Source organism: Notechis scutatus, chromosome Z, assembly GCF_049901735.1.
Source record: "Notechis scutatus isolate UNSWTSFEM ecotype Mainland chromosome Z, rNotScu1.2, whole genome shotgun sequence".
NCBI classification, from domain to species: Eukaryota; Metazoa; Chordata; class Lepidosauria; order Squamata; family Elapidae; genus Notechis; species Notechis scutatus.
In genome coordinates this window covers 55,468,959-55,590,854 of record NC_142025.1, presented here as the reverse complement: position 1 = coordinate 55,590,854, position 121,896 = coordinate 55,468,959, and the positions used below count along the sequence as shown (strand labels likewise).

At 39.4% G+C, this 121,896-nt stretch overlaps 1 protein-coding gene across 1 annotated transcript; it reads left to right on the top strand.

Moving 5' to 3' along the window:
• The first annotated feature begins 7,819 nt into the window (after positions 1 to 7,819).
• On the top strand, positions 7,820 to 75,740 carry MRPL3 (mitochondrial ribosomal protein L3). Its single transcript, XM_087946576.1, has 10 exons — positions 7,820 to 8,046; positions 9,598 to 9,779; positions 17,390 to 17,481; positions 23,935 to 24,033; positions 30,059 to 30,158; positions 35,435 to 35,495; positions 60,467 to 60,575; positions 61,584 to 61,661; positions 63,664 to 63,741; positions 75,441 to 75,740. Exons 1-10 carry the CDS (start codon positions 7,934 to 7,936, stop codon positions 75,591 to 75,593), a joined length of 1,065 nt encoding a protein of 354 aa, XP_087802702.1. The 5' UTR covers positions 7,820 to 7,933; the 3' UTR covers positions 75,594 to 75,740.
• The last annotated feature ends 46,156 nt before the right edge of the window (positions 75,741 to 121,896 follow it).

Genomic DNA, 121,896 nt, shown 5'->3' with positions numbered 1-121,896 from the left:
ATAGGATAAAATAGTGGAGACAGGACAGGTTAACATATGCTTGGCTGGGGACTGCAACGCTATAGTGTAGGGGTTGCCAACCTTTTGGACCTCAGGGACCACCAAACTCATAATTTTAGATCCCAGGGACCACTAACTGGTTCTGTGGGTGTGGCCTAATTTGTGGGTGTGGCTTGGTGGTCATGTGACTGGCTGGGAATGGCTTGTATGTAAATATTATAAATATTTATATAAATATTGGATTTTTTATTAAAAAAAGAGCAACTTTTACCCAAAATCAGGCAAAGCAGGCAGGCAGATTGAGTTGCTCACAGAATCACAGATTCATTCAGAAATCTATTTATCTGCCATTGGCTAGCTCAGTCTGTCACATAAAATTTGCTAGCAAGCAAACTCACAAAATTAACTCACAACACACCATGCATGTAAATATTGATTTTTTTTATTTAAAAAAGAGCAACTTTTACCCAAAATCAGGCAAAGCAGGCAGATTGAATTGCTCACAGAATCATTTAGTGATCTATCTATCTGCCATCGGCTAGCTCAGTCTCTCAAATTTGCTTGCCGTGAGTCTGCACTGAATTTGCTTGCAAGCAAAACTTCAGTCCTAAGGGAAGTTCGGCTGTACTTAAAAGCAGAGCCAAAGATCTAAAGACTAGCTAGAAAACAAGAAATCCAACTATTTTCTGCTTCCTAGCTAATCTAAATCTCCCGGCAGAGCAGAACAGATGATGGGGTCAGAAAAAGGAAAAATAGAAATTTAGCAGGCAAGTTTGCCTGGTAAGAAGTGAGTGGGTGGGGAGGGTTTCCGTGGGCCATGTGGGCAGTGCAGCCTTGTGTTTCTGCACAGCCTGGATTAATTGCTTTGTGGGGATGCTCTGGGGGTGAGATTTCTCTGCGCCCCACCAAAATTTTCTCATGGCCCACCAGTGAGAAGCATGGAACAAAATAGGAAGAAAAAAAATAATTGCCTACCAAAACCATTTTTTAATTTAGTAAAAGAAATCAACTTGAAGGATATATCGTGGAAAAGATACTCAAATGAAAAAGACTATACTTTCTACTCAAACCCCCACTAATCTTGGTCAGAAATCGATATGGTGTGGACAAACAAGATAATTGGAAATGAAATATATAAAGTAGAAATAATAAATAATCCATTAAAATCATTTGGAAGGGGCAAAGGAAACAGCAAATGAGATGGACGTTAAATACACAAATCCTAAAAGAAAAAGAACATATACAAAAAATTAAAAATGAATTGGAAATATTTTTTAGCACAAATTTAAAGGAACACACTAATTTGCAGAATTTATGGGACACAGCAAAAGCCTATATGAGAGGGGTATCAATAGCCTATCCAATTAGGAAAAATAAGATAGAACGGAAACAACAAAATGAATTACAGAAGAAGATTAAAGAACTAGAAAGTGGACTTCAAAAAAAATGATGAACACTAGACATAAATTAAATTTAACATTCTTAGAAGAAAGAGTGCAGAACATAAAATCTATCAGACAAAACTTATTTGAATCTGCTAACTAGGTAGATAGCTAGCCCATAAATTAAAAGTAGAAAAGGAAAAAAGATTAATCCAACAATTGAAAGATAAAGAACGGAATATTTGTTGTCAGATGAAAGAAAAAAAAACACATTGGGAATTATACTACCAAGCAGCAATATTAAATTGGGTTAAGGATTGGGTCAAATTAAGTGTTAAAAGAATATTAACAATAGAAGTCATGACCTCCGTGAAGGTTGGCATGCATATTTGTGGGAGAAAAAGGGAAAAACAGGCATTTATTAAGAGATTCATTATTACAAACATGGAGAAAAATCAAAAACAAACATTATGTGAGAATACCATGCTAGTTGTCTCCCATGGAGGCCCGAACAGACTAGATTTAGGCAAAATGATAAAGTATAATGATTTATTAGATGCCCAAGGAAAACTAAAATCAAATCAGGAGCTAAAAGAACAAGGAATCACAATTGATTTGTGGCCATATCTTCAAATTCAAAATAGATATAAAACAGATTCAGAAGAATTTGAATTTGATATGGGGCAAAATCATTTGGACAAGATTCTGCTTGGACTGGAAGAAAAATTTATATCCAAAATGTATAAATATCTGTTGGATTTCAAAATGGAAGAGGAAACAGTTAAGAATACGATGATAGCATGGGCGCGGAATTTTGATTATAATATAAATTTAGACAAGTGGGAAAAACTATGGAATACAAACTATAAATTAATAACGGCCTCAACATATAAGAAAAATGTGTATAAAATGTTTTACCGATGGCATTTAGCCCTGGCAAGATTAGCTAGGATATACCCAAACTCAAACCCAAAATGTTGGAAGTGTAAACGAGTTGATGGTACCTTTTATCACATGTGGTGGCTGTGCCCCAAGGCCAGGATTTGGGACTAAAATTAAAGATTGGATACAAGAAATCATGGGACACCAAGTGGAATTCAAACCGGAGCTCTACTTACTGGGGATAATCAAAAAACAATATCCAAAAAAGATAAATTATATAATATTACATATATTGACAGAGGCCAGAATAGCTTACACACAAATGTGGAAAGAACATAAGATCCCAACGGAAGAATTAATTTTATAAAAAATAGCAAACTGTGCAGAAATGGATATGCTCACACTAAAAATAAGAGTTAAAGAATCTGACTATTACTCAGTTTGCATAGATGGTACATATGGCTAGAAAAGAGAAACAAGAATGGATAAAGACTATATAGAAGAAACCTCAAGAAAGTAATACATAGATAGGTAGAAAGATAAAATAAATAAAGATAGATAATAAATAAGAATTATAAAGAAAGACAAAAACTATTAAAAGTATGTACGAATAGATGATGGAAATGTAGATTAATACTGAATGTTGATGCAATCACTGCTGAAAATGTAATTAAGATGTGTACTGGTGGAAAACAATAAAATTATTTGCAAAATAAAAAAGAAAGAAAGAAATGGCAGCGGCAGGAGCCGCTCATGCTCGGAGCACCTCAGGCGCCGCTCCGGCAACCTTTCTGTCCCTCGGCGGCCACCCATTTCCATAGCAACTCTTAAAATTAAGACTTCAGCAAAAGAGAAGGTGAATCAGATCTATAAATTGAAATATTATAATGTTATAAGTTCATGCCTGGTAATCAACACATCTTTTAATGTGCTGAAACATTTGGCACAGGGATTTAACATCTGCAGATGTTTTTGTGCTTGGAATATGGAGTGCTTATGACTTAATGAGTTGATTACTGTGGTAGGTAACATCTTAAAATAATGGGAAAACTAAGAAGAAACTTCGGCTGGGCTTTGAGCGAAGGTGGTCCTCGGGATTTAAAATTATGAGTTTGGTGGTCCCTGAGATCCAAAAGGTTGGTGATCCCTGCTCTAGACCAAATAAGATGTCGTTGGGATGCTTCCATTCACATTCGATGGCTTCTTTGATGAGGATGAGGATATCGATATTTGTAGGATTTGTGATTTTTTTGTGGATTGGGTTTTAGTTGTGGTTGTTGCTGGGTAGAGAGAGTGGTTCTTGTAGTTGTTGGATGTTCATTTATTTGTGCTGTGTCTTTTTTCAAGGTTTAATCTGCTTGTATAGTGTCTTGGGATGCTACTGTGGTGTCAAGGGATGTTATACACGTTTCTATGGTATCAACTCTTTCAAACAGAGCAATATATTTGTCTAGTTTGGGTCTGCACAGTGCACAGTATATATTTGTCTAGTATATATGGATCTCTGGTGTATGCAGCTTTTATGGGAGATAAGGGCTCCAGAAACTGGTCCTCTGTCACGGGATCAGGTGATTACTGCCAACAACTGATGCAGGCGGTGACTCCACAGAGCTATTTAGATCGGGGATGATCTATAAATCTATTTACGATCGATTATCCAGTTCAATCGGGAAGGGAAATGGTGAGAGCCCCACTCAAGATCAATTGAGCAGCGGAGTGAGAGCCTTACCTTCCTAGTTAGGTGCCATCTTCAGAATCTGTAGATATAGTACCATTAAGGACTACTCATTGAGTATGGTTTGTCATCCAGTTACCAATCCTTCTAATGGTGATGCTATCTATCCCATTTTTTCTAGCTTACCAAGAAGTAGGTTGTGGTCTACTTTGTTGAATGCCTTGCTGACGTCTAAGTATATTATGTCCACAGTATTTCATTGGTCTACTAATTTCGTCATTGTATTGAAAAATGAAATAAGATTATTTGACATGATCTGTTTTTAACAAATTCATTAAAAGCTCATGATCAGAACCAATGTTTCAATGTTTGTAATAAAATCCAAGATGCTTCTATTTGTTGTTTATGTATGAATTTATTTTTCCCACTGCTGGGTTTAAGAGTGATTTGCCCACCCTGAGTCAGCAGAAAAGCAAATCAGCCTTGCAGTTAGATACACTCACTGTGGGTCCTTATATTGCCTCTATTGCTTTGGTTGCTGAACAATGCTGGACTGATTGTGCATGATTGCTCTGACTTTGATACACTCTCTTTACTGCAAATCATTAGTCAATAGGAAAAGCATTGGCCAGTCATAGGACTTAGTATATATGGGGAGTTTGGCTGCAAGAATCTACTTCTCACTTTTAGGTTCTTTGCTGTATCCTCTTACTTTTCTATAGGCTATTGTGGAAAGAAATATCCACCTGATTCAGTTCCAATCCGGGAGAAAAACACTGGAAACATGGTGGCTGATTGGAAAGATGGTTTAACAATAAAGCAGACCGTGTGGAGTTGAGAGTGGTTTTTTTTTAAATACCTTCTCTTGGGCTTTGCACTTGAGCTTACTGTTCCTGTGCAAGAACATGTATTCTATTGGCTGATGTCAGACTCCCATAGGGCCATATAGGGGTTATGTAGGGGTCATAGCTGGCTCTATAGGCAAAGTACAAATCATAGGTGTTTGTCTGAGCTAAGTTTGGTTGAAGTTTCTGAGGGTGATGCAATGAAGGGGCTCCTGTTCTGAAAGGTGTTGGGTAATTCCTATTGTGGCTTAATGGTTTTTTTCCTCTGTTGGATCTTGGGTGAGAGTATTTGCTTATGAAGCACTGACACCTGCTTTGGGCTATTAAGAAAAGGTGGGGGCTGCTTTTTCCCTCTAAAAACATGTTTCTCCATTTCTCATCCAGGGAAATATAATATTCTGCCTTTTTAATATTTCTCAAAATATTTCATTCTTCTAAGAGAGGAGTGAATGCTAACTTTCTACACTACAAATGTGGATTTCCAGATTTCTCTTTTCTGGTTAGGAAGACAATTGGAAGGGAGTCAGTCTCAGTATCTGTTTCAGGTTTAGCTAAAATAATAGTTTTAACAATAGGGGCTGTTGAGATGTCTAGCATTATTCCATAATACTGATTTAACAGTTTTGCAGTAGGTAAATCTGCTGGAACCAGATGCTGGAACCATTCTGCTTCCTTATTAGTGACTGCCTAACTGCCACATGACACAGAAGGTAGGTCATGAACCAGGAACAAGGAAATCCAGCAACTCAGCACGTGCTCGAGTATAGATCAAAAAAAACCATGGATGCACCAGGATTGTCACTGTTCTCTAACATTATCAGTCCTCTTGGGTCCAGGTGCTAAGGGTTATCTACCCTGCATTGCAGCACTAGCAGTTAACCAGAATCAACTTCATCAACTCAGTGCCACCATTGATGAAGACCTCAGGCTGTTATAGAAACCCCAATTGTAGCCTTGCAGAACTCTCTCACATCCTTATCTGAGGTAGTAATACAAAATAGACGAGGCTTAGATCTCCTATATTTAAAACAAGGGGGATTATGTGCAGCACTTAAAGAAGAATGTTGTTTTTATGGATAGCTCTGAATTGTTCTAGACTCTATGAAAGAGCTTGATAAAAGGTTAAAAGAAAGAGAGCTTGAAAGGTCCTCGCAATATGCTTGATACCAGGGACTATTCTCATGGTCTCCTTGGCTTACTACGCTTCTCTCTGCCCTAATTGGACCTATAATATTACTCATATTACTTTGTACCATTGGACCCTGTGTAGGCACTCGCCTACTAAAATTTGTCAAAAACGCTTAGCTGCTATAGATACTGATATCAATATGCTTGTAAACATGCGCTCTGGTGATAAGGACGAACAACTGTCACTATTGGCTTATCAGTCCAAAACTGAGGACAAGTCTGATACACCCGGACCAGAGCTATGGTAAGAAACCTCCTTCCCCTGAAAAGCATCCTTCCCTCTGGCATGTTTGGAGCTCCATGATAAGGTTCCGCCACTGTTCAGTGACAGTGAGCAGGATAGCTCCTAAAAACAAATAAAAACAGAGGAGATGCTGGAACCATTCTGCTTCCTTATTAGTGACTGCCTAACTGCCACATGACACAGAAGGTAGGTCATGAACCAGGAACAAGGAAATCCAGCAACTCAGCACGCGCTCAGTATAGGGTGATCAAAAACCCATGATGCACCAGGTTATGCCAGTATGTGGAAGGAGATGATTGGTCCTCCGTATGGGCCAGTATGTGGAAGGAGATTATTGGCCCTGATTAGCAAACAATGTAACTGTTCTTATTACTTCTTGTTAATAAAAGAGCAGGCCCCAAACTGTTCTGGGCTCGCTAGCTTGCTCATTCATTCCAAGGAACCTGGCTCATGTCATTTTTCCTTCTCGGCGTTGTAAGGCCTACCCCATGAGCAGCCCATTAGATGCGGGATGAAAAAACCCGCATAAATCCATATCCTATTTAGATCCATTCCAAAGTGGTAAAGCTTCTCTCTCTCTCAAAAAAAAAAAAAAAATCAAAATTGCCAGATATTAAAGATATTTGCAAAATTTTAAAACAATATCATTCTTTTTTTATTAAAATAGTTTTTATGAAAAATATTTTATTTATGTTAATATGGTTTTAATATTGTCATTTTACATGATTCAATATTCTACAAATGTGTCAATTTTAATTTTAAATACAATAAATATAACTGATAAAAATAAAAGTTCATTTGGTGTCCTGCATAATTTTTAAAAATAGCAAGGGGTTCAAAGAACAGTTTACGATAGATTTAAAAAGTTATATAAGAGAAGAGATCCCTGTATGAGTGACCTTCTAACCACTGCACCATAGAGAGCATTTTAACATACTGCACCTCTGTATGGTTTGCCAAATGCACAGTGGCAGATAGGAAAACACTCCAGAGGGTTAATGTCATTGCCCAGAAGATAATTTGTTGCCCTCTCCCCTCTTTGGAACAGCTTTATAGCTTAAGACAGTTCAAAACATTCTCAAAGATCCATCTCATCCTGGGGACCCTTTTTTTGAACTATTATCATCTGGCAGACGGTACAGAATAATAAAAACAAGGACAAAAACAAGGACAAATCCCAGGGCAGTAGCTCTTTTGAATTCTGCTGTGTTGGTGTGGTGTTGGGGTTTCCGGTTCAATGTGTGAAGGGTGAAGGATGTGTGTTGTGTTTATTTTCATGGTCATGGTCATGATGTGCACGGAAGATGGTGTTTGATTTCGTTGTACAAAGTGCAATGACAATAAAATAAACTTCTTGTACTGTTTTTGAGGGAGTTTCACCTAAACCCTAAAACGTTGAAACCTTCAACGTCTCCTAGCTTTCTCATAAATCCCTTTTTTTTTTTTTCAGCAGAACTGAACGGACTAATACTGCCTTTCATGCAGTGACGAGTTTCATTCTGCAGAGGCCACTAATGTGACCCAAATTGCATTTTTTCTCCGAGTTATAGCGCTTTTTCTAACCTCGGCGATTCTATGAGCTAAGTATAAGCTCCACCTTTTCCTCTGAAAGTGGAGTAAGTAGGAATGAAATATTTCCGGAACTTAAGAACGGGGACCGCGGGAAGGAAGATTTTCTTGGTTGAACGCTGTTTGTCCGATTATTTGGTGTGGAATCATGTCGGGAATCGGCCTGCTGTGTCGGGTAGGACTGCGACGGTTGGTACCTGGAGGCATCCTTAATTCAGTTCTCGGGGCAGCGGAGGCTGCAGAAGTTGAATTTAGACGGCAGTAAGTCTGCGACTGGATGAAGCCGAGGAGACTTGTTTTTCTACATCTATAATTCTTTTTAAGTTTCCTTTTATGTATATATTCCTGTTTAGCTCCCCCCCCCCCACTGCCAGGTCTGCCTTTCGCTTAACAATGATAAGAAAAGTAAAAACCCAACAGCAGTAACTCGTGTCTACGCATGCTTGTTTGGGTTCAAGCTTTTCTACCTCCAGGAACTGCACGTGAGACAAGCTGGGGGACAGTTTTAATGCAGAGACAAGAGTTCAAAGAAAGGCATTGACCAGTGTTGAGTTGAGTCATCGGATCTTCAGGGTCAGTAGTATTCCCCAAGTAGTGTTGCATATAATGCTATCAAATTAGTTTTCCTCTTTTCTCTCCTTTTCGTGATCCCCATTTTCGCTGGGGTCATATTAGTGGAGAAAGTAAAAGAATTTGACAGAGTGCATGGTAAGGATGTACATAATATAATGTAGCAGGAAACTGAGCCCAATTTTCAGGTTTGCATATTTATTCCTGTTGCTCGTTGGAAATTTGTGGGAGTTGGCAGCATGGGATGATTTAATGAAAAGGCATACTCTTGATGCAAATAAATGGGGAAAAGTTATAGTATTTGTAAATAATGCAACCCAAATCTCTAGCCCATATAAACCTCTAGGATTTCCCTATTCATCCAAATGGAACAGGGGTTTGTGTTTGTCAGTATAATTGTACCATATACTTAATATTCAGTATGTTAATATATATATATATATATATATATATATATATATATATATATATATATATATATATATATATATATATATATATATATATATTTGAAAGATTCATATATATATATATATATATATATATATATATATATATATATATATATATATATATAATTTTATTTTGTTATAATTAAAATTAGTTTACGTGAATCAGATCTACATTTGATGTTCCTCTGTCCATTTATTTTTTCTAATCCTTTTTTTTCTAATTCTTAAGTGCAGCTCCTATCACAATAGCTCTTAAAGTGTCAAATCCAATTACTCTTTTCCCCAGTTTTAATAATATTACCCAGATTGGATCCTCAAGTCACAAATTAATAATTACAAATTGCTCCATAACCTCCAGGATATGCCAGTTTGGTGTAGTGGCTAGAAATCAGGAGACCATGTGTTCTATGGATGAAGTCAGTGGATAACCTTGAGCTAGTGACTTTCTTTTCCTTCTAGGAAAGAGCCAATGGCAAGATGCTTCTGAAAAAAACAACCCACTGCCCTCGTGTTTCAGTCAAAATTTAGGTGCTGCCTTTCATCTAAAAAAATTGTGCATTTCAACGTGAGCTGATAATAATTGCTCTAAGAACCTAACCCTCCCCAGTTATATATTTTTCTTTTATGATACAAACTGCAAAAGTTTCTTAGCCATGTATTATGATCATTATTTCTTGACCCTTTATTATTGGTAAGTTGGGCATAAAAGTAACAAGTCAAGATTATTGCACTGGAAGTTTGAAAATGCAAACATGAATTTTTCTGAACTAACCTTTTTTCTCTTTGGTAGGGGTATGTGGTTGGTCACAGTTCGGCATATTATTTATAATAGTACATGGTGGGATGAGCATCTTTCAGAAGAAAATGTTGAGTTCCTTAAGAAACTTTCAACAGAAGAATATAAAGCTCAAACTGCTAGTAAACTTTGTCCTCTAAAAGATGAACCTTGGCCTCTGCACCCATGGGAGCCAGGTTGGTATACAATAAATTAAAGGGGTAAAATAAAGGGTTATTCTGGATGTATTTGATTGGATATATATCTAATTCCTTAATTAAAACATATTTCAAATGAATGAATTGGATCTACTAGAATTGGATCTTATGATTCTGTTCTTTTACTTCCACTTTAATAAGTTTATATATTTTACAGTAATTGGTGAAAGTCTATGCCAATTATTGGCAAGTAAAATAAAAGTTACTTCAACAAGTTCCTAATGCCCAACTCTGGGGAATTCTTATGGATATCTCCATGATAATAAACTAATTATTTTTTTTGATAAAAGTTTTATTGATTTTAACAACAAATAAAAACACATAAAACATAAAACATAACATAAAAACATCATCATTCTTCATAAATTTACAGACAGTGTATCGGTTGGTTTGCCACTCCTTTTTGTGCATCCATTTCATAGTCATCATAATAATTATGTTACATAATTCATATTATCAATCAACAATTATATATCCTAATATTATTAAACAATCATTTGACTATAATTTTACTAATTCATACTTAAGCGAGATAACTATAATTTAGTTAATTTATTTTATAACAAATCGTAAAATCATACCAAATCTATCTTAATAAAATATTCTAAAAATGTTATCAAAACCAAAAAAAAATGTATATTCGTTATTTCCTAGGTTTCTAAATATTCTATTATTATATTGTATTATCTAACCATTGATAAAAAAGATCCCAAACTTCATAAAATTGTTTATCTTCTTGTTCTCTAATTTCAAATGTCAATCTACTCATTTCAGCACATTCCAGTATTTTCTTAATAATTTCTTCCTCTAATGGTATTTTCTCACTCTTCCGACTTTTAGCAAATACAATCCTAGCCGCTGTTAACACATTTACAATCAAATACTTTTAAGTTTTTATTAAATGTATCAGATAAGATTCCCAATAGAAAAATCTCTGGTTTCAAATCTATATGTTCTTTTGTCATTTCTTCAACCATATGCGAATTCTAGTCCAGTATTTCCTGGCCTCCTCACAAGTCCACCACATATGGTAATATGAGCCAGGGATCTGATGACATTTCCAGCACTTTTCAGATTTGTTCTTGAACATTCTTGCTATTCTTGTCGGGAAAATGCCACCTGTAAAACATCTTATACAAATTTTCTTTATATGCTGTTGACAGTGTCATTTTATAATTTTGAGACCACAATTTTTGCCATTTCTCTAAATCAATCCCATATCCAAAGTTCTTCCCCCAAACAATCATTGTTTCTTTAACTTGTTCTTCCTCTAATTTAATTTCCAACAAATAACTATATAGTTTTTTAATCACTTTTTCATCAGAACCTGTCAAAATCCTATCTAAATCAGTCAATTTATCATAAAATCCTTCTGTTTTAGAATCTTTAAGATACCTTGAGTGTATTTGCCAATATGAAAACCAATTCATCTTTATATCTTGTTCTTCTAACTTTTGCATCGTTTTAAGTTCACCCTTTTCATCCAGTATTTCCCCATATCTAACTGTTTGTTCCTTCTTATAAATTATGGGATAGGAAAAAGCTTCGATAGTTGATAACCAAACTGGTATTTTCAAATAACATTGTTTCTTAATTTTCTCCCAATTCAACTATAACGATTCCCGTGATATAGTGCCTTCTGAAATAACCCTCAGCGATTTAGTTCCTTATACCATAAAAAAAAGCATGCCAACCCAATAATAAGTCATGTCCTTCCAATGCCAGTAATCTAGACTTTCTTAACGTTATCCATTCTTAGCCCACATTAAGTTTGCAGCTTGATAACACAACTCCCAATTAGGAAGGCCAAATCCTCCTCTAGTTCTAGCATCCTGTAAAAGTTTTAGTTTTATTCGCTTTCTTACTTTGCCATATATACTTCAACACAATTTTATTTAATTCTTCAAAATAATCCTTACCTAATTTAATTGGTATTGTTTGAAACAAATATAAAATTCTGGGTAAAATATCATTTTAATTGTTGAAATTCTACCTATCAGAGATAATTGTAGGTTTTCCCATTTTTTCAAGTCAGATGCTATCTGCTGTTTAAATTTGATATAATTATTCTCTTTCAGTGTAGTACATCTTGACGTCAAAAATATCCCCAAGTATTTAACTTTATTCGTGAACTTGAATTTTCAATAGGTCTGCCAACTCTTCTCTTTTGCCTTAATAACATATTTTTTGTCAGAATCTTTGTTTTGTCTTTATTTATTTTCAAGCCAGCCATCTCACCATACGCCTCTATCTTTTCCAGTAATTTTAAAGCTGTCTCTAGAGGGTCTTCCAGAATAAAGACCAAGTCGCCTCAAAGGCTTACAATTTAAATTCCTCCTTTTTAACTTTCTATCCTTTTATATTTGTATCCTCTAATATTTCTATTTAACACTTCCAAAGTCAATACAAATAATAACAAAGGGGATAATGGACATCCTTGTCTTGTGCCTTTTTAATATTGATAGGGTCTGTAAATTCCTCCGTCTATCATCACTTTTGCTGTTTGCTTGTAATATATGGCTTCTATTGCTTGAATAAATTTTCTAGCAAAGCCCATCTGTTCCAATAATAATAACATAAACTCAATTCGTTATCAAATGCCTTTTGGGCATCTAAAAATATCAAAGCCATTTGTTTTTCAGGGTGTGCCTCATAGTATTCCAAAGTGTCCAAAATTACTCTCATGTTGTCTTTAATTTGTCTCTTTGGTAGAAATCCATTCTGATCAGGATGGATAAAATTATTTAGGTATTTTTAAGCCTTCTGCCAAAATTGAAGCAAATATTTTATAATCTGCATTTAATAAAGAAATAGGTCTATAGTTCTTAATTTGTGATGGGTCAGCCCCTTCTTTGGGATAAGTTTAATATAAGCTTCTGACCATGTTTTAGGTATTTTCTTATTTATCATAGCTTCATTCATAATTTCTAACAATGAAATACTCACCGATTCTTGTAATGTTTTATAAAATTCTGCCGGGAAACCATCTGGTCCTGGTGCTTTCCGTTATTCTGCCTATTAAGTGCTTCAGTTAATTCCATCATTGTTATAGGATTTTCTAACATTTTCCCAGTTTCATCAGGTATCTTAGGTAGGTTGGCATTTTGTAAATACTGTTTGATTTTCCCTCATCAAAATCCTCCTGCTTATATAATTGTGCATAAAAGTCTCGAATAATTCTTTTTCTCCTTATTACCATGACAAACTTGACCTTGTTCGCCCATTAACTGTAGTATTCTCCTTGATTCTTCTCTTTCTCAGTTTGTATGCTAACCATCTACCTGGCCTGTTTGCATCCTCAAAGTAGTTCTGTTTAGCGCTTCTGATTTTTTGCACCAATTCTTCTTTCTCTCTTTGATCCATTTTATGTTTGATTATGTCCATTTTAAATTTAATATCTTTTTTCTGTATGCTCTCTGTAATTCTTTTCCAATTTTTTATAATCATCTTCTAAAGTTTTAATCATTTGCCTCTTCCTAATATTCTTTTTTTTTGTATAATCCATTATCAATCCTCTTGTATATGCCTTCATTGTGTCCCAAACATTCTGTATTGAAGTATCTTCTTTTGTGTTTTCATTAAAGAAAGGCCAGTTCTTTTTCCATCCATTGTATAAAGTCTTTTTCCTTTAAAATAGTATTATTTAATGTCCATCTAGATCTTCTTTTTGTCCTTTCCATTTAATTGTCATTGGGTTATGGTCTGCCCATGTACTTGTTTCAATATTTATTTCTTGAATATTAGATAATAATTCTGTTGATTTGTCCAAATCATATCTATTCTGGACCATGATGAATGTCTATTCGAATAGAAAGTATATTGTTGAGTTTTAGTATTTCTTTCCCTCCATGTATCTTTTAAATTTAGTTCCTCTATCATTTCAAAAAGGATTTAGGGAGGGTCTTCCTATTTTGTCGTGTTATTTTTGCTGTATAGTCCAATTCATTGTCTACAATTCCATTAAAATCTCCCATTATAAATATATTAGCATAGTCCAATTCAATTATTTTCTATATGTAATTTTTATAAAATCTTTTTGTTTATCATTCGAGCATAGATTGCAACCAGGAGTATTTTTGTATTGTTATCCACTATTTCAACCATTAATACTCTTCCGTCTTCATCAGTATAAATCAGTTTTGCTGGAATGGTTTCTTTAATGTACAAAACCACTCCTCTTTTCTTACAGTGGGTCAGAGAAGTAAAATTTTTCCCTATTTTTGGTCGCACCAATAATTGTTGATGTTTTTTAATGTGTACTTCTTGTAAGCAAATTATGTCAAATTTTAATTTCTATTTTATGAAAGGTTTTCCTTCTTTTAGTAGCTGAATTCAGTCCATTTATATTCAAAGAAATCAATTTTTTTTCCTCCATAGTTATGATTTATATTTAGGTCTAACAGCTCTCGTTGATCTTACTTTTCACGTTGTTCTTTAGTCTCCACTTGTCCACCTACTGCACCTTCTTCTTTTCCCATCTCTATTTGGTCCTCTTTGAAATTCAGTTAGAGTAATCTCTTTTCTATCTCTATTTCTCTTCTTTTAGAGAATTCACTATAAAACGATTCTGCTTCGTCAATTGAGCCAATTCTATATCTCTGTTCTTTCCATATAACCATTAATCCTTCTGGAATCAACCATCTGTAATTCACCTCCTTTTCCAATAATATTTTAGTCAGGAATCGATATTCTCTTTTCATCTCTCTAACTTTTCTGGGTACTTGTTTTAAAACCACAATCTCTTTATCTCTATATTTCAATGCCTTCTCTCTTGCCGCTTGTAATATCTGTGTTTTAATAGATTTTTTGGTAAATCTGACATGAACTTCTCTTGGTAGCTTATTCCTCGGACGATATCTTGTAAAAACTCGGTATATCTCATCTATTCCATCCATCATCTTTTCCTCTGTTATTTCCAGAGCTTCAGCCAAGATTTCTATCATTACTGCAGCAAGATCTTGTCCTTTTCTTCCTCTGTATTTTGAAATCTGAGATAATATTCTGATCTGTCCATCTCCCACTTCAACATCTCATTCTTGTTTTGTTCAAGCGTTGTCACTCTGTCATCAATATTTCCAATTTTCTCATCTCTTTGATTGTCTTTCTCTTCCATTTTTGCAGTTTCTCATCTCTTTGATTGTCTTTCTCTCCATTTTTTGCAGTCTCTCATCATATTTCACCATCATTTGTTGGATGTTTTCAATTTTTGTTCAATACTCCCCGCCCTTTGTTCAATACTCATTTTAAGTTCTTGAATTCCTTGTATAACTGTCGTTAGATCCATTTGTCCTTTATCTTGCTTCTCGCCATTGTTGAAAGTCGTCCTCCAGTTGATGGGGAGGCAGGAGCAGAAGTTGAGGTACCAGAAGGTAGAATTTTCTTATTCATTTAAATAACTCAGAATCTTCCCACTCTTTTAATCCAGTTGGCAGAGTGGCAATTGTAATCCAATTAGGGAAAGGAAAAACGTGAAAAAGAAAAACCAGTAAAAATAAAAGCCCAAAATTTAAAAAAAAAGAAAAAGGTTTCAAGGAAAAAAGAAAGATTTCTTCAGGTTCTTCTAGACCTTAATCCTCAGTTCCGATACTCAGAAGGAGAATAAAACCCAATAATATTAAAAATAATAATAATAATAAAAGGGAAAAAAAGAAAAATTCTTCAGGTTCTTCACACCTTAATCCAATTAAGAGATCTAAAGAAAATAAAACATAGCCATAAAAAAGAATATATACATATAAAGGTGAAAAAGCAAAAGTCCCCCCCCCAAAAAAAAAGGAAAAAGAAAAGGAAAAAATATTCTGAGGCTTTCCCTTTAGAAAAAAAAAATAAATGAAAAATAATAATAATAGTAATAAGCAAAAGTGTACAAATATTACGAAATGCTATAGGGTTGAGGAGGAGGGATAAAAGCTAACAACAAGTAAAGCAAGGAGCACACTGCATTTTATTTAAACGTCCAAGGCTCTTTATTATGGCTTCTCCACAAGTTTCAAAGCCAAGCTTCAAATATTCAGTTGATTGTAGAAATCCCAAAGAGACACCTGTGAAAACATTCTCCAGAGTTCCTCCCTCTATCTTATCAACTCAGTGTCCTTGGGAAAGAGTTTCTCATGCAGTTCTCTCAACTTCAAGCAAAGTATTTTCAAGCCTCTAGTTGGCAGTGTTACAGAGTTACAAAGTTTCTCTACTCCACTCCCCTTCTTCCCGAAAAAAAAAAAGCCCAATAGAAAAGAAAATATGTGTATATATATGTACATATTTAAAAAAAGAAAAAAATTACTAAAGGGAGCCTCTATTAAAAATATAAACAGTCAAAAAGGAAAAAGAAAATAGGTAATTATAAAAGGAAAAACCAGTCTGGTTACAATTACTAATCACAATAGAAGTTCACTAGAAAAAAAAAAAAAAGTAAAAAGCCAAGCCTCATTTTGACATCTCCTAAAAAATCGCCACTAAGTCCATCTTATCAAGTTTTGTCAAAATCTTACAGGTTTCTTCTTCTAGGGTGTCCTTATCCCAAATAAATAAAAAAAAAATCTCACCAGCCGATACACTTTCTCTTTCTTTCTTCTCTTCCTTCCGGAGCTGTCCCTGCTTCAGCAGCTTAATGGCTGCCTCTCCGCCAATGGCAAAGGGGCTTCTTCTGGATCCACCAGGGACTTGCGGTGTCCCTGTGATCAACAGAACGCGCCCTTACTATCACCGTCTCTACGGGACGGTTTAGGTCCATTGGACCGACCAGGGGCGAAGATATCAGCTGTAACTTCGGAGCCCCGAAATTACAGCTGTAACGCGGCGATGTGGCTCCGCCTTCTCCATGATAATAAACTAATTTGTTGCCTGATTCTCAATGACTTTGAGAATCAAATAAAGAAATTACAAAAAAAATCAGTAAAACATTAAAGATAAAAGTTAGTGAAGTGCAACAGACTAGATGAAAAGAAGCAAGTAGTATTACTCTTCCTCGCCAAAGATTGGACAAAGAGCCACACCTTCATACCTCTTCTAAACAATAGCAGATTGGGGGCCATCTGGTTCTCATTGCAGATGGCAGATGCTGCTACCAAGAAGATGGACTTCCAAGATCCTGACAGATGATATTGCTTATTTGAAGAAACCTGGTTTGTGCCAACCCTGCAGGACGAAATAAGCTGGACAAGTATAGTAGTCCCTCAAGTAACCTGACCTTTATTCCATAGTGAGGTGCAAATGCCAGTTATATCCATAGGATTAATGCACTGCCTAGATGTTCACACTACAATGGGAGGGACATAGTTTTGTTAAATGTATAATGAAGGGTGGCAATGCAGTTATAACACAGAAACATCACAGGGTACCTATTGCCCCTTCATGTTTAAAAATATTAGACATTAAAATAGCTGACATTACTTATTTTCATAATACGTCCAGTGTAATTTAAATGTTATCTATTAAATAGTAGTAGTTGCCATCTGAATAAATTGATTGTGTTGCAAGATGCTGTTTGTAGGATTTGTACATGCTGTGAATTAAGAATTAATCTGTCATGACTTTCTGAACTCCAGTAGCCTTGAAATTTAAGAACGATTGTTTCATTCCTTTATTCACAGGTTCTAAAAGAGTCGGTATTATTGCAGTAAAGTTGGGAATGATGCCATTATGGACTAAGCAGGGTAAAAAAATACCTGTCACGATGCTTCAGGTAAGGCAGAGAATACATAATAGTTATATTGTTATGTATTCCACTTAACATAAAAATTTCAATACAAAAATAACAGTCCAGGTGGAAAAATATATTCAGAAAGAGAACTTTGATCAGGAATCGATAAAAGTACAATCCATAAAATGATAATAGTGTAAATAATACTTACCCACCCAGATAAAGCAGGATTTTTAGAGTAGAGGGTTGCTGGATTTGCTTCAAAGCTGAAGTGCTGGTAATATTTGTTCACAGTTATGCTAGTGTATGCTGCCTGATAGTTCCACCTTGGTCTCCACCTTAGAAGCGCTACAATGTCCATGAATTTTCCAAAAAGAAAATAGCATCATCTCTGAAGTGGGATTTATGTTATACTATTTTTAAACAAACCAAGGATTCTCAACATTAATTCTTTGAGATTCTAGGTTGCAAAGAGAATTACAAAACCTCAGGTTGTAGAATCTAATAATAGACCATCTTCGAGAAAAGCCAGATGTCCAGAACTATCATCTCTGAGAGGCACAACCAGGAGATGAGAAGGTCATAAAAATTCAACAGTGAGATTTTGGGAATCTCTTGAATAGTTCGTTCTAAAAAAGGGGTGGGGTGGGAAATTAGGTATGCCCTGGGAAACTGAAAAGATCGTTCCTTACAAGAGGGGTTGGGAGGAATTGACATACTGGCTTTTGTTTCACTAAATACACATCGAGATAAGGGGAGGGGTTCTAAACTCCCTTATGTATCCCTGTATGCCTGAGAGACCTCAGATGCTGCTTTGAACTCTCCTACAGGAATTGTCTCATCTCAATAAAGAATTCCTTTGTGATACGTTTGGATACGTTTTCAGAAGTTTATTCTAGTTGAGTGAATGGGAAAAGTTCTGTATCCTGACATAAAGCAGCATCTGCAATAGAGGTCAGCCCGGAGAGGAATTTTTTTTTTAAAAAAAAAACCCTTTCACTCTACCAAGGGGACCCTGCAAGAAAGGAAAATGTCTGAGGACAGCAAGGACCAAGGGGAAGCCGAATGCTGGGGAGAAACGTCGAACAGGTACCCACCCAGATACTGACTTGGTGCACCCCATCGAAGACAGAGAGGCTGCCTACAAAACCTCCACCAAGCCCCGGTGGTCTATAGGTGTAGGAAAAAGAGACAGCTGGGACGGAAGAACCAGAGGAGTAGCCTTCACCCGGGCAATCGTAAACCTGGGTGGAAATTGGAGCTGGAGGCCCTATCGAATCAGGAAGAATGGGACGAGGAGCCACCGGCTGATGACTGAATGAGATGGTACATAAAACGCCTTGTAGAGGGAAGCCCTGGAGAACCTCGAGGTGAGGGATGCACCAGGGCGACATCGCAGGAGAGCGAGGGAACCAGAAAATGAGAGAACCCGAGCCACCACCCCTGATCCAGCGGAAATTGAGCTGGCAGAGGGACAAGCCGAAGAACCAGCAGCCATACCAGGTACCCGACCTGGATCAGGGGATTAACCCTGGCCAACCAAGAGACATCCAACTGCAGAGGAAGATCTCACCCTTGGGGGTAAAATTTGATGGAGGCCCCCAGAAACTGGGATTTTTCCTGGCGCAAGTGCTCACCTACATGCAAGAATATGGGCGGGATTTCCCAACCCAGGGGTCCCGAGTACGAATCATCACCCTGGCCCTTGAAGGGGCAGCAGCCAGATGGATGGTGACGCTCCACAACGTCAATACCCCAGAATTAAGGAACCTCGATCACTTCATGACGGCCTTATGCCACCGCTTCGAGGACCCCCTCGCCGATAGAAAAGCCCACAACCACATTAGAGTCATAAAACAAGGCCGTCGCCCAGTACACCGAGGAATTTCGTGACCTGGTCGGCCGGGTGGACTGGCCAGAAGATATCCTAGTCTGTTGGTTCAAAGATGGACTAAATGATGGCCTATAGGTTACCTGCCTGGCCCGTGGGGCTCCGAACCTATTGCACTAATGGTACACGATGGCAGAGGAGGCAGAGATAGACATGACTCGAAACCTGTACCGCAGAAAAGATCCCCACCCCTGGGGAAACGGGAAGTCTTCAAACCCCAACCCACCATGACTCCAAGAACGTCTGGTTGCTTTAAGTGTGTAAAGGAGGGACACCGTGCAGCAGAATGCCATTCAAAGACCCCTGCCAGAAAGCTAGACCACCCATCGGGGGAAACCCGGAACATCCAGCCCTCAAGGAAAGGAGACTGTCCTGAGAGGCTGAATAGATGTGGGACTCCGATCCCCCACCAACTCAGAGGAAGAACCCCCAATGCTTCCAGGGGACCTGAGACAGTCTGAAAGCGATCCAGAAGATGACCCGCTGATAAGCAATCCAGTTGAACCAATCACCCTACCCCTGAGACTGCCGAGGGAAGGGGGTGGAAGTTGCAGGGTTGCTGGATTCGGGATGCACCCGATGCCTAATAAATCCCTCCCTTGCAGAGAAATTGGGGATCCAACTGAAAGAAATGGAAAACCCCATCGCTTTCTACCAATTAGATGGAACTATAGCGGGGGGAGCCAGCCAGGTTTACCACAGAACCATTAAAAATAAGACTAGGGAACCATAGAGAAATGCTCACATTTATTGTAGCCCCAGGAATGGAAGAGACGCTAGTCCTAGGTCTCACATGGCTGCAGAAATGGAATCCAAAAATAAATTGGAGGACAGGAACTGTACAATTCCAGAGAGATGTAGTATTTGCAAATAGCTCAGAGGAAAGGATAAAGAAAGGAACAGAGAACAGAGAGTCAGCCATGACCGGACAGTCGGTTGAAACCATTAACATCCCAAATAAGTACCAGGATTTGGCCCAAACATTTAGTGAGGAAGCTTAAGATGAACTCCCACCCCATCGCGCCACAGACTGCGCCATCGAAATCCTACCAGGGGCTAAATTCCCAAAACCACAAATGTACTGCATGTCCCCCAGAGAACTGAAAGAACTCAGAGCATTTATCGATAAAAATTTAAAAAGGGTTTTCATTGAACCCGCCCGTCCTAAAATAGCTGCCCCAGTGTTATTCCATGAAAAGAAAGATGGCTCAGCACGCTTGTGCGTTAATTACAAAAATTTGAACACAATTTACATAGAGAATATGTATCCACTCCCCCTCATGAAGGACATGTTAGCCCACCTCTCGAAAGGAAAAATTTTTCAAAGTTAGACCTACGAGAGGCATATTACCACATCAGAATAAAGGAAGGGGATGAGTGGAAGACAGCTTTTAACACACCATTGGGATGCTACCAATTTAAAGTGCTCCCCTTTGGACTGCAAGGAGCGCCTCCCGTGTTTATGCAATTGATCAATGAAACCCTTCATGAATTTTTATATAAAGGGGTTCTAGTGTATCTTGATGATATTTTAATCTACACGGAAATGATGGAAGAACACATCAAGCTACTCCGTGCAGTCCTCACAAAACTCTTAGATGCTAAACTATATGCAAAAGTCTCTAAATGCGAATTCCACCAAGAAAAAATTGACTATTTGGGATATAGAATATCCCACAAGGGAATAGAGATGGACCCACATAAAGTAAAAGCTGTATTGGACTGGGACCCACCGCACACCCGCAAACAACTGCAAAGTTTCCTGGGGTTTGCGAACTTTTATCGCCAGTTCATTCCAGCTTTTGCAAAATCGCCCTCCCTATCACGAACTTGCTAAAAACAAAAGAGGGGGAGAAACCCAAACCAAGACAACCCCTTATCTGGGACAATGGAATGCCAAGTGGCATTCGAGAAACTCAAACGTCTATTCTCAGCAGAACCGGTCCTTAAGCATCCAGATCCTGAACAACCTTTTGTCATCCAAGCAGACGCTAGTGATGTTGCAGTTGGAGCAGTCCTCCAAAAGAATGGAAGTGGACAATTACAACCATGCGCTTATACATCCAAGAAACTGATGGAAACCGAGCAAAGATGGGCCATATGGGAGAAAGAGGCATATGCAGTGCGGTGGGCAATGCTCACATGGAGACATTTCCTGGAAGGAAACCAAATCCCCTTTGAAGTATGGACTGATCACAAAAATCTGGAAGCCCTGAAAAATCCATGGAAACTCTCCAAAAAACAAGCAAGGTGGGCTCAATACTTGAAACGTTTTAATTTCACTCTCAAATATTTTCCTGGGAGAAAGAACTTCTTAGCAGATGTGCTGTCCAGAAAACCCCAATACAACAGTAAAAAGATTGAGGTTATAAAACCGATGATCCAACCGACCCAACTAGCAGCCAAAGTAATCACCCGGGCACAAGAGAGAAAAAAATCATCCCTGACTGAAGACACAACGACGTCAATATTTAAGGAGGCACTACTTAAGGACGACTGGCTCCAGGCTAACAAAAACACTTGTTTACTCAAAGATGGACTGGCTTGGGTAGAGAACAAACTTTATGTCCCTGCAAGCCAGAGAATGGACCTCATGAAACGCTGCCATGACTCCAAAATAGCAGGACACTTTGGGTTTGTAAAAACTCTGCACCTCATCAAAAGACAATTTTGGTGGCCGTCCTCAAAAAGGACATTGAAAGCTATGTTGCGAGCTGCCCCACCTGTGCTGCTGCAAAGAGAAGACAAGGAAAATATCCTGGACTTTTACAAACAGTAGCAGACCCTTCTGCTCCCTGGAAAGAGATCTCTATAGACTTTATAGTGGAGCTTCCCGAAAGTGCTGGAAATACTGTCATTTGGGTTGTAACTGATCTTTTTTCGAAACAGGTTCACTATCCCATGCCAAAAGATCCCAACTGCCAAGGCATTGGCAAAGATGTTTCTAATACACATCTATTGCCTTCATGGGGCTCCCCAATGGATTATCTCAGATAGGGGTGTTCAGTTCACATCCAAATTTTGGTGGGCATTTTTAAACCTATTAGGCTCCACCCAGGGGTTGTCGTCAGGAAATCACCCCAAATGGACGGATCGACGGAGAGAGTGAACAGCGTATTAGAACAATATTTAAGATGTTTTATTAGTCACCAACAGGATAATTGGACTGACCTTCCATTTGCAGAGGTAGCATACAATAACTCAGTCACCCCATTCCAGGTAGCCACGGGCCAAGAATTCAACCCCATGCCGGAACTACCCACTAAAGATCCTGAAATCCCCTCCCTTAAGGAGTGGATGGATAACTTACAAGCCATGTGGCCAGTGGTAAGATTATCTTTACAGGAAGCTAAAGCAGTTTACAAAACTCATGCAGACAAAAAACGTTGTGAACCTAAACCTTTCAAGATTGGGGACCGTGTATACTTCTCCACAAAATTCTTAAAATCATTACAACCCTCTAAGAAATTAGGGCCAAAATTCATTGGCCCTTTCCCCATTTCCAGAATTATTAACCCCGTGACGGTAGAGCTTCAACTTCCAAAAACACTTAGGCGGATTAATCCAGTATTTCACTGTAGCTTGATCAAACCAGAGATCACTTCAAACCTCAAATCCCCCCTTCCCACACCTCCAACCCCCATCATGGTACACGGGGAACAACATTTTGAAATTAAAGACATCCTTGATTCACGCACTCACCATGGATCCACACAATATTTAATAGCTTGGAAACACCTTCCTTCTTCAGAAAATGAGTGGGTAGCCAAACAACACGTAAAAGCACCCACATTACTACGTAAGTTCCACCAAAAATACCCTGATAAATCATCCTGAATTGCAAATGTAATGCATGATTTTTGTTTTTTTCTAGGTAGACCTATCTGTTTTTTAAGGAGGGCAGGATGTCAGAACCGTGTATCTGTCATTTCTTCAGTGGAAGAAGAAAAAAAAAGGGGGGGGGGGAGGCTGATAAAGAAATCCTTTCTTGATGTAACCTGAATATATTTAATCTTATATCGAATTTGTATAACCCACACATGATACGATGGAGGGAGAAAAGCCAGATGGCCAGAACTATCACCTCTGAGAGGCACAACCAGGAGATGAGAAGGTCATAAAAATTCAACGGCGAGATTGTACTTTGGGAATCTCCTGAATAGTTCGTTCTAAAAAGTGGGTGGGGAGGAAATTAGGTATGCCCTGGGAAACTGTGAAAAGATCGTTCCTTACAAGAGGGGTTGGGAGGAATTGACATACTGGCTTTTGTTTCACTAAATACACATCGAGATAAGGGGAGGGGTTCTAAACTCCCTTATGTATCCCTGTATGCCTGAGAGATCTCAGACGCTGCTTTGAACTCCTACAGGAATTGTCTCATCTCAATAAAGAATTCCTTTGTGATACGTTTGGATACGTTTTCAGAAGTTCATTCTAGTTGAGTGAATGGGAAAAGTTCTGTATCCTGACAGGTTTTTCTTTTTGTTGGATGATTTTAATTTAATGAAGAATTTTTATGTTGATTTTAGAATTGTTTGCTGTCGAAAGTTATGCATTTAATATAGCAGTCATATAAATAAATAAACTTGAATAATTTCTTGTAGGTTCAAGACTGCCATGTTATAAAATATATACCCAAAGAAGAATTTGATGGGAAAACTCCCAGTCTAACTGTTGGAGGGAAAAATGTGTCTGAATTCCATGTAAGTCTGGTTTATTTTTCTTTCTGGATGGGATAGCAATTTTTATTGTATTATCCAAAGGAATGCATTTTTAGAAAGATGTCTTAAAATTTTAAAGACTGTCTTTTTTTTTGTCTTTTTAAGAAAACTTTATGGCTTTGTCATAATTTCTTGAAGATAATCCTATATACCTTAATACATTTTTTCATGGAACATTTATGAAGCTAAGACATGTTTGTTTTTGTGTTCTAGTACCTTTAGTGTTTTATTTAGTTTAATGATTAAACATAGTATAAATTATCATTCATAAATGGTGCCATATTGGGCTATGCAAGAATGTTTTATTCATTCATTTTACAGTCTTTTTAAAACATGTGCATATAATTGTGTGCTATAGATAGTCCTCAAACTGTGTGCTCCAGTTATTTGCTAAGTGAAAAGAAGCTGACACAACTCCTATACGGTACAAAATCGAACATCTTTCTGTAATTTTGAGTGTGTAATTATTATTTATATGCAGTTTTCTATAGAGTCAAAATAAGAAAACATGACAAAAACAAGACAAAAGTTTGGACAACTTGCAATTAGTGTTCTAACTTCTCAGAAATAATTATAGTTGTTTCCTAAAACAGCTAAGAATATTTTTATTCATTCTTTTCAGTTATTCCCCATCCTTTTATATAGAACTTTTCTAGCGCAGAAAACTTGTATGTACTGCATTCTTGAGGTCTCGGTAATACTCAAATCTGGAGAATGTGAAGTCCATTCCAATTTTTTTTACTTTTACAGTTAGTCCTCATTGAACAACCAGTCATCCAGAGACCATTCAAAGTTACTACAACACTAAACAAAAAGGACTGACGATGGGTCTTTGCAGTGGTGGGATTCAAATTTTTTAACAACTGGTTCTGTGGGCGTGGCTTAGTTGGTGGCCATGGCTTGGTGGTCATGTGACTGGCTGGGCGTGGTCAACTCAACATCACTCACATCGAGGCACACATCTCCTCGCCTGGCCTCTCGTGACTGTGGGGATGCTGCAACAGTCATAAGTGTGAAAAATGGTCATAAGTCACTTTTTTCAGTGCCATTGTAACTTTGAATGGTCACTCCACACAAGCAAAGTACCAGCAAAGGAGAAAAAAAAAACTCCAGAGAAGTTCCTGAGACAGGAAGTCTAGTCCTGCCAAGAATGTAATAAGGGTTAACGGAGAGGCAGTTTCTGTAAGCAACACCAGAATGTTTCCTTCCTGCCTTCCTTACAGGATTAGGCCAGTAATTTCTTCTCTGAACTTCTTAGAATGTTAACAACCGGTTCAAGCAAATAGGTGCAAACCTGTAGAATCCCACCCCTGGGTCTTTGTGGTTGCAGCCATAGTAGCCCTTGTCACTTGATCAACACAACTAGTTGTGTTTGACAACTAGTTTAGTTATAATGATCACAATATCCAACAGTCATGTGGTTGCTTGTTGGAAGCTAGCAGTAAAAGACACAAATGGCAATGGGAAAGGTGGCAGTCAGTCACAAATGGTGATCATGTGACTACTGTATAATAGTACAGAATTTGCCTAAAAGGCAACTGGGATTGCCTCAACTGTTATAAGTTAGCAGGATCACATGACATTGCATTTTACAATCCCCAGTCACCATTATTAAGCATGGGCCACATACATGTACTTCATGACTAATCTGGAGCTTTTTTAGCTTGCTGCTTTGGTGAAACAGTTAACCACAATTCGTCTGTGTTTTTTCTCTGACTAAGAGATATTAACTTTTAGGGTATATTGATACTTAATTGGAATCATTCTTCCTACCACCTGTATAATATTTTGTACCATATATAGGTAGTTCTCGAGTTATGACCATAATAGAAATTGCACATCATGATCCTAAATGACCAACCCAATTTTATGACCCTTTTTGTGGCTATGATTATGTAAATGCTGTGATTATTAAGCAAATCTGTTTTTTCTATGAGCCAATTTTGTCAAAAACTGGAAGTAAATGTTAGGAAAACTATTGTAAAATCCTGTGGTTACAATCAGGATGCTGCAAACTGCTATAAATGGCAGCTGCAGAACACCCAAAGATTAGTCAAGTGACTGCAGAACTTTGAATCTGGGTCATAAGTATCCCCCAGATAGGGCTGTTATACCTACAGATTATAAATTGAGAAATATCTGCAGTTTATGTTTACTTAGGAACTTGTTGAAACACAAAATTTGATGATGGGGCCTAAAGCATATATATAAAACTGTGTTGGTGTGAACTCCAAGATGTTTCTTTGCGTAACAATATTCTTCTGTTATTTTTATTTAATTGGTTAACACAGTTTACATCAATGAAACAAATGTCTGTAATTCTACCTATCATGTAATGAACCATAGATTAGTAACCCCCCTTCCTCAAATTAGAGTAAAATATAATTAGTATATGTGCTAATGAGTTAGAAAAACACTTCTGATTTCCATTCTGCAAGCAATATTTCTGTGCTTATTTAGTATATTATGTACCTAGTGTCTGATTTTCCACTATTTTTACATTGATATTTTTTTTATATAAGTTACTTTAATTGTGCATGTCAGCTGGATCTCCAGCATGGGTTTTCCCTTTGATGCTTGCTTGCTATCGACTGCCTTAGTAAAGAGGGGCAGCATGGCACTGGGGTTTGGGAAGTGTACTGGTATGAGGAATACCCATGTGAACTAAAAGGGAGGTTTGCTCTCAAGAATTACTGCACTGCTGAGTGGAGTTCTTTATACCCAGTCAAGGCCAACCATCCTAGAACTCCAGAAGGATGAAAACACCTGAAGATGTGCCTCACATGACATTATGTGGGGCGTGGATTGGACATTCAACCTGGGTCCCTGGGGGGGGGGATTTGGGAAAACTTTCAATATGTAACTTTTGCACCTTTTGGCTCAGATCTTGCTTTGCTTTCCTTGCTATCATTTCAAACTCAGTAAAAGTACCTCTTCTATACTTCAGTGGAGTCAGGGGGTTTCTTTCTTGGATTTTGAATGGAGGCAGGCTTGACAGTGCATTAAATAGAACCAATTCTCACATGGCATGAAGTAGAGTGCATTTTGTTTTCTGACAGGGATCTTAAAATGCTCCTATCTGTGCATTTTTTATCAAACAGACACATAGAATTAAAGGTTTTTTAGAAGCAGAGACAGAGAAAAGTATCAAGGGAGATTCTGAAATAACAGAGTTATGTTGCTAGCTGGCCAATTTGTGCTTTTAAATCATTCTTTAAGCTGATTATTTCTTGAATGCATTTCCATAGATTAAGCCATGTTATCCCAAATTTATACATCACAGTGACTTGATTTGCCAAAATATTAGGCCAGAGGCAAATCTAGATTACAGTGAAGTTTAATAAAGAATGGATATTTTTAGTGTTATAAAATCTTCAGAGGAAATTGTTTAAATTATTTTAAGTTAGCTTTGATCTCCAAAATGATCTTGTGAGACTTTTCTTCCCAGGATTATAGAGGATTAATAATCTACAGGTTTTCTGGCAATGCAATCTGTCTTCAAAATTAATCTGAAAGATAAGGCATTTTTACAGGAAAATCTTTGATAGCTTTTGGTTGGTGGTGATTATCCAAGTGTGCTACTGCTGTCAATCATGTAAATTGCTTTCTGCAACAATCCATTTAACCACAAAGTTCCTCTATGTTGATTTCTTGCATTTTCAATTTTCATTCATTGAGTTTCCATTTAGTTACTATAATAAGGAAGCTCAGGGGAGCTTTTGAATTATTCTACAATGAAATGCTGATAAATTATGTTCTTCTATATATTGGCTATTAACTTAAGCAGAAGTCATTAAGGTTGATTTTCTTCTTGTTAATTTAGACTAAAATTCCTGACTTTATAGAGTCTGTTACCTAATACTGCCATTACAATATTATGCTGAACTTAGATCTCCTACTTTATTTTGTAAAAAATATATTATCACTTATACAGCACCTGGATTTTAGGAGTTAGTGAAATTTTTGTTGGGTAGCAATTTTGATAATTTTTGATTATAATTGAAGTGTATATATCTCATTATTGCATAAACTGCATATTAATGCAAGGTATGTTGCAGCTATAGTGTACTACTATGTCATATACACAGATTTCACAGAGAAATAAACCATTATTTAACATAGAGGCTAGAACATTTTTCTCAAAAAATTGCCTAATCTCGTAGGAGTGTCAAATCTTCAAACATTTACAGATACAACTCCATTTCAATGTTGGTTAGCATATTGTATAAAAAATTATAATAAAATAATCTTTATACCAAGATAATATGCAGAGAAAACTGCCATCATTTTACAAATGAGATAACCCACAAGGTGGCCATAATCCAGTGTAGTACAAGGTCTGTAAAAAGAGTCAGGTTTTAATGATTCATCTAAAAAAAAAGAAAATTAGGTGGGGTCTGAAAAAAATTATAGAAATATTTTGTTCCAGAGGACAGGCACTACAATAAAAATTGTGTTCCCTATTTCTCTCTCTTTCTGTCTCTACACACAGAACTCTCACCTGATTGAAATTTTATTGACATTCTTTTAGCTGTTTCTGTAGTGGTTAAAATTTTTACAGGGATGGGTTGTTAGCCTGATGCCTAACTCTCCTTCTTTCTCATTTGCACTTGAGATTGGCAATGGCAGAGTTAATGTGCTTCTGATTACTGAAGATGAGCTGAATAAAAAGATGGGTTGAACACTACCTGGAAACTCTTAACCAGCAAAATCTACCTGCTATATACAATTTTAATGAGGAGTGCTCCCAACAAGAGATGAATAATGGTGAAATTACAACTGAAGAAGTAAAGATGACAATTAGAAGCCCTAACAAGGCAGCTGGCTTTGATGAGATATATGACAATACAATTTTTAATGTGTTTCTGTATATTTTATGGGATCCAGGAAGTTGGGTTTTTTATTGTAGCACCTGCCCTCTGGAATGTGCAGCCCTTTTTGAAATAATGCTCACTCCTTTCATGTTGTAGTTAAGATTTATCTATGTTATTAAGGTGGTTTTTTTCAAGAAAGCTGCTGAAAGACTCTTAATACTTATGTGATTTAAAAGTGTGATATAGAGAAAAAAAGAATACATGCTATATGCCTCTTTGTAAAAAAGATGCATCCATGCAGATTCCAGGTAAGAATTTATCTAGAAGTAGAATAGTGTGTAAAAAAGGGCACCTTTACTTATTGCACAAAAATGACATTTTATTTATTTTATATGCCTCTAATAAGATATAAGTGTTTGCCCTTGGTCTACATATTTATAATTGAATTTTTTATAAAGATAATATTGATTCCAATAAAATAGAACTGAAAGGACTAATATGCTTGCTTCATGTATGTGGTCTATTTAATACACACGATTGTGCTTTTACTTGCTTGTTATCTTTTGAGCTATATGATCTCAGGGTGACGATGCTAATGTTTTTAATATTGGGTAAGCCAGCTTTATTTTGAAATGACTATTTGGGAGCATACTTTTCATTTCTGCTCCCACAAATATATGAAGCGAGAACATGAGACCTACATGTATCGGTGTGCTTTTAATTCATATCATACCCCTGGAATACTTATTAAATACTTACTTATTAAATATTTATTATATGTAAATCCTATTCTGTCATAAGTTTATAATTTGTTCATTTTCATAAAAAGAAGACATACTAATGAACACTATTGTAGATGTAGATGGGTTCTCATGGCATACAGCTTTTGCTAGAACAGATAGAATAACTAATATAGTATCTCAAACATTTTACATTTAAAGTTTTAATAAGGGAATTAAGATTATTGTACTTTGCTTTTTAATTGAGTATTAACTTTCATTTAGAACATTGGCACTTTTTAATAGAGACTATTATCCAATTACAAGCAATGATGCACTCTGTCGTTTTGTGTCATTCTCTGACATTTGTGAAAGCAATAAAAAGTTAAATTCTAGTTTTATTGTTTGAAGGGGTTGCATATTATATAAATTCCACTTTTTTCTATGCTTACTGTGCTTCTATGTTTTTTCCAGAGAAGTTCTTCTGTCATGGAAATGAACAGAGAACTAGGGCTCCCACCAAAACAGAAAACTTCAATATTTCGAGTATCACCTAATGCTATCATTAAGCCAGGTAATGTTAACAAGGTGCAGAATTAGGAACATAGTTTTTCATTGCATTCTTCTTAATAATTAAAATCTATTTAGCAGACAAATAATTATTTGCTAAACTAGTATTCTACTGCTCAAAAAATAATACATACCATGTAAGTAAAAGGAAAGAATTAAAAGCTTCTCATTCTCCAAAGAAAAAATATTATTGTCATTATATTAGGTGCTTGTTATCTTACATTTATTTGAAATAACCTTGAGTCAAAGTGAAGTGACTTTAAAAACATTACCATTTTTCATTTAGGCAAAGGTTTTATTAAATCTCAGCAAATTGTGAATAGCTTTTAAAACCATCTCTTTTTCCTATTAAATATTTGTGGGATGGTCACAGGGCAACAAGTTGAATCGAATATGAAACAACTGATTCAGAATTGGGAAAGCATGTGAAGGTTGTGTACTGTCACCTAATTTATTTAAAGTATAGAATGATAAATGATGTATTAGAAATAGAAATAGCAATTAAAATAACAGATATAGCTTTAGATATGTTGATGAACCACTTTTTTGGCTGGAAGTGAGATATATTTCAGGAATCACATGTTGAAGGCAAAAAAACCTTTAAAAAATGGTCTCAATATTTGGGGGTGGGGAGAGCCCTAATTTATCAGTAGGTAGTGCCAACCCCATACAACAAGAATCTTGGGAAAAAATGACAGAATTTGACAGGGTTTGGTCTCCAAGCTTATTTCAATTTAGTTTCTGAATGTTTTGTTACCAGACTAGGTAACATAATCAGCAAGATTTTCTTATCCTATTCTCCTTAGCTTATAAATGTCAGTGGGTCAGTTGTCTGAGAGTCGGAGTTGCCACAAATTGTGGAGGGGGGAGGGGCGAACAGTTGGGAATTGGGTACTGAACTCATGCTGGTGGAGGGTTAGGTAGAGAGAGACATGAGATGCCATGAATCCAGGATTGCTGAAGTCTACAGAGAGCCGGTGAGGAGTATTTGCTGGAGCAGGCTGGCAGAGCAGGCAGCAAGAGAGAAACAGCTGCAGACTGATCAAAGGCCATGAATCCAGGCTTGCTGGAGCCTGCAGAGAGCCAGCAAAGAGTGCTTGTTGGAGCAGGCCAGCAGCAGGTGTGGGCGGGGCCTGTCGTGCCTCCATAGCTAGGTGGCTGGCAGAAGCCAGTAATGCTGGCTAGAAACATTTTTTTTGTATTCAATGGGTGCCAAGCCAAGGCCAGTAAAGATTTCTGTTGTTTTTTTTTTGTAAAAAGTTTTTTATGTTTTATATTTCAAAAACATCTCTTTTAGTGAACAGCATGGTTCCAGGTTTTCACATTTCCATACAAACATGACCTTAGTTACATATTCATCTTTCACATTTGGTTTCATACCATATCATTACATTTCATATTTTATAAATTTTCTCAGATATTCTTATTTCTTCAAATTTATTTTATATATTTTCTATTCCTTTCTTAATTTTTTAAATTTTAAATAGTTCTCATATCTTCACATTCATTATACTTTATATTTTAATCTGTCACATTTGCAATTTCATCACATACTCTTATTTCATTATTCCAAAAAGTTCCATCTTAATTCTAATAATTCAAAAATTTTCCCCTTTAATTACTAATTTGAGTGTACTACCCCTTTATCTTATACAACATTTAGTTAACTCCTCTTTAACTCATAATAATTTATCACAATATAATCACTTTTTAATTATCACCTTAAGAGTTAATAACAATAATCTCATAACTACTTAACACATACACATTTTAAGCCAGATTCCGCATGGTATTTTTCCCCTTCAATTGATTAAATAATTTATAATTTCAAATAAATTAATCTATTCAATTAATCATAAAAAACTGATGTTAGTCTTTTTTATAAGTCTTCATAATTCATTTTAACTATATTCTTAAATTTATTAAACATATTTAGCATACTCATAATAGTTTCTCTTTTTCACATTTATTCCATTTATCTCTGTATGTAATTTAACAATAACAAGTAGTCTAGTAACAAAGAAACATCAGTTCCAATCTTTTCATTTTGAAAATATATATTTTTCTATCTCCTAGATAATTTATTACTTCAAATGCCATTATATTACACCACATTACCTTGCAGAATCCCCTTTCTTAATCCTTATCTACCCATTATCTGTCTTTTGACTAAACAATTTCTTTTGTTAAACAATTTGCATATCTCCTTATTTCCTAGTCCTTTCTTTTATTGCTTTTTTCTTCCATTTTTTCCCCTCCCTTTCTTACTCCAGTTTTTATCCCCCCCTCTTTAAAATTTTCCTCTATAATCCCCTTTTCTGCTATTTCCATTTGCTTTGTTTGGCTTTCCAAATACTTCCCTTCTTAATCGTCTCCTCAAATATTCAAGTTTTAATTCCCATTCTTTTTCTCCTTTGCTTTAATGTTCTTTGCTCCAGTTGTTCGTTGAAGCTGGCTTCTTCTTTAATTAGCTCCTCCCCTTCTGGCACTCCTTATTGTTCTTCATACTCCAGAATAGCCATTTCTAATGATTGCAAAGCTAGGCAGCATGATTCACCTCTTTCATGTAACATTTCTTTTATGTTTCTTAATTCCATTTTTAGTTCCCCAAAAAAGTTCTGCCATTTTTAAACTTCTTTTAGATTTTCTTTATCCCTTTCTTTAGTCTTTAAATCCAAACCAATTGTCCATTAATTTAATTTGACCAGCGTTTACTTCCGGCAATGAACTTCTATTAATTCCTCATTAAGTTTTTCCAAGTTCATCAAACAGTCCAATATCCATAAATTTAAGTTTATGCCAAAATCACCAAACAGTCCCAGAGTAATTTCTTCACACTTCTTTGTTTTATTTTGATATTCTGTGTTTTCACTTTTCACTTTCCAGGGTTTATGTTTTGTTGTAACAAAATTTCTCTTATTTTGTATCAAAATCCACTTTTGAAAGAACCAGGCATTTCTTAAAGAGTCATTGAAATTTTTCCTTTACCATTAGATGGCACTGTCATGTCCAAATTCCATCCTTTTTTCCCCACTTTATTTTCTGTTTAAGGCTTTTAAATTCCAAAAATCCAATAAATCCAATAATCAATTTCTGTTCTTTTTCTTTTTGACACATTCAAGTTCAGCTTTTAATTATGCCTATTTAGTGCTAAAATCATATATTTGTCCAATTTAAACAAGTATCTTCTTCTGGCTTCCTCTTGAATTTGGCTCCTTTCAAAGTTCAAAGCCACTTTCAGCTGTCAATTCCGCCTCCCCCCTTTCTCTGGTCGCCACTTTTACTATCTTTCTTAAAATTTCTTTTTAGCTTAATTCCAAATGTGTCCATATTAGTGGATTAGTGTCCATATGTCAGCTAGTTTGCCTGGTCTCCATGCTGTCTGCTTCTTCTCCGCTCCAGCACGATCTTATTTCCCGAATAGCTTCCCATCTTCAGGGCAGCCATTAAAGACTGCCACTTAGTCCTGTCTTCATGGGAAGTATACCTAGCCAGGGAGGGAAGATGCAGCTCCCCTTGACCCAACTGGAGGTCTCCCCTTCTTTCCCTATCCCTCCGAGGTGGATCTGGTCCCATTTGGGACCCTCTGACAAGGTAAACACGGATCAAAGCCGTGAACGATTGCGGTTTCCAATCTGTCGCTGACAGAAACGCCACCAGAAGCCTAAAGATTTCTGTTGAAGCCCTCAGTATGGTGTCTTCCTTTGCTGGCCAAACTCAGAATGGTGACACCATTGTGGTCAGTTGGTCACTCAATTGGTTGTTCATTTGGAGCTATATTTAAATGTTGAACAGATGATTGGTTCTTTTGTGTATTGGTCATTGGAATGGTCTGGTTTCTTACGTATTCATATGCTAGATCGTCAATATGCTTGTGAATTACTCCTTTGGTACAATAACAGGCTTCAATAAATTTATATGTGTGGCAGGTGCTAGTATGGCCAATGATTTTTGTTCCTTTTTGTTGTTTATTATCTGGGATTTTGGGTCATGCCATTTAACTGCTAGTTGATGTTCATGAAACCTTGTTTTCAATTGCCTTCCTGTTTGTCCCACATAGAATTGGTTACAATTGTTGCAATTGATTTTATATACTATGTTGCTGTTGTCTTCCTTCTGCATTTTGACTTTAGATAGCTCTTTTCTGAGTGTAAATATGGGTTTGTGAGCTATCGTTATTCCTAGGGGTTGCCATAGGAAAAAATTCTGGCAGCCATTTTGGATGTTCTTTTGATGTATGGCAGGACTTGTTTTTGTATTGTGTTTGGCCTTGTATTTTGTTGAGGTTTAGATGACAAGAATCATACAATGAAATTTTTTGGATAGCCATTGTGGAGGAAAACATTGAAACAGTGTTTCTCTTCTGTTTTTCTTAATAACTTGGTGCTGCAGTGTGTTTTGGCTTTTTTGAAAAGGGTCTGGATGCAGCTCTTTTTACGTGCAGTGGAGTAGTGAAATTTAGAATTTTGTCTGTGTGTGTGGTTGTTAATTTGCCACTTTCTTGTCTCGTTATATCAATATCTAGGAAGATTTCGTAAGATTTCTTCCTCACGTGTAAAACTGATCCCATTTATTGAAGCCTGGTATTCTACCAAAGGAGCAATTAACAAACATATTGATCTCGATCCATCATATGAATACATAGGAAACCAGACCATTCCAATGAGACCATTCCAACAAGAAAATCAATCAGCTGTTCAGAATTTAAATATAGCTCCAAATGAACAACCAATAGCATGACCAACTAACCACACTGGCACACAAGACATTTATAAGCTAAGGAGAATAGAACAAGATGCTGCTGATGTTATCTAATCTGGTAATGAAACATTCAAAAACTAAATTGAAACAAGATGGGAGAGCAAACCATTGCTAAAATCTAAAATCTGAGCTACAAATATTTTCTATTATTTCAAAATAACAGAATATTTATATTTTAGTGCCAGAGGAAAATGGTTATAAATTGTAATTGGAATAATCAGATTGCAGATAAATACACAAGAAGCAATTCTTTGTCATAGTTTCATTTACTTTTAGAGAGGGAATCCCTTTGTAGAAATAATAATAATTAGAATAGAGTCATGTCATTACAGCAGGATATTTTATACTTTTCTCAAAATGTAGAAACTGTAATAGATGTGTTTTACTGCAGTTGATATTAAGTACCAAGTAGATTGATTATTCCTTACTTAATCTTCATAGTTGTAGGCAGACATTAATGGTTTCCTATGTGATTTTTTTTTTAGTTAAATTGTTTAATCTCTCTTCATTTACTTTAAGGTACACCTCTATATGCAGCTCATTTCCGCCCTGGGCAGTACGTGGACATCACTGCTAAAACGTTAGTTCAAATTTTATTACTGTTATATCCTAAAGTTTTAAGTACAATTTAATTAGTTTTTCTTGAAAGACTTCTATTTTTAATTAAGCTATTGTTAGACTGCTCTTCAAACATTCCTAACTTATTTGAGTAAAATATGTATAAAATACACTAATGAGTTTTTATAAATATGATAAACCTGCTGCTGGAAATCACATTTTTTCCTACTCTGACAAAATGGTGCTGAATTAGTTCTGAGCGAGTTGTCAGTAGAGTAAGGCAGCTTCAGTTACAGCACTGAGAAATAAAGCAAGGTGGTTTATCTGTCTACTTTCTCTCATTATATAGCTTATTAATATTATTTCAAATGATGGTTCTTGTTTATGAAACACTTTTTGCAGTATCAGTAGTATTAAAAAGTAACAGGTTTGATCTATAAAGCATTTTTTCCTAATATGCTGATACTTTCTTCATAAAAATTTTTTTCATTCCCCTGCCTGCCCTACTAATACTTTGGATTTTAGAAACAAATCTTTGTTTGGATTGTATTACTTTGAACACATTATTGATCCTAAATTGGTAACAAAAAAATCCATTTCTGTGTGGTGGCGGTGGTCATTCAAATGAACCTTGACTGCCAATGATTACAGAGGCAAGTCTGCAATTTTCTTTTGGGGAACTGGTTTGCCATTGGTCTCTTTCTAAGATTGAGCGAATAATTGACCCAAAGTCATCCAGTTTCTATGCTTTTAACTGTTATAACAAATCGGCTGTCATTCTGGTTCTTTACCCAGATGTATATACAGGGATTTTAGTTTCTGTTTTGTTTTAAAAAATAGAACAAAATTTACTTAATTGCCCTCCCACTACAGTATGATTTATAAGTCAGTACCTTTGTTTTGAAATGTCCCAACTAGAATTAGAGATTTATCGTATCACTAAGTTATAGACCTGTTGTATTTGTTCAATTTTGTCTTTATTATCTGATTTCTTTTTTTTCATCTTTATAAGTTATTGTTATTGTTAGTTGTGAAGTCATGTTTGACCCATCGAGACCCCATGGACAAAGTTCCTCCAGGCCTGCTGTCCTCTACCATCCTCCGGAGTCCATTTAAGCTCACACCTACTGCTTCAGTGACTCCATCCAGCCACCTCATTCTCTGTCGTCCCCTTCTTTTGCCCTCAATCTTTCCCAGCATTCGGCTCTTCTCCAGTGAGTCCTTCCTTCGCATTAGCTCTTCTCCAGTGAGTCCTTCCTTCTCACTAGGTAGCCAAAGTATTTGAGTTTCATCTTCAGGATCTGGCCTTCTAAAAAGCAGTCAGAGTTGATCTCCTTTAGGACTGACCGGTTTGGTTGCCTTGCAGTCCAAGGGACTTGCAGAAGTCTTCTTCAGCACCATAGTTCAAAGGCCTCAGTTCTTTGGTGCTCAGCCTTTCTTATGGTCCAACTTTCACAGCCATTACATTGCAACTGGGAAAACCATAGCCTTAGCTATTCACATTTTTGTTGGCAGGGTGATGTCTCTGCTTTTTAGTATGCTGTCTGGATTTGACATAGTTTTCCTCCCCAGGAGCAAGTGTCTTTTAATTTCTTGGCTGCAGTCCCCATCTGCAGTGATCTTGAACCCCAGGAAAATAAAATCTGTCATTACCTCCATTTCTTCCCCATCTACTTGTCAGGAATTGAGGGGGCCGGATGCCATGATATTAGTTTTCTTAATGTTGAGTTTCAAGCCAACTTTTGCACTCTCCTTCCCCTGCATCAAGAGGCTCTTTAGTTCCTATTCACAACAAATTGTGGCAAGTCCTGAAAGAGATGGGAGTACCATACCATTTTATTTGTCTCTTGAGAAACCTATATGCAAGTCAAGAAGCAACCGTGAGAACTGGACACGGAACCACTGATTGGTTCAAAATTGGGAAAGGAGTTTGGCAAAGCTGTATATTGTCGCCTGCCTATTTAACTTATATGCAGAGCACATCATGAGAAAGGCGGATCTAGATGAATCAAGATCCACGAATAGTGCAAAGAAATAGAAGAAAACAATATTGTTTTCTTCTATTTCTTTGCACTATTCATGGATCTTACATTCCAGGTTCCTATAGAGTATAGATCTTTACAGCATCGGACTTTCCTTTCACCACCAGATACATCCACAGCTGAGCAACCTTTTGGCTTTGGCCCAGTTGCTTCATTCTTTCTGATGCTACTAATATTTGCCCTCTGCTCTTCCCCAGTAGCATATTGGACACCTTCTGACTTGAGAGGCTCATCGTCATATCTTTTTGCCATTTGGTACTGTCCATGGGGTTTTCATGGCAAAGATACTGCCATTTCCTTCTCCAGTGGATCACATTTTGTCCGAGCTCTTTGCTATGGCCTGTCCATCTTGGGTAGCCCTGCACAGCATAGCTCATAGTTTCATTGAGCTATGTATGCAAGCCTCTTCACCACAACAAGGCAGTAATCCATGAAGAAGCTTTAGAAGTTACCAGTGGTAGAAAAGTAAGAAGACCACTGTCTTTATTAGAGTTAGAGTAAGTTTTTCATCTGTTACTTAACTAGTAGAGTGATGACCTACTCAGTTAAATAAATTACTCAGATTCCTTAGCTTTACTAGGAAAAGTGCAGCATTGTATTATGGCACAAGCTCAATCAGATTATTCATATATTTAACTTTTTTAACATCAGAATTAGTTTCATGTTCTGTATTGAAAAATAGAATTCCACATGTAAAGAAATATGTATTATGTGGACATTATGTCTAATGAGGTAGAGCATGTAAATGCAGGATTTACCCCAAATAAAAGGAGAAAAAAGATTTTTTAAAAAGTGTCTAAAAGGCCTGAAAGTATCCAAGGCGATATATTACTTTTCATTGACTAATTTTTCATCATGTGAAAAAATAGGTCCATGCAATAAATGTATTATATTGAAAGGATCCATAAGAGAGGCAGTGTATGCACCACAATAATAACTAACAATCTGCAGGCTATTAAGAGCTGAAGCTTGCCATTTCCGTATTCTTAGAAGTTGTTAAAACCTGAAGCAGACACAGGAAGAAAAATGGTTCCAGGAGTGCTGCCTCTTATATGCATGCAATTTGTGTGTTGAAATTGCCTTTCGATTTTATCCCATCAAAGGCACTATTTGTGGGTTATGTGGATAATTCCCATCTTTGCTGTTTTATAAAAAAAGGGCATCTAGCTAAAACTACTGAAATGGACACTTAGTTCTTTGTCACCAGAGATTATATTGCTTGATTGAACTTAACAGGGAGATGGTCAACAATCCAAGACTAAATGTTGTTGCTTCATTAAAAAGGGTAGCAGAAGATATTTGGCATCATAAATCTAGAGAATATCAGGAAAGCTAAAACTTAGCATGAACTGACGCAGAGATAGATGCTAACTAAATATGTTTTCTTTTTTAAAAAATTACAATTTTATGAGATCCACATTATAGATGGTTATGTTCTCTAACACATAAGTAAAAGATAGAGGTCAGCTCTTCCTCAATTCAGTTTTTTCATGATTGGATCTAAAGTCATTTGGCCAACATTTTTATTAATATTTTATTTTTAGTTACAGTCTGGCATCTTTTCATATCATATAAATTTTTCACAGTAACAACTAGTAAGATAGAAAGAATGATTATCAAATATGCAAATTACACGAAGTTGGGCGAGACAACTAAACTGGAAGACTGAAACAGCATTCAGATTATATAGTTACTGACATTTTAGAACCCTTAATATACAGTATAACATTTTTACAAATAATGTTTAAATAAGGTTGTCTTAATCATTTCTGATCCTAATTTCATTGTTGAAATAATTGAGACTGGGAATGTTGAAGTCTTCTCCTGACTTTTTTGATTGTTGCTGGATTGATTTAAATCTGTTTAAGAAGTGCATTTTTTTGATTTGATGCAAGAAATCTGTAAGGGGTTATATCTCTAATCAAAGATTGTTTTGCATTAATATACTCCTAATTCATTGAGAAGCTCAAGAATAAAGTGTACAATATATATGGGATTGAAATATCTCATGATGATATCACTAGTAATGTTCTATTGGGATGTCTGAATGGCCTACTCTGACTTTCCCACCTGTAAAACAGATGTTCCATGAAACATATAATGAACAATTTATTTCAGGGTGAGACCACTGCCTGTAAAGTTTAAGAGGGGAAACAATTCTGGCATCAGGACACCTATCAAATGGGACAGTGATATCTAAGAATTCTATGTCAATGGACAGTCTTAGTCATCCAGGTCATGATTGTCCAAAAGTGCTTTTCAACAGGCTTTGTTTTTTCCTTGAAGATGTTTTGCTTCTCATAAAGGCTCCACTTGCTTTTTGAAAAGCGCCTTTGAGACTAACACTTGTATATACTTTTGTCTACACAAAAAGTAGTGCTGAATGACTATTATTATTTCTGTTAAGTTGTTGCTTGCAGTCTTCCAAGAGTTTATTGGTACTTTCATTCTATAACAGGGATACCAAAGTTTTCTTTATGACCATATTTTCACATTTCCAATTTTGGGCAAAGGCAATTCTTGCTGCTGTTAGTATATGGAATATAATATAAAAGAGGGTTTTTTAAACTATTTTTTTTTGTTTTAAAATCTCTAATAGAAATAATTCTAGTTTCATTTCGATTTTTACTTTTGTAATTTTTTCTAGCCAATTTCTGATTTTCAGCCAATATTTTTTTCCTTTTGGGCAAGTCCACCACATATGGTAGTAGGTTCCCTGCTCATGGCCACATTTCCAACAACTTGCTGAATTATTGGGGAACATTTTTGCGAGCCTCGCTGGAGGTAAGTGCCAGCGATAAAACATTTTATATAAATTCTCCTTATACGTTGCTGATTTATAATTTGTTTCCCATTGGTTTTCCCAATCTTCCAAATTAATACTATATCCAAAATTTTTGGCCCAGGTTATCATTTCACAGTTTCTGCTTCCAGCTTATACCTTAACAAATACTTATACATTCTGGTAATCATTTTTCCTTCCACCCCCTATAAGATTTTATCCAATTCTTGTTGATCCAAATATATCTCATATTGTTCTATATCTTATATTTGGTTTGGATCTGTAAGTATGGCCACCAATCTACCTGTGTTCCTTGTAGCTCCTTGTAGTTTCTTGTAGTTTGGATTTTTCCTTATAGTTTGGATTTTAATTCTCCTTGTTCATCTAATAGTTCTTTATAGCTCAGTGTCTTATTTAGATCTAGCACATTCAGATATACCATAGCTTCCATGGTTGACATCCAGATTGGGATCTTTGTATAGTGGTTTCATTTTAATTTTTCCCAACCCCCTAGTAAGGTATCTTTAATTTGATGTCTTTGAAAGTACGAATGAAATTTATTTTTCCCTTCCCACATGAACGCGTGCCAGCCAATCTGCAGGTCATGTCCTACTAATGTCCTTCTAACTCTTTTCTTCTTCAGATTTACCCAATCTTTCATCCATTTTACTATTGTAGCCTGATAGTAGAGCTCCCAATCTGGAAGTCCGAATCCTCCCTTATTTTTACTACCCTGCAGGAGCTTTAGTTTTATCCGGCCCTTTTTCCCTTGCCAAATAAATTTTGTAATTGTTTTATTTAATTCTTCAAAGAAAGTTCTGCCTAATTTTTTGTTTGAAAGAGGAATGATAACTTAGTATATTCATCTTAATAGAAGCAATTCTCCCTATCAATGATATCTAAAGTTTCCTTCAATTTTCCAGATCTTTTTGTATTTGTTTTAATAATTTTTCATAGTTGTCTACTTTTATCGATGAACATTTAACTGTCAGCCACATCCCAATATATTTCAGTTTTTGTTGTTGTTTGGATCCCCAACTTCTTCTCCAATTCCTCCTTCTGCTTCACAGTCATATTCTTTGTTAATATCTTCGTTATTTATTTATTTATTTTTAGTCCCGCCACTCTGCCAAATTCTTCAATTTCCTGTAACAATATATTTCCTGTTTCCAAAGGGTCTTCTATAATGAATGCCATGTCATCAGCAAATCTTGCGTTTTATATTCTTCTGTTCTGATTCTCAGTCCCTTTATTTCTTGCTTATGTCTAATTTGTGTTAACCTCTGCTGCAATGATAAATAGTAGTGCCGATAGTGGGCACCCCGTCTTATTCCTTTTGATATATTAAATTTCTCAGTTAATTCGCCATTCAAGATTATCTTTGCTGTTTGGGTGGTGTATATGTTTTTAATCATGTCCATAAATTTTTCTCCAAAATTCATTAGATGTAATTGGTTGATGAAAAATTTCCAGTTCAAATTATTGAAGGCTTTTTGTGCACCCATAAACAGCAACGCCAATTGTTTATCCGGGTGCACCTCATAATACTCTAGTACATTCATTATCATTCTGGTGTTATTTCTTAGATGTCTCTTTGGTACGAATCCTTTTTGATTGGGGTGGATGTATTCATGTAAGGTTTTTTTGTCCCTCTCCGCAATTATTGTAACAAATATTTTGTAATCAACATTGAGTAATGAAATCGGCCTATAGTTTTGGATCTGTTGGTCATCAGTATTCTCTTTTAAAATAAGGGTAATATAGGCCTCTGTCCATGAATTTGGGAGTTTTGCTGTTCTAATGTTTCATTGCATAAGGCCAATAATAATAACTGTTCCAATGTGTTTGAATTTCTTTATATAATTCTGTGGGAATCCCATCTGGTCCCAGTGATTTATTACATTTTTGTCTGTTGATTGCCTCTTTAATTTTAGTCATTGTGATTTCAGCGTTTAACATTTCCTTTGTGAGGTCTAGGATTGTAGGTATATTTCTTTCATTCAGATATTGTTTAATCCTTTCCTCCGGTATCTCATCCTGAGTGTACAATGTTGAAAAATATTTCTGAGCAATGGTTTGTTTTTCTTCTGCCAAATGGTGTGGGTTTTCATTTTCATCCTATAGGGTTTGTATTATTTTTTTCTTCTTCTCTTTTTTCAGTTTATGGGCCAACCATCTCCCCAATTTGTTAGCATGCTCAAAGTAGTTTTGCTTCACCATCCTGAGGTTCCGAACAATTCATCCTGTAAAGTTTAGGTTTATTTTATGTTTAGTCACTTCCCTCTCCTTTTTAATTTCTTCATTTTGTGGTTCTTTTTGCATTCTATGTTCCAATTCTTCATGTTTCTCTTGTAGTTCTATCTGTTTTTTTTCTCTTGTCTTTATTCTTTCTTGCTACATATGTGATTGTTAGGCCTTGAATGTATGCTTTGGTTGTGTCCCATAGATCTTGTAATGTTGTTTGGTCTTTTGCATTATCTTTAAAGAATAGTTTTAGTTCTTTTTCTAACATTTGTACATTTTCTAACATTTTTATTCCTAAGGAATTTCTGATTTAAAATCCATCTTCCTCTCTTTTTTCTCCCTTTCCATTTCACTATAAGTGGATTATGGTCTGCCCATGAGTTCGGCAGTATTTCTATTTTCTCTATATCTTTCTTTTGATGGATTTTCTGAATCCATCCACTCCATATCAATCCTAGACCAAGGAACTATGTGGGTTTGAGAAGAATGTGTATCGTCTCTCCTGTCTGTTGAGTTCTCTCCACGTGTCTTTTAAATTTAATTCTTGTGCCATTCTCCATAGAGCTGCTCCGAGCATCCAGAGTGGGAGGTGCTCCAGTCTCTGCACTCACAGGCTGAGCTTTAATTGAGGAACGCTCCTCCCCGTCCACGTGACTCCTCCGTAGCGTTCCCCAGTTTTAGCTCAGCCTCGTGCGAGACAGGCAGTTTCTATCAAAGCTCCTTGGCCGACTCAGGATCTAGGAATTTAATTTCAGGTTTGATCTCTCCTTTTACTTCTTGGCCTCTGCGCAACTGGTCTGTTTAACTTTACTAAAGAGGAGCGTTTTTCGCCCCTCAAGGGGGTAGAAACGGGGGAATAGCAGCACCTTCACGCCCCCCCTCCAAAGCCCCTTTTTCTCCCTGCCGTTTCTTTGCAGCCGCTTCCGCTCACATAGCAGCGGCTCGTTTATTGCACAATTTCTGCGCTTCGTTGTTTCTTCCCCCCACGAACGCCTGATTTAGAGGGAGAGCCAATCTTCCCTTCCTGCCCCTCGATTCAGTCTTCTGTAGGCTTGTTTACTATTGAGGAGGCTAATTCCGTCGCTGAGCTCTCGCGCCGGCTAACGGCCGCCATTTTGGGCGCTGCCTCGTGGCCGGCCGCCATTTTGTTTTCTATCTGTTCCGCTGCGGTGAGTGTTCAGGGGCCCAAAGGAGGACCGGCAGGCCTGTTTAGAGCCGGTTAATCATTTAGGCATTGTGGCTCCCAGTCCTATTGCCTATTATTGAGAGTTGTTGGCTATCCCGCAGCCTGCTCAGAGGCGAAGTAAGAGGCAGCACTAGTACCACCTATTTTGGCTGGGAGGCAGCTGCAGGAGGCTCAATTCTTTTCCTTTTGGCCTCAGCGTTCATTTGGCTTATTGGCTGACCTGATCATTTTTTCCTTAATTTCTCATTATCCCAGGGACCCCTCCTGCATCCGAACCCGCAGTGGCTTCAGTTAGCCGTCTGGAGGTTGAGCGGGACCGCTTAAGGAAAGAAGGGTTTGCCAATCAGGTCATCGATACCATTCTGGCAGCAAGATGGCCCTCAACCACCCCGATATATAATGCCACATGGAGCACTTTCTGTAGATGGTGCCACAAATCGCAAATTGATCCACTCTCTCCATCTATTGCTCAAATATTAGCCTTCATGCAAGAGGGACTAGATAAAGGTCTAGCCTCTAATACCTTGAGACGACAAGTTGCAGCTTTATCAACCGTCATCTCCTGCGACAATATTGGCTCGCTTTCACACCATCCTCGTATCCGAGCATTCCTTAGAGGAGCCACCAATTTACATCCTCCAGCGGTACACCGATACCCAACCTGGGATCTTAATAAGGTCCTCATTTCACTTACTAAGCCTCCCTTCAAACCCCTAAGGGAGACATCACTTCAATTCCTAACATTCAAGGTAGTGTTTCTGGTGGCAGTCACATCTGCACGTCAGATATCTGAAATCGCAGCTCTGTCCATTAGAAAGGATCTCTGCGTTTTTCACGCTGATCGGGTGGTCCTACGACCAGACCCTTCCTTCCTGCCCGAGGTTAACTCAGCCTTTCACAGATCGCAGGAACTCATTCTTCCTAACTTTTGCCCCAGACCCTCTCAAGAGAGGGAAAGACAGTGGCATACCCTTGATGTCAGACGAGCGCTACGTATTTATATCAACCACACTCAACCTTTCAGGAAGTCGGAATCATTATTCCTTTCATTTCAACCTAAGACGCTGGGTTTCAAAGTATCCCCATCAACTATAGGCCGTTGGATCAGAGCAACAATCTCCAAGGCCTACTTAGCACAAGCACTTCCTGTTCCCAGCGGAATAACCGCACATTCCACAAGGAGTGCGGCTACCTCAGCAGCTTGGGCTACTCAGGCATCGATAAATGACATCTGTCGAGCGGCCACCTGGTCGTCCCTGTCACCCTTCATTCGTCATTACAAGATCGATGTGTTTGCTTCAGCAGAAGCGTCCTTTGGCAGACAAGTCCTACAACAAGTTGTCCGAGAACCAGAGGAGATTCCGACCCAGACAGAGTCCCTCCCGTAGGACAGGCCATGCTTTGGTATGTCCCACTCTGGATGCTTGGAGCAGCTCTATGGAGAATGGCGTTGGTGCTTACCTGATACGCCCTTTCTCGTCAAGCTGCGTAGAGCATCCAGCCCCACCCTATTTTAGCCGTCTGGTGGGAATCCTGTTTCGGCCAATGAATCAATGAGTCAAGGAGTTAATGTTTATTACAATAGTTAGGATGAGATGATAGTTGTTTGTCTTCTCGTCTTCGTAAAACTGGGGAACGCTACGGAGGAGTCACATGGACGGGGAGGAGCGTTCCTCAATTAAAGCTCAGCCTGTGAGTGCAGAGACTGGAGCACCTCCCACTCTGGATGCTCTACGCAGCTCGACGAGAAAGGGCGTATCAGGTAAGCACCAACGCCCAATTTATGAAATGTGTTTGATAGCGTTTTCCTCTTTTTCTTGTTTTTTTTTTTAGTTGTGTGGTCTTTTTCTATATCTACAACTGCATTGAAGATGCAGTTATGATACATATATACATATATTTTCCTGTTCTACTACCTTCCGATGCAGCTTACTGTAATATTCTTTTTAGTTGGTATTCAGAGCGTAAATTGCTATTAATAATACTTTCTTTTGGTTTATTTGTATTTCTACCATTAAAGTTCTTCCTTCATTGTCAGCAAATATCTGGTTCGGGTTTAACCATTTTTTTATATACATTGCTATCCTTCTTTTCTTTTTCTGTGCCAATGCAAGATGTAACTTTCCCAATTTAGGTGATTCTAAAATATTGTCATACTGTTATTTAATGTGAACTTCTTGCAAACAGATAACATCAGTGTTCTGTTTCTGGAGTTTGGTGAATACTTGTTTTCTTTTAGTTGGAGCATTTAGCCCATTTATATTAAGCGATAAAAGTATAATTTCTTTGGCCATATTATTGTTTGTACTGAGTTCTCTCTCCTCTCCTTGTTCTTATCTCTCTTTGCGACCATGTCTTTATCCTCTCTACTTCTTGTTGTTCAATTTCTTGTCATTCTTTCACTTCTTGATTTGATCTCTTTTCTTCCACTGATTGTTCCTCCTGGCTTCTGCTCTCTATCTCTTCTCTACTATCTTGTTTTTCATCCAATGTCAAGTAGTGCTCATAAAATTCTTGTGCTTTGTCCAGTGTGTCTATACAAATTTTCTTTTCCTGCCAGGAAATCAGCATGCCTTTGGGGATAAGCCATCTGAACATTATTCTGTTTTTAATTAGCTACGATGATAAGAAGTTATAGTTCTGTCTTTGTTCCCTTAGCCTCCTGGGGACCAGTTTTAGCGTCACAATTTCTTTTCCAGAGTCCAGTGTGTTATTTCAGCCAATATCTTTTTTTTTCAACAATCCAGATCTTCTAATTGGCCCTTTTCTGATTATTTCCCCAATTATCGGATGATTCTATGACAATAATGGAGGTGTTTTTTTTAACTTCCTTTTAAGTTCCAAAATCCAAACTCTTTTAATAAAGTTTTATTGAGTTTTAACAAAACAAATAAAACATCTTATTTGAGTACAGCATCGTTCCGGGTTGTCACATTTCCATACAAACACAATTGTGCATATTCATCTTATGTATTCAACTTCATATCTTATTTCTCTTTTTCCAACTTCTCACTATTTCTCCCTTTACTTCTCTTTTTTTTTATGGTTAACTCATTTTCTTCTTATTCAATTGTATTTCTTTTACCTAAATTTCTATATCTTTTTTATTCATTGTACTTATGCTTTCGTCTGTCTTGTTTACAATTTCATATGTTCTCTTCCAACATTCTTAAGAAGGAAAATTCCCCCTATGATTGCCAATCGAAGTGCAACACCTTTAAATCTTGTTGTTATTATCGTATGAAATCTCATTAAACATTGAATTTGTGCATTCTAAAATTATAACATTCAATTTCTAATATCTATTTTATATCATGTAGATCTCATCATTCAGACTCTGCTTGGTACTTTCCCTTGAAAATGTGAAAAGAAAAATTCTAAAAACATAGCAAAAACAATATATATATATATATATATATAAACATTAGTAAACAAAATAGTTATTCAAAATCATTCTGGGACTGGTATGAACCTTGTAAATCTTTCACGTTTCTTTTCAATATCTATCAATCTTTGAGAACAATTGAAATGTTTCCCTCCCTTCATTATTACTTAACTGTTAATAAGCATACCATTGGATAGTCATACAGTTTTATCTTATAAATTATTTACTATTAATAAGCAAAATAATTATTCAAATTCATTCTAATAACTGGTATAAATTTCCTTATAAATCTTTCACATTTCTTTTCAATATTTTATCAATCTTTAGAAACAATTGCAATGTTTCCCTCTCTTCTTTATTATTGCATTAATTATAAATAAACATACCATCACATAACAATACAGTTTTATCTCATAGATTATTTACTTATTTCATTTCTAACTTATTACAGTATTTCACTGCCACAACACTAACTTTTGTACCTTTGCAGAATCCTCACTTTTAACTTAATTTAACCATTGTCTCTGTGTTTTCTAGCTGAGCAAATACCTTTAATCCTAGTACGTTTCCCCTTTTTCTTTATTTCCTGTTTTTGTCCATCATAAGTTCTTTCCCTTTCTATCTTTCCCCCCTTTTTCTCATCCTTTTTTTTATACCCTTCTCTCTCTAATTTTCTCTTCTGTAATTTTCTTTTCTGCTTCTCCTTGCTGTTATACTTCTTTTTCAGACTATTTTTCTTTTTGGCTGTTCCCTTTGATCTCAAACTTTTAACTCCTTTCCCCCTTTTTCCCCTTATTACCACACTTTGCATTATTTGATCATTGAAAATGGCTTCTTCTTTGTTCCGCCCTTTTTCTTGCTCTTGAAGCTTTTCCTTTTGCTTTTCATAGTTCAGGATCTCCTTCAAAAAATTCAAATACGAAGCCAAAGGATCTTCCTCCCCTTTCTGCATCTTCTTTCTGTTTTTTAAGACTCATCTTCAATTCCTCCAGGAGTGATGGCATTTTAAACACTTTTGAACAACCACCCAATTGACTTGAAGTAAAAACAGAAAAAGAAAGAAAAAATCAATGCCAAAAACTTTTTTTTTAATCACCAAATGATCCCAGACTGTTCTTTCTTGTTTCTTTCCTTTTCTTTTCCTTTCCGTGGGTTACTGTATCTTTTAATAAGATTTCAGTTACAATGTATCCTCGGGAGTCTTTTCAAAGTTTCACTGTTAATCCTTTTTATTTTTCCAGGTGGCACTCCATTTTTTCATTATTCCAAGTCCCACCCCTTTGCCTCCACTCTTCTCCTTTTTAGGGCTTTAAAATGACCAAGAAAAAATATTTATTCCCCTTTTGACACTTAGATTTCAGCTTAAGGTTGCCTATTAGTGTCAAATAGGTTAGATTAATAGATTAATATAAATTTCTTTCCATACCATTTGTAATTGTCAATATAAAGGTAAAAAAACGGTTTTTAACCTCCTTTTGTCTCTCCTTCGCCGCTTAAAGATCTTCTTTCAGAAGTATCCCTCTAGGTACTTTTAGATTCAGGGTACCTTGCTTAGATGTTCTCTGTTGTTTAGCCCGGTCTGTCCTGATTTCCTCTTTGTCTTCCTCCTGCACAATCTTATCCAGTCGTGTTCTTCTTTGAGGTGGCCATTTCTGACCACCACTGCAACCGCCTTCGGGGAAGGGAGTTTAGACCAGCCAAGGATGCGGCTTCCCTCCACTTGGCTAGCAATCTCCCCCCTCTTCACCGCCTCTATGGGGTAGCTTCAGCCCCGAATCCAAAGGACCGGGGCGCTCCAGTGGCGAGCACAGATCGAAACCACGCACGATTGCGGATTTCGGTCTGTCGCTGAAGAGACCCAAACCAGAAGTCACAAAATCCAAACTCTTGAGAAGACCAGATACTGTTTTAAAAAAAATACTGAAATTTTCCTGTACCATTGGGTGGCGCTCTTGTGTCTTTTTACCTTTACCTTTCTTCATTGAGTATAATACTTTTATTAAGTTTGCTAAATTCAATCATTAGCTGTTAATTTTTTTCTTTTTAACACACTCAATTTCAGCATTTAATTATGCCCTTGAAGTGCCAACAGCTCAATATTTATCCAGTTTAATTTCTAAACCTTTGTTGTGTTAAATTATTTTCCTTTAAATTTTCTCTTCCAAGTTAATCCAATACAATAATTCAATCCAAATTTTATAAAACCCAATTTCCTTCTCACTTTCTCTGGTCGCCACTTCCACACACTTTCCCCCAAAATAGTCCTTTATTTTTAATACCAGGGTACAACAAAAACAATGTCTTCTGCTTGCTGCTTCTTCGCTCCAGCACAGTCTTAGTTTCCTGGAGTGTTCTTCATCTTCGTAGTGGCCATTTTAAGACCACCACTGCAGCTTGCCTTTGGGAGAGGTTTTCCTGTCAGGTAGGAGTGTTGTGACTCTCCCCAACCTTCCAAGTGATTCCTCCCTTCTTCACCACCCCTCCAGGGTGGTTCTGGTCTCAATCGGGACCCTCCAGCAAGTGATCTGGGGGAAACCACGCATGATCATGGATTCTGCTCCGACTCAGTCAACGAACAAACCGGAAGTCATGAATTCTTGATAAACATCAAGAAGAGCCATCTGCTTCTGACCAACTGACTCCTCTGCTTGGGAGCAATGTTAGACACGGTGTCCTGCGAGGTCTTCCTATCTCCAGATCATCAGCAGAGCTGGAAGCTCTTGGCCAAGCAGATTCAGGAACGTCAGACTGTGCCCCTATCTATTCTATCTCAGCTTTTGGGGCAAGAGGGTATTGTGCATATCCATCGTACCATAGGCAAGGCTTCATGCACATTCTCGTTACAATGGTTCCTCCTTCTTTATCAAAGGTCAGGCAGGAGCCATTCGGCCATCAAGGTGTCAATCCCCAGAGCGGTTCTCAGGTCCTTCCGGTGGTGGCTGTCACCAAGCATCAGTATGGGCCAGCTCTTCAAGGTGCCCAGCCAAGTAGCCATCTCCACAGATGCCAGACTTTGCAGCTGGGGAGCTAATCTTCATTCAGAGATGGCTCAGGGGCAGTGGTCTCAGTTGGAGAGCACTCGCCCAATCAATTGGCTGGAGCTCAGAGCCAGCCATCTGGTGTCCTCAAACAGTTTCGAGGCAGAGTAATTGGGACCCATGTACTTACAATGACGGACAATGTGGCAGCCAAGGCACAACTCAACCATAAAAGGGGGACCAAGTCCAGGGTCAACAAAGTACAGGCAGATTGGCTTAACAGGACCAAGATAGACCACTCCGAATGGCTTCTTCATCAGGACCTATTCAGGGAAATAACTGGGATTTTTGGATCCCCAGTCATGGATCTGTTGGTTTCCCCAGACAATGCCCACCTCCTCAGGTATTTCACCAGGTTGCCCACACCGGGGGTGGAAGGGATCAAAACCCTCCCTTCCTCATCCATAAAAAATTGTTTTGCATTTATTGTCTCTTTAATGTAGAGTGCTACTCCTCTTTTGCTTTGTTGTGAAAGGGTGGTATATAATTTCCCAATTTTAGGATAGTCCAATACTTTGCTTTATTTTTATTTTTATTTTGATATGAACTTCTTGTAAACAGATTATATCCAATTTTAATTTTTGTAATTTACTAAAAGGCATTTTCCTTTTTATTACCAAATTCAATCCATTTATGTTAATTGATATTTAATTCCTCCTGCTTATAATTACTATAATTAGTTACTTATAATTGGGTTTTGTTGCTCTTATCACTCTTGTTTCTTTTATTTCTTTTGGTTTTGTTCCTTCTCTTGTTCTTTCCTCCCTGTCTCTTTCCTTTCCTTTTTGTTGCTTATCTCTCTCTCCTGTGAGTTCCTCTCGACATCTAATTTCTTCTTCCTCATTCTCTCTTCCTCTTGTGAACTAAAATAATGGTCAGAGAATTGTTCCGCCTTTTCTATTGAATCTAGTCTATCTATTTGTTCCTGCCAGGTCACCAATATTCCCTCTGGTATCAGCCATCTAAAACTCAACCCTTTTTGGTGGCATACTTTCTCATAGGATAGGGAAAATAAGTCACATCTATATTTTTATAGGCATAAAATAAGGGATGCTTTGCTACAAATGTGGAGAGAGATTTTTAAAAAAGCATTGTATGAAAATCCCAGGATGGCTATCCACCATGGAAACAATGATTCACCCCAACATCCATAATGGATGTAGGTAAAATGGCCAGATACAAGGAAATCTTAGACAATCAAGGGAAATTTAAAAATAGAATTGAAGGAGCAGGGAATATCTATAGATTGGTGGCCATATTTGTAGCTGCATTCAAGATTCAAAAAAGACATGGAAAAATATGGGATTGACATTGAGCCACAAAAACTAGGCAAACTTTTTTTAAAAATTTTTTTAACAACAAACATAAACAAACATAAACATAAAACATAAAACCTTCTTTCCATTGTACATTGTGTCGGTCAGTACAAATCTTGTGCACAATATCAACAGTCCTTCCCTTCTAACTACATTATTAAAATTTATTTTACATGAATATGCATATTATATTGTTATTAACTACTTATTGGACTTTACTTATAGACTATATCATCCTTTTCGAGCAAATTTCAGTTTTTAAGATATCTCAATTCATAATATCATTCATTTAATTATAATCCATTATAACATATTACATTGTCTTATCTTTACTCTATCATTGTATTTATATTATATTGTATCCTATTTCCCTATTTTCTTTTCTACCCATTGATAAAATAAATCCCAAATTTTATAATACTCTTTGTCTTCTTGCTCTCTAATTGCTAATGTCAATTTACTCATTTCTGCACATTCCATTATTTTCATAATCATCTATCAGTATTTTCCCACTTTTCTAGTTTTTAGCAAATACAATTCTAGCTGTTGTCAAAACATTTATAATCAAATATGTCAATTCTTTACTGTATCCTTCAGGTAAGATACCCAATAAAAATATTTCTGCTTTCAAGTCTATATGCTGTTTTGTCATTTTTTCCAGCCATGTATGAATTTTTAGTCCAGGATCTCTTGGGTTCCACACACATCCACCACATGTGATAATTCATCCAGGTATCTGATGACACTTCCAACATTTCTCTGATTTATTCTTGAATATCTTTGCTATCCTTGCCGGAGGTAAATGCTACCTGTAAAACATCTTATACAAATTCTCTTTATATGCTGTTGACATTGTTATTTTATAGTTTTGAGACCACAGTTTCTGCCATCTTTCTAAATCTATCCCATATCCAAATTTTTTCCTCCAGGCAATCATTGTTTCTTTAACTTGTTCTTCTTCTAGTTCAACTCCAAGTAAATATCCATATAATTTTTAATCACCTTCTCATTAGTACCTGTCAAAATCCCATCTAATTCAGTTCATTCATTATAAAATCTTGTGTTCAGTCAATTCCTTCTTTTGTTTTTCCACCATATTTTTAACTAAAATCTTGGTTTTATCTTTTTTAATTTTCAATCCTGCTACTTGTCCATATTCTTCAATCTTCTCTATTAATCTGGGTGCTGTTTTTAGTGGTTTCTCTAATATAAAAACCAGATAGTCTGCAAATGCTTGTAGCTTATATTCCTCTTTTTTACTTTAATCCCTTTTATTTCACTATCATTTCTAATGTTTCTGTTTAATACTTCAAGGATCAAAACAAACAGCAAAGGCGACAGTGGACATCCTTGCCTAGTTCCTTTCCTAATATTGATATTGTCTGTTAAATCTCCATTTATCATTACTTTGGTGGATTGCTTTTGGTATATTGCCTTCATAGCTTCAACAAATTTTCCACCAAATCCCATTTGTTCTATTTGTGATATCATAAACGGCCAATTTGCATTATCCAATGCTTTTTGTGCATCTAAAAACACTAAAGCCATTTGTTTCTCAGAGGGTGTTTCATAATATTCCAAAGTGCTCAAAATTATTCTCAAATTGTCCTTAATTTGCCTCTTCAGCAGAAATCCATTTTGATCAGCATGTATAAAATTATTCAGATATCTCTTAAGTCTTTCTGCCATTATTGAAGCAAAATTTTTATAGTCTGAATTCAACAGGGAAATAGGTCTATAGTTTTTAAATTGTTGTGGGTCAGTATCCTCTTTTGGTATTAAGGTAATGTACGCCTCTGTCCATGATTTAGTTATTTTAGTTTCAAACAAGACTTCATTCATCACATCTAACATTGGAATGCTTAAAAGATTCCTGCAAGGTTTTATAAAATTCCGCTGGCAGCCCATCCAGTCCCAGTGCCTTTCTAGTATTTTGTCTCTTTGATGCCTCAGTTAATTCCATCATTGTTATTTTCCCCTCTAGCATTATCTTAATCTCTTCAGATATCTGAGGTAACTTTGCTCTGTGCAAATATTGTTTCACTTTTTCTTCATCAATATTCTCTTGATTATATAATTTTTCATAGTATTTTTGTATTATCTTTTTCTCTTCGTCATTTCCATTACATGCCCTTCCTTGATTATCTATTGGTTGCATTATCTTTTTTGTTTCTCTCTCTTTTTTCAGCTTATATGCCAACCACCTGCTTGTTTATTTGCGTTTTCAAAGAAATTTTGTTTAGCACTTCTAATTTTTTGGGCTAACTCTTCTTTTTCCATCAGCCCCATTTTATGTTTAATTATGTCCATTTGATTTTTGATATTCTTTTTTTGTGGATATTTTTGTAAGTCCTTCTCAAGTTCCCTATAGTCCTCCTCTAATCTCTGTTGTATTCATTTTTTTAAATATTTTTTTCCTTGTATAATCTACTCAGACCTCTGGCAAAGACCTTCATGGTATCCCATAAGTTTTGCAATGAGGTGTCCTCTTTATTATTCTCCTTAAAAAAGAAAGCCAATTCCTCTTCCATTCTTTTTCTTTCAATATTGTATTGTTCAAAGTCCATCTAGATCTTTTCCTCTGTCCTTGCCACTCAATTTGTATTGGATTGTGATCCGCCCAAGTACTTGCTTCAATATTTACTTCTTTTACATTGGAAATCAAATCCATTGACATCCAGATCATATCTATTCTTGACCATGATAAATGTCTATTAGAATACAAGATGTATTGTCTATTCCTTTCGTTTCTTTCCCTCCAAATATCTTGGATGCTTAGTTCCTCTACCATTTTGAGGAAGGATTTTGGCAAAGTCTTTCTATTTTGTCTATTAGTTTTCTGAGTTGTAGAGTCCAAGTTTACATCTACTATTCCATTAAAGTCCCCCATAAGGCATATATTATCATATTCCAATTCAATAATTTTATTGTGTAAATTTTCGTAAAATTCTTCTTGTTTTTCATTAGGGGCATATATTGCTACTAAAAGTGTCTTTACACCGTTATCAATTATTTCCACCATTAATATTCTTCCTTTTTCATCTGTAAAAATTAATTCAGCTTTAATTGTATTTTTAATGTATAGTGCAACTCCCCATTTTTTCTTTTGAGCCAATGTGGTATATAAGTTCCCAATTTTAGTATTTATTAACATCTGAACATGTTGAAAAACTAGACAAACTTTTGATTGGCCCAGAAGAGAAATTGTTATCATAAATATATAACTACCTCTTAGAATTTGACAGAGCAGAGGAGATAATGAAGGGATCTATGATTGCATGGACCAAAATTTTTGGGTACAACATTGAATTAGAGGAGTGGGGAAAAAATTGGAATATAAATTACAAAATAACAAAGTTGGTGTCCTATAAAGACAACCAATACAAAATGTTTTATCACTGGCACTTGGTGCCCACAAGACTGGCTAAGGTATATCTAAACTCAAATTGTTGGAAATGCAAACAGAAACAAGGTACCTTCTATCATACATGGTGGTTATGCCCTGAAGTGAAAAAATATTGGAAGAAAATACAAAAGTAGTAACAGGAATTAACAGGAAGCCAAATAGAATTTGCTCCAGAATTATTTCTCCTAGGGATAATTAAAAGAAAATACAATAAAAGGACAAAATATATGGTGTTACATATAATAACAGCAGCAAGAAGCCCCTTTGCGCAGTGTTGGAAGAAAGATTGCATACCACCCAAAGGTTTAGTAATTAGAAAATTTTTTGATTGCGTGGAAATGGATAAATTGACTATAGAGTTAAAAGAAAAAGATTCAGAATACTATGCAACATGGAAGAAATTGTACTATTGGATAGATAATAGAAATAAGAAAAGGAATTGTATACGATTAGAAGTAGAAGGTACAGAAATAGAATGTATAGATTGTATCAGACATGAAATATAGTTGTAAAAAAGGTCACAGTATTGTTTAATATGTGATTGAGATATGTAAAAAGGAAAAAATCCAATAAAATATATATTTTAAAAAACCTCACCCCTTTTTTATTAAATACTTTGTCAAAAACTAATATTCCTTCTTTAAATCTTTAACTCTTCTCGGAATTTGTTTTTCTCGTCGCATATCTAGTATGTATTCTAAATATTTCATCAATATCAGCCAACATTTTTTCTTTGGGCACCTCCAAGGCCCCTGACAACATTTCTGCCATTATCTCTGCTTTTATCCCTTTTCTTGCTCCATGTTCTGAAATCTCAGATAATAATCTGCCCAATCCATTTCTAACCAAATTATTGTTTTTTTTCTTTATTTTGATCTCTTCTACTTTTTGCATCTGTTCTTCATTTTTCGCCATCATTTATTGAAAGTTCTCTACTTTTTCTTTTACTTTCCCTACTTTCTCTTCCACTCTCCCTATTTGTTCTTTCAAATCCTCATGAACAGCTTGTATCATGGCTTTTATATCCTCATGCATTGAAATGGGCTTCTTATGTCAGGGAAAAAGTTAAGGAAGACTCTTCCGAGGGCTTTCTTTAAAATATATATGGATATATGGAGATAAACAAATCCAGGGAAAAACCAGTACACATTCTATTCAAATAGGCACAAAACATGGTCTAGAATTGATATAATATGGATGTCGGAATTGAGAACAAATGTGCAAGAGATAGAGATAGAAACCAATATATGAGCCAATCATAACCCAAAAAAAGTCCGTTGGAAGGGGCGAAAGAAAAGGTCGAGATAGATGTTGCATCAATCTATACTAAAAGATAAAGAATGTACACAAACAACAGTAAAAGAAATGGAATTCTTCTTTAAGGAGAATAAAAAAGAAGAGATTTCACTGCAAAACCTATGGGATACAGCCAAAACATATATCAGGGGATTAGCTATAACTTACATAATGAGAAAATTTAGAAAGAAAACAACATCAAAAAACATCAGAAGAACACAAAAAACTCAAATTAGAATTACAAAAAGAGCGCAAAAGGGACATTTAAAAAATCAAATGGAAATAAGGCCACACTTGGAATACTGCATTCAGTTTTGGTTGCCACAATGTAAAAAAGATGTTGAGATTCTAGAAAGAGTGCAGAGAAGAGCAACAAAGATGATTAGAGGACTGGAGGCTAAAATATATGAAGAACAGTCGTAGGAACTGGGTATGTCTAGTCTAATGAAAAGAAGGACTAGGGGAGACATGATAGCAGTGTCCCAATATCTCAGAGGCTGCCACAAAGAAGAGGGAGTCAATCTATTCTCCAAAGCACCTGAGGGCAGGACAAGAAGCAATGGATGGAAACTAATCAGGGAGAGAAGCAACTTAGGACTAAGGAGAAATTTCCTAACAGTTAGAACAATTAATCAGTGGAACAACTTATCTCCAAAAGTTGTGAATGCTCCAACACTGGAAATTTTTAAAAAGACGTTGGATAACCATTTGTCTGAAGTGGGGTAGGGTTTCCTTCCTAGGCAGGGGGTTGGACTAGAATAGTGTTCGCCAACCAGTGGGCTGGGAACCACTGGTGGTCCGTGAGAAAATTTGGTGGTCTGCAGAGAAATATCCCCTCCAAAGCATCCCCCAAGCAGTTAATCCAGGCTGCACGGGAACGCAAGGCTGCACCACCTACATAGCCCACCCACCCGTTGGCCCCCACCCTTCGGTTGAGCACAAACCTTCAAAGCACTGAAGTATGAGTGGCATGGAAAACTGCTGATGCCACACAAATGCAAGTAGCGTGGTGCTCCCACACCTTCCAGCCATCTCCATCACCACTTCAGCCCTCCTGTGCCTCCGCCCCACTCTTGCCGCAACAGCACCATTACCTCATCCTGGCCAGCCAGGCCTGCACTGCTTTTTGCATGTTGTACCACCTGCAAATTTGCACTGCCACCCCCTATGGTGGAGATTTCCAATCCCACTACTGGCTGGTCCCATATTCCAGAGCTGCAGTAATCACAAGACTGGCCCTTTGGTCAACTCGGAGCAGCTCCTCCAGTCCATGGCAGGCCAGTGTACCCGGGTGGAAGAGCAGCTGCTCCGGCATGACCAAAGGGCCGGTCCTGTGACTACTGCAGCTCTGGAATATGGGACCAACTTTCCCACCAACGTCAGCAAGCCACCATCAGTCAAAATTCATATTAGTTGTCCGCGGTGGTGGTCCCTGAGGTCCAAAAGGTTGGTGACCCCTGGAATAGAAGACCTCCAAGGCCCCTTCACACTCTGTTATTCTATTCTATTCTAATAATATAACATAAATTGAATTAAATGGAAAAGGGCACGGCAAATCATAAGAGAAAAACAAAAACAAAACAAAAGAGAATAAATTGATAAGCAAGATGAGAAGGGGGAATTTTACAGTAATAAAACAAGACTAAAAAGAATAATTCAGTAGTTCTATGGGAAACTATACAATCAAGAAAAAATTTCGGAGGAAAAGATAAAGCAATACTTAGAAAAAGATAAACTACCAAAAATGTCTGAAAATGTGAAAGCAATGCTAAATGAAAGAATAAACGATGATAGAATTAACAGAGGCAATAAAAAGATAAAAGAATAGCAAAACACCAGGACCAGGTGGGTTATCTGCAGAAGTTTATAAACACTTACAGGATACACTAAGCTTGCCAATGATAGATGTTTATAATGAAGAACTATTAGAAGCTGAGATCAAATTCGTGGATAGAAGCAAATATAACATTAATCCAGAAAAAAGACTTAACACAGCTAAAGAACTACAGGCCTATATCACTATTAAATGCAGTCTATAAAATATTTGCATCAATAATAGCAGAAAGATTAAAAATATTTTTGAATGAATTTATCCATCAAAAAGAGAAAAATACAAACGTACAAGCATTTGCAGATGATCTGGTATTCTAGAAGAACCATTGGAAACTGGCCCCAAGCTGATGGGAAAAATAGAGGAATATGGAGAAGTTGCAGGATTGAGAATAAACAAAGAAAAAATCCAAAATATTAGCTAAAAGCCTCACAGATAAGTAGAAAAATGACTTGACAAAGAAGATAGACCTTCAGGTAGTTAAAAAAGTAACCTGGGAATTTACTTAAGAGCTAGATGTACTCCAATCAAATAAGATAACTATATACAGGTAATACAACAAATTAAATTGGACTTGGAGAACTGGAAAAACTTTGTAGCTGTCAATAGTAGGAAAAATAGCAACTATAAAAATGAATATCCTACTGAAGCTACTCTTTTTGTTCCAAGCGATTCCTATAAAACTAGAGAAAAAAATACTTTGACGAACTAAATACAATAATTTTGAAATATGTTTGGCAAGGAAAAAGAGCAAGAATAAGACTGAAAATGCTGCAAGAATCTAAGGAGCTTTGGGTTGCCAGACTGGGAGTTTTATTACCAGGTTTCTGCATTAACTTGGGTGAAAGTGTAGCTAAATTTCAGAAATAAAAGACTGCTATTGCTAAAAGGACATGATCTTCAATTGGGATGACATGCCTTTTTGTGGTACGAAAAGAATAATATACATATTTTCAAAGACATTATGTAAGGAATGCTCTATTCTTAGTATGGAAAAAAAATTAAAGTAAAAAATTATATGAAAATACCAGTCTGGCTGTCCACAATGGTAGCACTGATACATCCAAATGTTATAAACTTGGGGAAAAATTATAACATAAAGATATTTTGAATGATAAAGGGGAACTTAAAACTAAACAGGAATTACAAAACCAAGGGGTGGACTTAGTATGGTAGCCACATTGGCAAATACAATCAAAATATGAGAAAGACACAAAGACATATGGTTTTTATAAAGAGCCAACAACACTTGATTGGATACTACTAGCAACGGATGAAAAATAAATAAAGAAAATATATAGCTTTAAAATGGAAGATGAACAAGTGAAAGAAACAATTATAGCATGAATTAGATAGAATTAGATAAATGGCAAAAACTTTGAGATAGAAATTATAAATTGACAATGGCAACTATCTACAAGGAAAACCTGTATAAAATGTTTTATAAGTGGCATTTGCCACCAGCAAGGCTAGCAAAACCAAAACATGTCCACCAAATGTTGGAAATGCAATCAGAAATGCCCAGTGGCTTGTACTACCATATGTGATGGACATGCCCAAAGGCAAAAAAATTTTGGACGAAAATACATAGATGGTTAGAGAAAATGATAAAGTGACACATAGATTTAAAGCTAGAAATATTTTTGTTAGATATATTACCAGAAAAATATGACAAAGGGAACATATATTTAATACTATATGTTTTGACAGCAATGAGAATTATATTTGCACAACAATGAAAAAATGAGGAAACTCCTGTAGATGAAAATATAATTTTTAAAAAATATTAGTTTGTGCAGAAATGGATAGGTTAACATCAAAGATAAAGGATAAAGTAGATACAGAATATTTCTCAACATGGGATTTTTTTTTTTACCAGTGGTTAGATAATAGAGGTAGAAATTAGAAGTTGGAAGAATATCACTATGTACAAGTAAATATTATTATTATGTATAATAATATTTATAATATTAATATAATATAAATAATTTAAAATTAATATACTACAATATGTATAATAATATTATAGTATAATACTATTATTATGTATAAGCAAATTGACCCAGACAATACACTATTCACTAAGCACTTATATATGTTAAAGAAAAATATATAAATAAAATTTTAAAAAATTGAAAACTAAAACATATAATTCCCAATAATGAATAGTGACAAGTACTGTAGTATACAAACCTCTATGTATGTCTAATAAAAAAACATAATTGGCAACAAATTACTTGCCTTGTTTTGTTGAAGAAAGACAACTAAAATCTGCTTTTAATTTACAGTGAACATTACAAATAAAAAGAACGTTTTATTTTTAAATAGCCATATACAGGTTTCACAGCATAAAACGCTTATGCTGAATATGCAACTTATATAATAATTCTACTAAAAAACATAATTCTGCTATCAAATTGGTTTATGACTATTTAAAAATAATTTAATTTGGCTTGCTTGCTTTCAGAATTGGCAAAGGTTTCCAAGGTGTCATGAAAAGATGGGGATTTTCTGGCCAGCCTGCTTCCCATGGCCAAACTAAAACACACAGACGACCTGGATCAATTTCTAGTTCTGCAAGTATTCTTATTATCTATATTATTTTGATCAGTTCAAAAAAGATACAAATTGAAGGTAGATACTGAATTGAGACATCTTGGTAATATCAAAATCTTCATAAGCTTGCCCCCTTACAAGTTGATAGTGATACAGATTTTGAGTAAATTTAATAAAATTTCTTGGAAATTGTATTAGCTGCCGTGGGGAACCTCTCTATGTGCCTAATTATCTGTGAGTATAGTTAGTCCTTGACTTAATGAGCACAATGGAGCCCCAAATTTTGTTAATAAATTACTGTGGTCATTAAACAAAGGGCCTTGTAACTACCTTGCTCAACAACTACAATCCAAGCTCTCCATTGTTTGACATCACCCACTGATAGGCAGAAATCTGCTGTGGGTTGGGGAGGCATCAGCTAGCTAGACCCACCAGCTCACAAACCCTCTCCGCAACATATCAGATCCATTTACTTTTCCAGCAACTCAGTGATTTCTCCCCCAGAATCCAACTCTTTTGCTAGCATCCTTCTAGGAGAAAATGATAGGAAAGCCAGCATTCTGAAAAGCTCTGCACTAGCTTCACTAGTGGTTTCTCCAGATATGAGGTCTGTTCCTCAAGCGCATGGGAGGATTTCCTCTCCCTGCAGAAAGGGGAAGGGAAATCCCTTGGTACGCAATGGAACAGATTTCAATCCTTCTCTCTTCTGTTTGCAATCTTCACTGCCAATTTCCCCAGAAACCAATAAAGAATATTGCAAATAGCAATCATATGATCACAAGTCACTTGGCAATCAGTCATAAATGAAAACAGGTTGCTTAAGCTCTCTGGGTCATAACTATTGATTTTGGAAGCTGTGATTAATTTGAACGGTTGTGAGGCGAAGGCTTATAAGTCAAGGGTTACCTATATTAACAGGGAAGAATGCAATCATACTAGTAATTTAATGGGCTCCATTCTTCCATGGTATTCCTACGCCAGATAATAAAACCATATTTTAACTAACTTCACTTTGATTTTTGAGACAGGGTGTTGCAAAGGTCTTCAAGGGAAAGAAAATGCCAGGACAATTAGGAAACTTCTATCGGACAGCTAAGGGTCTAAAGGTAAGGCTACTGAAAAATATTCATCTGATTTGATAAATTCTTAGTGCATAAGGATTTCTGTGTAATAGTAAAGTTTGCATATTCCTCTCAAGAAATTCAAAACAATAGAAGAGGCCACTGTCATTTCCACCTGACTTGAAAAATAAAGTCTTGGCTTCTCGTACGATGAAAACATTACATTACTTCAATGTTATAGAAGGACCTTCTTAGTCTTTTTGCCAATGTGGCTGTTAATGGAGCCCAGAAATAAAAACATAGTTTTTTACATGGCCATCTTGTCCAAGATGTTAATGCTATTAAAGATTATCCACCACTGGACTGTTGAACAAATTGAATGGTATATAGCTGTATGCATAAATTCAATAATCCCTGATCATATTTCTAAGTGACCAGAAGCTGACACAAGCTTTACATGGCACAAAGTTAATCATGAAATCAATAAATCAATAAATAAATCAATAAATCTTAGTTGCTGAAGAATGCATAGAGAAGCTGTTATTTAGTGTTGCAAAGTAATTATTAGAATTTTGTATTGGTCAAATGTGATTAGACACACAAGAAATTTGTCTCCAGTGCATAAGCTCTCAGCAGTAGAGATAGATTATTATCAAAATCATTGTGAAAATACATTCATCATAAAACATTAGATACAACAGTTAGAGGATAGTCAATAAGCAATCAACATAAATCATACTAGGATACTAAGTAAATAATAGAAATCCGTGATGGCGAACCTATGGCACGCATGCCAGAGGTGACATGCAGAACCCTCTTTGGGGCACATGAGCTGTCGCCCCAGCTCAGGTCTCCTGCACATGCGCGCAAGCCTCCCACCAGCCAGCTGGTCTTTGGGTCCCTGCCGTGCATGTGGGGGGTGGGTGCATGCACAGGAGTGGGGTGTATGTGGGGGCATATGCATGCATACGGGGACGACACGTGCATTGCATTTTGGGATGTGTGCACGCGCTTTGAGTACTTGATGTCAAAAAGGTTAGCCATCACTGATATAAATCATAAGATACAAGCAAGAAAGTTATAGTCATAGGAAGATAAGGAGATACATAATAGGGAAGATAAGAATAATGATGTTAAGAGTTTGCAGCAGAAATTCAAGTCCAGAAAACACACAGATGACTGATTCAGCAGGATCATTAACTTCTTTATAACACATTAACATATTGAAGTAAAGTTTACAATACCATTAGTAGATTCTTTCAATGTAACATAAGCAAACACACAGGCAGCAGCAGCTCAGAGCAGATATCAGTTTCAGCAAGCAAGCTAGTTTTTTGTTTCACTTTAGAGCTGAGCACAAAACAGAGATAAACCACGCCCAGATTCTCTCTTTAAGTTTCAGTCCCCAATTTATCTCTCATTGGCTGACCCTATTACTAAGCTCTATTCCAGTTCATGAATATACTCTGACAAATACTGCCTTTCTAGACAACTTGACAGTGTTGTGGGAATTAGTTGTTTAGCAGAGTGATGGCATTCGGGGGGAAAATGTCCTTGTGTCTAGTTGTTCTGATGTGCAGTGCCCTATAGCATTGTTTTGAGGGTAGAAGTTGAAACAATTTATGTCCGGGATGTGAGGGGTCTGTAGATATTTTCACAGCCCTCTTTCTGGCTTGTGCAGTGTACAAGTCCTCAATGGATGGCAGATTGGTAGCAATTGTTTTTTCTGCAGTTCTAATTATCCATTGAAGTCCGTGTTCGTCTTGATTGGTTCCAGTGCCAAACCAACCAATAGAGGTGCAGATGACAGACTTATTTAAAGGGAATACAAACTTTTCTCCCTGCCATATTTACACAGGGATTTAAAGCCATAAACAACAACTATATAACCATTTTTACTTTTATTGAAAGAGACTACATAGCTGTCTTTTTCTTAAGTTTCTGTTCTTCTTACTTCCTCATAAAGTATGTGTTTTTTTACTTTAAGTTTGTTATAAGTCAATAACAACAACGTGTTAATTCCTACTGGATAATTTTAATCTTACAGATATGGCAAGTCAATGTGAAGCACAATATTTTATATGTACACGGAAGCATTCCTGGTCATAGAAATTGCTTAGTAAAGGTAAGTTTGAAACTTGGACTTGAACAGTGAATGGCTTACAATAGGGGTTTGTTGTATGCATGCCAGGATGGGGTGGGCCAGGTCTGTGTGCATGTGCTCCCACTGCCTCCTGTGCGCACATGTGCCTGCCAGGATGGCATGAGCCAGGCCGAAGCAACACGTGCGCCTGCCGGGATGAGAAGGGATGGGCAGGACAGGCCGGCCTTTATGGTTTTCAGGATGGTCACAGCCTTTCAGGTGTGTGTGCATGGTGGGGAGGTGTCCAGCACCAGGGAATGCATAACTGGCCCTCAAAGAAGCAGACATGGCAGGCAGAGTGGGAGGAGGCACATGATATGAACCACTGGATGCACTGCTTCATCCCATGTGACTGGGATAGAGCAGATGGCTGCGCGGTGCATCCAGCAGGCCAGACAGTGTGCCTCTCCCCTGTGCTTCTTATCTTCGGCTTCTGCTGCCGCTGTGAGCGAAAACAAGATGAGGAGGATGTGGGGCGGCTGCTGCCTATTCCATCCCATCTCTTTTGGCTTGCGGTTGGAAAGCAGGTTGCCGCTAGTCATCTCCTTGTCCCCCTCGTGGGCCTTGCCCATTCCCAGCAGACAAAAGGCGGCCACCACAAGCAGGGAAAGCTCAATCCCCATCGGCGCTATGGCCACCCAAGCCCAACCAGGATCGTGTGCCCCCCCCCCCAATCTCTGCTGGGCCTGGGCAGCCAGGGCTCCAATAGGGATCTGGCTTTCCCCACTCACAGTGGCCATTTTTGACTTACAAAATATTAAATTTTCTTATCATGTTATATAAGATCCTCTGTCACACAGACCTCTGCTTGTTTTCTACTGTTTTATTAGAAAAAGCTGAAATATTACTACTATTACCAGTCAAGTAAAAACTTTGAAGAGACCTTTGTTTGTTCCATCTGTTATAATTATATGCACATACAGAAACCATTATTAACATATCTACTTAAAAGCTACAGGGCCTGAATTAACATATAAAACACACTTTTCAGTGTATGTGAGTCATATTAATGAGGTATCACTTCTCTTTTAATAATTTAAAAGTCTTGCATTCTAACTCTTCTTTAGAGAACAATGTCAAAGTTCTTTGTTTGCATACAATATACAAGCTACCACTGAAGCTCTGAGTTTTTGTTAGCTAGCTGACAGGGAAACCAAAGGTGAAAGAAACAATAGCATCTAGCATTGTTTCTTGTACTGCCCTCTGGTGCTTTGGAGAATAATTTGACCCCACTTCTTTGTGGCAGCCTCTCAAACATTGGAATACTGCTATCATGTCACCGCTAGTTCTTCTTTTGTCTAGACCAGTGGTTGCCAATCGGTGGGCTGCGGCCCACTGGTGGTCCGTGAGAAAATGTTGGTAGTCCACAGAGAAATGTCACCCCAGCACCCTCCCAAAGCAATTGATCCAGGCCACGTGGGAACACAAGGCTGCGCCACCCACATGGCCCACCCATCCACTGGCCCCCACCCTTTGGCCGAGTGCAAACCTGCAAAAAGCAGCACAGCCCTCACTGGCCAGGACAAGGTAATGGTGCTGTTGCAGCAAGAGGGGGCTGGCGGCACAAGTGGGCTGAAGCGGTGATGGAGATGGCCGGAAGGTGCAGGAGCTCCGCGCTACTTGCATTTGCGCGGCACTCCTGCAGCTTCCAGCTTGCCTCTCCTGGCCTAGGCTCTTTCTCTCTGCCCTGGGCTGTAGGGACAGCCTGGGTCAGGAAAATTACTGGGTGGTGGTGGTGGGAGGGGGTGGAGTGGGCGTCGGTGTCAGTTTTCTCGTCTCTCTCAGTGCTCTGTTCTGCCCCCCGCCCCACAGCCCCAGCCATCACTACCCAGGAAGGCATAGGAAAAGTGAGCAGAAACATAGCTCAGCGCTGGAGCGAAAGAGGTGAGATTGAGGAAGGCGCAAGAGAAGACGCAAGCTGCCACCTTTGCAAAGCGCCACTTTCTGTTGCCTGTGCCTTCCCCAATCTCCGCTCTTTCACCCCAGCGAGAGCTATGTTTCTGCTTACTTTCTTTTCCTGTGCCTTCCCCAGGCAGCGATGGCTGGATTTATGGGGGAGGCAGCAGAAACATCAGGGCTGTTCTCCCCCCTCAGCAAGCCAGGCCTGGAGGAATGCGAAGAATTGCGGATGAGGGCCGGAGAAATGCGTGTTGGAAATGCCAACACACATTTTCAGCAACGTTCTCCTCTGTCCCAAAATAGGATTGAGTGGGGAAAAGGGAGCAGGAGGGAGGGTAGGAGGGAAGGAGAAGCTTGGTTGGCTTTCCTTTGGCATGGGGCGGTGGGGAGACCAAATGCCCAGACTAAAAGAGTGCCAAGGAAAACAGGCTCCTAATAACCAGCCTGTTTGTGCAGGTGAGAACTCGACTTTTCTGGGCTTGACACCCCCCCCCCTTTCAGCCTCCACACAGGGAGGGACCCTTCTCTGCTTGGAAGCGTCAGGAGAAACCTGGAGCTTAGCCTCAGGGCTAAGTAGAGTGGAGGCTGAAGGGGGGGTGTTGCCTGGTTATTAGGAGCCCGTTTTCCTTGGGGCTTCCAGCCCAGCCCTCCTTCCTTCCCCCAACTCCAGGCAGCTGCACCTGGCAAAGTAGGGAGAGGTTTCTCCCCCTACTTGGGGGAGATATGAAATGACAGGAGACCAGATGGGGGGGCTCTGCTTCAGTTTGAGGGGGAGCCATTTCCTCCCCGTCCAGATCTTCCCCACTCCAGGCACCATGTGGCTTCTTTTGAATCCCAGCAGTGTTAAAGCTGCCCTACATAAGAGGTACAACAGACAAAATCAGTAAGATACTACACAGGCATCACATCAAGATTGCCTTCAAAACAGACAGAAAAATAGCAGCCATCCTAAGAAACCCCAAAGATAAAATTGACCTGGAAAACCAAGGCATATATGAAGTCCCCTGCACATCATGTCCTGCCACATACATCGGACAGACCAATAGAAGAATAAGTACCCACCTTAATTAACACAAAAATGCAGTAAAAAAGCTGGAACACACTTCTTCACTAGTCCAACACATGAAAGCCACAGGTCATAGCATCGACTTCCATGGCACCAAAACCCTAGCCACTATAGAAAACCCCAGCTACAGAATTATCAGAGAAGCCATAGAGATTGAAAAATGACCTGAAAGCATGAATAGAAGAGATGACTCCACTAGACTGTCAATTATCTGGAAGCCTGCACTCACAAACAAAAAACTCTCCACACCACAAACCAAACAGACCCCCCCGATACACCCCAACCAGGCACCCCAAACACACCCCAACCAGGCACCCAGATGAAACCTAGCTTCCTAATAAATGATAGCCGTCCGTTTACTTGGAGCCAAGCCGCACTAAAAGCCAATACAGGAACACAATGTTGCCAGCCAATCAAGACAAAAAAAGCCACAAAACAGACAGAAGATATTAGAAACACCAATCAAGCAGAACACAGCAAACTCCAAGACCAATAAACACAGACCAAGACTCCCAACCAATCAGGATGAAGAAAAAACCATTCTAACAAAGCATGGGGCTAGCACTAAATTTAAAACAGAAATGGCAGCGAAAGCCTGACACACAGACGAACACAATACAGAAGCCTGATGTTGGCAGATAACATTCTGCTGAAACTTCGCTACAACTTTAAAAGCGCAACTATAATGACATGGGAAAATACCGGAACAAAGCTGAATACCATATGTATGTATGTATATGTATATGTATATATGTATATTATTTTTTTAATATTAAATTTATATTTAATATAAAAAAATAAAAAATTTATATTAAATATATTATCTTTTTTTAAAATTCGTATTAGTGGTCCTCGGAGTTTAAAAGTATGAGTTTGGTGGTCCCTGAGATCCAAAAGATTGACGACCCCTGGTCTACACTAGCTAAACTCAAATCCTGCTGTCCTTCTTCATGGTTTAGTCTCCAGACCTTTGATCGTCTTAGTTGCTCTTCTCTGAACCTTTTTCAAAGTCTAAACATCATTTTTGTAGTGTGGTGACCACAATAGGTTGCAGTATTCCAGGTGTGGTCTGACTAAGATTTTACAAATTGGTACTAATACTTCACGTGATTTTGATTCTGTGTTTATAGAACCCAGGATTTTATTAGCTTTTTAGCTGCTGTCACATACTGCTGGCTCATATTCAAGTGATCATCTGTTAAGACTCCAAGGTCCCTTTCATAGTTACTATTTTTGAGCCAGGTCTTGCCTACTCTGTATTTATATTTTTGGTTTTTCCTGACTAAATGTAAAACCTTGCTTTTTTCCTCATTAAAATTCATTTTGTTGGATAGGGTCCATTGTTCAAGTCTGTTAAGAATTTTTTGGATCCTGAGCTTGTTCTCTGGGGTGTTGGTTATTCCTGCGAGCTTAGTGTTATCTGCAAATTTGATGAGTTACCCTTCTATTCCCTCATCTAAGTCATTTCTGAAGATATTAAAGAGTACTGGGCCTAAGACGGAACCTTGTAATACCCCACTGCTTCCTTCCATGTAAATATTAAGAACTTCTTGTTGAGTATGGTTGATCAGCCAGCTACGGATCCATCATTATCTCAGATGTTGTGGTGATCTTGTCTATTTCACATTTTTCTACCTTAACCAAGAAGTAGGTTGTGGTCTACTTTGTCAAATGCCTTGCTGAAATCTAAATATACTATGTCCACAGCATTTCGCTAGTCTACTAATTGAATCACTTTATCAAACAAAGAAATAAGATTAGTTTGGCATGATCTGTTTTTAACAAACCCATGCTGGCTATTAGTTATAATTTTATTTGTTTCTAGATGTTTGCAGATCTGTTTTTTTAATATCTTTTCCAGGATCTTCCCAGTTATTGATATTAGGCTGATTGATCTGTAATTTCCTGGGTGTCTTTCCCCCACCACCACCCAAAAAAATGGGAATCTCATCAGCCCTTTTCCAATCCTCAGGTACTTCCCTGGTGCTCCAGGGATTTTTGAAACAGGTTCTGAGATAACATCTGCCACCTCCTTCAGAACTCTGGAATGTAATCTGTCAAGTTCCAGTGATTTATATTTGTCAAGGTCAGATTGGTGTTCCCTTACCATTTTCTTGCTTAATTTTTATTTCTAGTCTGTCTTTTACAGTAGGTTTTTTTTGGGGGGCAGGTTGGGTTATAGTTTCTTTTTGTGTGAAAACTGATGCAACGAATGAGTTATACAGCTCTACTTTCTCCCTACTGCCTGTTATTTCCTTGCCATATTCTCTTTTTAGTGGACCAACTGTTTCCTTGACACTTTTGTTATTTATATGTTGAAAGAAATTGTTTTGGTATCTTTGACTTTTGTTGTAAGTCTTTGTTCATTCTGAGCCTTTGTTTTCTGACCATCTTTGCAAGTTATACATGACCTATGTCTGGGATTATTTATTTAATGGATTTCTAGGGCCCAATTCAAACAATCTATTGTATGTAATATTAACAAAAACAAGCAGAAAATATCCATTCTACATTTAAAAGAAACCAACCTAGTACTTTTCATTTGGTGACTACTTAAATTATCAACCATTTGCAAATACAGTGGTATTAAAAATGTATTTTCTGACCTATGAACCCATTTATGATCATGAGAGATTTGCCATAAAAAAACAGACTTGACAACCAAGAAACCATAAAAAGCTATTTTTATTCAAGATATTTGCAAATAGGACCCCCCTCTCTCAAATGAGTACCTGGGTACTTTTCCATCCCTAAACTCCTCCCAAACTCCTCCCAAACAGTCATCTCTGGAAACTACCTTGTTCCTATCACCATATTTCCTGTTATGTTCATCTAACACAGTAAGTCATTAACAAGCTTCCATTAATGTTATTTTCACTTTTGAAAATAACAAGTTACAAAACATGATATGCTGGTTACAAAATATGATATACTCTTATATAAGCATCCAGAAATCATTCTAGAAGGTAACATCTCGAACAAAAATGGAGTCCCTTCCATTCTATATTTTCTCAGGTGTAATTTGCAATACATATGTTATTTCCACATATAACAGATCCAATTTTATGTGCCTGACAACATTGCATGCTGTATTGAAAATAATACTGTTATAGCTCTTGAGAGAACTTTTGTCTGAATGTGTAATGGAATGTGAGAATAAACTTGGAAGATAGAGGGGAGAGATTCTGTCTAGGGAATGAGAAATGGGTGCAGAAAAAAACTTAGAAAGGATCCACTCTAATTCATCAGATCAGGGGTCGCCAACGTTTTGGACCTCAGGGACCACTAAACTCATAATTTTAAATCCGCGGACCACTAATATGAATTTTGACTGACAGTGCCCTTGCTGATGTTGGTGGGAAAGTCAGTCCCATATTCCAGAGCTGCAGTAGGATGACTAAAGGGCTGGCCCTTTAGTCATCCCAGAGCAACTGCTCTTCCACCCGGGTGCACTGGCCTGCCATGGGCTGGAGAAGCTGGTCCGGGATGACCAAAGGGTCAGTCTTGTGACTTCTGCAGCTCTGGAATATGGGGCCAGGCCGTGGTGGGGTTGGAAATCTTTGTGGCAGGGGGTGGCACATGTAATGTGCAAATTTGTGGGTGGTACAACATGCAAAAATCAGTGCAGCCCTGGCTGGCCAGGATGAGGTAATGGTGCTATTGCGGCAAGACGGGGGGTGGGGCAGAGGCATGGGTGGGCTCAACTGGCAATGGAGATGGCTGGAAGGTGTGGGAGCGCCACACTATTTGCATTTGTGCGGCATCAGCAGTCTGCCTTCGCTCAAGAAGCCCGGCCAAAGTTTCCTGCGCCACTTGCACTTCAGTGCTTTGAAGGTTTGTGCTCAGCTGAAGGGTGGAGGCCAGCAGGTTGGTGGGCCATGTGGGCGGCGCAGCCTTGTGTTCCTATGTAGCCTGGATTAACTGCTTTGGGGGGTGCTTTAGAAGGGACATTTCTCTGCAGACCACCAAAATTTTCTCACGGACCACCAGTGCTCTCCAGCCCACCAGTTGGTGACAACTGTATTAGATAGTAAAAAGAAACAGTAGGAGATCTGTACTTTCAGACTTGCATGATTCTATTAATGTAGCCTTACAATAAAGTAGGATGGTCTCATCTTGTCATGTTTCCCATGTGCTCCATTTGTGAGACTGACAAAAAAAGATGGCAATAGCTAATAATCTTCACAGCATTCCCACTCACCCTCATGTGTGTGGGTGTGTGTTATGTGTTCACTTATTTTCCATTTCACCTAACAACCTGAACATTTGAACAGAACTTGGTTGCTAAACAAGGAGTGAGTATATGATATTGTTCCTTTAATTTTTATAAAGCACAATAGTTTTCATAAGAGAAATTTCACAGATTTCCCCAAGAGCTTATTTAGACTCTAATGTTATCAAAATTCCTTGATCTTCATATACTTTCTAACAGAGCTGGCAAGATTTATCACTTCTCTAGTTCCTGGGAGGAAGATGATGTTTTTGCTTTTTTCTCTTGTCCTAATTGGTGCCATATTGTCTCCTGCTCCTTAAAACAATTTCTTTCAGCTGTGCATAACATGCAAAACATATATGTAAAGGAAAATCACTTTGGAATGTTTCTATAATCCCTACATCTACAATTTCCATATAAGTAAAATTCAGTGTCCATTATTTTCCCAGTGGTATGACCTTGTGGAAAGTAACATCATTACCTTGTCCACTATGGAATTCTTTGTAGAATTCTTTATTGGCCAAGTGTGATTGGACACACAAGGAATTTGTCTTTGGTGCATATGCTCTCAGTGTACATAAAGGGAAAAAATGCATTCATCAAGAATCATGATACAACACTTAGAGATAGTTATAAGTTATTAATAAGCAATCAGATCATGTTAGGAAACAAATAAAACAATACAAATTGTAAAGATATAAGCAACAAGGTTATAGACATAAGTGAGAAGAGATAGGTATTAGGAAGTGTTATTATAATCTAGTAGTAGAGGAATAATAGTAATACAGTCTTAGTAAATAAGTTGACAGTGTTGTGGGAAATAGTTGTTTAGCAGAGTGGCAGATGGCATTCGGGGGAAAACTGTCCATGTGTCTAGTTGTTCTGATGTGCAGTGCCCTATAGCATTGTTTTGAGGGTAGAAGTTGAAATTGAAACAATTTATGTTTGGTTGCAGAGCCAAACCAGACTGTTATAGAGATGCAGATGACAGAGTCAATAATTCCTCTGTAGAATTGAATCAGCAGCTCTTTGGGCAGTTTGAGGTTTCTGAGTTGGCACAGAAAGAACATTCTTTGTTGTGCTTTTTTGATGACGTTTTTGATAATAGATGTCCATTTTAAGTCTTGAGATATGATAGAACCTAGAAACTTGAAGGTCTCTACTGTTGACTATCTAGTATTGTAAGAGGTGGTCGTATAGGAGGGTTTCTCCTAAAATCTACTACCATTTCTATGGTTTTAGTGTATTTAGTTTAAATATTTTATATTTAATATAAGTTCCATATCTTCTTATCTCAGGTGTGGCAAATAGGTATCCTAGGATGTAGCAGAAACTTTATGTGTTTGTTGTTTTTTCTTTTCCTCTCTCTTTTCCCTTCTACTCAAAGAAGCTACACAAAATAGAATGTAATCTGTTGGTGAGTTTCAGAAGTTATTTATCTCAACGGTATTCAGAGTATTATTGTCTGTCCCTTTTTGCTCTGTTCAACATATTTTGAAGTGTGTCAACTCCACAGAGATTTGGAAGAAGTGCTTTGAATCTTGCCTGAGCACAGCATTTCTCTCTTATTGATTAAAAGGTGTTTTTTTATTTCCATGGGAATTAAAAACAACAGCTCTTTAATGAAAGATTTAGAAAAACTGCATCCTTTACTAGGTTTGTGCTGAAGTATGAACAGCCCTAAAAAGTGTCATCAAACTTTCTGATGCTTTAAAAATGAGCAGATATTTAATATTTAATCCACATGCAAGATTACAGTCTTGATTAGCGAAATGTGCTATACTCAGTAATACTGTAAGTAGCTGACTAGTAGCATCTGTTGTCCCAGGAAGGTATTGACTGAAATTAAGATGTAGAGAAACCAGGAGAAGCTCTTGGATGAATTTTTTTAAAAAATGTAATTGTGATGCCACAGAGCAGAAAGTGTAACCCTCATTGTATAGTCATATGAAAAGAGACTCTATACCTGTAAAAATATAATTTGATTTTTTGGCTCAGAATGAGTGTAAATTCATCTACCCTGTTTCTCCAACAATATGGCCTCCCCCAATAGGAAGTCCCAGCATGTTTTATAGGCATGAAATGAAATTAAGCCCCTCCCCCCAAATTAAGGCCTATATTAAAACATGCGAAATGGGGGGGAATGGTGAGGGGGCGGCTTGCCGTTAGGAAGTACTTTTGTTGCACACCCAGATATGGTGCTGCCTGCGTTGACCCCGATACTAAGTGCCCCACCAACGCCGAGGTCAACATCCAAGCCATCGCCACCCACCCACCCAAAGATGCAAGGGGGGGAAAAAATTAAGTCACCCCCGAAAAGACAGCCTAGCCATTTTTTCGGGGCTCAAAAAAAAATAAGATCCGGCCTTATTATATGAGAAACACGGTATTATATCCTAATAGGCTGTCTAGTTAAGGTTTGTTCAACAAATATTTTTTAAAACACTTAATTGCACTTCATATGTAAACAAAGACCATGAAGCAATTATTTACTTCCAGTTCCAAATCACTCTTAGCTAATAACTCATTTTTATGCATGAGTTGCCAGTCTGGAGAAATGGTTAAATTGTTGTAAGCCAAGGGTAAGTCAGGTTCATGTTTCAATCTCAGCCATAGAAATTCTGACTTATTTTTATTCAGTCACTCTTCTTGATCCAACATACCTCCCAGGATGATAGTTGGGGGGGTGGGGATGGAGAAGGGAGTATTGTGTGTCCTGCATTGAGGCAGTACTGTATATAATCCTGAGCAACTAAACTAACAAATGAATTCAGTGACTTTGGATCCTAAACTAATATTTTAATAAAAGATTTTTTTTTGCTGGAGGCTTTATTATCAGCAGGTATAAAATGGTGTTCTGATGTAATCTTTAGTTGCTTGGCAACCATTAAGCCAATATGGATCTTGACAGAGACATGTTTAGAAGGCATTCTTTTTAGTAAGCTGAATATAGCTTAAATGAATGGCATAAGTTCTTTCTGAAAATTTAATTTTAAAAAAACCTTGAACATTACTATCTTTAAACATAGTTGCATGCTCACCATGCATTATATCAGTTTTTCTTTATAACAGAAAAACTATGCAAATAATTTTGTTTTCTATTTTTAATATAAATAAGCTGAAATTTATAATACATTAATCAGCTTCTTGGTCCATAATCTTTATAATAGTATAAATCTTACAATCTGTTTAAATAAATAGATGGTATATAAATGTATTAATGTATAAAATAAGCAGTTCAAGTCCTGTATTGTGAAGGCCGAGATGTAAACTTTGAATTAGCAAACTATAAAACTTTGAGTTTACTTTTTATGAAAATGATGTTAAATCATTGCTTATTAATGATAATGATATAATGATATCCTTGCTGTATTCCCATAGCTGAATTAAGAAGAATTAATAAAGCAAAAAAGAATAAAAGCAGTATTAAAAATGTTTCTTAATATAAAATAGAAATAAAAAAGAAATAAAAAATTTGAAAGGAAGAGGTGATAAAAAAAGAGGTGATAAAATGAAGAAAGGAGGAAAAAATCAAAACAAACCAAAAGTAGTAACTTTTGACTTTTTTCAATGTAGTAAGATACATAGTAAAGTTAGAATGCCAACTTTTTAGTTTTGGCAAATAATAACCACTAGCCATTTATTTAACTCAGTTGTCAAAAAACAAAGTTTCAGTGTTTTTAACGCAGAAAGTCCAGAAGTGGTTTTTAAATAACTGCAATATTATTTACATTCTTATTCCTAATTAATGCAATCAGTTTCACCACCTCCACCAATTCCATCATCTTTTCAATCCATTTCTCCATTCTGGGAGTTAACACTGCTCTCCATTTCTGGGTATATTCTTGCAGCTGTCATCATGTATAGCAGTAGAATTCCAGATCCCCCACACCCCAATTCTTTAATAATTCTAAAAAGTTCTAGTTTGCATTGTAAATTCAGTTTTAAATTTTTTTGAATTAACCATGATCTGTATCCAATATTTCTTTGCCTTATCACCAGGGGTGGGTTTCTACCGGTTTTGTCCACTTCTGTAGAACCGGTAGCTCTGAAGAGCAGCAGACATAGAACCAGTTCTACGTCTGCTGATGTTTTTGGCTACCTGCCCATCCGGGCTCTTACCTGACCTTTATTTCCTGATTTTTTCAAATTCAGCTGCCGTGTGAGGCACAGCTGCAGTTAAAAAAGCAGGAAAAAAGGGCTTTTTGAAAGGCTGCTTCTCTGCACGTACCATGCTGATGACAATTTACAGGTGTGCGCTGGCAGCGTGCAAGGAAGCACATTGTAAATCACTGAACCTCGTAAATGACTGAACTGGTAGTTAACCCTGTCGGATCCCACCCCTGCTTATCACATGTCCCCAACTTATGATAAATATTTGATTTTTAATTGTTGGTTTTGTTAGTAATTACAGGCTATTTTATTGGGAATGCTTTGAGGTGTGGAATTTGTGAGGAAATTTTCTATGCTTTCTTTTCAATTCCTCTGGTTCTTATATTCTAGGTCACTGACACAGTTTTGCCAGCTTACCAAGACAACCTTAAGAATCCTCCATTTCCAACATTTTTTGCTGATACTGAAGAGCTGCCTGATGAGCTGTATGATGAAGAGCTTTTTCAGTTCACTGAACCCTCCATTGCACTCTCTGAGTCCTGAAGAATTAATAGTTATTCTCCCTTCAGTCTTCAGAACTAAACATGAAGCCCTCACTGAAGGGCTTCCTTAAGATGGCATTTACATAATGCTGGATCTTTATTGATTTTCAGATCCACTACTAAATAAAAACAGTTATTTGAAACTGAAGAGAAGCATTCAGTAACATTTTAACAAATTAATATGATTCATATAATAAGTATGTATTTTATATTGTAATTTAGAAGTATCAGCTGGTTCGCACATATCACATTTTCTATAAAGCAAAGTCATATGTCACATATTTTCATGACACATATCCTCAAGTCCCTTTTGATTCAACAGACAACATCCAATAGCTGGCAAGAAACAGAACTGGCAGGCATCCACAATTGCCTAAAATATTATGAGATTGATATACAAAAGCAATAAGAGTCTGTGTCAATTAACTTAATAGGGCTTGCTTCTGATTGCTTGTGATTAATACATATTTTTTGTTACTGGCCAGATGCCCTTCCTGTGTGGAGATATATTCTCAGTGTGACCAGAGAAAGAAATATGAGCATTTACCTATGATTGAACTCACAGCCTCCTGATTGTGAGGCTAGAGCTCCACCTTTAGGCCACCGCACCACTCCCACACCTTGTCTTGAATGCTTATGAAAAATATCTGATCAGTCCATATGGAAAAAAAGATAAAGGTCATTATGACACTCCTTAATCAGTTCCACCATAGCTCTAGGATGCATCTGTGGCAGGCCTTTTTAAACTTTGAATCAGAAGGAAGTTGCTCTGGAAGACAAGGAGTAAAGGAAGATTTTTAAGAGTCTGCTTAAACCATGTTTTTTTGAGAAACCACCTGACCTTCCAAGCAATCCAAACCTACTATAAAAGGATCTTGTTGGAGCAGCTTCTTTTCCTTTGATTTATATCCATTATTTCTTTTCCTTTCTCACCCCGCCCTCCCCAAAATGAAGCTAGGTAATAACTTCCCAAGTTAAGGAAGATATTTTCTCAAAGACCAGTACCATTTGGTAGCAAGGAACATGGTGCTGGAGTTTTGTATTGCTTTTTTCAATGCAAGAAAAAAACTGTCTTCTCAATGATAAATTGCTTTTCCCACAATAGATCCACTAGCCAATAAGATTTAATCCAACAAGAATTTTAATTCAATAAAAACAACTCCCCTCAAAAGCAGACTGGCTGGAGGGGCACAAAGATGGAAACGTGCATGTGTGCATGAAGATCAGGTGACTGGCTGGTTTCTAATGCACATGCACATGCCGGACATCTGGTGTTCGCACACGCATGTGTGCTCCAGGAGCTGCTGGCTTCTTGCATGTGCACGTGTTTTGGCACTCGGTGCCTTTTCAGTGCATATGCGCTCCCGTTTCGACACTCAGTGCCCAAAAGGTTAATCATCACTGGTACAGGGGCTCCTGCTTGAGCAGGGTGTTGGATTAGAAGACCTCCCTTCCAGCTCTATTCTATGTAGGTATACAAAAAGTACCCACAAGAATGGAAGGTCCCTAACTTTAAAAATATATCTTAGTATGTGCACTAAGCACCCTCAAATAATGCTATTATTTTTGCAACTCTTAAAAAAAATCCTTGAATGCTGAAACAATCCTATTAATAAATATCCAAGTTGTCGGCTTTGATCTGGATAAATAGCATATCTCAAATGAATATCATGTCAGCAATGGTTATCAGTTCTTAAAATTTTAAATATGAGTTCTTAACTAATAAATTTACATGAAATGTTTTGTCTCATTAAAAATATTTGGTTATTTATAAGCCTAATGAGATTTTAACTGAAAATTAATTTCATTTTAAAACATATTAAAAGATAAATGAGATTTTGAAAATCTATATCAAATTTACTATAAGGGACATTTGTCCTTTTGATACTAGTGTTAATATACATGACATTTGGTACTTTATCCATGTCCCACCATCTACCAGTTATTTAATGTATGATTTTGTTGAATGCTAATATGCCGGTCGGTCGGTTGGTTGGTTGGTTGGCTGTGGGGAGTTGTTGCGTGTTTCCAGACAAGGCTTATATTGAAAAATCAATGGGTTCCGTGCAGAAATGATGTTGGGCGGGGGAGTTTTATAAAAGTGAAGATGGCTGTGTGGGCATGGCCAAGTGAATGCAACCATATTGGTGTGGCTGGCTACAGTGGGTGTCTAGGTGGGTGCAGTAAAAGTCACTGTGGACAAATGGACGTGGAGCCGCCACAGCACCCCACCAAAACAAAATTTACCCGGAGACATGCTGGGAAACAGGAAGCAGGTAAGTGGCAAAATTTGAAAGGGAAAGGGTGGGTCCTCCCCCACCCACTGTTTTTTTCTTGCCTCTTCTTGAGTGGTTTCTCTACTTTGGCAGGGGAGGGAGGGGCTGAGTAAATTCCCCCCACCCCTTTTGGTGAAACGGAGCATTTTACTTGCTGCTTCCTGAGAGGTTTATCTGTTGAGTTGGAGGGACTGTTTGATAACATCAAGCATGTGAGGATGATCAATGCTGGATGTAACTTCAATATTTCTTTAGAGTTATGTATCCTCGCAAAGCATGTCCATTTGCAGAAATCTCATTGAATCGAGGCGATTCATCATTCCCCATTTGTTCAAATCCACAGAAATGGGAAAGGGAAGGATGGATATTTTATATTTTCAGTAGTTCAACTTACTTCTTACCCCACCCCACCCCCAAAAAAAAAATATAATTTCATTTTGGTTACCAACATCCATCTCTTCTGATATTATTTTTGGAATATGAGGCAAACTAGTTTTACAGTTATATACCAGAAAGGCCCAACAGATACTCCATTTCCTTAGGATTGTGCGAAAGAATAAAGTGGAACAACGATTGATGACCTTTTACCGGTCCACAATAGAAAGCATCCTCTCATATTGCATTATGGTGTGGTATGCTGGCTTGACAGACGTGGATAGAAAGACATTACAGAGGGTGGTGAGCACAGCACAAAACATCATGGGCTGTTCCCTGATACCACTAGATGACATTGCTAGGGCTTGCTGCCTTAAAAGAGTGAGGAAAATTCTCAGGGATGACTCACATCCCAGTCAGCACTTCTTCACTCTCCTACAATTGGGTAGGAGATATAGAAATATAGCCAGCTGCACCAACAGGCTGAAGAACAGTTTCGACCCATGGGCTGTCAGACTTCTGAATGGAAAATAACTTCATGTCAACAGTATGATAGATTTGCGGGGCGGGCGCATTGTGCAACAAGATCACATAGTGTAGTAAGATTGGGACTGGGTTAGGGACTTCTGTCCTCACTGTGAGTTGTGTTGTGGGGGTGCACGAAGAGAGGCTCAGCCAATCTCATTGTACACGTATTCTGACAATAAAAGTAATAATAATCTGTCTCCTGCCACTTCCGGCTAGACTCCCTCGCCGACGGACCGAAATCCGTGATTGTCCGCAGTTTTGGTTCCCGCTCTCCCATTGGAGGGCCCCGATCTTGATTTGGGGCCAGAGCCACCCTGTAGAGGTGGTGAAGAAGGGAGACTGCCAGTTGGGTCAAAGGGAGCGCATCTCCCCTCCTTGGCTTGGCAGTACTCCCCTCCGAAGATGGCTGTAGCAGTGGCCAATATGACCACCCTGAAGAGGTGAGCTGACTGGGATAAGGTTGTGCAGGAGCGGAGAAGGGGACGGCGCAGAAACCAGGAGAATTGGGCGCAATTTCTAAATAAAAGGTACCCCAGAATCAAAAAAATTTAAGAGAGTTGATTGAAGTGAAGAAAGGAATTTTTGACAGCTTAAAGTGGCTTTGAATCTTGAAGAAGCCAAAAGGAGATCCTTGCTTATATATGATAAATATATGTCCCTGACACCAAAAAGACATAATTAAAGCCATACTTGAATGTGTCAAGTGGGGGGGCGGGGCAAGTAATTGATAATTATTGGAACTTTTGAACTTTAAAAGCCCGAAATAGAGAAAAAAGCAGGAGAAAAAGAATTGATTTTAGACATAACGGAGAGTGCCATCTAGTGGCCAAAGGAATTATTTGTTTCCATTTTTTCTTTTCTCTTTTTAAAAGCCTGGTTACTTCAAGGACTTACTTGATAACAAATTAACTGAAATTAGGATACAATAAAATAGAGACCCTGGAAAATGAAAGTGTAATATTGAACATTAAGACAAAGAAATTTGAAAGGTACTCCAGCACAGTGCCCCAAACACCACATCACAATCACACTACAGAGTAAATAATAATAATGATAATGATAATAATCCTAGTCTAAAACCTATCTATCTAATCTATTTTATATACATATTTATATACAAACATTTATATACACAAATCACAAATGCACTAAATCACAAATGCACTGTTTAATTCAAGACAATTACTGCCTTGGAAATGTACTGTTTAATTCAAGACAATTACTGCCTTGGAAAAGAAACTGTTTCTCAATCTATTAGTCATCATTTTAAGACCCCTGTAACATCTCCCTGATGGTTGAAAATATGAATGACCAGGATGAGAACGGTCTGTGGAGATTTTTAGTGCTCTAGAGAGGAGTCTGGTCTTCGCAATCTCTTCCAAAGAAGAAACAGAGGAACCAATGATTTTTGTGCTGTGTTTATAACTCTCTGGAGCATCTTCTTATCCACTGCAGAGCATCCAGCTTACCACACCATTACACAGTATGCCAAAATGCTCTCAATGGTAGAACGATAAAAAGTAACCAGCAACCTCTCACCCAAACCACTCTTTTTCAGCAACCTCAGTGCAGGCGCTGTTGGGCCTTCTTTGCAGTGGCCATAGTGTGGACCGACCAAGTAAGGTTGTTGGAAATATGAGTTCCTAGAAATTTAAAACTATGAACTCTTTCCACATAATCTCCATTGATATATAGTGGGAGAGGCTCTGCTTTGCATCTTCTGAAGTCTATAATCAATTATTTGGTCTTTTTTATATTCAGGGTGAGGTTACGACTCTTGCACCACAAGACCAGTCTGAGAACCTCTGACCTATAGGCCATCTCATCTCCTCCTGATATGAGATCCACCAACGTGATGTCATCTGCAAATTTTATTATAGTTAGTGGGACAAGAGGGAGTGCAGTCAAAGGTATAGAGTGAATACAAAAGGGGGCTCAGCACACAGCCCTGTGGAGAGCCAATGCTGACAGCAAGAGTGAAGGAAAAATAGCTGCCAATTCTAACAGTTTGGGGTCTGTTTGTAAGAAAGTCCTTTATCCAACAGCAGATGTGAGAGGAGAGGCCCATTTCCAGCAACTTCTTAATCAGTATATCCGGAATGATGGTATTAAAAGCTGAGCTGTAATCAATGAAAAGCATCTTTACATAGCTCCCACTATGCTCCAGGTGGTCTTGTGCAATGCGGAGAGCCATGGCAATAGCATCCTCTTTGGATCTGTTATTCCGATAAGCAAACTGGTATGGGTCAAGGTTCGATGGGAGGCAATCCAGTATATATTTTAAGACTAGTCTCTCAAAACACTTCATGATTATGGGTGTGAGAGCTACTGGTCTATAATCATTTAAAGTATCAGGAGAGGGCTTTTTGGGAACTGGAATAATAATGGAAGTTTTGAGACAAAATGGAACAATGGCTTGTTTGAGATAAAGGTTAAAAATATTTGTAAACACACCTGCGAGCTGGTCAGCACATGCTTTGAGTACTTTCCCAGGTACCCCATCAGGGCCAGGGGCCTTCTTCACATTCGCTGCTCTAAGCACCCGCTTCACATCATACTCTTGTACTGTGAACAGCTGAGTACCAGTGGTTTGTAGAGGCAGTGTGTTGGAAGACCTATTCAGTTCGAATTGGGGAAAAAGCAGTTCAATTCTTCTGCCAGTGATGCGTCCTTATTGATCAATATGGGGTTGCTGCCCCTGTAATTAGTAATGTGTTTAATTCCTTGCCAAGCCCGCCATGGATCACTATTTGTGAAGTAGTCCTCAATCTTCCCTTTATAGTCCTTTTTTGCCTCCTTAATGCCCTGCCTCAGTTCCGCTCTTGCCTTGTTATACCAAAACCTGTTCCCAGACCTGAATGCCATATCTCATGTCCTGAGAAGTAATTGCACATCCTTGTTCATCCAGGGCTTCTGGTTTGGAAAAATCTGGATGCGCTTATTCACAGTAACCGTATCCACACAGGTCAGTTTTTGTATATTCCTCCAAATCCTCTTGTTCAAATAAATTCCAATTAGTATTTGAGAAACAATCCTGCAGCTGATCAAGTGCTTCCACTGGCCAGATCTTGATGAGTTTGATTTCAGGATTAGTTTTCTTTCTGAGGGGGGTATATGCTGGTATAAGGAACAGTGATAAGTAATCTGAAAGTCCCAGATATGGAAGGGACACTGCCCTATATGCATGCTTTACATTAGAATACACATGATCAAGTGTGTTGTTTCCCCTGGTGGCACATGTCACATACTGAGTAAATTCAGGAAATACAGTCTTTAAGCATGCCTTATTAAAATCACCAGTTATTATATGAGCCCCATCAGAATAAGCCTTAAGTTGTTTATTTATTGTAATATGAAAATATGCAAGTGCAGTACTAATATTTGCATCAGGAGGTATGTAAACAGCTGTAAAAATCACCACTGTCAGCTACCTGTCTAGGTAGATAGAAGGGTCTGCACATGACTGTCATCACCTCTAAATCAGGAGAGCAGTATCTGTTGGTGCACCAGTTATTATGAACGTATAAACAAAGTCCACCTCCTTTAGTCTTACCAGAGTCCTTATTATGGTCCTGTCGGTGGATGGTATGACATGCCAGCTGTAGTGAGGCATCGGGAATAGCTGAGTGAAGCCAGCTCTCTGTAATAACTCATACAGCAGTCCCTTACCATGTGATTGCTTGCTGCCATCAGATTAATCTCATCCATTTTATTGAGGAGGGACCGAGCATTTGAGAGAAAGATACTTGGCAATGATGGTTTGTGTGTCTGTCTCTTTAAATGAGCTAAAACTCCCACTCTGCAGCCTCTCCTCCGCCTTCTCTCTCTGTGCCGGCTGCGCTGTTTAAACGATCCCACAACAATCCATGGAGATCCTGGTGGTCTTGCTATCTCCTTGGGAATATTGTGATTCCTCTGAAAGTCCAACACAATAGCTCCAGCAGACTGCAGTCCATAGCATATTAGTTCTTGTTGGCTGTAAACTTCCCCCATGCAACAAGACTCAGACATATATATCACCAAACACACACACCAAACCAGAGAGCGAAGAGCCACAGCAACTGAGTGTGCTGCCATATCCTGCTCATGCCGTAGCGAGTACTGCTCATCCACATAGACCTTGACATGTTTATCTGGGGTCTCTCTTTCCAACTCTCCAGGGTTGAAGTTGAGGGAGGTGTCGTCGGCCACCTTCTGCAATGCTGTGGCCCATGCTGTCTTTGCTGCCGTCTCCTTTTGTTGTTAAGCAATATTTATCTTCCAAAAATACCTAAGATAAGCAGTTAAACTCTACAAAGGCTTCCATACAAAGTTTCTTTATTGGATTATATTAGGCATCCTCAAGGTATGACTCACAGTTATGTTGAGATTCATCTAATGTCCAATCTTTGCATAGTTGTCTTCATAGTGTGAAAAGATAGTTATCTTCATCCCATAGTGATACAGCAAAGGGAAGACTCTAGCACAATGCTGGGGTCCAAGCAAGAATGAATAAAACTCCCCCCAACTCAACCAGAGGTCAATTCAGTGACCAATCAGGAGTGCAGATGTGACCACAATCAGGAGTGCAGATGTGAACTACATCTCCCATGAGGCATTAACTACATTTCCCATGAGGTATTCTCTTAAGGGACAGCTCTCATTCCCAAACTAACTATATACTGTTTAACCAGCACACTCCCCGCCTGGAATTATAAATTCCACTACCAACTAACTATCAACTAAAGTAAACATTAGATAGTACCATAGCATCAAACAATGAAACAATGAAGTAGATACAAAGCATGCAAAGCTTGAGGTTCAATCTTCAAGTTCAGCCTTTCTCTGCAGCAACTCTAGGTCAGTGACTGGTCTGGTGTAGAGCTTCTTGGTGAAAGTCTGTGGGTCACAGGAAGAATTTTGTGACCTCACTATCTGGATCTCGACTTGGCGGACTAGTCCATCAGAGCTGGGTAGGACTTGATGCATAAGTCCCATGGGCCACGAGTTCTGATGCACATCCTTGTCTTTTAGCAAGACAAGGTCCCATTCTTCGAGGTTCGGTTCTTTGGTCTTCCATTTACGGTGGTCTTGTAGGGTAGAAACTTGTTGGAACTCTTGCTTCCAACAGTTCCAGAAGGTGTTGGAAAGCCATTAAACGTGTCTCCATTGTTGTTTGTACAAGTCCTTAGAATTGAAGGTCCCTAATGGTATGGGCCAGTCACCTGAAAATCTGGTTATTCTCACTCCAGCCACCTTGCTAACTCAGAAGACATTCTGAGTTAGCAAGGTGGCTGGAGTGAGAATAACCAGATTTTCAGGATCTGAGGAAACTGGAACTAAAGGTCAACCATTGATGGTGGCTGCTACTTCTGCCATCAGGATGGTTAGAGTCTCATGTGTCAGCGTAGGTGTCTTCATCAACATGGAATCCAGGATACTGCGAGCTATTCTGATCATGCGTTCCCACGCTCCTCCCATGTGGGATGCATGGGAAGGATTAAATATCCATACACAATTATGGGCTTTAAGGTAGCCATCAATTGCTGAGTTAGGGCAAATGCTTTCATCAATCTGTAATTCTTTACAAACTCCTACAAAGTTCCTTCCATGGTCAGATCTGAATATCTTGACTGAGCCTCTATAGGCTTGAAACCTTCTTAGGGTGTTGATAAGGAAAGAGGCATCCATGGATTCGATAACTTCAATATGGACAGCTTGGATGCTGAGACATGTGAAGAGAACAGCCCAATGTTTGCTGTTAGCGTGACCGCCCCTAGCCCAGCGGGCAGACAGTAATTAAGGGCCAAATTCATCTAGATCTACATTGGTGAATGGCGGTTTGGGACTGAGACGCTCAGGTGGCAGGTCAGCCATCATCTGGTGATGAATCATGCCCCATTGTTTGCGATAATGAAGGCACTTGTGCAGAACAGTCACGATGCATCTCTTAGCGCCCATGATCCAGAGTCCATTAGCTCTGATGGCACCTTCTGTGAAGTGGCGACCTTGATGGTGGATGGCTTTGTGGTGGTGTTGGACCAACAGGTTTGTTACATGTTGGCGAGCAGGAAGGATGATGGGGTATTTGCTGTCTAAGGCCATTTCAGCCTTGTTTAGGCGTGCCCCTACTCAAAGTAACTCATGGCTGTAGAGGTATGGATTCAATCCCAGAAGTGGGCTAGATTCTGGGATGGGCTTCCCCACTTTCCGGCATTCATATTCTAATGGATATACATCTTGTTGCACACTTCATAGAATTCTTCTCTCTGCCTGGATATAGCTGTCTGGGAAGCTTGTGTGGAAACCCTTCTGGCAACTTTGGAGATGGACGATCGCACGGACTATCACAGTCACACCCACTATGAGAGATTTCCATCGGGAGAAGTGCTCAAAACGGGCTGGTTTTAGGGGGCATTCCTCCTTTTCTTTGACCATCGTTGCCATGCAGACAGCCTGTGCATTAACTTTCTTGTCTAGAGGTCGAATGTTGGCATCTTGGTTTGGATTTAGAAGCTCATGATGTTCTGATTCATCAGGCTTTAGGGTGTCTGTGCACGACAAGAACTCAGGGCCTTTTAGCCAGGTCAATTCTGCTAACTGGGATGCAGGATTCTGGGATGTAGCATGGTCTGCTGGGTTCTGGTCTGTTGGTACATACCACCATTGCTCGGGTTTAGAAGATCTTCTGATCTGCTCCACTCTGTTGCTCACATAGACATAGAAGTGTCTGCTCTCATTGTGGATGTAGCCCAGTACCACCTTGCTGTCTGTATAGAAGATGGTGGGTTCTAGCTCAAGGTCTATCATCTTTGTTATCAGATCTGCTAGTTCCAGGAAGGCCAGAACTGTATGGTGATAGACAGGGGTCTCCAACTTTTTGGACCTCAGGGAGCACCAAATTCATAATTTTAAATCCCACAGACCACTAATATGAATCCAGCATGCTGCTTGCTGAAGTGCCTGGACTGACGGGATGGGATCCTTCAGGCACTTAGCTTGACTGCCTGTTTCTGCAACCTTAAATACCCAGAGTCATTTGGACCTGTTTCCCACAAAAAGCAAAACACCAGGATCTCTCATCTCTCTTTCTCCCTCCTTCTTTCTCTCTCTCTCTGTCTTGTCTCTCTCTCTTTCCCTCTCCCCCTCTCTTTCACCCCCTCTCTCTCTGTCTTGTTTCTCTCCGCCCCTTTTTCCCTTTCTCCCTCTTTCTCCCTCTCTCTCTGTCTTGTCTCTCTCTTTCCCTCCCCCTCTTTCTTCCCTTCTCCCTCTTTCTCTCTCTCTCTTTCCCTCTTTTTTCCTTTTTCCTTTCTCCCCCCTCTCTCTCTCCCTCTGTCTTGTCTCTCCCTCTCTCCCTCTCTCTGTGTCTTGTCTCTCTCCCGCCCCCTCTCTCTCCCTCTTTCTGTCTCTCTCTCTCTGTGTGTGTCTTCTCTCTCTCTTTCCCATCCCTTCTCTGTCCCAGGGGTGGGGGTGGGGGGAAAGGAAGTTTTGAACTGGTGCTGGGTGGTGGGAATCTGCTGTCCGGAGGCCGATGAGCCACTTGCTGAAGACCAGATGGCTAGCGGGGAGGTGGAGCTGATTTAACTCCCTGGGTGGGTTCCTTCTAACCCATGCCTTAAACAAAATTTCAGGCATGTTTGCTTATATAATGAGTCTTGTTTACTTCTTTCAAAGTCATCTCCTAATACTCTGAGGAGAAGAATATAATTTTGCAATGCATAATGCAGCCCCCTGCCTAAAAATGCATATCTTCCTATAAACCAAAAGATGATGAATATTTTTTAAAAAGCTGTTAGACTTCAATAAATGATAACACAAGATATATCAAAGATATTGAGACTCTGGAAAGATTGCAGAGAAGAGCACCAAAGTGATTAGGGGATTGGAGGCTAAAACATATGAAGAACAGTTACAGGACAGGTATGTCTAGTTTGATATAAAGAAAGACTAATGCTGACATGATAGCAGTATTTCAATGCCTAAGATGCTGCCATGAAGAAAAAGGTGGGCAACCTATTCTCCAAAGGCAGGACCTGAAGCAATGGATAGAAACTATTCAAGAGCAAAACAAATCTAGAACTTAGAAGAAATTTCTTGACAATTAGAACTATTAATCAGTAAAAAGATTTGCCTCCAAAGTTGTGGATGCTCCACACTGGAGTTTTCAAAGAAGAGATTGGACAACCATTTCTCTGAAATAGTTAGGGTTTCCTAGTTGAACTGGAAGACCTCCCAAAATCCCTTCCAACTGTTATTCTGGGGCTTGGGAAGTATTGAAAAGGACTCTGATAAGCCGTGTTTTAAAAAGTAGAAGTGATAAAAGCAAAGGGAAGTTAATATTTAGGTGAAACAAAATCTGAACTAATTGTGGGATAGGGATAGTCCTTGACTAACAATCATTTGTTTAATGAGGGTTCAAAGTTATGATAGCCTCAGAAAAAATGACATGGCATGTATTCACATTTAAGACTGCTATACCAACCTGTCAGTCATATATTGGCAATTCAGGTGCTTGACAACTACAGGTAGCTCACCTTTAGAATTGCAACATCTTTTATTTTATTTATTTATTTATTTATTTATTTGATTTGCCAATTGTTTACAAGATAATAAGTATAAATGTATACATAGTTGTGAATACATGAAATGGTTACATATAAGAAAAATAAAAGAATAGGAGAAACAATAGGACAGGGACGGTAGGCACGTTGGTGCGCTTATGCACGCCCCTACAGACCTCTTAGGAAAGGGGTGAGGTCAATAGTAGACAGTCTAAGGTTAAAGTTTTTGGGGTTTGGGGAAGAGACTACAGAGTCGGGTAGAGTATTCCAGACATTGACCACTCTATTGCTGAAGTCGTATTTCCTGCAATCAAGTTTGGTGCGGTTTACTTTGAGTTTGTATCTATTGTGTGCTCTTGTGTTGTTATGGTTGAAGCTGAAGTATTCATTGACAGGTAGGACATTGCAATGTATGATTTTGTATACCATGCTTAAGTCAGACCGAAGACGGCGTAATTCAAGGTTTTCTAGTTCTAGAATTTCAAGTCTGGTGGCATAAGGTATTCTACAGCTAGTAGAGGAGTGGAGAACTCTTCTTGTGAAATATTTCTGGACTTTCTCAATTGTGCTAATATCAGATACGTAGTGTGGATTCCAGACTGATGAACTGTATTCGAGTATTGGTCTAGCAAATGTTTTGTATGCTCTGGTTAGTAGTGTGATATTACCAGAGAAAAAGCTACGTAGGATTAGGTTAACAACTCTTAATGCCTTTTTGGCTATGTAATTGCAGTGTGCTCTAGCACTTAGATCATTAGAGGTGAGTATTCCAAGGTCCTTTACAGAGCTTGGGTCATCAACAAGATCTTGACTATTCAGCTTGTATTTTATTTTCTGATTTTTTTGCCAATATGTAAGACAGAGCATTTATTTGTTGAGATTTGAAGTTGCCATTTGTTTGACCATTCGGATACATAGTCAAGATCTTTTGTAGGGTAGCAGTATTGTCTGTGGTGTTGAACAGCTTTACATCATCAGCGAAGAAGAACGCAATTGCTCTTAATATGATCACAGAGGTCGTTTATGTAGAGTATGAAGAGAGTTGGTCCTAGAACACTGCCTTGGGGAACACCACTATTGACAGGTACTGGATTTGATAGGACGCTCCCGATTTTGACCATTTGTTGTCTGTTTGACAGGAATGCTTCTATCCAGTTATTCAGTTGTCCAGAGATACCATAGGATTTTATTTTTAGGAGTAGTTTGTCGTGTACCACTGAATCAAAGGCTTTACAGAAGTCTATGTAGATTGCGTCTATTGTTTTGCCCTGGTCGAGTTGTGTCGTCCATATGTTTTTGCAGTGTAAGAGTTGCAGATTACAGGATAGTTTTTTCCTGAAACCAAATTGTTTATTGGAGAGTAGGTTATTTGTCTCTAAGTGAAGGATGATGGATTGGTTAATAATTGATTCCATGACTTTACAGGTGACGCAGCATAAGGAGATTGGCCTGTAGTTTTCAACTAGGCTTGGGTCTCCCTTTTTGAAGATGGGGATGACTGTGGCTTGTGACCATAGGTTAGGCAAGGAGCTGGTTCTGAAAGATTTTTCAAAGATTATGCTTAGAGGTTTGGCTATGGCAGAGGATAGCTTTCTTAAGAAGTAGGCACATATTCCATCCGGTCCAATAGATAGAGATGGTTTTAGGTTGCGTATTGCTTTTTCAACATTGTCTTCTGTGAAATCGATATGTATTAGATCATTGTTGTTATCTGTGGTACGGCTAGGAAATATTGGGCATGATCCATTGCTGTTTACAAATACTGAGCCAAGAATGTGTTAAAGATGTTGGCTTTAATGGTGTCGTCGTTGCAGTCTTTACCATCAGGTCCTATCAAGGGAGGGATGGACCTTGAGTCTTTTAGTTTGTTGTTTACAAAATTGTAAAAAGCGCGGGTGGAATTGGTGCTTAGAAGGTTTTCCTCTTGTTTAATGTGATAATTGGTGCATTCGGTCTTTATCTGGTGGCATAGATTTTTGTATCGGTTTTTGAAATTGGCAACGTGACCAGATTTGTTTTTCCGCCAGAGTGATCTCTTTTTGGATTGAAGTTTCCTTATTGATATGGGTAATCTGCTTTTTTGTTTTGTTTTGGGAGTTGTTGTTGGTACATATAGTTTGATGACTCTTTTGACTTCAAGTAAAAATATGTTATAATGGTCTTCAACAGTATTGCATCCAGTGAATAGAGATTGCCAATCAAGGGATGAGAGATCGTTGTCTATAAGATCATAGTTGCCTTTTTGAAGTTACAATAGGGATTACATCATTGTGGTGATTTTTGTGTGGATGTATGTTGAGACAAAAGTCGATCATATTGTGGTCACTACTGGAAAAGGGTTCTTTAGATTGTATTCCGTAGATTAGGTTCAAACTGTTGCAGAAGATGAGATCGAGGCAGTTGTTTAGTCTAGTGTTGTTGGTTACTAGTTGTTCCAGTCCCAGATTTGTAATAGCATTGTAGAAGGTTGTGTGTATGATTTCAGTTGTACAATCATTTAGGGTCCAGTTAATATGAGGTAGATTGAAATCACCAAGAAGGATAAAAGGGTATGGGCAGGATGCAGCCCATGTTAGTAATGTATTTAGCTTGTTTACATGTTCGATGTCATAATCAGGTGCTCTGTAACATAGTAAGAATCGAATTGTGATATTTGAGGATATATTTGTGATATCTTATAGTCATGTTATTGTGAATTGCCACTCTTTTACATTGATTTCCAGCAAAAATCCATCCATTAGGCAAGCTATCCATTTAACAACTTCCATAAAAATAGCAAAATCTCAGTTTATGTTCTCAATGACTTACAATAAAAATCTCAGGCCCCATTATAGTTGTAAGATGAAGAGTATTCTAAATAGCCCTCTTAATTTCAAAGTTTGTGTATGCAATCACAATCTGCTTGCTGAAATTAGGAGGAAGGTACTTGAGAGTTTTGGATGCTTGAGAGTTTTCAACAGGCTGAAAATGTCTAACTGGAAATCCCATGCCTACCTCCTTGCTTTTGCTTAGGAAGTCTCCAATACGTTTCTTCCAGCATTCTCCTGCTCTCTTTCACTGACTCCTGCATCTGACAGTCGCTTGACTGTTCAGGTCTGTGCTACCCCAGCTGATCTCCAGACAAGGAAGTGCTGTTCACATTTCCAAGCACAGCTTTGACAAGCTGAAGTCTAGAAATTGATAATGACTTAACAAAAGGTTATAGCAAAAGCTTAGGGAGTCCTCTAATTTATTTCATGGTAATTGGCAGGCTCATCTTTAGGTTTTAATTACATGCCAGAAAAGAGATGGAATGTGTCAGCAGGCTGTGATTTGCAATCACAGTTGTTTTCACTTCATGTCATTTGGAGCCAGCTTTTTGAGTTTGCCTTTTGGGAATTAGGGCAGCACATTTATATCATAATAGAGCAGATCACTTTGTTATATTTAATTATATATCTGTTTCTCATAAATGTGGCAAACCCAGGGCCTGCCCAAAACATTTGGGTCCTGAGATATTCCCATTCCACATGCAAAAGGCAACTCTTCCCTTTCCTCTCCCTCCCCCTCCAATTTTTAGACAGCTCATGCTGCTATTACATGACCCCAAGTTATAACAGGCATGTGTGTGTGTATGTGTGTGTACGTGTATACTTTTTACAGAAACCTTTGGGTCAGCAGGGGCAATCCAATTCTCTGCTGTTCAGTCAAAAGAAGAAAAGCAGCTGCTGTACCACACTGATTTCAAACAGTAATAAAGCACATGCTTAAAATAAATTCTATAACAAGTCAACTGGTTTATGAAATTGCTGAGCAGTGAATTGAGAATGGTTTTGCTTTACAGCTTACAGTTTTTTTTAAATAAAGCCCAATATATCTTAAATTAAAATTGTGCTACAGGATAGTAAACATAGAGGAGGTTTTGTGCTTCCAGATTGGGAACTGTACTATCAAGCAGCAGCTCTTACATGGATAAAAGATTGGATAATCCTAAAAAATAAAATAATTTTGATAATAAAAGGACACAACTTACAATTGGCTGGCATGCATTTATATGGGATGGGAAAAACAAAACACATTGCTACATTCAAAGAGACCAAATTAGAAATACATTGTTACTTACCTGGAAAAAAATAAAGCAGAACCATTACAACAAAATACTGGTCTGGCTATCAACCATGGAAGCTCTAGTATAACCCAATGTGCTGGATTTAGACAAAAAGAGCAAGATACCAGGACATTTTAAACGATCAAGGGAAGTTAAAAACAAAACTAAAACTAAAAAGCCAGGGAATAGAGTTAGATTGGTGGCCGTATATGCAAATTCAGACAAGATTCAAGAAAAACACAGAAAAGGATGGGTTTTATAAGGAACCATTAGATTTGGATAAGATATTGCAGGGACCAGAGGAAAAATTGATTTTAAAAAAACTACACAACCATTTATTGAGATTTCAAATGGAAGAAGACGCTGTAAAGGAAACAATGATAACATGGGCAAAAAAAATTGGCTACTCTAGTTCTATAAACTAGAAAATTGGGAAAAATTGTGTGTGTGGGGGGAATTACAAATTGACAATGTCAGCAGCATACAGAGAAAACCTATATAGAATGTTTTACAGATGGCACCTACCCCCAACGAGACTAGCAAAAATGTTTCCAAACAGATCACCAGAATGCTGAAAATGTTAACAGATTCAAGGAATATATTATCATATGTGGTGGACGTGCCCAGTAATAAAAAAAATATTGGATAAGGATAAGAAAGTGTGTAGAGGAAATAACCAAATAACAAGTAGAGCTAAAACCAGACATATTCTTACTAGGCATAATAACAGGAAAATATGACAAAAACACCAATCAAGCAGAACACAGCAAACTCCAAGACCAATAAACACAGACCAAGACTCCCAACCAATCAGGATGAAGAAAAAACCTTTTAACACAGCATGAGGCTAGCACCAAATTTAAAACAGAAATGGCTGTGAAAGCCTGACTCACAGACAAATACCGTACACAAGCCTGATGATGGCAGATGAGATTCTGCTGAAACGTCGCTACAACTTTAAAAGCACAACTATAATGACATGGGAAAATACCCAAACAGAGCTGAATACCATATATATACATACATACATACATACATACATACATACATACATACACACACACATATATATATATATATGTATATATATATGTATATACACAAAAATGTATGGAAACCATGTGTATACCAATACTGAAGTGTTGCAAAAAAAATAATGAAAATTGTGTTATAAAATGAAGAAAATTGTTCAATAAAAATATTTTTTTTTAAATAAAAATTATAAAGCATAGATATGGAGGGCTCACCAAATTATCTTGATAAAGGAACATTTTTAAATGAGCAAATGGTCAAAAACTGGTAAATGACTTTGGGCAGGGATTTTATAAAGGAGGAACTAGTTACATGGAACTAATGAGAGCTGGTGTACTGCAATGGTTAAACTGCTAGATTAAGATGGAGGAGTTCAAAGTTCAAAGCTACCCTCAGCATAGTAACTTGTCATCCAGGCAATCACTAGATGGCAGAAAAGAGTAAAAGCAGAATTTTGCAGGAAACACAATCCATTTATTATAAATATTGTGAAAAATAGTAAGGAAGTGTTGGAAGAAATTCCATCTGGGTTCAGTTCCAAGTGGGAAGAAAGGCACTGGAAACATGGAGACTGCTTGGAGAGATGGTTTTAGTGGTGGACAGGACCACATTGAGGTCCTGGGCAAAAAGAGTGCATGGGTGAGAGAGGGAGAAAGATTTATAACCTCTGTTGGGCTTTGAACTTGTTTCCTGTTCCTGTGGCAAGAAATGTATCCTGATTGGTTGTCATACTCCCATGGGGCCATGCAGGGGTAACTTTGCAGCTTGTCTAGAGTCCCAAGCTTGCTTGAATTTTGCTGGGTGATGCAATCTTCCCAGGTGCCATGTGATGAGATGGGTAGAGGACTAATCCTATCATATCCTGATCCCATCACCCTGGTGCTGAAGGGGGAGCAGGGAGCTGCAGGAAGCTGCTTTATCTTTAAAAACATGTTTCTCCTTTTTTCATTCAGGGAAATACAATATTCTGTCTTTTTAATATTTACTAGAATATTTAATTCTTGTAGGAAAGGGGTGGGTGCTAACTTTCTACAGAAGAGAGTGCTATGTAGCACATTTCAAAAATGTTTTGAAGTGGTTGGGAACCCATATGAGTATAGTCCTGCTCCACTATTCATTAAAGCAGTCCATCTTTTCTTAGACATTTGCTGAGTCTGGAAATTTAAAAAAAAACACCCACTACAACCATTTTAAGAAGCAAATGTGATTTTTAAAGCAGTCACATCTTTTTTTAGATTCATACTGAAGCTTGAGAAAAAAGACAAATTGCGTTTCTGCAGAGCAGAAAAATATTGTGCACAGTTGCGTAAGGTCTAAAGTATTTATTTCAGCTGATTTCTAAACTATTGAGGATAAATCAAATGGTTAAAACACCCACCCATCTCAGACTAGAGCAACCTATCTGGAGATGATACTCTCAAGCAATTAGACTTCAGATCCTATAATCTGCAAATAAAAGGACAGTAGCCAACTCATCTCAAGAGAGGCAGCAGGAACAAGCTGAAAAATGTTGAGCTAAAGAATCTGCCTCTGGATGCCAAGCCCAAAAGCATTGCCTTTCTCCTGTGAATTCTGACACCATCCCACTTCCTCTGCCAAAGAAAATCATTTGAACTTAAGGGTTGAATAAACTCTCAATCTGATTCCAGTTGTATTTTCCAGTTATGCCTAGACATTAAAAATATCATAATTTACAGCATTAAATGACTGTGTAAAGTGAGAGGTGTGAGTAGTTTTTTAAAAAGGTAAGAAACTAGACATTCTTCTTTGTTTAGTTCAGTGGATGCCGGACTTGGCTTGCTATATAAAATAACTATGGTGCACATAAAATAAAACTTTGATCACAGATTGAGGATGCCTTTGTGAAATATAAAGTATTGCTTCTAAAGTTTTATAGTTTAAAAAAATTTAAAAATTAGTATTATTACAGTTAACAAAATGGCTCTAAAAAGTCCAGTAAAGATAAGGGAGGAGGGCATGCTTTCTGAGCTGTAGCTAGGGAGATTTTGCTCTAGCAAGGGGGTGTCATGGTACCACCCCGGCTCGGCCCTCTCCATCCCACTATCTGCTTGCCCTCAGCTGCAACAGGCCAAGTTCTTGGTGCACCCAGGCCTCTACCTGCTCTGCCTGCTGACCCTGCTACTGCTGGAAGACTCCTTGGCTATGGGTGGCATGCTGCTGCTGGCCTTGCAAGGGCTCTTCACCTCCTCACTGCACTGTTCTCAGCCACCCTACTGGGCTGCTCCTGCCTGGCGCAAGATGAGTCATCCCAAATCTATAACTACTGGAGAGCACCACTGGCCTGCCAGGGCCCCTTTGCCAGCAGCCACTAATGGAGCCAAGCCTCCCATACCGTGTCACCCACTATCACCTTCAGGCTGCTGTGCACCATCCTGCACATCTATTCGGTGCTGCTGCTGCCACCTCCTCAACCCTTAGGAAAATAAGGCTGATCTGTACCACCTGACATGGTGACGGGGTGCCAATCAGGTGGCTGCACAAACAACACTTTCCATAGTCTCTCCCCTTCAGTGGTCAGGCCACCCCCTGTTCCAGGAGAATGTGCGGGAACCAGCCAAAAAGCCCCGCCTTCTGCACACTTGCATTGAGACATGTGCGCAGCTGTCTCATGCCGTGTCCATTGTGAAGCTTTTGTGCTGAGGAAGGTCTGTGCTTTCTACTTCTCTTCTTTCCTCTCCCCTCCTCTTCCAGTTGCTCTGTCTCAGTGTGCCCCCACCCAGACTTTTGCAGAAAACCATCTGCTGGGGTGGAGGCTCCCTTGTGAGGGGTAATCGAACTTCCAAAGGACCTGGTGGGCATGAGCTCCCTCGATGCAGAAAGGGGAAGGAGCTGATAGGGGAGCAGTGGGAAGGTATATTATTTTATGCCTTTAGGCTGTTGAGCTTTGGCCTGCATGTCTACTCAGTGCTACGGGCGTTGGGCTATGGACTGAGCCCCAGGCTCTTTGAGCCCTGGCCCTGATGAGTACTGCAGCTCTTGTGCTGGCTGTGCGAAGTGAATGTGAGGCTGCCCATCCATCTTTGGCATCTACCTTGCCTGCAGCTGTTCTGCCACCACTTGCTGCTGCCACCTCACCTTCCACCTGGCCCGGCCCACCACCAAGGCCTAGGTGCTACCCAGCAGCCTCCACTACCTCCCATTGCAGTTGCCACCTCACCCTGCAGGAGGGATGGCCTGTCCCTCCCCTGCCTGTGTGGCTTCAGCAGGTGTATCAGGTCCCTGTCAGAATGCTGCCATTCTTGAAGGTGGGATGCGCAGGCAGCAGACATAATTTACATGTTTTCATTTTTGCTGTAACTGCTTGGAAGCTTGAGGGAGGAGAGGTTCACCTCATTTTCATTGCCTCTTCCTGATTGGTTCGTGCCAGGTATTCAAAGCTGCAATGCCTCAAATATGGCATCTTTCTCTGTGCTGCATCAATAAAGTCAAAACAGCTGTGGATGGAGTCAGATGCATTTAAGGTCACCCTGAATGATGACGCCTGGTTTAATGTCCATAAAAATGTATGTTCCATTCAGGATGGACTAGCATGGGTAGGAACCAAACTGTATGTGCCTGCCAGTTAAAGACTGAAAATTATGCAAGAGTGCCATAATCAACAGGCAGGACACTCTGGATTTGTTAAGACACTATACCTAATAAAAAAGAAATTCTGGTGGCCTTCCCTCAAGCTGACATTGACAGCTTCGTATCCAGCTGCCCTATCTGTGCCTTGGCTAAACACAGGCAAGGAAAGACACCAGGCCTCTTCCAAAAGATAGTCAAGCCTTCAGCACCATGGACAGAGATCTTTATGGACTTTATTGTAGAGCTTCCTGAAAGCTCAGGGAACAGAGTCATTTGAGTCATGATCTGTTCTCCAAGCAGGTCCATTTTATTCCTTGCCAAAAAAATCCCTAGGCTAAAGTGCTGGTGAAACTGTTCAGGCACCACATTTATTGGTTACATAGTGCCCCAGAGTGAATACTTTCAGATGGGAGGGTTCAATTTACTTCAAAATTTTAGAGGGCCTTTCTGGATCTATTTGGTACCAAATAAGGACTGAGTTCATTGCACCATCCTCAAACTAATGGGGGCTCAGAGAGAATGAACTTGGTCTTAGAACAGTACCTGCAATGTTTTATTAATCATCAGCAAGATAATTGACTGATAACTGACCTGTTGCCATTTGCTGAAGTGGCTTACAATTTAAGCCTATGCCAGAACTGCCAGTAAAGGATCCAGTAGTTCCTTCACCAAAGGAATGGATCTCACAGTTGCAAAACACTTGGCCAATTGTTCTTAAGTCCCTGGATGACATTAGGGTTGATTACAAATTCAAGGCAACAAGAAAAGAATCAAGCTTTAAAGTTGTATGTTGTGTTTATTCCTCCAATCCTTATAACCCTCTAAAAAGTTAGGCCCTACATTTGTAGGTCCTTTCCTGATCAAATGCATTATCAATCCAGTTACCGTGGAACTGGAGTTGCCTAAATCACTAAGCAGACCTAATCTTCCATTGCAGCTTATGAAAACTGGAGTCAACCTCGCCTTTATGGCCAACCCAAAATCATTCACAGGTAAGTCAGTCAGTTTTCAGTCCAGGGATAATCCAATAACAAAGTCCAGTGTCAAAAACAGCTCAGTATCAGACTTACATCAAATCCAGGAATATCAGTCAATTAGAAGGAACAGCAAATATTCTCCAACAGAAGGAAAACAGAGACTCACTGAGACTTCTGAGACTAAGACTAAGACAACCCAGGTTTCTGGCTCCATCTTATGGCCGTTTGAGAAACCACACCCAATTACAGTTTTGCATTTTCTTAAAGATACACTATTAAAATGTCTATCCTGGCTTATATATTTCCAACCCAAACAGCTGTTAGGTGATTTATATTTCTAACACATGACTTTCTGCTTGGAGACGGCGTGTGGGCTACCGGCTTGGTTCCGACTATCAAAGAGGCATCAACTGGGAGACTTCTTGCACCAAAAAAAAAAAGAGGCAGCAGCTGCAGGCATCTCGTGACAAGGGGGGGTGAGATGCAGGCTGGCAGGGAGCCCAGAGGCTCTCAGCCCTGGCTTGCCTTCCCTGTCAGCCAGCCGCTGGAGGAAGGTAAGGTCACAGCCATGGATGACGAAAGAGGCAGTCATAGAGGAGGAAGCGAGGAGATTAAGGGCCAGGACAGGGCCTCTGAAGGAGGGGAAAATAGGCAATGCATCGCACCTAAGGGAGAGTGGGTGGTGCTCGGGGGCAAGGCTGGAGCTGGGGAATCATGTGTTGCCTGACCCAGCCAAGGCAGCTGGTGTTTCCAAGGCCTCAGGGAATAGCGCGTGTCCCTGGGGCCCCAGCCCCCGACCCAAGGCAAAGGTTCAGTGGACAGTATGCATTGCTTACCTTTGGTGAGCTGAGTCAACTGGGCATCAACCAGGCAACTGGTGAGGTGATTAGCTGGGCCACATGGCGAAGGCAATATATATATAGGGGTGGGCGGGGCAAGCATCAAACAGCCAGAAAAGATGATCAAGCATCCGGAAGGGGCGAGCAACCATCGCGCGACCATACCGGTTCAGGGGCGTGGCCAGCCAGAGGTCACTACCGGTTCCACAACCCATGCCAAATTCTTGCTACCGGGTCGCCAGAACCAGTGCGAACCAGCTGAATACCACCTCTGCTTCCTGTCCGCTACCATCCTCCAGGGTCCATTTAAGCTCACGGCCACTGCTTCAGTGACTCCATCCATTCACCTCATTCTCTGTTGTCTCCTTCTTTTGCTCTCAATCTTTCCCAGCATTAAGCTCTTCTCCAGTGAGTCCTTTCTTCTCATTAGGTGGCCAAAGTACTTCCCCTGTTACCAGTTCTTATTTAACTGGAGTCTGTCCGTTGTCCTACTCTTTAAGACTATTATCCTGTGTCCTACATTTCAGAGCAATATACAGGCCTGGATCTTTTTCCACGTCACTTCTTGAATACTTGAAAAGTTCAGTCTAATTCCAGCTGTCATTCTTCCAGAAGGAGAAACCCATCTATATCTCTTTAAATAAATGCTTTTCATACACTGCATCCTTTTTGTCCCCATTCCAATTTATCTGAATCTTCATTTAACTCTCAGAAATGCACAGAACAAGAACTAGATGGACTGAAGTCTAGATGGACTGAAGTTATGTTTTTTATTGGTACAGCCTAACAATCTAACACAGTGGAAAGTGGTCAGGATAAAGTGGTCCCAAAAATACCCTTTCTGGAAATGTTGAAGCAGCCATGTGCATCAGGCTGAAGTTAATATACTGAAAATTGAGATCAACTGCTTTGAGAGGTTTGTTTCAATAACTTGTATATATGCATACACACACCAGGCGTATGCTATCAGCAAAGCAATACAACAACTGTTCCTGCCAGTGTGAGTATGAGAGAGGCAGCACTGAGAACATAATTTCCAAAGCAATTGAGGAAAGAACTCTTCATTTGTTCAATGCACTTCATGGAAGAGCCCATCAACAGCTTTGCCTAGCTCTATTGCTATCCATTTTCAGATTTTTTTAAAAAGTCAAGATTCTTTTCATACATAATTTTCTTAAATCAGGAATTCCTTCATTCTATAATTTTGCATTTGGAATTTTTCCCTAAGAAAATAACCTTGCATTTATCAAATACCTTTCTGCCATTATTGAGGCAAATATTTTGTAATCTGCATTTAGCAGGGATATTGATCTATAATTTTTTATTTGTTGTAGATTGGTGTCTTCTTTTGGTATAAGCCTCTGTCCATGAGTCAGTAACTTTTTTTTTGTCTCCCCCTGCTTTCATTTATATCTGTAACACATAAGTTCTTATTTAAAGTTGATGAAATTAGGAGGGATAATCTACCCAATTAAAACCTGAAGTAGAGATTAATCAGATAACCATCCATCAAGTGTATCTCTCTAGAATCCATCTAGAATTTTTTTCTGTCAATAACAAACTAACTGGTCTGCATTTCTCTTGAGTCTCCTTTTGAAGAGAGTGCCATTTGTTCTCTTCCAATAATCTGATACTTCACTCTTTCCTCAAACATTCTCATAGAAGACATATATACATTTGGTCCTTGAAAATAAACAAACATTTGGTTTTTCTTAATAGCAGCATTACAGGTTCTCTTTCCCAAAAAGTTTCTGTTAGTTCCCCTTTGCCTACTAAAATTCTTCTTTATTGACTAAGATCAAGTCAAAGTTAATTTACATCTTTGTCTCTTCCTCTATTCTCTGAAACAGAACTTTATCAACAATACAAGAGAGAAATCTCTGAAAGGACCTTGTTTCACATTAATTGATATTGGTTGAATAATAAAAGACACATTGCTTTTATTATTTCATTAGTAAAATTAAATCTAATGGCCAGAACTGTATAAGCACACATTTTTAAAAAGGTAGGGTTTTGATGACATGGTTGTGGACTATGTTGAGTTCTCTGTATCCCCCTGCTTTCATTTATATCTGTAACATATAAGTTCTTATTTAAAGTTCTTATCTCTATTTCTATTTGCAATCCTCTCAGCATTAAACGTATTTTAGTTTACTTTACTTTATTGTAATTGTACCTCGTACAATGAAATCAAACACCATCTTCAGTGCACATCATGACCATGACCATGAAAATAAACACAAGCACACATCCTTCACCTTTCATACATTGAACCGGAAACCCCCAACACCACACCAACACTGGTGCAGCCGAATTCAAAAGAGCTACTACAATGGGATAGAAGCTGTTTTTCAGCCTATTTGTCCTTGTTTTTATTATTCTGTACCATCTGCCAGATGGATAATTCAAAAAAAAGGGTTCCCAGGATGAGATGGAGCTTTGAGAATGTTTTGAACTTTCTTAAGGCAGCAGGAGCTATAAAACTCTTCCAAAGAGGGGAGAGGGCAACCAATGATCTTCTGGGCAATGCCATTAACCTTCTGGAGTGCTTTCCTATCTGCCACTGTGCAATTGGCAAACCATACATAGGTGCAGTATGTTAAAATGCCCTCTATGGTGCAGCAGTAGAAGGTCACCAGCAGTTTTTCATTCAGTTTTTGTTTTCTGAAAAGTTTCAGGAAGTATAATCTCTGCTGGGCCCTTTTGACCAGGGCTGCAATGTGGGCACCCCAGGTCAGGTCCTCTTTTAGGGTAACACCCAGAAACTTAAAACTGGCCACTTGCTCCACTCGGTCTCCATTGATAAGTAAGGGCAGGATGTCTGATCTGTTCCTTCTATAATCCACTATAAGCTCCTTCGTCTTATTGGTGTTGAGGACCAAGTTATTGCCTCCACACCACAAAAGCAACCGGTCCATCTCATCTCGGTAGGCAGACTCATCCCCCCCCCGGAGATAAGTCCCACCACTATAGTATCATCTGCAAATTTAGCAATAGTATTACTAACATGAGTGGGAATGCAGTCATGCACATAAAGAGGGACTCAACATGCAACCCTGTGGTGTACCAGTATTAAGTATTAGTACCTTACATCACATCAGGACTGCCTTCAAAACAGACAGAAAAATAGCAGCCATCCTTAGCAACCCCAAAGATAAAATTGACCTGGAAAACCAAGGCATATACGAAGTCCCCTGTGCATCATGCCCGGCCACATACATTGGACAGACCAATAGAAGAATAAGTACCCGCCTGGATGAACACAAAAATGCAGTCAAAAAGCTGGAACACACTTCCTCACTAGTCCAACACATGGAAGCTACAGGTCATAGCATCAACTTCAATGGCACCAAAACCCTGGCCACTATGGAAAACCCTAGCCACAGAGTCATCAGAGAAGCCATAGTGATTGAAAAAAGACCAGAAAGCATGAACAGAAGAGATGATTCCACCAGGCTGTCAATCATTTGGAAGCCTGCACTCACAAACAAAAAAATCTCCACACCACAAGCCAGGCAAACACCTGGGCACAAACAGATCCCCCTGATACCTCCAGCTCAAACACACCCCAACCAGGCACCCAGATGAAACCCAGCTTCCTAACTAATGATAGCCGTCCATTTACCCGAAGCCAAGCTGCACTAAAGGCCTCCATTAAAGTAACACAATGCTGCCAGCCAATCAAGATACAAAAAGAGCCAAAAAACAGACAGAAGATATCAGAGACACCCATCAAGCAGAACACAGCAAACTCCGAGACCAATAAACACAGACCAAGACTCCCAACCAATCAGGATGAAGAAAAAACCATTCTGGCACAGCAATAGGCTGCCCCAAATTTAAATCTGAAACCACTGTAAAAGTCTGACCCACAGACGGACACAATACAGAAGCCTGATGATGGCAGATGAGATTCTGCTGAAACGTTGCTACAACTTTAAAAGAACTACAATGACGTGGGAAAATACCCGAACCAAGCCGAACACCATACATATCGGGAGTCAGGAGGAAGAGGAGGACTTGGCTCTAAGATTTGAGCCTGCTTTGCTGGAAGTTTCGGAGTTGTCTTTCTCCCCAGAATCTTCCTCCCTGATTGTGCCTCAGGTGTCGGCAGATAATCAGGAGAGCGTGCCGGAGTCATTAGCCAAAGATCAAGCCGAGAAATGCTGGTCTGATGCAAGGCAAAGACGCAGGCAGAAACGTGAAATACAACGTAAAAGGAAATGTCAAATCAGGGACTGAGAAAAGAGACTGACACGCCCCTCAGGGTATATAAGGAGGCGTGTTAGCTCTGAATCCCTGTTCGGGTCAACTTGTTTATTTGAGTTAGCAGTTCGGACAAATTATTCTGTGTGGCGTTCGCCTCTGGTTTATGGTTCTGCTTGTTATCAGACTTAGCAGGCAGCTTCTGGGAAAACTGCCAAAGATGGATTCAGCCAAAGGAAGTTAACTCTGTCGTTCCTGTTCCAGTCTGTTGGTGTATTTTCCTTTGGAACTTTGGACTCTCACTTTGTGGCTACAGGTGAGACAGAACATTATACATATATATATGTATATGTATATGTATATGTATATGTATATGTATATGTATATGTATATGTATATATGTATGTATGTATGTATGTATGTATATATATATATACACATATACATATACATATATACATACATGTTGTGATTCCGGCATCTGCTACAGGTTTTTTGAATGACAGCTCCAGCGAGGAGGACTTATATGAATCAGCAAGTTCTAACGATGAGGAGGAGATGAATGCATTTGATTTGCAAGATCGGCTTGAACCTTCAAACTCCTCCACCCTTCAATTAGGTGGTCAGCCGGGAACGGGTGATAATGAGGAACAAATGTTATCTTCAGGTGAAGAAGATGATAATTTGGATGATTGCTGGGTAGATGTCAGGACAAGACGTCTCCTGACAAGGAGGAACCAACGAGGATACAGTAGGAGAGCAGACCAGCAATTAGACTAATTAGTTACTCTATAAAGGGAGAGATATGACTTTGCACTTTGTCCGGAAAAAGTGTCTATTTGCAAGAGAGAACTGAAGAGCACAGTTTGGAGGATTTTGATCTGAAATATCTTGTTGGGATTTGGATTTAATTCGTTGGAACTTCTACTTATTGGAATTATTTTGTGAAGGACTTTGATCTGAAGAATCTTGTTGAGTCTTGGATTTAGTTCGTTGGAACTTTTACTTATTGGAGCTATCTGTGAAAATTCCTGTTTGCTGCCTTTCTTTACAAGGACTGTTGCTTTCAGCCTTATCTGTTTACTTTAAAAGGTGGGACATAACATTTTCCTGTTTGCTGCCTTTCTTTACAAGGACTGCTGCTTTCAGCCTTAACTGTTTATTTTAGAAGGTGGGACATAACACATACATATTTTATATATTTATATTTGTATAGCCCACCTATCAAGTTTGACATTAATTAAGCCTAATTTAGTTTTCACAGTAAACTCAGTTGTGTTGTGTGACAACTCACTTGAAGTTATATGTACCTCTGGGGCGGGGGGGAGAGAAAACAACTTTTGTTGAAACGGATAACTTTATACACCTGCTTTCTTGCCAACTTAGTGGTTATTTCAATGTATTGTATAAAATGCACTCCAAAAGTAGCAGTGTGTCATTCAAAGAAATGGTCCCCTTTTCTTTTCTGATTGGACACAAGAAAGAAAAATAGAAATGGTACTCCAGGTGTACCATTCTAAATGTGAAATGGAATAATTAACTGCTGCAATTAGTAAGAAAGTGATGATTTGTGATGTGTTTTCCTCTTTCCTATGAGTGGTTTGCTGTAAAAATTCTTGTTCTTGAAGGCTGATTACATTCCAGTATAATCATTTCCTTTTCATCATAGCAACCAATGATTTTTATCCCACCTGGAGGAAGATTTGTTGTGGGAGAGAAAATATAAAAATAATTTCTAGGCTTGTGCTTAGCAGTTTAGGACTGTGATGCCCACAACTTACTCAACAGGAGAGGAAAAAAACCTAAATTTTTATATATGAATTTTTTTCCACACATTAAAATGAACTCAGGCCATTTTCAAGAATTCCTTTCTAGGAACATTAGTACAGTTGTTGAAAAGAAAGCACCTTTAATAGAATAGAAGAGAACATGGTCATCTAACTCTGCCCTGTCAGACCGCAGCTCTGGCCGCTACCCTGCTGCTGTTGTCAAGGCTCCCATGGGCCAAAGCTCTCAGCATGCCCAAGCCTCCTCCCCCCGACTGCTGGCCCTGCTGCTCGGACACTTCTCAGCCATGGTAGACACCATGCTGGCCACTGAGTAGCTGCCTGTGCTGCTGCCAGCTTCATAGGGGCTCTTTGTCATCCTAGCCATGCTCTTGTTGACTGCCCTGCTGAGCTGCTACTGCCTGGTGCAGGGTGAGTCAGCTCAGATCTATGATCTGCAAACATCCCCCATTCAGAGGGCATTAACCTGTGCAATAGCGCGCTTTTCAGCTAACAAGGACAGACAATTGGATATAGTGCGAATAAAAATTGGTAACACACATGGAAGAATAACGCTTCCTGCAGCAATCATACCTATGAGAGCTACTATGGCTTGTAATCCTGGTAGTTTTGGGAACCAGAAACTAAAAATATTTTTAAGATTAATACCTTGCCATACTTGATTAGGATTATAGGTTAATTGTCGCATCTCAGTTGTTAATAGTGCTACTACTTTGCCAACTTTATCAATTTGAAGACAACAGTTCATGAGATTGAACCTACCACATACCCCTCCTTCTTTGGCTAGTATGTAATCTAAAGCTAAGCGATTTTGGTAGACAGCTGTGCGTAATTTGTCTGTGGCAGTCGCTAGAGTGTTTAGAGCCTTATCTATTCGTTGGCCTGCTAAATCTAAAACAGCTTGTAAACGAATAATTCTATTAATCATATATATGGGGGTTCTATACCCATAGGACCCGTCTTGGGCCCAAGTGGCCATTTCATAGGTGCAGACGATTCTTTCTGATGTCCAGGTATCCCCTGTATATTCTGATTGACAGGGGAAGCCTGCAAAGGCATTATCGGTGTCTCTTTTCTTGCGGGATAATGTATCATACACAGGGATGCCTAGTTCTTGCTTAATGGAGATCGGTAGGAGAAAAAAGGAAGGTCTTATCCACCCCAATACACATGATCCTTGCCAATCTGCTGGAAGGGATGGATAGGCTAGATTACCACAAATCCAATACATATTATTTGGGGCTGTCCAGTCTTGGAAAGATGTTGTGTCATTGAGATAAGGGAGGAGGGAGGTGTTGAATTTAGTAGGTGTGGTGGTAGCATTGTCAGGTGCTGTCCAAATCTGGTAGGAGTTATCCCATGTACCTAAGCAAAGGAGGTGTCCTACTGGAGTGGACCCATTTCGGGAAAAGCAGTTTCTACCAATTAAGTTGGTGGTAATTGTCCAGATAAGTGGATCGGAAACTGTTCTAGCTGTTATGTTTCCTATAGAAGACATGTTATTGAACAGTGATGGTGAGGCTTCTAAGGCTTGCCATGGCCATTGTTCCCCTGTGGTGGTTCCCCCACAGACAAAACAATTGGTTATTGCAAGTTGTTTTGCAATTTTTTCTGCTATATCCATGAACAAGTTTTTTGCAATAACACTGGTATCAGGGGCTTTATCTAATTTCCTTAAATTATTATATACCGACCAGCCTAACGATGTTTCCTTACCTTCATATATTATTTTGGTTTTTATGGTAATGTAAGTGTTTGGATCCAACCCTGTGCCATCGATCCCTATACCATAAGTATCCAAGGCAGGGTGTTGTCTGGAGATGGTGATTTCTACCTTATTGTCTGTGGTGGACCCTGATATTCGTTTGAAATGTGATAGATGATTGCAGCCTGAGTACCCTCCCCCGGTATAATCACAGACACAAGACCAACCTGAGCACTCGATGGAACCTCCACAAGGGATCCATTGATTGGGGTTCCCTATGGCCCAGTTAATGGGCATAGGACACAAATATTTATGATTGTGGGCGTATGTTGTTTTCCAGTCCACCAACCCGCATGAATGTCCCCCTGGTTTGGAACAAGCAACACAAACATCAAAGGTTAAAACAATTGGGTTAGTACCATCCTTGAGCACGGTGGTGTGGTTTAGGTAATAAAGTTTTCCCTCCCCCTCAGGATCAGATCTGCCAGAGGTTCTTGGAAGTCCCGCCCATAAGGTAACATTGAGATGTACAGCCGTCTTGGGATCGTAGCAAATGGTTTTTGAGTTCATCTTACATAGGTGGTGCATGGTTCCGTTGTTTTGGCAAGTTCTTCCGGTAGGAAGGCACTTCTGCGGTTGTTGGGTATGGTAGATGAGAGTTAGTTGAGTGAGGCCTGCTTGTGTGGTTTTGATCAGGCAGGGGGCGCAGCCATCTGACGCGCTGGTGGGGTTCTGCGATCTCTTAACCCGATGTAGAAAGGTGGGGGCCTGAACATGAATGTCAGGCTGATTCGCGAATTGGCTGTGATGACGACGAGGTGAATGGGGTCTGAGGACTGTCCAGGAGTCATAAATGTTACGTATGGAATCATGGAGGCGTCGACCGGAGCAATAATAGGTGGTGGCAGTAGGACGAAGTATGAGGAGTGTAGTCCGAGGAGGGTGTTCAAAGGTGTTGATCTGGAAAGAAGCATTGCTGGAGATATGGAGCCATGGCTGAGGGAGTGTCGACCATCTGAGATGGGGGGGGAAATGTCCCCAGACGCGGTGCAGGTCAACAGGAGGGGGGTGCCTGGCATGAAGTATGTCACTCGAGACGGAATGGAGACCTTGGAGGCATGTGCGGCAAGAAGGAGGAAGAGGGTCGGCAAGGCAACGGGACGAATCATGTTGATATGTCTGCAGGTGGTGATTTTTCTATCTTGGGATGGTATGGTCTGACGTGTCGTCCAGGGACCCACAGGACACGATCTGGAAGCTGAATAGCTGCATAGCGGCGACCCCAGGTGATGAGACCAGCAGGGCCATTCCAAGTAGGGTCTGGCAGTTGGCGGTAGTATACCTGTGGTTTGGGAGAATCAGGGGAAGGAGGGGAGGAAAAATGTCTCTCCGCTGCTGTCATAGCAGGGGTGCCGGAGAGATTGAGGAAGTTGAGTGTATAAAGACAGAGATTAAGGGTGTCTTGCATCACCGGGAGGCCAAGGGTTTTTTTCCCTTTGATCAAATGTCGTTCTAATGCTGTTTTTAGCATTAGGTTGGCTCTCTCTACCAAGGCTTGTTATAAGGGATCCCAAATTTGTGGGTAATTTGCCACTTAGCGCAAAATTCTGACATAGCTGTGCTAGTGTATGCAGGACCATTATCTGTTTTTATTTCATTTGGGCGTCCCAATGATGCAAAGGTGCAAATGCAATGGTTGATGACATGTTTGGAGGCTTCTCCTCTTTGCGGGGTCGCCATTATAAACCCTGAATAAGTATCAATTGTGACATGCAGATACTTCCAGGGGGCAAATGGAGGAAACTGAGTAACGTCCATATTTCACAGGCTTTCAACCCGCGGGGATTTACCCCTAAGGGAATGGAATGGGCTTGTTGACTGCAGGTGGGGCACTGCTGTCTAATGGCTGTGGCTTCGGCCATAGTAAGGTTGAAATGTTTCATGAGAGCTTTAGTGTTTTGATGGAAGTATGAATGGCTCTCCCAAGGAGTTATTGTGTGTGAGGTCATGATACCTGCAGCCACTTGATCAGCCACATCATTGCCTTCCTGGAGAATTTCCGGGAAGGGTTGGTGGCTGCGAATGTGTGCTACAAAGAGGTGGTGCTGGCGCTGTGCAACAAGGTGTTGCAATGTAACAAAGAGAGAGAGAAGGTTTTTATCAATAGCGGGAGAGAGGTAAGAATCGTGAATAGTAGAGACTATTTGAGTAACATATAGGCTATCTAAGATCAAGTTGAGGGGTTCGTTAAAATTCTGGAGGACTAATATGGTTGCAGCAAGCTCAGCCCTTTGTGGGGATGTCTGCACAGGGGTGGTTTTAGTGTGCCACACCCCATTCCTTTGCCAAGCGCATGCCCCTCGTTCCCTACTGCCATCAGCAAATATAGTCAAAGCATTGACCAAAGGTTCTTTGCTGATGGGAGAGGAGAAAAGAGATGGGTATTGTCCGAATGATTTGAAAATATGGATCAGCGGGCGGGTGGCAGGAAACTAGTCCAGGCCAGTCGGCTAAGGCAAACTGAATTTCCTGGGAGTTTTTGAATAGAGATTCCCATATTTGTAGCGAAAAAGGGATAAAAAGTGTGGAGACATCTATTCCCATAAGTAATTTTGCATGGCTCCTGCCTTTTATGATCAATTGAGCCAATTGAGCTGATTTGGAAGTGATGGAGCATCATGGCGTATGGGAAAGATGGATCCACTCTATGATGTGGAGTTTTTGGTCCTTTTGAGTTACTGCTGCGGTCATAAGCCTCGGGGTGGCTAAAATGACCATATCTAGAGGAGTATTGGCAGCAGCTCTGTCTACCCATATTTTTCGAATATTCTCTTCTATTTGAGTTATTGCTTGAAGTTGAGGTTGCTGCAAGGATATTATGTCAGCAGGCTTTTTTCCCCAGGTAAGGGCTTCAAACAATGGAGAAAGAATATCAGTGGTTAAAGACAGGAAAGGTCGAGCCCAGTTTACAGTACCCAGATATTGCTGAAGTTGAACCAGGGTGGGTTGAGAAGGTAGAGACAGAGAGGGGAGTGAAGGATAGGCAGTAGTTGAAAGCATTTTATAGCCCAGATATGCATACGGAGTTAGTACTTGTACCTTTTCAGGTGCTATATGCAAACCTCCTTTTGCAAGAACGGCTTTCAGGAAGGAAAATACCATGAAGTGAATACCGTACCCGGTGAGCCAGGAGCGGCAACAAGGATATCGTCCATGTAGTGATACACCAGAAATTGTGGAAAAGCAGAACGATAGGGTAGCAGGACATTATTGACATAGTGGGGCTATTGAGCATACCTTGGGGTAGGACTTTCCACTGAAAGCGGGAGGAGGGAGAGGAGTTGTTTAAACGAGGTAGTGTAAAAGCGAATAAGGCGCGATCTTGTTCATGCAAGGGGATAGAAAAGAAGCAGTCCTTTAAATCTATGACCATGAGATCAAATTTTTCAGGGATGATGTTGGGATTTGGAAGACCACATTGTAATGCCCCCATTGGTTTTATTATTATATTGACGGCTCTTAGATCATGCAAGAGCCTCCATTTTCCTGACTTTTTCTTTATGACAAAAATGGGGGTGTTATATGGACTGACAAATGGTTCAACATGCCCTTTGACAATTTGGTCCTGGACAAGTGATTGCAGGGCCTCTAGTTTGTCTATTGTGAGGGGCCATTGATCTACCCAAACAGGTTCTGTGGTTTTTAATTGTAGCCGCAGTGGAGTTCTAGCAAAAGATTCCATTAATCAATAATGAGTTTTGCGTTAAGTTGAGACATAAGATCGCGGCCCCACAGGTTAGTATGTAGTGGAAGAACCAAGAGTTGGAGGTAGGCAGTGTGAGAAATATCAGAGGAACTCACCGGTAGCCAGTGTTTGCTACGGTGGGCGTGCTGAACTCCTCCCACTCCCCGAACAGCTGGGGCAGTTTCCAAAGGCCAATCGTCCGGCCACTCAGCCGTTCGGATGACACTTACGTCAGCTCCAGTATCTAAGAGACCCAAAAAGGCTTTGTCACAGATTGTGAATGGTAACACAGGCCTGGCATGTTCCACCATTTGATGGACAGTAAATGCCCAAGCATCAGCCGTTTTAACAGGTACCGGAACAGCGGTTGCCACTAGTTCTCCCTTGCTAAATTTTGTGGAAGTATTTCCAATTACCGCCATGGCCACTGAGGAAAAGTCATCGGAATCTCTCAGAAACGGAGATGCAATGATTCCCCTTGCCATGAGGTCTCGGATGGGATAAATTATGAGGGATGTCATGGCAGGAGGGATCGTTTTCAGGCGTGTGGGAAGAAAGTACACAGTGCCTGGAATGTCAATTTCCATATCTTTGGATGCAGTTAGTTGAAAAGACATGGAGTCAGCCTTTGGAGTGGGGCTGGCTGATCGCCCCTCTTCTAGTTTCCCTGCGGCTGAGGAATGTTGCTGCGACACTGGTTTGCCCAGTGGTACCCTTTCTTGCACCTTGGGCATATCGTTTTAGGCTTGGTGTTGTTTTGTGTATTGTCCCTGGCTCTACATTGTGCTTTGAAGTGGCCTGGATTCCCACAATTGAAGCAGTTTCCGGCCGGCCTGTTTTGAGAACCTGCTTGCTGCAAGGCCATGGCCAGATGCTCCATATTGTAGGAGACAGTTCCCACGATTCTGCAAGCCTTTAGATAGTCCGAGAGGGAAGCCCCCCTCGGGCAGATAGAGGCTGCAGAATTCTCTTGCAATCCTCATTTGCATTTTCATCGGCCAGTTTCAACAGAAGCTCTTTACGGGCTTCTTCATTCAAGATTTGTCTCTGAATGGCCTTCTGAAGTTCCTCTATGAACTCAGCATAAGGCTGATGTGAGCCTTGAGTTATTTTTGAAAAAGATCCTACGATGCCAGAGGTAGGATCATCGACTTTGTCAAGGGCTTTGACAGCTATGATAAGGGCAAGGATACGTTGTGGGAGCGCCATCTGAGCTGTTAAGTCCGTAAATTGGCCCATACCGAAAATTTGATTCACTCTCGTGGCCGTGCCACGATCGCGGGCAAATCTCTCAGCTTCGGCGCGAAAGTCTGATTCCCAAACAACATACTGCAGTCCTGTCAGTACCATACGGAAAAGATCTTTCCAATCTTGGGGTAACATAAAAAAAAGGAGGTGCTGATGGTGTTAATGAAGCCTCTGACATATGGTGCCTGGATGCCGTACATGGCCACGGCTTGTTTTAAATCTCTGATTAATTTCATGGGTAAAGGTTCAAGTCTAGGCACCAAATTTCCGGCTCCATCCCCTATATATTCAACAGGACAGAGAGAGAGCTCCTCCAGGGTAAGAGAGCCTTCCCTGCGTCCCTGCACCATGGCTTGCGCGATCGCTCCCATGGGTGTCTGATCCTCCGCTGGATTTGAGTTAGGAGGACTCGTGGGTTCAGGAGCAGTGGGGGAGGAAGCTTCTAATGGGAGAGCGTCCTTAGTCTTGGTTTCAGCTGTATAAGGAGGAGGACCCTCCTTTGGGGAGGGGGCTTTGGTCAGTGCTAAACTATGGATTTTTAAACATTCCATGACTATTCGCCATGTGGTCAGAATCTTTGGCGGAGCCCTGGGAGTATTATGAAAATAGTCACCCAAATGTTGCCATGTGGAGACTTTCAAGGACCCTTTCTCCGGATAAGCCGGACATTGTATATAAATGTAAGTCAAAAGGTTACTAAGATCTATCTTAGTTGGAACCGGGAGCATTTTGCCCTGATTCCTAAGAATAAGAATTGAGCTCTTCGTTAATTCTCCTAATTCCTGCAAATGTGCTATCTGCGCTTTGGAGAACTTTCCGCCCATACTCACCTGAAGGGAGGATGTCTTCTTTGCAGAAGATTCCTGGGGAGGGATCCTTGACACGAGATGGCATCCCTGTGTTGCAACTGGCTCATCCGGCTGGGTGAGATAGGCAGTCGAAGACAGACGCACCCGTTTCTTTTAATGGATCACGTCGGGGTCACCAGATGCGGCTTTGCTCCGCATTTGGAAGGCTTCCCACTGGGTGGTCGAATGCATCAAGAAAGACACCAGGCTGGTTCTATCTTGGGAGAGCTGCCCCGATCACGAGCTCGGGAAGCTCTTTTATTAAAAACACATAGTGATACGTCACAAGCGGTGAAGTCTATCCAATCATTATGTTACATAAGTAGGAATGTTAGTGGACACATAGTAGCATCAAATCACAGTTTTAGATGGTCAGTTTAGAAGGTACAAAGTAGCAAATCAGCGCCTGCAGTCCAGTTAGCAGCCCATGGTGTCGTGTTGCTGATTGATGTTCTTTGTTCCTGGTACATGTTTTCAGCCTACGTGAGGCCTGGCATGTACCGAAACTGTTGAAGCTGATTTATTACTGCAATTTTGTACATCAGGTTGCATAAGTCCAGCTGAATATGCTCTTCCTAGTATGTTTTGTATTGAAGGGAATAGTAATAATAAATAAAGTAATGTTGTAGAATATATTATAGCATTAAGTAGTCTATAGGCATTTGTTATCTTGCTGTTGTAAAAAAGATTTCCTTAACCTTTCACTTGTAAAACAATTATAAACACATGCCTGCAATCAGTTACATCCCTCTCCTATTAAGAGACATGATTGTCCCATCTAAATCAATCTGAATACATCTGTTTTCCTGGATTGATACATTCACCCCAGCACCTGGGAATGAAACGTACCTCTCTGGGAATGTACCTCCATTTGGAGGAATCCACACCTTTGAAGTATGCTGTTAATAGCTTCCTTAAGTGGTCAATTGTGATCAATTAGATATCATGGCTCCAAATACCTCATGGTTTTTGCATGAGAAGCTGCACTTTTAATTGTCCTCAGAAATCAATTAAAAGCCAACACAATTATTCCAAGGCTTGTCATTATGATACATAGATATTAGACAATATTCAAAAATAACATTTGGGCTAGCTAGTATTTTTGAATAACTTTCAGGGTGAGACTCATATAATGCTTAATATGAAATTATTAAGATAGAATCATTACAGCTATTTAAATAATTTAGCCACTGTGTCTTTATTTATTTTAAAAAAAGTATATCTGACATCTGGTCCTTTACTTTGACTTAAAGTTCCTTATGTTCCAAGTCCCTAGAATAAATAGTTCTAACAGAGGAAGGATGAATCCATACTTGAAATTATAGTTTTTGAGTTGGTGTGATGTCTAATTGCCTTAATTCCAGCTATACTATGGATTCACTTTATATATTTGAAAATGATGCTTCAATGTTGTGCTGAACTTGCACATAAGTATGCAGCAAATTATCAGTCAGAGAGCAAAGCCGATACATTTCATGCATACTAACTGAAATCCACTGAAGCAAACATTAATTTTAGTTTTCTTTTTCACTGCAATTATAATACAGGAAGTTTCATTCTGATGATCCACAAATAGTTTTTCTATGTTCATTTTTTTACTTTCCCTATCAATTCATTTTACAGATGGCAAATCACAGAGGTTAAGTAATTTATTCAAATACTTTATCACTGCATTTTAAGTTCACATAGCTTTCTGTATATTTTACATCAAATGGGGACACGTAACTTAGAAAATTCAAGTTTGTAATATGGAATTATTCACCATCAGAGAATCCACTATAATGAAATAAGGCTTGTAGGACTTTTGGCTGCTTTGCTATACAGTTTTTTATATGAAATTCCAACCCAGTTCACCAAATTTACGATAACCAACAATAGCAGTGCCATATAAGGTTCTGACCAGAGGTGGTATTCAGCAAATTCTGACCAGTTCTGGAGAACCAGTAGTGGAAATTTTGAGTAGTTCGGAGAACTGGTAGCAGAATACCATTTCTGACTGGCCCTGCCGACATCTATTCTCTGCCTCCCAAGTCCCAGCTAATTGTCTGGGTCTTCTTTTGTTGCCCTGCACAGGAGAACGGAGCTGGAAAGCAGGTTAGTGGGGTGGGGTGAGAATGGAGATGTGACAGCATCCTTCCCCTGCCATGCCCACCAAGCCACACTACACCCACCAAGCCACACCCACAGAACCAGTAGTAAAAAATTTTGAATCCCACCACTGACAGGAAGTCCTGGAGGAACATTGTCCATGGGGTCACAATGGATCAGACATGACTTCGCAACTAACAACAACAATAACAATGGGGAAAGTCTGACTTAGGGAAGCAGTTATTTTCAGCATTCAGGCAGAGGCTGCCAGTGTATGGCAATCTGATGATGATACTTTAATTTACATTCTAGCACTGAGCTGGCAGTTGCATTTGATGACCTAATTACTTCTTATGGTGTATGATTATGTGATTTTACTTTATATTACTTTGGGAAATTTATAGAAATAATAAAAATGACTGCCTAGCAAAATCACGTACAAGTTGAAGCTTATGAACAGAATTTCTGTTCTTAAAATTGCTTTCTTCATTTTTTCCTATATTCCAATCTTACAGAATAACAGATTTGGAAAGGATCTTGGAAGTCTTCTAGTCCAACCCCTTGCCCAAGCAAGAGACCTTATACCATTTCAGAGAAATGTTTGTCCAATCTCTTTTTAAAACCTCCAGTGGTGAAGCATTCAACTTCTGAAGGCAAGCCAGTACACTAATTAATTGTTCTAATGGTCAGGACATTTCACACCGTAACCCTAACCCATGCCCTTTTCTTCTCTCACTTCTGGATTTAAAAATAAAAATACCACTGTCTTTTGCCATCTCCATCTCCTGCTCCTTTTTAATAGATATGTTACTAATATTCTAAGAATTGCATTGTCTTTCTTAGTACAGTATTATCATATTCTTGGGGTAAATTATTTTCTATTCTAAGGGCTACATTTAATTTCTGAATGCCCTGCCAAAGACTGCACTCAGAAAGAAATATACGTGATCAAAATAAATACACTGATGCACATTTACCAAATATTAAATTAAGATCATTTATTTCCAGTGACATATTTAATAAAATCTTCTATTATATTAAGATTATAATTTGTAACAATTTTTAGAAATTTCTGGGCCACAGGTATGTGCATTTTTAGTTTGTACAAAAGTGTTTTTATATATAATCTACTTTTTCATTTACATGTAGAGACCAAACATGTTTTTGTATATATAACTTGTATATATAACTTTTGTATATATAACTTGCAGTTTTGGACTAGCAAATTGTGATCATCTCTATTTGCTCTTCTCAAAGAAAACCTACTTCAGTAATCTTTCCAAAGAGAGTAGCAGAAATGATGTTTATGCTGCCCTAAAGGCACAGGTGAGATTCAGCTGATTCTCCCGAATCGTTAGTTAATTGCTTATGCAGTTCAGAGAACCAGTTATTAATAAAGTGCAAGACAGGGTTTTTTTCTCTCTCTCTCCCTTCAGTTAATAGCTCCAAGCAAACAGTCAAGAACCACTTAATAGTTGCAGCTAGAATGCAGCCATACACACTGAATCAAGTCAATAAATAACACAAACTGACATGATTAGGGCAGCGAAACCCATCAATCACCCATCTATAGATGGGATTGATTAACTTCTTCCCTTCAGGAAGAAGGACAAGATTACAAACTTTATCATTATAAAGTGTATTAAGTAACACTTCTGTGATCAGCTGATACTCCTTGGAGTTCCCCAAGACCTTTTAGAGCTGTAGTGTTGGCTACTTCTTGTTCCTTCTTGGGGGAAATGATACGGAAAGGGACAATGATGCAGCTTGATCATACAGGCCGTGAATTTAATGCATGTGTGGTCCAGCCAGCTGTATTGCTTCTGCTGTGAAGCACCCAATTTAGAACATAGAGAACATAGAATAATAAAGTTGGAAGGCTTTTGGCAGCACACCCAGGCTTTCAATTAGTATGAGCAGCTGCTCTTAGTTTCTCTCTCAGCTGCAGTGTTTGCTTTGGTGTTGACGTTTTTTTAAAGGGGAATGGCTGTTTTAAGTTTTCTGCATTATTTTAGTGGTTCCTGGCACTGTCCTTTTGGGGTGTACTTTCCTCACCCTTTTTGACAGCCTCTAGTGATGGAGCACCACAATCTGAAGACAAGCTATTCCATTGGTTGTCTCATCCTTAGGAAAGTTTTCCTTAATCCTAGGTTGCTTCTCTCTTTGGTTAGTTTCCATCCATTGTTTCTTGTTGTGCCTTTTGGTGCTTTGGAAAATAGATTGACTCCCTCATTTTTGTATGAGCCCTTCAAATTTCCTGACAGAACAATTAATCAGTGGAACAACTTGCCTCCAGAAGTTGTAAATGCTCCAACACTGGAAGTTTTTAAGAAGAAATTGGATAACCATTTGTTTGAAGTGGTGTAGGGTTTCCTGCCTAAGCAAGGAATTGGACTCAATGAGTAGTCCTTAATGGTACTACTGTACATCCACATGGAGAGAAGTAAGCAGTGGGGTACCAAATGGCATCATTTTAGGCCCAGTACTCTTCAATATCTTCATTAATGACTCAGCTGAGGGAATAGAAGGGGAACTCATTAAATTTGCAGATGACACTAAACTGGCAGGAATAGCCAGAAGATAAGTTCAGGATTCAAAAAGATCAAATTTGACAAATTTGAACAATGAGCCCCATACAAAAAAATGAATTTAATGCAGAGAAAAGCAGTTTTCCTTTAGGCAGGAAAAATCAAAGGTATAAATACAGAATCAGAATAGAGCTGGAAAAGACCTTAGAGGTCTTCTAGTCCAGACCCCTGCTGAAGCAGGAGGTCCTATACCATTTCAGACAAGTGACTGTAAAATCTCCTTAAAAAAACCTCAATTGATGAAGCACCCATAACATCTGAAGGCAAGCTGTTCCATTGGTTAATTATCCTCACTTCCAGGTTACTCCTCTCCTTGATTATTTTCCATCCATTATTTCTTGTCCTGCCCTCTGATGCTTTGGAAAATAAATTGACCCCCTCTTCTTTGTGGCAGCCTCTCACTGAAAGACTGCTATCATGTCATCCCTAGTTCTTCTTTTCTCTGTACTAGCCAGACCCAAATCCTCCAACCGTTCTTCCTATGTTTTAGCCTCCAGGCCAGTGGTGGGATTCAAATTTTTTTACTATTGGTTCTGGGGGCATGGCTTATTTGGTGGGCATGGCTTGGTGGTCATGTGACTGTGTGGGCGTGCTTAGTGGCCATGTGACTGGGTAGGTGTGGCCAACTCAATGTCACTCACGTCAAGGGGTGCCTCGCCTGGTGTCTCCCCTCCCAGCCATTCCTTGTCAATTAAAAATAATAGCACAGAGTTTTTCTCTCCCTTTCCCTCTCCCTTTCCCTCTTCCTTCCTATTTCTTTTTCTTTCTTGCTCTTTCTCTTTCTCTTTCTCTTTCTCTCTCTCTCTCTCTCTCTCTCTCACACACACACACACACACCTGGTCGGGAGGGCAGCAGAGGCACTGCTGCAGTGGGCACTTCTATGGGAGGCAGCGGGATCCCGCCCTCCCGGTCAGAGCACTCTGCCACTGGTAGCTTCTCCCAGGGGATGAAATGTTTCATGTTTCCTCCCTCCACAAAAAGCCTGATGCTACTTTCTCCTTCGGCTGCAGTGGGACCCCACAGCCCAGTTCCCTTTCCCGATCAAGAGGAGAGCCTTCCATTGTCTGCAGTCCCACTGACTCCCAAAAAACTGGATGTTCTGATCCCAGCACAGGAAGCCAGGAAAGCTGGTAACCTCCAAGGAGGATGTGGGCAATGGAGGCTGGAGCATGCTGCGGCTATGACTTTCTTCCTTTCCCCCTGGGAGGAGTAGGATGCGGGCAATGGAGGCTGGAGCATGCTGCAGCTGTGCTTTTCTTCCTTTCCCCCTGAGAAAAGGAGGGCATGAGTGGTGGTGGTCCCGGGGGACGAAAGGAAGAAAGTGAACGTTCGCAGCGATGGAATTCCAGGAGGGCTGGGCGGGCAGAAGTTACCAGGGCTGCTGCACATGGGCACCTCCGCCGCCCCTCTCAGCCCCAGTGCAGTAGAGATGCCCCCCAAGGGCCGGCTGCCCACCCACCCACTGGCCAGGCCAGGCTGGAAGCGATGCATCCCCTGGGAGAAGGGAGAAAACAAGTGGCCACAGCATGCTCTGGCATCTGTTGCCCACATCCTCCTTCTCCCAGATGGAAAGGAAGAAAGGCACCGCTGCAGCAAATTGCACACAACATTTGCCCTCCCAGTCCCACCAGGTGAGCCCGAGGATGGAGGGAACAGCTAGCTAGGCTGCAACCAGCGCGCCTGCCTGGGATGGGGTCGCACCAATCATGAAGCTAGCCAAGCAAGCCTGGGAATGGTGGGGAGGAGGAGGCAAGCTCCAGGGATGGTAGGTAGGGGCTAGCATGACTCACAGGCTTACCTGTGAGCAGGAAGATCAGAGCTGCTCAGTCGGGGCACAGGGCCAGGCACCATGTGGGAAGACAGGTTAAGCCACAAGGACCCAGTGTGGAGTGAGGAGTGACTGGGCGGGGCGAGTGTCAGGCAGGGCAAGTGAGAATTGGATGGGTGGGGCAAGTGAACGAGCTGCAACTGGGTGACCGGTTCAGGGGTGTGGCCAGCCAGTGACCCATGCCAAATTATCACTACTGTTCTCCCGATCCGATGCAAACCTCTGCTTCAGGCCTTTGATCATCTTAGTTGCTCTTCTTAGCACTTTTTCCAATGTCTCAATATCTTAATATCTTTTTTGAAATGTGGTGACCAAAACTGGATGCAGAAGTCCAGATGTGATCTTACCAAGGCTTTATAAAGTAGTGCTAATTCTTCATGTGATGTCAGATCCCTAGTAGTGATACTGCCATTCAGTTGGGAGAAGGGTCTTGAATTTGATTCATTACTATTGCCTGTGACAACTGCTATTTTATAACTTGTATCCTGGTACCAGAGCACCCTGAGATTTTCTCACCTCTTGGGGAATGTGGTAGGCAGGAAGACCATGTGGGTTTGTCAGATCCGTGTATCTGTAATTTCTTCAATGGAAGAAGAAAAGTGGGGGAGACTGATAAAGAAATCCTTCTGGGTGTAACCTGAATATATTTAATCTTATATCGAATTTGTATAACCTACACGTCATACAATGGAGGGATGAAACCCAGATGGCCGGAATCTATCACCTCTGAGAGAGACAGCCAGGAGATGAAGAGACCATAAAAATTCCACAGTGAGATGTGTCCTGGGAAACTCTGAAAAAGATCGTTCTAAAAAGGGGGTGGGGGGAATTAACATGTTGGCTCTTTGTTTTACTAAATACACATCGAGATAAGGGGAGGGTTTTAAACTCACTTGCCTGAGAGACCTTAGACGCTGCTTTTAACCCCTACATGAATTGTCTCATCTCAATAAAGGATTCCTTTTGATATGTTTTGATACGTTTTCAGAAGTTCATTCTCGTTGATTGAATGGGAAAAATTCTGTAGCCTGACAGGGTTGCTTCATTTTGACAGCCAGCGGAAATGGCCATGGGAATGCCTGCTTACCTATTTCTCAGAGCAGCTGCTACAATTATTTCTTCATGCCTGTGGATTGGCTGAATCTGCATCTGGTTAAAATGAGGGGCCTCTACTGCTTTAATTCTACTTGTCTTGCCTAAGGGTATTCAGACGTTGCTGTCACTTCTGTTTAATAAAAGATTCCTTTTGAAATACCGTGTTTCTCCAATAATACAGCCTCCCCCAATAGGAAGTCCCAGCATGTTTTATCGGCATAAAATCAAATTAAGCCCCCCCCCAAATTAAGGCCTATATTAAACATGCAAAATGGGGGGGAATGGCATGAGGGGCTTGCCATTAGGAAGTACTTTTGTTGCATACCTGGATATGGTGCTGCCTGTGTTGACTTTGGCGTTGGTGGGGCACTTCGTATCAGGAGACCTTCTGCCACCATTGCTTTCCCTTCTCCCCATGCTGCCGGCAGCATTTGGTGCAGCCATGCGTGGCCAGCCAGGGCTCCTCCCTGCAACCGGAGCCCGGCGGAGACACTCAGCTTCAGGTGTTCCTGTCGCCGCCTTCCCTTTGCCTTCGAAGGCAAAGCCAATTCTTTTAAAAACGATGCCCTACTACCGGTACGACAAAGCCTCCCCTGCCCGAGAGGGCAGCCCAACCCCACGTGGGGAGGCGAATCTCCTGGGGCCACAGCGCAGGATCGGCCCACCCCGGGAGAAGCGGCCAGCCACCAACCCTCCCTGGTGTGGGCAGAGTGTAAAAAGCTTCACCTGGGGCACCCAGAGCAGCTGACAGGCGGGCCCTCCTGCCCGGCAGTGGAGCTTTTGTCAAGGCCAGAGCCGTGGGATCTGGGCAGAGCCTGGAAAGCGAGCCGCAGGTGCGCACCCACCTGCCAAGAGAAAGAGTCAGGCTGACCCGAGCTTGGCTTCCTTTCCAAGTCCCTCCAGCAGTGAATAGCACCCACCCATCCATGGACAGGGAGGCAAGGTGATGGCCTGCGCCACGTCCTCCTCCGAGCTGAGCCCCACCGAGTCAGTGCCTCTGCCTGAAGCCCATGCCGCTGCAGCATTTGGAGCTTCCGGAGCATTTGGAGATGCGTGGGGATGGGTGGCTTTGGGCTCTCTCTGCCGCTGGCCAGGGAAGCAGCGCTGCCATTGCCTTGCCTCCCTGTCCACGGACAGGTGGGCACTATCACTGCCTTGGGCAGCCTGTCCCTGTGGGCTGGAGGGACTTGGGAAGGAAGCCAAGCTTGGGTTGGCCTGGCTCTTTTGCTTGGCAGGTGGGCGTGCACCCGTGGCTCGCTTTCCCGGCTCTGCCCAGCCTGCATGGCTCTGGCACGGCCCTGGTGGAATGAGCAGAGGGCCTGGTGGGGAGCTGCTCGCTGCCTTGGCGAGAGCTCTGCCGCCGGGCAGGAGGGCACCCCAGGCAAAACTCTTCATGCTCTGCCTGGCGCCAGACAGGGATGGCAGCTGGGCGCTTCTCCCAGGGTGGGCCGATCCTGCGCTGCAGCCCCGGGAGATTCACCTCCCCATGTGGGGTTAGGCTGCCCTCTCGGGCAGGGAAGGCTTTGTTGTACCGGTAGTAGGGCGTCATTTTTAAAAGAATTGGCTTTGCCTTTTAAGGCAAAGTAAGGTGGTGACAGGAGCGCCTGAAGCCAAGTGTCTCCACTGGGCTCCAGTTGAAGGGAGGAGCCCTGGCTGGCCATGTGTGGCTGCACCAAACGCCGCGGCGTTGCTCTAAATGTCATAGCAGCACAGGAGAAGGGAAAGCAACGGTGGTGGAAGGTCTCCTGATATGAAGTGCCCCACCAATGCCGAGGTCAACATCCAAGCCATCGCCGCCTGCCCACCTGAGAATGCAAGGGGGGGAATTAAGTCACCCCCCAAAAAGACAGCCTGGCCATTTTTTCAGGGGTCAAAAAAATAATAATAAGGCCCGGCCTTATTTTGTGAGAAACACAGTACTTCGTTTCAAGAGTCTTCACTTTCTTAAGTTAGGAGGAGAGACAATCCTTACAGAAAACAACGTCTGAAAAATGGTCAACCTGGAGAAGCAATTTTCGCTCTACCGAGGGGACTCTGCAAACCATGTCCAAGCAAAGCAATGAGCAAGGAGAAGCCGAATGTGGTGGGGGGACATCAACCATCATCCAGCCAGATGCCTGCTTCCTGTACCCTGTCAGAAAAGATGAGGTGACCCTGGAGGACCCCAAAAAGCCCCACTGGTCAGTTGTCATCAGGAAGAAAGACAGCTGGGATGGGAAAACCAGAGTAGTCACCTTCACTCGTGGTAACTGAAAGCCGGGGTGGAAATTGAAGCTAGAAGCCCTCTCTCACCAGGAGGAACTAACCGAAGCACCGCTGAAGAATGAGCGTCTGGAGAGACATATAACCCAGTTGGTGATGGAAACTTTGGAAAATCTCAACATCTGAGGAGTCCCACAATGGCAGCAAAGGAGTGCTGAAATGACAGCAGCTGTGGATGATGCTGGGGAGACACCCTCCCTCCAGGACCCACCAATCAAGTGGATGGCATAGCAGCAGCAGCTGGGGGCCCAACAAACCCTCCCCCTCAGGCAACTCACACACTGGGGGCCATTCCCAACCAGCCCCAAGCCTCACAACTGGAAAGAAAAACTCCCTCCCTTGGGGTGAAATTTGATGGGGATCTGCAATAATTGGGTTTTTTTTGTGGTACATGTGCTCTTGTACTTGCAGAAGTATGGGTGTGATTTCCAGACTCAAGATCCTGAGTGCGAGTTGTTACCCTAGCCCTGGAGAGAGCCACTGTCAGATGGATGGTGACCCTACATAAAGCGACACAGTAGAACTGCGGAACTTTGACTGTTTCGTGATGGCCCTGCGACGGCGATTCGAGGAACTCCCTCACAGATCGCAAAGCACATGACTGCATTAAAGTCGTGAAGCAGGGACAGCAGCCAGTGGCAGAATTCCAAGACCTCACGTG

Coding starts and splice junctions, on each gene's coding strand:
- MRPL3 (XM_087946576.1), top strand. CDS start 7,934: ATGTCGGGAATCGGCCTGCTGTGTCGGGTAGGACTGCGACGGTTGGTA. Junction 8,047..9,597: donor GAAGTTGAATTTAGACGGCA/GTAAGTCTGCGA, acceptor TCTCTTTGGTAG/GGGTATGTGGTTGGTCACAG. Junction 63,742..75,440: donor ATAGAAATTGCTTAGTAAAG/GTAAGTTTGAAA, acceptor CTTATATTCTAG/GTCACTGACACAGTTTTGCC.